General features: G+C 39.4%; 2 protein-coding genes across 5 annotated transcripts; one reads left to right on the top strand and one right to left on the bottom strand.

The window, feature by feature from the left end:
• The first annotated feature begins 11,487 nt into the window (after window positions 1–11,487).
• On the top strand, window positions 11,488–55,395 carry PSIP1 (PC4 and SRSF1 interacting protein 1). Of its 4 annotated transcripts, XM_055578023.1 has the most exons (16): window positions 11,488–11,737; window positions 15,231–15,444; window positions 18,663–18,739; window positions 32,128–32,266; window positions 34,492–34,596; window positions 35,477–35,539; window positions 41,282–41,378; window positions 42,431–42,506; window positions 46,211–46,439; window positions 47,361–47,479; window positions 50,160–50,215; window positions 50,814–50,884; window positions 51,096–51,197; window positions 51,312–51,525; window positions 52,934–53,045; window positions 53,806–55,395. In XM_055578023.1, exons 2-16 carry the CDS (start codon window positions 15,373–15,375, stop codon window positions 53,864–53,866), a joined length of 1,593 nt encoding a protein of 530 aa, XP_055433998.1. In that variant the 5' UTR covers window positions 11,488–11,737; window positions 15,231–15,372; the 3' UTR covers window positions 53,867–55,395. The 4 variants fall into 4 exon arrangements, with proteins under 4 accessions (XP_055433998.1, XP_055433999.1, XP_055434000.1 ...); XM_055578024.1 differs by lacking the exons at window positions 50,160–50,215; window positions 50,814–50,884; window positions 51,096–51,197; ... (1 more) ...; window positions 52,934–53,045; window positions 53,806–55,395 and adding an exon at window positions 48,913–50,050 and having other exon boundaries at window positions 11,493–11,737; XM_055578025.1 differs by lacking the exons at window positions 50,160–50,215; window positions 50,814–50,884; window positions 51,096–51,197; ... (1 more) ...; window positions 52,934–53,045; window positions 53,806–55,395 and adding an exon at window positions 48,858–48,994 and having other exon boundaries at window positions 11,499–11,737.
• A 4,681-nt stretch (window positions 55,396–60,076) lies between these two features.
• On the bottom strand, window positions 60,077–98,321 carry SNAPC3 (small nuclear RNA activating complex polypeptide 3). Its single transcript, XM_055578027.1, has 9 exons — window positions 97,940–98,321; window positions 97,202–97,279; window positions 88,086–88,170; window positions 81,944–82,048; window positions 78,554–78,703; window positions 66,280–66,362; window positions 64,537–64,701; window positions 61,453–61,560; window positions 60,077–60,401 (listed from the first exon to the last, which is right to left on the bottom strand). Exons 1-9 carry the CDS (start codon window positions 98,239–98,241, stop codon window positions 60,254–60,256), a joined length of 1,224 nt encoding a protein of 407 aa, XP_055434002.1. The 5' UTR covers window positions 98,242–98,321; the 3' UTR covers window positions 60,077–60,253.
• Between the last annotated feature and the right edge of the window lie 45,858 nt (window positions 98,322–144,179).

Raw genomic sequence — 144,179 nt, forward strand, 5'->3', positions numbered from 1 at the left:
CCCAGGGACGGTGGAGCCTGGTGGGCTGCCATCTATGGGGTCGCACAGAGTCGGACACGACTGAAGTGACTTAGCAGCAGCAGCAGCAGCAGCAGCAGCAGCAGCATTGCATATCCAACATGGTGTGGATCTGAGTTGATTACATCCCAAATGATAATGCTCCTCCAGATTAGCCTAGAGAATGATAGAAGAGGAGACTGGGAATTTGAACCAACACAATTCTCCAGTCCCTGTGTTAAACAGTGACAAAATAAAAACATTAGCTTCTCGTTGGGGAATATAATGTGAACTAACTAAACAACTTATTTATCAAAACTGCTAGCTCATCAAGATTCACTTCAAAATTCTTCCTTCATTGAGTCCACTAATCCAAAGTTATTAAATCATAAACTCTGCTCAATCTCAACTAGTTCCCCACCTTGCAAGACCTGCCTTAAAACCACTCAGCCCAGGTCCTAAATCTCTATTAATGCCTCTCCCTAATTTCCCCATTTTGAGGCACGCCTTAGACCCTGTCACAGTGATGTTTTCCCTTAAACAAAAGTAAATTAAAATAAATGTAGCTTTTCTGATCAATCCCTGGAGAAGGGGAAGGCTACCCACTCCAGTATTCTGGCCTGGAAAATTCCATGGACTATATAGTCCATGGGGTTGCAAAGAGTTGGACACAACTGAGCGACTTTCACTTTCTGATCAATGGGTTTTCTGTGTGCACGTGTGTTTTCTGTTAGAAGGGATCAACAGTTGACACAAGCAATAAACAAATAAATAGCCTGCCAGATGAGGATTAGTGCTACGAAAAAAATAGACAAAGAAGTAGGGAAGAAAATGCATGTGGGTGGTGGCGGGTAGGTCGGGTGTTCCAATTTTAGATCAGGTAATCAGGGAAGGCCCCCCTAAGTGGATAACATTTGAGCAAAGACCTGTAGGTGGTGAAGGAGCAAGCATGCAGCTATTTAGAGAAAGAGCATTTCTGAAAGAGGGACTAGCAACTGCAAAGGATTTGAGATAGGAACTTGCCTGACATGTTGGAGAAGTAACAAGGAGGCCAGTTTGACTAGAGAAGAGAGCAAATGGCAGAAATTGGATATAAGGAATAAAAGCTAAAGGGAGGGAAACTTCCCTGGCAGTCCAGTGGTGAAAAGCTAAGATCCCACATGCCTCATGGCCAAAAAATCGAAACATAAAACAGAAACAATATCGTAATAAATTCAATAAAGACTTAAAAAATGGCCCACATTCATAAAACAAAAAAGCCAGTGGGAGGTAAATGATCTGTATAGGGCATTTTCTCTAAATGACATGGGCAACCATTCAAGTGAACTTTACAATCAGTTTATCAAGGAATTAGAGTAAATTTTTAGATCACTTGGGGGATAATTGACATTTTTATGGTATTAAATCTGCCCAGCCAGGAATATATTTCTCCATTCTAGATTTTCTTTTATTTCCTTCAGTAAAACTTATATAGTTTTTGCCCCATAATTTTATAAATTTTTATTAAATTTATTACTAGGTTTAAAAAGTTTGTTTTTCTTTGGATTAGTTTTGGCTTTGGGGATTTTCCTTCCAGTACATTCTCTAACTGGACTACATCTCAGTTACAACTGTTACTCTAAACTCAACCACTATTTTGACCTCTATCATGACAGGTTAGTTTGTTTTGCCTATTTTCACCTTTATATAATTATTAGGATTTTTTTTTAATTATTAATTTTGAATGTATTCCTCCTATAGTCAGTTACGAAAGTTCAGAATTAACTCGAATAGCCATTTTCTTGGGATATTTTGGTAATAATTATCTCTAAATAATGATAATTTGTTCTCTTTGGTCTTGGTGAGTGAGTTGAGTGAAAGTTGCTCAGTTGTGTCCAACTCTGTGACTCCATGCACTGTAGCCTGCCAGGCTCCTCTGTCCATGGAATTCTCTAGGCTAGAATACTGGAGTGGGTAGCTTTTCCCTTCTCCAGGGGATCTTCCCAACCCAGGAATCAAACCCAGGTCTCCTATATTTAGGCAGATTCTTTACCATCTGAGCCACCAGGGAAGCCCTTGGTCTTGGTAGTTATGGATTACTTCTGTTCCCTAGCTTACTGCATTGGATAGAATTCTCAGAACAATTTGAATAAAAGAGGTGGTAGCAGTCAGGTATGGATGTGAGAGTTGGACTGTGAAGAAAGCTGAGCGCCGAATAATTGATGCTTTTGAACTGTGGTGTTGGAGAAGACTCTTGAGAGTCCCTTAGACAGCAAGGAGATCCAACCAGTCCATCCTAAAGGAGATCAGTCCTGGGCGTTCTTTAGAAGGACTGATGCTAAAGCTGAAACTCCAATACTTTGGCCACCTCATGTGAAGAGTTGACTCATTTTTGGAAAAGACTCTGATGCTGGGAGGGAGTGGGGAAAGGAGTAAAAGAGGATGACAGAGGATGAAATGGCTGGATGGCATCACCGACTCGATGGACATGAGTTTGAATGAACTCCGGGTGTTGGTGATGGACAGGGAGGCCTGGCGTGCTGAGATTCATGGGGTCGTAAAGAGTCGGACACGACTAAGTGACTGAACTGAACTGAGGGCTTCCCTGGTGGTCCAGTGGTTGGGAGTTTGCCTTGCAATGCGGGGTGTCGCCAGTTTACTCCCTGGTCTGGGAAAATCCCATATGCTGCGGGGCAACTAAGCCTGCACACAGTAGCTGGGGAGTACCGCCTGCTGCAGCTAGAGAAAAGCCCATGCAGCAGTGAAGACTCAGCACAGCCAAAAGTAAATAAATAAATAAAATTTTTTTTAAAAGATAAAAAGCTTTTATTCATGGCACTAATGTGAACTAATTCTTACATTTAATCTCTTTAATCTTGACTTATTAGAAATTATTTTTATATTAAGAAAGTATCTTTTTCTAACTTCCTATTTTTTTTAACCAAAATTCTATTTTTGCATCTTTAGTGAGCACTGTAAGTGGTATGCTGAACAAGAAAACCAGCAGAATGTAATTAAAATGTACCTATGTGTTATTTCCCATGGTACCTTTAACTTATATTCAAGGGGCAAGGTTCATTGCTTCCCCCTGGATGAAACTCAGTTTTGACTATTCTGACTCGTCTTTGGTGACTGGAAATCCAGACATCATTGTAGAAGGCAAAATCTGTAAGTTTTTAAAATGCTTTTATATATTTTAGTGTCAGCATTATACTGGATTTGTATAATCAGGGATCTTTTCATACTCATCTTTAAATACTAAAAGAATAACCTTTCTTTGAAAGGTTGATAAAACTCAACTTTAATCTTGCTGCTTGGTGGTCTTTTAGGAAGGAAGTATCTGATTTGAAAAAACCACAAGGGCTCCTAAAAATAACTGTGGAAAAACTACAGGGATTATGTTGGAATTTGAATAATTACATGAAAGGGTAAGAAGAAGAGAAATCAACTCGCTACTGTTAATGGGGTTCTTTTTCTTTAATCATAGAGAAAATATTTGCATTTGGAATTACATAAGGCAGAGATCTTTGTTACAGTCAACAGAATATTACACTAGGTATTTCAAGCAGAAAAGTATTTGTTATATTTAATGCAAGAGTTTACTGAATAATTGGAAGAGTTGGAGGAAAAGGCTTTAGGTTGAGTGTAAATTGTTAACATTATTGGCCTGTAATGAACCATGCCTCTTGGTTGTGGAAGTCCTGTCCCTTGAATCTGGAATAGCCTTGTATCTTATTGTGACTTTTTTTAACCAAAAAAATGCATCATTAGGTGACACTGCCAGTTCTGGGCCTAAGTATTTGGAAGGTGTGGCAGATTTTTGGAAGATCTTATGCTCGGGTAAAGAGTGTGTAAGAGATGCAGCCACTCTAAGGGAGAAACCAGATGCAGAAACTACATGGAGAGGTGAGGGCACAAGACTAGAGAGTGAAGACCTGAGGAGCTCAACCAAGCGCAAGAAGAAAGGTCCCCTGTTTTCCATGACCTACGTTGAGCCCTTCCAGCCAGCCTCTAGCAATCTGAAGTAACCTAGCTGAGGCATCAGATGTGTAAGTTTCACTTATATCTTGGATGGCTCAGCCCCCTGCAGGTACCACATGGAATAGATATGAACTCTGTGCTTCCAAGGTGGCTCAGTTCAATTCAGTTCAGTTGCTTAGTCGTGTCTGACTCTTTGCAACCCCATGGACTACAGCATGCCAGGCTTCCCTGCCATCACCAACTCCCAGAGCTTGCTCAAACTCCTGTCCATTGAGTCGGTGATGCCATCCAACCATCTCATCCTCTATCATCCCCTTCTCCTCCTACCTTCAGTCTTTCCCAGCATCAGGGTCTTTTCCAATGAGTCGGTTCTTCACATCGGGTGACCTAAGTATTGGAGTTTCAGCTTCAGTATCAGTCCTTCCAATGAATATTCAGTACTGATTTCCAGTGGTGAAGAATCTACCTGCCAAGGGGGAGATGCAGGTTTAATCCCTGGGTCGGAAAGATCACTTGGAAAAGGAAATGGCAACCCACTGCAGTATTCTTGCCTGGAAAATCTCATGGACAGAGGAGCCTGACAGGCTACAGAGAGCTGCAAAGAGTTGGACACGACTTAGCAAGTCAGCAGCAGCAGCAGCAGCTCTACACATCTCTTCATGACTTCTGGTGGCAAATTGTTAACCATGGTCAACATCCTTCTGCTCACACTCTCTTTCTATTAGGGCCATAGAATATACCAGAATATAGAATATACTTTCTTTCTAATTTCCTTTCTACTTCAACAACCCCACTCTCCTACTAGTAAGTTCGGACAAGAGGTGTTCATTTTAGGATGAAGAAAGAGATCTGTGGATGCAGAGCAGTGATAGTTGCACAGCAACGTAACTTTAATGTTATTGAACTGTATACTTTAAAATGGTTAAAATGGTCAGCTTTATGTTATATTTTACCAGAATAAAAAAGAAGAAGTGTTATCTTAAATACAGCTCCTTTAGCTTTTGTTAAGTAATATGAAAACAGGAAAAAAAAATTCCTTGAAAAATGTATGGTGCTATGTGCTCCATCGTGTCCGACTCTTCGTGACGCTATGGACTGTCGCCCGCCAGGCTCCTCTGTCCATGGGATTCTCCAGGTAAGAATACTGGAGTGGGTTGCCATTTCCTTCTCCCAGGGATCTTCCTGGCCCAGGGATGGAACCCACATCTCCTCTACTGGCAGGCGAATTCTTTACCACTGAGCCACCAGGGAAGCCCCAGGAGGCAAGACACAGAGCCAGTGAAAAGATATTGATTTGAACTTGAGAAACTTTACCAGTGTAAGCAGAAGTGAAGTGACCACACTGAATGAGAAGCTGAGTTTCGCATCTTTCACAACCAATTCTACATCTTAGTTTTCTCTTTACCTGAAATGTCAGTGAAGAAAACACATGACAGCTTCTTAACATCACTCCTGCACAACTTTTTTGACCATTCCTCAGCCTTGCCATTGTTTGGGCAACTGTACCACAGGTATGTGGTATATACCTATCCACACTTGACCTTTATGATGAGCATGGTCATATTTCCTTTCTCAATTCATATATACTAAGGTGAAATTATAACTGCGGTCTAAGTAGTTTATGGTATTTAGTATCTACACAAAGAGGAAATGTATAACTGCAATTTTATAGGGACTTCCTTGGTGGTCAAGTGCTTAGGACTCCATGCTCCCAACTCAGGGGCCATAGGTTCAAGCCCTAGTCAGGGAACTAGGATTCCACATGCTTCGCAGACGTGACCAAATAAATAAATAAATATTTTTTTAAAAGATGAAATTTTATATACCTGCATAGTCCTCAAAAGTTGTTATGGCATTCATCAGGGATCATGTTGCATAAGGATAAAATGCTCTAAAACCACTATCAATGTTTTGCTTAATCATGATGTTAAATTATAGATGTTATGATGAGAAAAGTAGGCTCAAGTAAATGCATGCAAAACTAAGTAATTCTTAATCCCAGAAGTCCTTGTCATTGAAACATTGCAAAAAGGAAAATAATTTCTGAATAGAGTTAGTAGAAATAAAATTACAGTCTGGTTTTCTAAGTTCTAAATTTATATTTTCACAACCACCTCTTTTTTATGTAGTTTAAAATTATTAATTTATCTTCCTTTACAAATGTTTATATAGCTTTCCCCAACACTGTTTGATATTGCTTAAATCCTGTCTACAAAAACAACTACTTTTACTGTTCCTAGCTGTATACAGAAGATCCCCAACTTACAATGGTTCCACTTACAATTTTTGACTTTATGATGGTGTGAAAGTGATCCATATTCAATAGAAATGGTACTTCAAATTTTGAATTTTGAATTTTGACTTTTTTTTCCTGGGTTAGTAATACGTGTTCTCGTGATCCTGAGTAGCAGTATTGAGCTTCTGATCACCAGGGTAAACAACCAATACTCTTAGAAGCATTCTGTGGCCACACAACCTGTCTGTTTTACACTTTCATTAGAGTAGTCAATGGATCACATGAGATATTCAAAGCTTTATTATAAAATAGGCTATGTGTTAGATGGCTTTACACAACTGTAAGTGATGTAAGTGTTCTGAGACTGGTTAAGGCAGGCTAGGCTAAGCTATGATATTCAACAGGTTACATGTATTACATGCATTTCTGACAAGGTATTTTCAACTTACAATGGATCTGTCGGGGTGTTGCCCCCGACAGAAGGTCTCAAAATACAGGATAAGCATACAAGTATCAGTTCTATATACTGACAGTGAACACTGAAATTAAAACTACAAGTCTAACTATGTTTGGAGACTTCATCTCTCTCTCTCAACATTTTTAAGACAAACAGACAGAAAATAATGAAGTACATACAAGAACTCAACAATGCCTTCATCCAATAGGGTATGCTGCTGCTGCTGCTAAGTCACTTCAGTCGTGTCCGACTCTGTGCGACCCCATAGACGGCAGCCCACCAGGCTCCACCATCCCTGGGATTCTCCAGGCAAGCACACTGGAGTGGGTTGCCATTTCCTTCTCCAATGCATGAAAGTGAAAAGTGAAAGTGAAGTCGCTCAGTCGTTTCTGACTCTTAGCGACCCCATGGACTGCAGCCTACCAGGCTCCTCCGTCCATGGGATTTTCCAGGCAAGAGTACTGGAGTGGGGTGCCATTGCCTTCTCCGCCAATAGGGTATAAGGCTAATAAAACTAAATGAGTGTATGCTCAGTTATGTTCAACTCTTTGTGACCCCATGAACTGTAGCCCACCAGGCTCCTCTGTCTGCGGGATTTGCCAAGCAAGATTATTGGAGTGGGTTGCCATTCCCTCCTCCAGGGAATCTTCCCGACCCAAGAAATTGAACCTGTGTCTCCTGCAGCTCCTGCAGTGGTAGGTGGATTCTTTATCATTTGAGCCACCTGGGAAGCTCCACATATAATTGACACTTCTTGAATATTTACCTAACAAAAGCAGAATATACAGTCTTTTCAAGTACCCTTGGAACATCTATATTAGACTGTATCCTGGACCATAATACAATCCTCAAACAATGTAAAAGAACTGAGACTTCCCTGGTGGTCCAGTGGTTAAGATTCCATGCTTCCACTGTAGAGGGCACAGGTTCCATTCTTGGTCAGAGAAATAAGATTCTGCATGCAGCGCTGCCAAAAAATAAAGAAATAAATAAATAGTAAAAGGACTGAAATCATACATAAAGTATATTCTTTGTTCCTATTTACAGATAACATAATTGTCTATGTAGAAAATCCCATGAAATGTCACAAAATTTTTTTCTAAACTAATAAACGAGCTCAAGAAGGTTTCAAAATTCAGGGTAAGCATACAAGTATCAATTCTATATACTGGCAGTGAACACTGAAATTAAAACTACAATAGTTCCAAAAAATTACCTACTTAATTGTAAATCTAACAAACCATATATGGGGTTTGTGGGCTGAAAGCTACAAATGATAATGAAAACAATTAAAGATGATCTAAATTAGTGGAGAGACATACTGTGTTCATGAGTTAGAACACTCAACCTAGTGAAGATATCAAATCACCCCAAATTGATGTGTAAGTTTAATTCTTACCAAAATACAAATTTCAAAATTGATATAGACAAGCTTTAGGGCTTCCCTGATAGCTCAGTTGATAAAGAATCAACCTGCAATGCAGGAGACCTGGGTTCGATCCCTGGGTTGGGGAGATCCCCCAGAGAAGGGAAAGGCTACCCACTCCAGTTATTCTGGCCTGGAGAATTCGCTGGACTGTATAGTCCATGGGGTCCCAAAGAGTCAGACATGACTGAGCGACTTTCACTTTCAGACAAGCTTATTCTACAAATTTTATGGAAAAGCAAGAAATTATAATTGCCAGAAAAGAACTTAAGAAATAAGAATAAAGTAGAAGGAATCATTCTACCTGATTTTATGATTAATTTCAAAGCTTCAGTCATTAAGACTGTGTTAGTACTTCATTAATCAAGATGGTGGCTCAGACAGAAACACACGATGATCAGTTAAAGGAGATAGAGAAATAATCCCACAGAGGCAGAACAATGCGATTATCAACAGAGTATAAAAGCAGTTAAATGACAAAAGGTTTATTTTTTCAGCAAAGGTGCTGGAATATTTGGACATCCATAGGGAAAAAAATAAGTAAACAAACCTCCATCTAAACTTCAAACCTTAGCCAAAAATTAACTCAAATGGATCATAAATTTAAATATAAGATGTTAAGTTATAAAATTTTCCGAAGAAAACATAGAAAAATCTTTGGGACCTGGGGCATGATAACAAAAGCATCATCCTTGAAAGAAAAAAAATGATAAATTGGACTTCATCAAAATTAACAACTTTTAGCTGGTGAAAGATTTGGTAAAGATGAAAAGACAAGCTACTAACTGAAAGAAAATATTTACAGATCACATCTGACAAAGGATTCTTATCTGGAATATATAAAGAATGCCAAAATTCAACAGTGAAAAAACAATCCAATTTGAAAATGGGCAAAGGACATGAAGAGGCATTTCACCAAAGAGATTACACAGATGGTAAACAGGCATATGGAAAGATGCTTACTATCACTAATTATCAGAGAAGTAAAATTAAGGCCACGCTGTTAGAACAGTGAAAACAAAAAAACACAATTCCAAATGGTAGTGAAGGTGTCTAAAAGCTACATCTCTGATAGATTAATTGTTGGTGGGAATATAAAGTAATATAGCCATCCTGGAAAACAGTTTCGTAATAAACTGAATATGCAACTACCTACAACCCAGTAATTGCACTCCTGGGCATGGATCTCAGAGGAATGAAAAGTTATACCTGCACAAAAACTACACACAAATGTTCACAGCAGTTTTATTTGTAATGGCAACTATCTGGACAACCAAAATATCTTTCAATAGGTGAATGGCTAAAAAGAAACTGTACCAAAAAAAAAAAAAACAAACCCTGTACATTTATACCACAGAATCTACTCAGATATAAGAAGCAGCAGCTGGGTTTCCCTGGTGGTCCAGCGTTTGAGAATCCACCTGCCAATGCTGGGGACATAGGTTCAATCCATATGTTAAAATTCCACATGCCACAGAGTAACGAAGCCCGCGCATCACAACTACTGAGTCTGTGCTCTAAAGCCCATGAGCCCCAACTACTGAGCCCATGCACCGCAATGAATGAAGCTTGAGTGCCTACAGCCTGTGCTCTGTAACAAGCATCGCCACCATAATGAGAAGCCCAAGCACCAAAACAAAGAGTAGTCCTCACTTGCCGCAACTAGAGAAAGCCCACAGGCAGCAGCAAGACCAAATACAGCTGCTGCTGCTGCTGCGAAGTCACTTCAGTCGTGTCCAACTCTGTGCGACCCCATAGATGGCAGCCCACCAGGCTCTCCCGTCCCTGGGATTCTCCAGGCAAGAACACTGGAATGGGTTGCCATTTCCTTTTCCAATGCATGAAAGTGAAAAGTGAAAGGGAAGTCGCTCAGTCATGTTGGACTCTTCACAACCCCATGGACTACAGCCCACCAGGCTCCTCCATCCATGGGATTTTCCAGGCAAGAGTGCTGGAGTGGGGTGCCATTGCCTTCTCTGCAAATACAGCTAAAAATAAATAAATAAATTTTTTTACAAAGCAATGACCATTGGTATATGGAAAAACTTAGATGGATTTCAACAGCAGGAAGATGAGTGGGAAAAGCTCATTTGAAAGGTCACATAGTGTATGATTCCACATATACAATGGAAAGAAATGACAAAATGCTTTCTTCCCAGTTGTTCTCATGATAACCTAGATTCATTAATGCCTCTCTTACCCCTGTGTCTGAGAATGACACTTCTCATTGATAAATCTAGCTACTGCCTCACCAATTAGTACAACTGTAACCATTTTAATGGAAATCATTTTAAGTAAGAGTTGATATGTATCCCCAGAATTAAGCAATGATAATTCCTTCCTTCACATCTTTTACATATAATGTGCACAAGTCCCCATACTAACACACAGTATTAGTAACACAAACTTATTGCTATGAACAGCAATTGATGGTCCAGCGCTGCAGTCCATGGGGTTGCAAACAGCTGGACACGACTCAGCAACTGAACATAACTGAACTAGTACATCCTGATTTTTCCCTCTTAAGGACCAAAGTTCCAAATACTTTTGATTTCCAGAGGAAGCTAGGCCTAGACCAGGTTTATTACATCTCTGACAACTCTTTAAAAAAAAAAAAATTATTTCTTTGACTGTGCTGAGTCTTAGCTGCAGCATGTGGGATCTAGTTCCCGGACCAGAGATCGAACCCAGGCCCCCTGCATTGGAAGCATGGAGTCTTAGCCACTGGACCACCAGGGAAGTCCCTGAACTATCTGATTAATGTTCTTTATCTTCCCCATATTCTTGCTTACTTCCTCACTACGAGGCTTAAAATATCACATATAAGAAAAGAGTTCAGTACCAATTGCTGTTCACACCAATAAGTTTGTATTACTAATACCGTGTGTTAGTGTGGGGACTTGTGCACATTATACATAAAAGAAGTGAAGGAAGGGATTATCATTGCTTAATTCTGGGGATACATATCAACTCTTACTTAGAAATGATTTCCATTAAAGTGGTTACAATGAATGTACTTGTAGTCTATGAATAATGTCAGTGCTTTTAAAGGGTTAACCTTTAAGCACATGAAATATTCACAAAGTCAAAACAAATATAAGTACCCTAGAGTGTCTTATCTGCTTTCTCAGCTTAAAGGATAAGAGAGACTCTGTCCGAGTTTTTCACCTACCCCCTTCTTCTCATTTATTCAACAAATATTTATTGAGACAAATTTTATTGAGTGCCTGTGAATGCCAGGCACTGATCACCAAGATAGTGCCTTCCTCCAAGTATAGAAGAGTCAGAAATACTGTAATGAAGAAATTATGTCACAGTAAGATGAGGTCAGACTGTCTTTCATGGGGAAATTTGGGGTTTGAGTCCATTACGGTTGCTGCAGAAGGAGTTAAATAGAATGGGCTGGTGGTAGGGACAAGCTGCGAATGGGGTGGGGCAGACAGAGACTGAGGAAATTTGAAGCTGGAAATACTTTCAAGTCCGAAGACAGAAGGTGGAAGAGTGCTGGCCTGGTTTTTCTTCCAGCATCTTTTTCTAATTACACAGTGCTGCTGGCCCCCTGCTCCACCTAGAGGAGGTGTGGGATCACACAAAGGCAGGGACCTGAGAACTGAAGGGCTGAACTGTTGCCTTGGCCATTTGAGTAGATGTTTGATTTTGGGTAAGTTGCAGAACTTCTGTGTGCCTCTTTGCTCATCTGTAAAATGGGGATAGTAACACCTGGATTAAATGAAAGACTGTAAGTCAAGTTTCTCCCTCAGTTCATTCAGATCTTCTTTCCCCCTCTCCTTGGCTTTAGTTGGTTTGAATATTGTATTTTCTTCTTGCAACTTCCCATTGCTCCTCTAATCTCTATCTTGCTCTACTTTTTCTGGCATCCACACTAAGAAGGCTGACTATGGGGGAGGGGTGCATCAAGCATGGCTGGAGAGGAGCATAAGCTTACAGTAGTTTAGAAAATCTCTCCAAGTGGCTCTCATGAGCCCAACACTCCCGCCTCCCTCTCCCGCTGCTCCCTTCCCCTCCCCCTCCTCTCAAGAAGTGCGGCTCCCAGGGATCCTGGGCTTTTGTTCTCTAGAGGCTTAAACTACCACCTGTTTCGCCCTGACTTATTGTTTAAAGGGAATTATTCCCTGTCTACAGACTATCAAAAATCAAAATTGCCAGAACTTAGAGACAGCAAGAGCTAAGTTTGTACTTTTTCCTCTCTTTTCAATACTAACACTAAAACATCAATGCTTTCCTATTTTCCCTCGATTTTCCATTTCTTTTCTGAGGATCTCCGGGCTCTCAATAACCACTCCCTCTACTTATTGATACTATCATAAAGCGTTAATATAAATTCTCTTTTAATATTAATTGTAATTTATCTATTAATATATACCTGTCTTCCCTACTTGGTATTAAGTACCTATGGTCTGCAGTGTCTTCTACAGCAGTAGTTTCTCAAACTTGAATATGCCTAAGAATCTTGTTATGGGGATCTTGTTAAAACACAGATTCTGATTTAGCAGGACTGGGGAGGGGCTGAGTTTCTTCTAACAACTTCCAGGTGAAACCCCTGGACCACACTTGGAGTTGCAAAGCCTCATTGGATTTAGAACAAAGAGGGTGCACATGAGATGGTTGCTGGAGGATGCCTTGGTTTCTCCTACTCAGTGCTTGGAATTTTTCTTCAATACATCTTTCTCCACTTTTTCCTGTGCACTATTTATGACTAACTGACAATTATTTCTTTGTGTACTTAGCTGTGCCCTTCCTTCCCTTTTTCATAGTCAACAGTCTGGTCCAGAAACCAGTCACTTAGGGAGTACAACAGAAATCTTCAGCCTTTTTCTACTGTCATCTACTTTGTAGCAAGCAAGGTTAACTTTTTAAGGAATCATCTTTACCTTTGTTGCTGAGTAAACTATAGTAGCTACTTGGTATCATATCAAACTCAAATTTAGAATGAGAAGCTTCAAAACATGCCTCCAACCCTTCCCTCTCCTTTGCCACTCAAGTTTCTCTTTTGCAGCACATGGAGCCCTCTGCGTGTTGCTGAGATATGAGTCAGTCTCCTGCAAGACATTTTGCATTTGGAATGTCTTCTTTCATTCTTTTTAAAGGCCAATGCATATGTCTTAAAAATTCTCCATTTTTACCAACTTAATATGAAGCATTATTTGATTTATTCCCAATTGTGAGTTCTTTGTTTAGAGAAGTATGAGCTATGTACTCTTATTTACATATTTTAATATCTTTATGCTTTTTTCATATTTTCATTTAGTTGTAAATGAGAACTGTCCGTACTTCTCTTTCATTGTCCTATCCTTAGCATCTAAGAGTGCTTGAGACTCAGTAGGCACTTTGGGTAGGGGGACTCTCAATGAAGGATGAAACAAAATTTAAGATCAGTTTGTAACAGTTTTCAAAATGCTTTCATTGCTACATTTATTGGGAACTTGGGTGAATGTTAATGGTTAAATAAGACAATTCTGGTGTAGTTCTGATAGAGTTAAAATATCAAAGTATCAACTTACATCAGAAGGCTGCACTTAATTACAACCAACTTATTAAAAATGTATTGGCTAAAGGATAAAAAAAAATTTAGAAATCCTTTGAAGAATATTTTGAGAGAGAAACATTTGAGGTTTAGTACCACCTACCAGCTACCCTTTTACTAGGAAAATAAAATTTAGATGCAGCCAAAATTTGGTAATGCCCAAACCCACATCCTATCTAAATGGCTTATGCTTTCCTGTCATTGTTTTCTAGCCTGCAGGTTTTGCATTCGTTAGGATTTCATATTTCTCAATAGTTCTTGGTGCTTTAAATTTAAAAGAAACGGGGCTTTCTCATATTACAATTTCAAGGAAAGACTACAGGGCCCCTTCAGCGAGGTTTAAGAGGCCTGCAAGCTGCACACCGTGCAACCGCCTCATGCTCCGATTTCATCTATGGGTTTTTGTACAGTTCTTTTTTGGATGGTGCAAACAGCGCAAGTGCAGCATTAAAAACCTCTCCACCCTGGGAAACGACGCAAGAACACGCAGCTTTCGGCTGCCAGGTTCTCTCTAACACACAGCCAAGGGCTGGAGGCCCGGACACCCGCCCCCAAAGCCCGTCCACAACAATCGTTTCCTCCCTCCCCGCCTTTTACATACAGTACACATACAAATACACACACGCAGAGCAGCCAGCAGGGGCGGACCGGGCCCGACCACTCCGCAAACCGCAGGGGGGAGCCACAGCGCGCCGAACTGTTTGCACCCACTTCTTTGTTCTTCGCACCCGTCTCTCTCTCCATCAGGCTGCAAACGTTAGGAAAAAGCGAACTTGGGGATCTAGGGTCTCCTGAAGCTCCGTGTCGAGGCTACACACCTTTGGCGGGTGCTGCGTTATCTCCCCCTCCGTCGGCGAGCAATTGGTACCGCCCCAGTGCTAGCGGGCGCCGAGCGGGAGCCGCGCGGGAGCAGCGCAGCAGCGGCGGCGGCAGAGGCGGCGGCGGTTGTTATTCGGAGCCGTTGAGACGGCTCTGCGGCAGCTGGTGGCGCAGGTGGCTTGCGTGGACGCGGACGGAGGCGGCCGGCCCGCCACCGCAGCCTCAGCGCCCGCGGCCCCGGCAGGTGAGCGGGCGGCGGGGACTCGCCCCGCCCCCCCTCGGTGGCCTCACTCCTGGCTCTAGCTGGGAAGTGGCCGCGGCCCGCCGGGGAGTCGAGGTTCGGCCCGGGGCTGCGACCGTCGGGAAGAAGGCTGTGGGAGAGGCCGTGTGTGGATGGAAGGGCAACGTTCCCTTGCCTTTTGCCATCTTTTTTCTCCCCCCTCCTCCTCTCGCCAACCTCCCACCCTCTTGGGGCTTCAGCTTCGGGGGAAAAAAAGACTGAGGAACGATGGGGCGGGAGAAAAGGGAATAGGGGACTGAGAAGCATCTCTGCCTCAGGTGGTGGCGTCTTTTCGGTCGTCGAGCGGTGGACCTCGCGAAGCCTGGTGGGGTAGCTCTTGGGCTGCGGAGGCCGCGCACTCACGGGCAAGGAGCGGGAGGCGGCTCTCCCCCTCACTCTCCCACCCCCCACCCCTACCCCTCCTCTGGCCTCCCCTCCCCCGTCGCTCCCTGTACGGCCCCTCCCTCCGGGTTTCTGAGCTTTAACCGCCCTCGGTGCTCTCCCTCGCAGGCGCGTCGGGGCACCCCGAGGCATCCTCCCCCTCCCGCCATCGCGGGAGCCGCGGCTCCCGACCGCCCTCCCGCATCCCCTCGCAGTCCGCACCGCCGCACCTCCTCCCTGGGCTTCGGACCCTCGGCCTCGCCCCTGAAACATGACTCGCGACTTCAAACCTGGGGACCTCATCTTCGCCAAGATGAAAGGTTATCCTCATTGGCCAGCTCGAGTAAGTGATTTTTAGCCTTCGCGTTTAGCGGTGCTACCTTCCTCAGAGGCCTACTTCCTACCCTTTTCTCTTTTTTTTCCCTCCCCCTCGTACGTATCCTTTCTCTCCCTCTCTTTCCTTTCGTCTCATTTGTAACCTGATCTTTTTAGTTTTTTGCCCACTAATCTTCTGTGTAATTTAAAAATCCAGGTGTTTTGGCATACTTAGGTGTTTTCCTATGGTTGTTGACAGACTTTGGCAGGTTTTCTTAATAGGAAATATTTAAAGATGATGCCATTAATGTTCCATTGTAGGTGAAAACAAATACGGATTTTGTGTTTAAAAACTGGCTTCCCTGGTGGCTCAGACGGTAAAGAATCGGCGACATTTTCTTAATTTTGAGTAAAATCCAAAATAGCAACGGAATCTATGCAAACTTGGGTGTCAAAAGGTTGTATGGAATTAAATTGAATTCATAGATATTCTTTCCTGTTTTATAGTTAATGAGGCCTTCTGGATCGACTGGTTCAATGAAAGCTAGGACTGGGTATTCTGGAAAATTTTACAATAAGGAAGCATCAGAGAAAGTCTAGAAAATTCATTTTTAAGTTTTTATTGGTGAAGTTTGCCTTATGACCTTGAAGAAGTTGTTCCACCTCTGATTGTTTCCCATAGGTGAAAGGAAGAGTAAACCCACATTCCTTGGTTCGCATGTAGTACAGAGAGGTGATTGAGAACTCAGGATTTTTTGTGACATTTAGGAATTGAGACTGTCTTTCAAAACACCATTTTCAGAAAAAGATCTTTTATAGTTCTAATATAGTGATAGAACCTGAAAAAGGTTGAACTCAGTAAGCTCAAGAGCCTTTTTAAATATACACATGATATTCTAAAGCTGTAATTTCCACTAATTTACTCTTCTTTGAGGAGTGTGTTTCTTAAAGATAATTAAATCCTATGGTTTCAATTATGTCAGCTGGGAGGAAAAATAAGCCATTGGTTACAAAGAATCATGGAGTTGTTGAGTGCTATCCAAGTGTAAAATGTTCACCATTTCTTAATTTTTCCCATCCAGCGGTAAGTCAGGTTTATAGATTTCCTTCCAACCTGGAAAGAATTTTTTCCCCCTAGTCTATTAAGTCTACCTTTTCACTTGGAGTCTTAGTGGAAAAATCCTTAATCATAATTTTTGTCTGTATATTTGACACTTTGTTTCCTTTGTGATCACTTTATTTTCACTCTATGTGGATTCTTTTAACTCTATGTGGATTCTTTGACTTCCAAATAGATTGTAAAGTTCTCAGAGCAATAGATGTAAACTGAATTTCCTTATCATCCCCCCCATCCTTAGTACGTAAGTCATGCACTAAAAAACTATTTCATGTTTAAGTGGAGGATAGGCAAACTGAGAAGGTTTAAGGCCCCTCTAAGAGAACATTTTTTGTGGTTTGAGCCTGATTATTTTGAGGTGTTAGAAAATCTGAGGTTATGGGATACATCTTCATTCAAATTTCTATGTAGCAGTATAGTTTAAAACCAAATGGAAATGCTTTAAAAATTACTCTTCTAAATCATCTTTTCCGCATGGTTCAGTCTGTTAGGTGACTAACAGTGCTAATAAAAGCAAAATAAAGTAGCATCAGGAGGGCCAGAGTGTTTTATTTAATAAATGCTGCATTTACCAATTTGTATTGAAATGGAAAATTTTAGTGTCTTTTACCCTTTTTTTCTTAGAAACAGTTGCATTTAGATTTGATATTGTCTGTGTCTAAGAATTGTATTCGTTTTTCTATCTTTTCTCCAATTTTATGAATTCTAAGTCTTTGCTTTAGAGAGTTTAGAGTATATATTTAAGGTCGCAGCTGGGAAAGTGACAACCAGTGTTCCAGTTTTGATTTTAACATTTTATGTTTATCCCAAGCTTCATTACTTTTTAAGTCTTGTGCTTTCTTGTAATCCTGTACCAGTAATAATCATTTCTAAAGTCAATTTTTGAAAAATTGCCTTGCATTTATTAAACTCTGTAAGTGCTAGACATTTGCATTGATTTTTAAAGCTGTTTGCTGGGAGAAAGCATATGATCTGAGATGACAGGAGTATCCCTTATCTTAAGGCCCCTAAGGATTTTTCACAATTTGTGACAAAGCTGAAAAGACAGTACAGTCTTTATATTTATAGGTGAGGAAATTAAGTTCCTAAGGGTGTTGGGTGCTAATGATTCTTATTGATGGCTGAAACCTTCAGACTGCCAACCAGTGAAATCACCCTCATGGTCTTTCCTTAAACCATTTCTTTATGATCATACATAAGGAGCATAGTAGGTCTTCTGTTGGTTGTACCCTGGTTCAACAGATTTTTTTAAATTGAAATGTCTTTGAAATTTTGAAAGGAATGAATTAGAAATTTATTTCTATTTATTTCTAATTTTATTTCTATTTCTAGAACTGTATTATGAAATTTAAATAAATAATGAAGTAGAAATGTTAAATTCTGGCTAAATGCTACTGTCTGATGGCCTTAACTCTGATAAAAGAGTAACAACTATTATAGATGTGTTCGACATAGCAGTACCTGATACCGTCTTCCTTACTTAATTAGAAGTATTAAAATATTAAAAGAGAAATGAAAAAGGAATAGGTAACCTCATGTTACTCAGCCATGTAGGTCTAAGATGTTTTCATAAGTATATGTTTCAGACTTGGAAAAGTACTGCTTTAACCTTTTTAATGTCTGGTTTTACATTACTCCAGTATTTGGATAGCCTCTCTGCATAAATAGCATTTAAAATTTTTGAACAGATGCAGAGTTCCTTATCTGGAGTACTTAGGGCCAGATTTATGTGAACATTCAGAATTTGGGGGTTTTAGAATGGTAGTGGTGGTCCATATACGATACATCTTTTTGTGATAAGGTCTAGGATGGCAAATGATAATCTAACACGATATTTCTGCAGAGAAGCATCAGTAGAAATGCTAGATGGATAAAAGAAATGATGGAATAGCTTCAGTTTCTATGCAGGTTTTGCTGTCACATGAGTTTTGAGAAATATATTGGTTTTCAGAGCTTCTTGAGTTTCAGAACTAGAGATAAGGGATTGTGGACCTGTAGAACCGGTCTGTTTCATAGCAGATGCCCTTTTGGATGTCTTGATTTCAGTTTACTCTGGTCTGTTTAAGTGTGTATGATTTAAAAGATGTTAATTTTTCTGATCTTTTTTTTTTTTTTTTTTTTTTTTTTAGGTAGATGAAGTTCCTGATGGAGCTGTAAAACCACCCACAAACAAACTACCGATTTTCTTTTTTGGAACTCATGAGACGTAAGTCCTTTTAGCTCTAAAGGCAAATCAGAGTTAATTTAGCAGGTTCATTGGGTATATAACGAAAAGCAAGTAGGGGTTAATTAAGAGAAAATAATAAAGTAACAGAAAACATTAAAATCATCTTTGAACTTGGAAAAAAAGTCTTCACGTGTCCCTTTTAAATTTATTTTTATGTTAAATTACACACTGCAGGTTTAACTTTTACTGGTGCGGATGTCCTTAATCATAAAAGATGTAGATTTATCTTCTCAGCAGTCAGAAAATAACCAATGGATGAGAAAGTGTGTAAGGAAAGTTTTAACAAGGTGTTCAGTATTCCTATTTAGTGTAATTAGTGCTTTTTGTAGTGATGACCTGACACCCTATTTTAGGCCTTGTGATTTTAGCCACACTAATGGTATATTGTGGGAAAGGTGAAAAGAAATCTGAATAGTTCCTTCTCTGTGTATTTGTATGATTCTGGGAGCCACTGTTACTGCTCTGCTGCCCCTGGTGGATTTCTGGGCAGAAACTGATTTGGAGAAGCAAATTAATTTCTCAGAAATTGTAGCTGAATACTGAACCGTTACTTCTAGGTGCGGAGGATTACTCCAGGGGGTATCTCTTAATTTTGAAAAATAATATTACTACATGCCTATATTTTAATAGCCTTACAAGTAGCATATAACCTCACCAGTTTTGAACATTACGTTTAGACTTTGCAGTAATTTTGGTAGACTTGTTTACCTGGGTTCAGGTTAAACAAAACTGGTGCTACTCTAGTTAAAATTATATAATGGTATGGACCTAACAGAAGCAGAAGATACTAAGAAGAGGTGGCAAGAATACACAGAAGATGTGTACAAAAAAGATCTTCACGACCAAGATAATCATGATGGTGTGATCACTCATCCTAGAGCCAGACATCCTGGAATGTGAAGTTAAGTGGGCCTTAGAAAGCATCACTACGAACAAAGCTAGTGGAGGTGATGGAATTCCAGTTGAGCTGTTTCAAATCCTGGAAGATGATGCTGTGAAAGTGCTACACTCAATATGCCAGCAAATTTGGAAAACTCAGCAGTGGCCACACGCCTGGAAAAGGTCAGTTTTCATTCCGATCCCAAAGAAAGGCAATGCCAAAGAATGCTCAAACTACCACACAATTGCACTCATCTCACACGCTAGTAAAGTAATGCTCAAAATTCTCCAAGCCAGGCTTCAGCAATACGTGAACCGTGAACTTCCTGATGTTCAAGCTGGTTTTAGAAAAGGCAGAGGAACCAGAGATCAAATTGCCAACATCCGCTGGATCATCGAAAAAGCAAGAGAGTTCCAGAAAAACATCTATTTCTGCTTTATTGACTATGCCAAAGCCTTTGACTGTGTGGATCACAATAAACTGTGGAAAATTCTGAAAGAGATGGGAATACCAGACCACCTGACCTGCCTCTTGAGAAACCTGTATGCAGGTCAGGAAGCAACAGTTAGAACTGGACATGGAACAACAGATTGGTTCCAAATTGGAAAAGGAGTACGTCAAGGCTGTGTATTGTCTTCCTGCTTATTGAACTTAAATGCAGAGTACATCATGAGAAACGCTGGACTGGAGGAAGCACAAGCTGGAATCAAGATTGCCAGAAGAAATACCAATCACCACAGATATGCAGATGACACCACCCTTATGGCAGAAAGTGAAGAGGAACTCAAAAGCCTCTTGATGAAAGTGATAGAGGAGAATGAAAAAGTTGGCTTAAAGCTCAACATTCAGAAAACGAAGATCATGGCATCTGGTCCCATCACTTCATGGCAAATAGATGGGGAAACAGTGTCAGACTTTAATTTTTGGGCTCCAAAATCACTGCAGATGGTGATTGCAGCCATGAAATTAAAAGATGCTTACTCCTTGGAAGGAAAGTTATGACCAACCTAGATAGCATATTGAAAAGCAGAGACGTTACTTTGCCAACAAAGGTCCGTCTAGTCAAGGCTATGGTTTTTCCAGTGGTCATGTATGGATGTGAGAGTTGGACTGTGAAGAAAGAACTGTGGTGTTGGAGATTACTCTTTAGAGTCCCTTGGACTGCAAGGAGATCCATCCAGTCCATTCTAAAGGAGATCAGTCCTAGTTGTTCTTTGGAAAGACTGATGCTGGGAGGGATTGGGGGCAGGAGGAGAAGGGGACAACAGAGGATGAGATGGCTGGATGGCATCACCAACTCATTGGACATGAGTTTGGGTGAACTCTGGGAGTTGGTGATAGACACCCCACTCCAGTACTCTTGCCTGGAAAATTCCATGTACGGAGGAGCCTGGTAGGCTGTAGCCTGTGGGGTTGCTGAGGGTCGAACACGACTGAGCGACTTCACTTTCACTTCTCACTTTCATGCATTGCAGAAGGAAATGGCAACCCACTCCAGTGTTCCTTGTTTGGAGAATCCCAGGGATGGGGGAGCCTGGTGGGCTGCCATCTATGAGGTCACACTTAGCAGCAGCAGCAGGAAGGCCTGGGGTGCTGCAATTCATGGGGTCACAGAGTCGGACATTGCTGAGCGACTGAACTGAACTGAAGAGTGTCTACAATGACAACATTTGTTTAACATTGCTTAGCTACTGTATGAACTTCCAAAAAATTTTTAAAAATAGCTTTATATGTAATTTACATCATAAAGTTGTGTAAAGTGTAAAATTCAGTGGGTGTTAGTATATTTACTTCCATAACCATTAGCAGTCACTCTTCATTTCCTGCCTCCTAAGCCTAGATACCCACTAGTTTACTGTCTGTCTAGACTTGCCAATTGTTGACATTTCATATTAATGACATCATGCAGTGCCACATAATTGTCTTCTTTAAAATCCAGTTTTGAGTTCAGAATTGTGTTGGTCTTCACCATAATTACTTTGAGTATAAAAATTTGAATATACTTTGAATATATAAATTTAATTTTTTAAAAAAATGAGTTTCTGATTATCTGGGATAATCTACCATTTAAAACTTGCATAAATTCAATAGGGAAGGTATCTTTTAATGAAAAATTGTGTAATCTCTATTGGAATAAGGGTTTTCAACGTGTGGTCCTAGGTCAAGCTGCACCCTACATGGGAACAGCACATGGGAACTTTAGATGGGCATGCAAATTCCTGGACCCCACCCACCTAAGATTCACTAAATCAGAAATGGAGGTGTGGAGCCCAGCAGTCTATTTTAAGTAGCCTTCCAGATAATTGGAATGCATGGGAAGACTGAATACTAACTATATCAGAGTAGTGTGAGTTAGACATTCCCTGGAATTTCTATGTATCCTTATGGTATTATAGACCTGGAGAGGGAGATGGCAAAGAGAATTCTGTGGACATAGAAGCCTGGCAGGCTACATTCCATGGGGTTGCAAAGAGTTGGACACGACTGAGTGACTAATACATAGTATTATAGAACACATAGTCATTCTTATGTTAAATTTAGAAGAATGATCATCCCTTCCTCAACATTTAAAAGTGAGGATTTTTATGTTGTAAATATCTGTAGATTATAAAGCAAAACAAACTATGCCAAAGAACTAAATTTTCATAAGCATCATTTGGTTAATAACATAACTGGTGGTATTAACTGGGAAATGAAGATGGTGAATTACTAATATTCAAAAATTAGAACATTCAGGAAATTAAAATTAAGCGAATGATATTAAATTTTCATTTCAAAATGTACTTGTAGTTTTTGTACCTCAGTGATCTCATAAATGCACTGTTATCTTTGGAAAGGCAGTGCTCTTGAATCTATTAGTCTGGTGACTTAACTTTTTGGTATTTAAGGTTAATTTTTAGAAACTGAATTGCGGTGAGTGTTTGCCTTTTTCCCCCTCAGGATTTGGGAGGGCGGTTATTTGAACCTTTCTGTTTGGAATTTGCATAAGTTGGAGTTTAATCCAGGAGCCTGTAGTTAAGAAGATGGGAAAGGAAGAACATGGAAGAAGAAATGACAGTTAGAAAACTAGATAATTCATAAAAGGGAAAAGTAGTTTTAGTCACTCAGTCATGTTCAGCTCTTTGTGACCCCACAGAGCCTGGCAGGCTCTCCTGTCCATGGAATTCTCTGAGCCACCAGGGAAGCCCAGTTATTTGTAACTGATTTGTAAATTAAGATTTTTTTTTTAATTATGAAGTTAGAGCAGAATCCCTTTGTAACTGCATTCGTTTCCTGAGCTACAAGCATTTGATATTTTGTGATTTTTTTACGCCTTTCATAGTTAATTTATCCACCAAAGTTTTGAACACTATTTAACAGTGAGCTCTTATGTATACCAAACATGATGGGCTACTAGATGTTGTAAAACTAATATATTGGAAACAGATTCTTAGTAAATGAGACTGACAGAGATTCAGTGCTTTTTGCTGGAGCCAAAAATCTTAGTGTTATCCTTGATTTCTTATTATAGTCTTACCTTTTTCCTCCCTACATCTAGTCAGTCAGCAAGTCTTAATTCTTTTCCTTTAACATGCATTATGATCTGCTTTTTTCCACTCCTCTATGGCAACTTATGGAGAAGGCAATGGCACCCCCCTCCAGAACTCTTGCCTGGAAAATCCCATGGACGGAGGAGCCATGGGAGGTAGGCTGCAGACCATGGGGTTGCAAAGAGTCGGACACGACTGGGCGACTTCACTTTCACTTTTCCCTTTCATACATTGGAGAAGGAAATGGCAACCCACTCCAGTGTTCTTGCCTGGAGAATCCCAGGAACGGGGGAGCCTGGTGGGCCGCCGTCTATGGGGTTGCACAGAGTTGGACACGACTGAAGCGACTTAGCAGCAGCAGCATGGCACCTTAAGTTCATGCCGCAGTTACTCTTAGGAATAGTGTCCTGTCCTTATCTTGGGCTCAGCTTTTACTCTTCATATATAGTCAGAGTGATCTTGATATTTCAGTCAGATCATGTCATTTTCTCTGTCCAGAGCCTTTCAGTGACCTCCTTGTTAACATTACCAACAGACAAAAACACCCAAAGTCTGTCTATAAATGCTGTTGTTAAATTCTTACTTTTTGGCTGTGCTGCAAGGAGTGTTGGAATCTTAGTTTCCTGATCACAAATCAGACCTGTGCCCCCTGCATTGGAAGCTCAGTCTTTTTTTATTTATTTTTTAATTTTAATTGGAGTCTAATTACGATATTGGTTGTGGTTTTTGCCATACACTGACATGAATCAGCCACAGGTGTACATGTGTCCCCCATCCCAAACCCCCCTCCCTATCCCATCTCTCTGGGTTGTCCCAGTGCACTGGCTTTGAGTGCCCTGTTTCATGCATCATACTTGGACTGGTCATCTATTTTACATATGGTAATATGTTTCAATGCTATTCTCTCAAATCATCCCACCCTCGTCTTCTCCCACCGAGTCCAAAAGTCTTTTCTTTCTATCTGTGTATCTTGCTGTTTCTCATATAGGGTCATCGTTACCATCTTTCTAAATGCCATATATATGCGTTAATATACTGTATTGGTGTTTTTCTTTCTGACTTACTTCACTCTGTATAATAGGCTCCAGTTTCATCCACCTCATTATAACTGATTCAAATGCATTCTTTTTAATAGCTGAGCAATATTCCATTATGTATATGTACCCCAACTTTCGTATCCATTCGTCTGCCGATGGACATCTAGGTTACTTCCGTGTCCTGGCTATTGTAAACAGTGCTGCAGTGAACATTGGGTACATGTGTCTCTTTCAGTTCTCGTTTCCTCAGTGTATGTGCCCTGCAGTGGGATTGCTGGGTTGTATGGCAGTTCTATTTCCAGTTTTTTAAGGAATGTTCACACTGTTCTCTATAGTGGCTGTAGTAGTTTGCATTCCCACCAACAGTGTAAGAGGATTCCCTTTTCTCCACACTCTCTCCAGCATTTATTGTTTGTTGACTTTTTTTTGTTTTGTTTGTTGACTTTTTGATAGCAGCCATTCTGACCAGTGTGAGATGGTACCTCATTGTGGTTTTGATTTGTATTTCTCTGATAATGAGTGATGTTGAGCATCTGTATGTCTTCTTTGGAGAAATGTCTGTTTAGTTCTTTGGCCCATATTTAGATTGGGTGGCTTATTTTTCTGGAGTTGAGCTACATGAGCTGTTTGTATATTTTTGAGATTAATTATTTGTCAGCAGCTTTGTTTGCTATTATTTTCTCCCATTCTGAAGGCTGTCTTTTCACCGTGCTTATAGTTTTCTTCATTTTGCAAAAGCTTCTAAGTTTAATTAGGTCCCATTTGTTTATTTTTGCTTTTATTTCCATTACTCGAGGAGGTGGGTCATAGAGGATCTTGGCTGTGATTTATGCCAGAGAATGTTTTGCCTATGTTTTCCTCTAGGAGTTTTATAGTTTCTGGTCTTAGAAACTATTTAGATCTTTAATCCATTTTGAGTTTATTTTTGTGTATGGTGTTAGAAAGTGTTCTAGTTTCATTCTTTTACAGGTAGTTGACCAGTTTTCCCAGCACCGCTTGTTAAAGAGATTGTCTTTTCTCCATTGTATATTCTTGCCGCCTTTGTCAAAGATAAGATGTCCATAGGTGTGTGGATTTATCTCTGGGCTTTCTATTTTGTTCCATTATCTATATTTCTGTCTTTGTGCCAGTACCATATTGTCTTGATGACTGTAGAAGCTCAGTCTTAACCACTGAACCACCAGGCAAGTCCCTACAAGTGTTGTTTTATAACACCCTGTGTGAACTAGTCTATTCTTACCTCTCCAACCTCATCACATTTTCTTTTTTACTGTTACACAGATGTATGTTGTTTCAGGTCCTTCCTGACTGAAGACCTATCTTTCCCAACAAAGAGAAAACAGATTTTCAGTCATTTAGCTCTTAGCTCATATCCTCTTTTTTTATGCTTATTTTTCCATTGCAGTGATGACTAAATTTTATTTTTTTTCTTTTCCTTCACCCACAAGTGTAAAGCTTGGAGAGCAGGAACCTTGTCTGTCTTGTTTATCATTATTTACTTAAGTGCCTGGCACATAGTAGCTGTTAAATAAATGTTTGGTAATAGACTGAAAGCTCTAGGACCTAGATAAAATCAATTTGTTGATGATGAATTTGCTGTCCATTAGCTAGCATTTCTATAGTGTTTAGGACAGCGGGATCAGAAGAGTGTTTTTGAATCCTGCCTTTTCTCTGTCTGCTCTATGACCTTGAGCAGGTTTACTTAGCCTTGTCCTTCTCTTCCTTGTAAAATGGGAACAGTAAAATACTGTACCTTAGAATTCAAGGTGCAAATAAGATACTACATGAAAGATGCTTAAAACAGTGCTTGTCATGTATTAAACACGAAATGTCAACTATTAGGAATTAAAAATAATGTTGCATATTATTTTTCCACAACTTGTAAGTATGCTTATTAGATTGTTTGCAGTGCAGTTTGTTTTGCTAATTATCATTGTTAATTGAGGGAATACTCTCATCCAGGTCTACTTACTTCTCTCTAAAGTCTAGACATTTTTAAATGAAGATAGTGTTTTTGACACTTTATTTTTTTACTGCTCTTGTCTTAATTCAAAGATGTTAGATGCTCAGTTCTAGGAACTTTGAAACTATCCATCACAGGTTGTTTCAAAACCTGCCTACTATAGAGTTATTAGGAGTGAAGGTGAATGGGAAAGTTCTACTAGTTGGTCAGTTTTTTGTATCACCTATCCACAAGAAAGGAATGAAAAAATGAATCATAGGATAGGATTTTATTTTCTTCGACACTGAGTTGTTCTATATAATTTCAGTACTACAGACATAGTTGTATGTGTTGGTGTGGAGTTTGTATGATTTCTTATAATGAGAGGAACTGTTTCTTCATCTCTGTATTGTCAGGTTCCTGGCACATAGTAGATGTATCAGTTGTCTTTTGAGTCATTTTCTGTCATAAAGTAGTGTGTGCTGTTATAAAATGTAGTTTAAAACAGTATGTTTCATATTTTGTAATTTAATAATAATAGGGAAATGAAACATCAAGTTATAGTCAGTGTTTTAAAAGGTATAAGTTTCTGTATTATATTATTAATTGACAACAGTTAAATGAGTTTTGAGCTTCAAGTCTTCAGCCGTGATAAATTTCCCTATCCCATTTTTTTATATGCAACTTCTGGTTTGCTTTAAAGGACTCTTTTAGGTGTGTGGTAACTGAGTTTTTCTGAGGCATGTATGTATATGTTCTTGTAGGTATATTCATTGTTTCCAGAAAAGTGACTTTAGAGAGATGACTGCTTTTATGTGTACTTCGATTCTGAAAAATCGGGATAAACAGGAACACACTTTAGGTATATGCCATGTAAGAAACACACTTGCAGGCTTTGGAATTATTTAAGTTGCTTCAGAATTATAAAATTAATACTGTAGTTAATGATTTGCTTTTTCTTAAGACATTTTCCATTAGCTTTAATCCTTGTGGGCTTTGACAGTTGGTATTTGAACTGAGTTCATATGTATAGGGATATGGCATCAGTATTTTATTAATATATAAATCAGTGTTTCAGAGACTGTATTACAGTGGTTAAAGGGAATCTGTTTAAGGGAACCTTGTATAGAGTGAAGGCTCTGCTATTTAATAGCTCAGTAACCTTGCTTGCATCAGTAAATCTTTCTGGCTTTCAGTTTTCTAATCTTTAACAGGAAGATCTTGGTGATCCCTAACTTTCCTTTCAGCTTTGGAATTTGGTGGGTAATGTGCTTTCAATTAATGCATATCTTTTTCTTAAAAATTTTTTTAAACAACATTAAAAGGAAGCACATCATTTTTACTGTTTTTCAGGGGAAAAAACCCTAAACCTATTACTGTTTTTAGTGTATTTTCTTTGAGATTTATATGTCATTTAAAAATTGAAAGCTTTGAAGGATGAATCAAAGCTACAGCTACAGAAGGTTGTGCCCTTGGGGACTAGTGATGGCTGCTTAAAAATTAATCTGATCCCTGTTCACCAAACCTATGGGATTGTATCCCTGGAGAGGATTCTTTTGTGTGTGCATGTGTTTTCTTCTTATTTTTTTTAAATTGAAATGTAATTGATACATACCGCACAAGTTTAAGATATGTTGATTTTGATACATTTATATATTGCAGTGTTATTACCACCATGATTTGATACATTTATATATTGCAATATGCGTACCTACCACCATAGTGATAGCTAACGCCTCCAACCTCCATCGGGTCCTGTAATTAGTCATTTTCTTTTTTGTGGTGACAACATGGGAGGATTCTTTTTTCATCCACCATAATTGTTTGAATCTCATTAAGGAGCTCTGTAGTCTTGAACATACCATTTGAGGCAGCAGTTCTACTTAGAATTTATTAGGAAAATATGTGAAAAGATGGAGTAATACATTATTTATTATAGTTACATTTTATAATAGAAAATTTGATACAGGAAATGGTCCGACAGTAGACAAATAAATTTTGGGAAAGTTATTCAGTGAAATAGTATTTAGCTGTTAAGTAACTGTTGATGTGAAAACATGTTCATTATAATTTGAAAAAGTATTTATGGGTCAGTAGCATATACATTGGAGAAGGCAATGGCACCCCACTCCAGTACTCTTGCCTGGAAAAATCCCATGGATGGAGGAGTCTGGTGGGCTGCAGTCCATGGGGTTGCTAGGAGTTGGACGCGACTGAGTGACTTCACTTTCCCTTTTCACTTTAATGCATTGGAGAAGGAAATAGCAACCCACTCCAGTGTTCTTGCCTGGAGAATCCCAGGGACGGGGGAGCCTGGTGGGCTGCCGTCTATGGGGTCGCACAGAGTCGGACACGACTGAAGCGACTTAGCAGCAGCAGCATATACATGAAAATTACATGTTTATATAGATACATATGCTACAAACAAGTGGATGGAAACAGTGGCTATCTGTAGTTGGTAAAGTTCTGGATCATTTTTGTTTTCTTTGGAATGTGGTATTCACTGAAAAATACTTTAACAACTTTATTAAGATGTTAATATCCCAAACAATTCAGTTAAAACATATAATAGATCTTAGTATATCCAGAATCATATAGCCCTTAGTACAATTTTAGAACATCTTCATCGTACCAAAAAGAAACCGTGTACCCATTAGCAGTTACTTCTTATTTCTCCTTTCTCTCCCCTGTATTGCCATAGGGAACCATTAATCATTTAAAAAAAATTTATTTTTATTTGACTGTGCTGGGTCTTAGTTGCAGCACTTGGGTTCTTTACTTGTGGCATGCAAACTCTTAGTTGCAGTATATAGGATGTAGTTCCCTAACCAGAGGTAGAACCCGGGCTCCCTGCTTTGGGACCATGGGGTCTTAACCGCTGGACCACCAGGGAAGTCCTGGGAATCAATAATCATTTTGCCTATTCTGGGTATTTTACACAAATTGAACTGTACAATATGTGGTCTTTAATGACTTTTGCTGCTGTGCTGCTGTAAACACTTGGCGTACAAGTTTTTGTGTAGATGTATCAGAAAAGGCAGGAGAGTTAAGAGACGTGGGTTCAATCCCTGGGTTGGGAAGATCCCCTCGAGGAGGGCATGGCAACCCAATTTCCTTATACACTATCAGTAATAGTGCATTTAATATTTTGACAACTTTTGAAGGTTATGAAACAATTGTAAGTTTTCCTGTCTTTCAATAAGATTGCCTTGCATGGTCATTTTTGTGGTCTCTTGTTGTCATGCGAAGTAGGGACTACCTGTTTTGGGAAAAATAATCCATATCAATTTAACTGAAACCTTTATACACTAAATAATATCATGATGGGATCAGTTGTGATTGAGAGCAGGAGGAAAAGAGGGCGTCAGAAGATGAGATGGCTGGATGGCATCACTGATGCAATGGACATGAACTTGGACTAACTTTGGGAGACGCCGAGGGACAGGGAGGCAGGCCTGGTGTGCTGCAAGAGTCGGACGTGATTGGACAACAAAACAGTGATTGGACAACAAAACAATCAGTTTTTTCTTTTGAATAGCGTTTTGGTTTAGAATCATTTAAAAATGCCCCTTGTTTGAGGTTTTAAGACATTTTTCTGTAATTTTATTAAATATTTAATATTTTAAGGTCCCTTCCACTTCTTGAAGTTCATGATGCCACCAGTTTTGAACCCTTTGGGGATTTCAAACTATAAATTAGTCTGACTTTCTGTATTGCTGTTTAGTACCCAACTTTTTTAGTCTTTACAGCTTCCAAATCTGATAACATCTCTTAGCCTTATAGAAGTTGTGAGGTTTTAGAAGGGAGAATTACTTTGTTCTTACCAGAAGTATATATTGTATTTTTGATGGAGTTTTAATTCAAGTCATTTACTTGGAATTCGGAGATGATTATGCTGGAGAAATTGCTTTACTGTTCTAACTAAATACATTAAATTTTCTAAGCTTAGATTGTGGGTAGGAGTGAATAATGCTTAGTAAAAATCTGAATTTCTAGATCACTTGAAATCATAATTTGTGTGCCTTAACTGATGTGCAATTAAAATACATGGATACTTTTGAGTATTTGTAAACTGAAAAATTTAAATAATAATTAAAGCTGACTTACATAATTGATCATATTTAAGTAGAGCTCTTAGTCTCTTGTTGAAATTTTATTCTAAAGCCTTTTAAAATATTCTAAACTAGAATGTTAACTGTAGTCATAGGTCCCTAATTCTTAAAAAATTTCAGCAGATATGGAATTTGTGATACATAATTAATAATTAGTAATCTTAAATTGTAGCATATTTTAGAGGAAATGAGTAGTAATTTGATTTTCCTCTTGCTTTGGAGAATACATATTTATCAACTATTATGGCAAAAACCTTACACATTCTCTGTATCTACCTTTATAGGATTGACAAACTTCTGCAGAACTGACTGACCTAGGGAGATAAACAAGGGGTTTGTTCTAGGGATTATATCTAAAGACATATATATACACACACACACATAAACACGTACACACACACACACACACACACACACAAATAGTTGATTGTCATCATTCACAGGTTCCATATTTATGAATTTGCATGCTTACTGAAATTTACTTGTAATCCTGAGTCATTAACTGTGGGGTCTTCATGGTACTGTGTGCAGTGGCAAAAAATGGAGTAACTTGATGCACGCATTCCTAGCTGAGGCTGAAGGAAGGCTGTGCTCTACCTTGTTTCAGCTGTCATACTGTAAACAAGTGTCCTTTTTGCAGTCTGCTTTGTGTCATGGATTTTGCATTTTTGTGCCTTTTCCTTGGTCATTTTGTTTTTTATCAGTCAGTTCAGTTCAGTCGCTCAGTCGTGTCCAACTCTTTGTGACCCCATGGACTGCAGCACGCCATGCCTCCCTGTCCATCGCCAACTCCCGGAGTAAATAGAATTTACTCAAACTCATGTCCATTGAGTAGGTTATGCCGTCCAACCATCTCCTCCTCTTTTGTCCCCTTCTCCTGCTTTCAATCTTTCCCAGCATCAGGGTCTTTTCAAATGAGTCAGTTCTTCGCATCAGGTGGTGAAGAACCTGTTGATTTTTATAATAGCACCCTAAAGTGGTGCTGAAGTGCTGGTCAGTGTTCCTCAGTGCAAGAAGACTGCTATGCCTTACGGAGAAAATGAATGTTACATAAGCTGTTGGCTGTAAGTTCAGTGTTAATGAATTACCAATATATATTAAACAAGGTGTCTTTAAACAGAAAAATGCATAAAACAATGTTATATATTGATTGGTTGACAAAAATATGACCAGAGGAACCTACCCTGTATTTCCCCTGCAGCAGTGGTATAGTATTTCCTTAATTCAGTGTTCATGGTGACATTTTAGAATACAATTATCATGAATAAAAAAATTGACTAAAATATATATGTGTATACATGCACATGTGTATATATGTGTATACACACATAAATGAACAAACTAGTGATAAGGTCTGATTCCCTCATTGAATACACTAACATTGAACATTTATTCCAAAAATCTACACACATAAATAAATATTAAAACATACATATACCTTATTGACAGTGTTTTGAGTTGTATAATATTCCAAATTACTTTGAAGTAAAACTATAGTTGGAATTCATTTAAATGTATTGATTAATGTGGTCTTGTCTTTTTTTCATTTTTATAGCAAAATTTGTAAAATTACACAAAATTTGCCATTTTAATCATTTTCAAATGTACTGTTTAGTGGCATTCAGTACATTATTGTGTAGCTTGTGTGTTTTTTTAAATAGAATTATGGATCTAGGATTAAATTTCTGACTGAATTTAATAGTGTTTGGAATTAAACAGTTATTTGTGGCTACCCTTTAACTTATGTATGATGTTTAATGCATTTAGATTAAGAATTTTTGATAATTGTGTTCATAGAGTAGTGTTATTTAATCACTTACATTTGAGATTGCGTTACATTCATATTTCCCCCCCCTCCTTTTTTAGTGCTTTTTTAGGCCCAAAGGACATATTTCCTTACTCAGAAAATAAGGAAAAGTACGGCAAACCAAATAAACGAAAAGGCTTTAATGAAGGTTTATGGGAGATAGATAACAATCCGAAAGTGAAATTTTCAAGTCAACAGGTGCGTCATATTACATAAAACTTAGTTTAGTATTACCTAACTCAGTTTTGGTGAATAATCAGTATTCTAGCTATAGGAAAATAATTGAAGAGCCTTGTAAATTTCAGATTAAGTTTTTGTGAGGTTGAACCTTGGACTTTTATATCTAGATAACTGAAAATATTGCCTTTGTGGTCAAACAGATCTCAGAAAGCTAGGAAATATTCAGTTATTTAAATCCTGATTGGAAGTTTATTTAATGTATTGAATTTAAAGCCATATGTACTGTTTTCTTAAGTTTAGGTTCAATAACTAAAAAGGATGTGTTTTTTCTTATTTTAATTTCTAAATCTATAAAATTAGAATATGAACTTCATATGGGTTAAATTAAATATGTGACAAAAATACTTATAGCACTGTGCAAATCATATTTGTTTTTGGTTTCTATAAGAGCAGCCTTTAAACCTTTTTATTCTGGGTTTGTGTGTGTGTGTGTGTTGTGTGTGTGTGTATGTGTTCAGACTTGAGTTTTTAAAAACTGGATGAGTGTGAGTAAACCTGAAGGAAATAGCAACACACTGAAAATTTTGCAAGTTTGCATCTTTTAATCTATATGTTTTTAGTTCCTTGTCTGTGCCAGGCTTTTTCTCTTGTTTGAAACCTTCAGACGCTGTTGTGTCTGGAATATTTAAATTTTTGATTTTACAGGGCTGCATTAGATGATCTAAGTGCCTTCATTAGCCACCCAAAAGTTATTTGTTACAGTACTTATATCATAATTGCTTCTGTACTAGTCTTAACTGCCACAGGCTTGTTCTATCAACAAAGAAGTTGTATGTGTCCTGTGTGCCTGGCATTGGTATATATTTGTGGAGAGAATAGTTATCCACTAAATGTTTGTTGCACAAATGTAAGAACTGATGAATGATTTCCCATCCTTACTGCCTTGACTGTGTAATGGGAGTCCCAAGAGACTGAGTTGATTATTTCCTGAAAATAACTTCTTGTGATTTAACTTGGATTATGCATCCTATGAATGTGCCTTCAAAGTCATTTTCATTCTCCAGATTGTCTTGCATAGTCACTCTATTCTCTGTTCCCATCTACCTACTTAATCTCCAGGTAGTTTTCATTACACATGTTAATACTTGGAGTTTTCTATTTCACAGTGAAATATTTGGTTGGTTGTATGCATGAAACCCAACAATTTTCTGTTCTTAACAGTAAGTGTGAATGATGATGCTGGTGTGATGTACTCTGTGTTCCCAGCCCAGAACATCCTCAATGGCACATTCCTGGGGTTTGGTGCAAGCATTCAAGCCCAAACTTACATAAAAGAAACACCAAAAATTTGCCATCATTAATTTATAAATATCTCTATAGTGCTATAAGTAATTTTGGACACATTTGTACATTTTTTTAAATACCTTTATAAAATTTGTGGATTATCAGCATTGACTTTTTTTACAAAAAAGGAAAAGGGTTAACAGTGTAGAAGACTAGCCAAAGGAAGAAGCTAGAAGGTGCACAGTTTGGATTACATTGCCATCATCTTGTAAATACGTGCTTTACCCTCACCTCTGGTTGTCATCATTTTGGTTGGTATTTTGAAACTCTAGGTGACCCTAAGTCACCTGTTTACAAGTATTTTCTCATCTGGGGGTACTTCTAAAAATTAATGATTATTGACTCCCGTTCAGTGTCTGTTAAATCAGAATCACTTAAGTTTGGGTTTCAGGAATCTGCATTTTAAATAAACTAAGTTTGAAATATAGATCAGTCAAAGTCCTTAAATAAAGTTGTGATATATATATATAGATATATATATGCTTTTTTAGATTAGCTTCTTTAACCAGAATATTACAGTAGTTGAATATAGTGTAGGTCTGTGCTGTTCTAAATCACCTTACATTGTATCTTGTTGGGTGTTGGTTAGAACATCAGGATGGTATTCTTTGTTGTCAGTAATGCTTAACGCGGCAGCCGCGTTAGGCGTTACTGACACTTTGTAATTGTACTTTTAATTTCTGCTTCATCATTTTATCTGCTAAGCTTGTATCCATCAGTTGCAGGAATAATAGCATTTAAAACTGTTTATAAATTGTGCATATTAGAAGTATCCTGTGCAACAGAAATAAGGGTACTTTTCTAGCTTTCTTGCAAACAGGCTTTGATTTTTTATGGGCACAAATTTTATAGTTGGGATAAAATTATTTTGTGAAACTAATAGATTCGGTTGTTCATAGGCATCAGCTAAACAGTCAAATGCGTCATCTGATGTTGAAGTTGAAGAAAAAGAAACAAGTGTATCAAAGGAAGATACCGACCATGAAGAAAAAGCCAGCAATGAGGTGTGTTTAATTTCTCTTGCATTCTAAATCCATCTTGTTGCAAGGAAGAATTGTAAAATGAGTTGATTGTGGCAAAGTAGAAAATAATCTTTAAAGTAGTCAAGTAATTAATGGGAAAATATTAAAGACTTATTTCCTTGTGTGAGTATTAAATATTATAAAATATTTTTTTCATCTTTATACTTTCTGGCTGCTCCAGGTCTTAGTTGCAGCCTGTGGAAAGGAGTCTTTAGTTGCAGTACATGGAATCTAGTTTCCTGATCAGGCATCCATCCCAAGCCCCCTGTATTGGGAATGCGGAGTCTTAGCTACTGGACCACTAGGGAGGACCTTGGATGTTGTTAAGTTATTTTGCTGTGCAAAATATGAGGTACAGCTAAAAGACTGGCTTACTGTTTGTTAGGAATATTTTTAAAGCGAGGTGTTGTAGATGGATGTATGGGAAAGGACATTGAACCAAATTTTTAGAAACCTATGTTTATTTCCAACTCTGTATTTGATTATCTGAATAGAAATACTTATTTAGCCCTTCTAGGCTTCATAAAATTGTTATATGATCAAGTCTTGACCACCTCTTAACATTAACAGTCCTAAAACTGAAGATTCTGCTGTAGAAAGATTCATGTTTTGTAAATTCAAATAGATAAACCTCCCAGTGTACCAGCAAGTGTGACTTTAATATTTGATCTGACAAATTTTTTTTGTTTTTTTTGGACAGAGATACCAGTAATTCTCTCACTTCGTAATGATAATATTAAGACTTTCAAAGTTTATAATTTCAAACAAGTTCTTTCAGTGAAACATGTTTGTGATTTTTAATTTAAGAAATTTTCTTTCAGTTGTGGCATAATTTATCAGTTTCATCTTTTTTTTTTTATAGGATGTGACTAAAGCAATTGACATAACCACTCCAAAAGCTGCCAGAAGAGGGAGGAAGAGAAAGGTAATTCTACAGCTTAACCACAGAGATCTTAAAAGAATTTTTATTTTAGCTGGATTGAGGAAGTGTAGATAGTGAAAGAACTGTACTGTTTAAACTTAGCGTTTCACTCTTAAGTCCTTATTGTAAAGGATAGGTTATGTTTACATATTAAAACTGTTGCTTTCTTAGTGATACAACATGCTTAAGTTGCTGCTGCTGCTAAGTCGCTTTAGTCGTGTTCGACTATGTGCGACCCCATAGACGGCAGCCCACCAGGCTCCTCTGTCCCTGGTATTCTCCAGGCAAGAATACTAAAGTGGGTTGCCATTTCCTTCTCCAATGCATGCATGCTAAGTCACTTCAGTCGTGTCCGACTCTGTGCGACCCTATGGACAGCAGCCCTGCAGGCTCCTCTGTCCATAGGATTCTCCAAGTAAGAATACTGGAGTGGGTTGCCATTTCCTTCTCCCTCTTTAAGTTGAATGATAAACAAAATAAAATGCACCAATTTTCATTGCTTTTTATGTTGCTGCCTTAAGTTTTCTCTATAAAATGGATAATATATATAAAATTATTGAGAGGATTAAATCAGTTAAGACATATAAAATATTTGTAATAAATCCTTATATATGGTAAGTGCTTTATAAATGTCCACTATTATGCTGTTGTTACTACTTTACAACATTGTTGCATGAAATGAGAGGATGCGACAGTTTGGGATGAAGTACATCTTAGGATTTTAATTAATGTTTTCTTCTTTCCTATGTGAAGTTTTGTTCACACCTTTTTCTGACCTAGTTATGTCTCAGACATAACTAGGTCAGAAAAACTATTATTATATGACAAAGCTACAAAGAAAACTTGTGTTCAGTTTGTTTTTTTTAATGGCAAATTATGCTATTAGTTTATTGTTTTGGCCAAGCCACACAGCACATGGGATCTTGTTACGCAGCACGTGGGATTTTAGTCCCCTCACCTGGGATTGAACTCGTGCCCCCTGCAGTGGAAGCACAGATTCTCACAATTCTCAACTGCTTCACCACCAGGGAACTCCAAGGGTTCAGTCTTTTAAAAAGGGTTGTTTGTTCTTTTTTCTCTCGTAGTACTGTAGTGTGAGTTCAGCATCTTTAATTAAAACCACTGTAATTATTTGTTTTCATATTTTACTTCCAGTGGCTTTTTAATCCCCTGTGGGGGGTGTGTGTGTGAAGGGGCTATGATAACTTGAACAAGATTTTAAAAGATAGGCAGAATTTTGACAGGCAGATGGAGGAGTAGGGGAGGACAGACGCATAAGAGAAAACTTCGCTTCAAACATTTCTAGTGTTGCATTTCAGTATTATCAGACCATAACATATGAGGGAAACAAGTATGAAAACACCAATGTGTTAACTTCAACTTAGAGAACTGGTGAATAGCCATTGAATCATTTTAAATTTCAGATACTTCTCCTTTTAAAGCAGTGTAAATGATGGGAATTGAATTGAAGCAGAGTGAGACTAGTTTCCTGATAAATTGATTCAGAATTGTGGTACTCACTTGACTGGCCCAGGCAGAAAACCATCAGTGAATAGGAAGATAATGTCTTTGTTCTCACTGAATTACAGTTTTGTTGAGACAGACAGTAAATACATAAGACAGTTAAAATGGAGAGTTATGATTGTGACTTGGTAACTAAATTACAAAAACCTTTCTAAAGAGTTAGCCTCACATTTTTAGTGGTGTAGGTGAAAGATGGGATGCTGAGAGCCTCTTAGGGGGTTAATAGTTGATTGAAAGTGGGTGTGAAAGGAGGAGGAGAAGCCAGGATGACTCAGGGTGTTGGCTTGGATGACTGGATTATATACTGAGATGCAGGAGATGTTTTGGGAGTAGAGGTTGAGGGGAATGTGAAACACCTTTGAGAATTAGACTGAAAATATATATTTCTCTGACACCAAAAGGGGTAAAGGTAGAAGTTACAGATGTGGTCTCATAAATACAGGATATTAGATGGTTAGTCAAGGGGGAAAGTTTACCAAGAACCACACAGAAACCAGAATCCTGAGGTAATATAGTGGCCATGAAAGGTTGCCTTGTAAAACTGTGGTGGAGAATGAACTGTCAGGAGAAAATCTAAGAGAAGCTATCAAGATAAACAAGGAAGGAAAGAATTTTAAGAATGAGGGAGTGGTTAGTAGTGTCCTGATGCAGAGGGGGCCCAGTAAGGTTTGACAGTTAGGATCTGCCAGGATACTTTAAGATCAAATGGTAAGAATAGGTGAATTAGACTAAAGAATAAAATGTTTAATGTTAAAATTACACTGTGGTTTTGAAATCTTTGAAGTGAGGAGAGAGAATGCAACAAGGATTTGCCATGGTTAAGGGAGGGTGTTAAAGTAAAAAAAAAAAGAGAGGCTTTAACACCTTTTCTTTGTGAAACCAGGAAATAGCAAAGATATTGAGTTTAAATTATTGAAAGTTAAGAATAATGCTGAGTGAGAGAAAAGGGAGAACACATTTAAAGAAACTGACTTAATGGGAAAGAGACATTGTTCATCTTTTATAATATTGAAGGGAATAGACTACTAAAAATTTCTAGGGAGACTTGGAAATTAAGGGACTCCCTTCCTTCTGGCCTCAGTCTCTCCCTTCTCCCTCACTGAATTCAAAGCAAGACTGCATATATGGTATAAGGCAAGAAGAAAGGATTGAAAGTTTATGCTAGAGGGAGGAGAAGGAAAGGCAATGATAAAAGACAGGGTAAAGGATTAATGGATAACTTTGACTACAAATGAAGCTGCATAAAATAGAATGCATGTTTGTAGATTCCCCCCCCCCCCCCCACCCCCAGCAGGGCTCAGATCAGTAGCCAGTAATAAAGCAAGGAAAGTAGAGCTTTATGGTAATCCTCTGTTGGAGATTTGTGGGACAGGTGCAGCAAAACAAGATTGCAGATAAATAACAGTCCCATGAGGTTTTTGTAGGGTTGGGAGGCCTTTATGTAAAGTCATGAAGGGAGTAGAGCTAGCAAATGGGGTAATAAATGGGGACAAAATCTGTCAAAGGATTCAGTTCAGTCGCTCATTTGTGTCCGACTCTTTGTGACCCCATGAACCACAGCACGCCAGGCCTCCCTGTCCATCACCAACTCCCAGAGTCCACCCAAACCCATGTTCATTGAGTCGGTGATGCCATCCAATCATCTCATTCTCTGTCGTCCCCTTCTCCTACTGCCTTCAGTCTTTCCCATCAGGGTCTTTTCAAATGAGTCAGCTCTTCACATCAAGTGGCCAAAGGATTGGAGTTTCAGCTTGAACATCAGTCCTTCCAGTGAACACCCAGGACTGATCTCCTTTAGGTGATCAGTCTGTTTGGATCAGACTGGTTGGATCTCCCTGCAGTCCAAGGGACCCTCAAAAGTCTTCTCCAACACGACAGTTCAGAAGCATCAATTCTTCAGCTCTCAGCTTTCTTCATAGTCCAACTCTCACATCCATACATGACCACTGGAAAAACCATAGCCTTGACTAGACGGACCTTTGTTGACAAAGTAATGTCTCTGCTTTTGAATATGCTATCTAGGTTGGTCATAACTTTCCTTCCAAGGAGTAAGCGTCTTTTAATTTCATGAGATCTCATTAGAAAAAAACCCGGATGCCGGGAAAGATGGAAGACAAAAAGGAGAAGGGGGCAGCAGAGAATGGGATAGTTAGATAGCATCACCAAATCAATGGCCATGAATTTGAGTAAACTACAGGAGATAGGGGAGGACAGAGGAGCCTGGTGTGCTGCAGTCCATGGGGTCGCAAAGAGTCAGACTCCACTTAGCAACTGAACAGTAGAGGTTCCAGTGAGATAAAACGTGGAAAAAATTAATCTAGTCAGAATATTTGCATTTAAGATACTTAGATATATATTTGAAATAATAGTCCTTTCTCTAGATAAAATATTTCTTAAGTTAATATTTTCATGAGGAATGGTTTTGACTTGCATGATTTTGCTGTAATAGTCAAAAATACATGTCTATGGAAGGGCTGTACTTTTGCTTATTTAAGTGTTTGTTTATGATATTAGTTAAAGATGAACTTGCTATCTCTAATTGGTATCTCCTCAAAAAGATTCATACCTCTAATTCTTAATGCAGTGTCATGATTTATGTGTAATTGAAGAGAGGTTTTTCTTTTGGCACTGAAAGAGCTTATCAGTTTGAACTGAATTTCACAGAACTTTGGCCCTCCTAACTCCTCACCCTCCTAACTCCTTAATAGGAGCTTTCATACAGTCTTGGGTTCTCAACCTTTGTTATAAAAACAGATGCCCAGCTTCTTACTCCAGAGCTATCAAATTAGGAGTGGGGCAGGGATGGTCTGTGAGTTTTTAAAATTAAACTATTTATAATGAAAAGCTGGATAAATTCTTCATTGGGATTCCTGAGTCAGATTTGCATGTTCTGTATTGTTGATATTCATAATGATCAGTAATGTTTTGCCAGTTTATTGATTTGATCACTTAATCAACATATGAATAATTCTCCTTATCCTTACCAGTATTTGTCATTATCTCAAGTGTTTGCAAATCAGATTGTTGATTAAAAGATTAAGACTTTTTATCAGTAAGATTGGATTATGCAAGTTTTCGTGATGCTTTATTGCCTTTATTTTGTTAGATAGTTCAGGCTGAATTCTAAGTAGTTGAGGCTGAGGAAGCAGCTCATAGTAATCCTCATTGCTCTTTTTGATCTCTTCACTATTTCTTTTCTCTCTTCCATTATGATGCTATGCTTGGATTTCCTTTCTAATTGGTGGTTATTAACCTTGGTTCTACTCTAATGCTTGAATTGATTAAATGGATTCTCATTTGAGGCTGTTGTCTCATTACCTTTAGGGCATTATAGTTTGCAAAGGTTTGTTGGGATTTCTTTATAGTAAGTCCTTCTTTATGGAAAATAAGAATAATTCCTAGGGAAGAACAGCAGATCTGTCTCATTTCAAAAATAAAATGTGTATATTAACAAAGGATGGAAATATCAGCAAATTTAGTGCCTTTTCTAACATTAATTTAGGTTGTATATCATAAGTACACAGTGTAAAGTGTTAGCATTTTGAGATACTTAATGGTTCCCCTGGTTGCTCAGACCATAAAGCGTCTACCTGCAGTGCGGGAGACCCGGGTTCGATCTCTGGGTTGGGAATATCCCCTGGAAAAGGAAATGGCAACCCACTCCAGTACTCTTGCCTGGAAAGTCCCAAGGATGGAGGAGCCTGGTGGGTTGCAATCCGTGGGGTCACTAAGAGTCGGACACAACTGAGCGACTTCACTTTCAATGAAAGTACATTTATAAGCAATATGTGGGCTATTCAGTGTAATTATACTTTATTCAACACTTTGCATCAAGAATATTCAGTTTATTTTTACAAATGACTCTCTTTAGGTTGAGAAAATCTAAAAAGTGAAGTTTTATTATTTCCTAGAATTATAAGCTAAGTTTGAGGATATCACTGAGTCAGCTGTTGAAAAGTGAAAATCATATAGAAGTAATGCTTAGTGGTGGTCCAGGGGCTAAGACTGTGCTACAGTGCAGGGGGCCCAGGTTCAACCCCTGGCCAGGGAACTAGATTCCACATGCCAAAACTAAGACCTAGCACAGCCAAATAAATGAATATATATATTTTTAAAGTTATGCTTATATTTGAACTTATCTTACAGTGGCATGTTTTTGCCATTAAACTAATAAACTTGGAATGCCTGCCATGCTAAATAATTTAAATCTTTGTTATTCAGGCAGAAAAACAAGTAGAAACTGAGGAGGCTGGAGTAGTGACTACAGCAACAGCATCTGCTAATCTAAAAGTGAGTCCTAAAAGAGGACGACCTGCAGGTAGGATTGTTAATGTTTAAATATCTGGCTTGTGATCAGTATTCTAATCCATTTAAGTGCTGTACCTCAGCTACTTTGGAATAGGTGAATAGACACTTGGTTATGTATAACATACACATTTTAAAGAAGATAAACATTAAGATTTCTGCTCTCTGATAAGGTATTTAAATTTGAAATAATTGTTTGAGACTTTTTCATTTTCTGTTTATCCCCATTACATTTTCTGTTAATAGCAGCACATGAGGCTGTGGCGAGATATAAATTCGATGACTAATGGTTTACTTTACCTCTTAACTTTAGAAAACTTAAGCTTTCCAAATGGAATCGTAATGAAAGCAAGAGAAAACAACATTTGAGTTATCAAGGTTATTAATTTTTAAATTTTTGTATTCTTTCTTTATTAGGACCTATACAATATGCAGATGTCTTCAGCCTATTTACAATATTTTCCTAATTTGGCAAATAGGAAATAGTTTGGAAGGATCTATCTCTAATACAAAGTAAAACAAAGAAAGCCAGGATAGAGACAATTTTTTTTTCCTACTTCATTATATAGGATTCTTAATGAAACAGATTTAAACTGAGTAATACCTCCCCCCCAAATTTGTTTACCTTTTTCTTTGGATTTTAATATTGTAATGGATCAAATTAATGGTATTGTTAGAAAATTTAGTGAATTCTAATAAAGAATTTTCAAAGTCGTGAACACAGATTTACAAATGATATTGTAGTATGTATATGAATGTTGACTATAAGGGCTATTATCTACTATAAAGTTGAATTTTGTGACATTCCTGTTAAAACAACAGTGAAGGATGTTCTTTTAAGTCCTCAGCCATACTAAGGGTAAATTGAAAATAACCTTGATTTACTTGTTACTCATTTGAACAAGGATATGATTTATAAAACCTAAAGTAAAAAAAAAAAACTAAAGTAATTATATCTGTAATAACTACTAATTAATATTCTTAGTATGTATATTTATAACTTTGATGTCTACATCTTGGTGGGAAAACTGGTAGTTACAAAAATTTTTTTCCTGTGAATGTTAGCCACAGAGGTCAAGATTCCAAAACCAAGAGGCAGACCCAAAATGGTAAAACAACCTTGTCCTTCAGAGAGTGACATGTGAGTATTATAATTATGCAATAAATGAGACATCTCACTTTAAATATTTATAAACTTATTTGAGTTTCTACAAGTTTTTATTTACAGATGATTATTATCGCTATTTTGTATTTCTTAGAACTATGAGAGAAATTCTTTAAAACATAGTTTTATTATATAAAAATAAAGTTGATAGGGAATCAAGAAAAATCTGATATGATTTCATTAAGACATTTTCTTATATATCAGGATGTAAGATACTCAGATAATGCAGGGTAAAATTTATAATCTCTTTGTTTAAAGAAATTTTTAGACAAAGTGTTTTTTACCCCACCCCCAAAGTATTTTTGAAGCAGTTTCCACAAATCTTGCTATTCCAGAATAGCCTTTATTTCAAAATAACACTTAAAATTATTTTTGTAAATGTAAAATTTTAAAGTCTTTTGGAATGTTGACTGCTTTTAGTTAGCAACAAAACAATCAGTATTTTCCGTTTTTCTTCCTTGCCACCTTTCTTTTTTATGTGGATCTTGTTTGTGTCAGCTTTCTGGGTAGGAACTTCACCAATAGGAATGTACGTCTAGACAAACAAGGGAAAAACTTTGTAGCTATTGTGTTTGAGGATTTTATAGGAAAAGGCTCAAGTATGTCATTTAAGAATGGATTTAGTGTTTTGAATGAAAACAATTTATTGGAAATTTCAGTTATAGAACAGCTTAAGAGTGTTGGTACTTTTTAACCAATATATGTTGAAAGAGTTTTATTTTATTGCCAAGCCAGCTGTTTAAATATTCTCAAAACTAGTGGCAAAAAACTACACCATGGTTTTAATTACTATAGTGAAATTAAAATATTAAGTACATGCAGGTGAGTTTGTTGTATACATTTCAAATGAATCTCTCTCATTCCCCTGTAAGATGTCTTCTCTGATCAAGGCATCAAGTCTAGGATTTCATGATCAACTTAAGGCCTTGATATAGAGACGTAGGAACTAAAACATAGGTCATCTGCTCCCCTCTCCCCTTTATATGTGCACATTGATCTGGGATAGGGAACCATAAATACTACCAAGGAGAAGATTATGAGGCACATAGCAGTCATTGCTCCCTAAGAAATAAGAAATTCTGTTGGGGAAATATTGTGAGATCTCCATTTTATATATAGGATATTCCCTTGATTAGGTTAGGTTTGTTCCTAGTCCATTTCTCTCCTTGACTTTTGGCCCATTCTTTGGAGAGTTCTCTACTTTTTCAGTATCATCTTTAGTTGATCTTTTTCAGTATCAATAGTTGCACTGGAAAGTACTACCCTCCTTACTAGCTGAGCAGCTTTCTTAGTCTCCTTTCATACTTTAGGAAGTTTGACCCAAGATTCCTTTTTAAATCTCCATTACTTTCCCTTTGTGTAGACTGGCATCACTTTTGGTAGTGCAGCAATACTTTACTGTTAGTGTGTGTGTCCATTTCATTCTAGTTAGCTTCATGTGCAGTGGTCTAACTCATAAGACTTGTCCAGATATGCTTATCTTTTTTTTACACTTAAGTAAAAGTACTTTGAGTTTATATGTTTTCTTGAAAACCCACTTCTGGTTTCATTTGCCTACAAGTCATTTGCTTATCAGAAGGATCAAGGTATCTCAGTTTGAATTCTTAAGGAAAGGCTGGCAACTTAATACATTACCTTGACTGGATCTTTGACTCCTGTCTTTGTCTGAATTTAAAAATCTTTTATAGGCTGGAAACAACTTTCAACACTGAGATGCATGGAATTTTTTTCTCCTTCGTTTGCTGTCCTATTATTTTTTGAACTTCCTTTTTCTTGAAGTACCTGATCAAATTTATGTTGATAACAATCAACTGAAGATGCCAATATTTTGTCTTGAAACCTCTTCACCCAAAGCCACAAATTCACTGAATAAAATTTCTTTCCAGTTGTCACAGATGATAGTTTTGTGTGTTGTGTATAGTAGGGTTTCAAATGCAAAGCAAGTGTCACACGTTCTAGGTTTCCATGATGGACAACTCCAGTAGCTTACAATGTTTATTTCTCATTTGTGCTGTATGTAGGCTAGGCATTGGCTGTTACAGCTACTCTTAGCTCTGTATCTGGACAGAAACTTAGTGGAGTGCAGAGCAAAACTATGTAAACCCTTTTAAAATGTAAGTGGGTATCTCTGGTAGTGACAGCTTCTTTGCAGCGGGTCCTGAAATGATAAGACAGTGGAATCGAGTCCAGAAAAGCTGAAACCATCTCCTAATCCTCATGTAAAAATCTGTTAGAAGTCATTGAGATATTTGGGGCTTTTTTTTTAATAAACTGTATTTATAATTTCCTTTAGTATAATTTTCCTACCATAGCTTGAGCTATTAATAGAGAACTTATCCCCAAGAGGTCTATTTTTCACGGAAGATGGTAAGGAGGGAATTAACTAAAGACTTAATTGTAGTTATATTTATGGGAATTCTCTGCTTTGATACTGTTCTTAAAACTTAGAAATTATCCATTTCTTAAGAGCATATAATACACGTTTTAATAAGTATACCTTTAAAAAAGAAAAGTAGTCACATGTTTCTCCAGTAGTTCTTAAAATGTTTATTCCTTGTATGTATACATTTTTCTTATTTAGAATATGTTGCTAGAAGCAGATCTGTGGGGTTAAAAGGATATTTTTATTTTTAATACCTGCCTCTTTGCACAGGGGGTAACATTTTGGGGGAGGCAACTGGTCAGTAACTTTTAAGAGCCATGGAGATGCCTTTTATATTTGATCCTCTCTTCTGCATCTCCACAAAAGGATCATTATCAAAATATTTAATTTGTGGAAATACTAAAGTGATTTTACTTGCTTGCTTTATCTTCCATTGATTAAAAGTAAAGGGTGAAATATATGTAACATTTGAAAATAAACATAGCCAATGACAGTTATGTGACAAAAAATTTCTAAAGAAATAAAATGCGATTTTTTTTTTTTTTTTTCTTTTGCAAGTTAATAATCTCTTAAGGGTTCAAGGAAGCAGTTGTCTGGAAAGTCAGTTGATTTGGAATTGAGATACTGGGCTAACTGACCTTTTTGCACCATCATTTAATCACCTGTTAAATGGAATGGGTTGGACTAAATGATCTGGGGTTCCTTGCAGCTTTTAAATAACGTGAAATTCTCAAAAAAATTCCTTGAACACTGCATAATATTAATTGGCCATATATATAACCATTATATGCATGAATTGAGCCTTTTAAATTGTAAGGATTATTTCTTCAAATTTTAAAATGACTGTATTTCACCATACTAGTTTGATTCTGCAATTGTATTTTTGCCAATGTGGCTGAAATCTAGGGATCTCACACACCTTATACACTGCTGTTCCCCAGAGTCAAGAATAGTACCATGGCATCTGAGATGATACCCAGTGGTATTTTTAAGTGAATGAGTTAATGAGTTACAAAGAACTTAGAAAATGGAGGAGGGGGGGGTGGAATCACTCTTCTACTACCCTAATGCCACTGTAATTTTTCTAACATATTAAAAGGATGTTCTTTTTTGTGTGTGATAGGCTGATAATGAAATGACCCTTCCTTACATTTTACTTGAAGATAATTAAAATTTATTTTTAAATAAAAAACTATGTATAGCTTATTGTTATACAAAATAGTTATTAACTCAGAGATTGTGGTTGAATGACAAGATACATAAAAGTTTACTTTGCATTGTTTTACCTGTGAAATAGGATAACTGAAGAAGACAAAAGCAAGAAAAAGGGGCAAGAGGAAAAACAACCTAAAAAACAGCTTAAAAAGGATGAAGAGGGCCAGAAGGAAGAAGAAAAGCCAAGAAAAGAGCCAGATAAAAAAGAGGGGAAAAAGGAAGTTGAATCAAAAAGGAAAAATTTAGCCAAAACAGGGGTTACATCAACCTCTGATTCTGAAGAAGAAGGAGATGATCAAGAAGGTGAAAAGGTAGAATGTTTGCATATCAAATAAAACCGTTTTATTTTTAGTTTCTTGTGTAGTTCTTAATCTTTAGATCAAGATTTCAGTATCTTTAAGAAAGTCTATAAATATGATTAAAAGTTAAAATGAATTTCTTTACCTTTCTGAATAAACTTCAGTTAGCAGTGTTAAAAAGCAAATTTGAAGCTTTATTGTACATCATAAGTTTACCTTACCTTTTCACAATTAAATGGGAGTTAAATATTGCATGATAAACTTCCAATAACCCCATCTACCTAGAAAAGGTAGGAAAGTAAAGAATTAAGCCAAGTAAGTTGTGACCAGTGACAACAGATGTAAAAAGGTAAATTGATACATAGATTTATATTATTGACCTCAACGAGCACTTCAGACCTATTTAGTGTACAGTTTATTAGTGGTACTTTATTTGGATGCAACAATTTAGGAATTTCATTAAAGTTATGCATTCTTTTCTGTATAAAAACAAAAGTTTTGTGTATAGCCTTGGAAATCTACAGACCCAGGTTGTGTAGGTCTTTCATTTATGTTTATCTAACTTATTAATACCCTCAGAAGCCCCAGACCTAAAATTCCATAGGCTGAGCAGGCACTTGTCAGTAAACAGGTATTGAAGTCACAGTGTAGAGGCAAACAGCCTAATGTACTTCATTTTAATCCATATTAACCAAAGCATGTCATTCCTATAGCAATGCAGTAAATAGATTATGCATACCAAATTCATCAAGGCGAAAGTTAAATTTAGATAGCAACAGCATGTGTAATTCTAAGATTTTTTTAAATTAGTAATTTAAGTATTTGTCCCTTAAGAAAACTAGTTGCTGCTTTTCTCCCACAACTGTAATCATAGAAGCATTAGTCACTGACTTGATAGTTAACTAAAACCATCCTAATTCTCAAATAAAACAGAAGAGAAAAGGTGGAAGGAACTTTCAAACTGCTCATAGAAGGAATATGCTCAAAGGACAACATGAGAAAGAAGCTGCAGATAGAAAACGCAAGCAAGAAGAACAAATGGAAACTGAGCAGTAAGTATTTTCTTATTCTAAATTTCAATTTCTTTAAGCCAGCATGAAAATTTTAAACAGTAGAATCTCATTTTCCAGACTCTGTGAAGCCTTCTAAAGAAGTGACTTTGCCCATGTGTTAGAAAAATGTCTTCAGTATATGATAATTATATTTCAGGCTTCATTCTTTTCTGAGTAAAGAGGATGAAATTCACTGAGATAATCACCCTATGAATTATTTTTAATTTAAACGGAAAGTGCAGATAGGATTTAACTGCTTCAAGGCTTTGTAGAAAATGTCCTCATCCTCTACTGTTTTCTCATATAATATTAAATACAGAAAGATGATAAATGAGTGGACAAAGAATGAAATATCTATCTTTGTCATACCACCAGCAGGCCTCCCCCAGAAGACCAGCAAAAATAACAAAAGCACAGTTGGAAACCCATGAAGCCAGTACAAGTAAATCTAAAAGGCTGACAGGGTTTGCATTAGATGTGTGCAATATAAATCAAGATAATAAGTTTTGATACTTGCAGATAATATATACTTACCATGGGGAATTTCTTCCCCCTTTAACTTTATTCTATAAAATAATTTTATAAGGAAAATAGCAATGACGATGATTAGGCTTCATGTGTTTATTACATTTGTTTTCTTAGTTATCTTTAGACTGTCTCTTCTGAGGTCTTTCTCTGAAAAACGTTTCTTTCTTTGTGAAACGTCTTGCATTATTCTGACTAAACTGTTTTTTTGTTGTTTTAGTGAGGAGGTGATTTTAAAAATATGCTGTAGGTCACTAAGACAAACTTAAGCAGTGAAATTCTTAAAAAAACTATTCTTAAATAATTTTGTACCTTTTCTTTATATAATAAATCTGTAAGCTGAAAGTCTTGTTAAGTATAGCATTTGACCATCTCCTTTCTTAGTTTTTTGGAGGATATATAAGCAGTTTTAGCTATAAGAGGGAGTAATTTAAAAATTGATTTAAAGCTCAGAAATGTTACTCCCTTTAATCTGTTAGACTTGAACCATTTATGTAAATATTAGAGTTATTTTTTTGTTACCTATCCTTTCCTATCCTTTCACTGAAAAGTTGTTGGACTGTTTGTTGCTTTTAACTTTATTGTGCTCCCCAGATTAAGATATAAAATTAGTTGTTGCTTAGTAAATCTAGCCCAATCCTTTAGTATCTCAAAGTTAATCTTTATGTGTTTCAATTTCTTTTTGAATGTCCTCCGAATGTAACTTTCTCAAATTCTAATATTTGTGTTTTCTTTCCTTCTTCTGTTATTACAAAACTTTGTACTTGGACAGTTTTGCTCTGTAAAGCATTTCAGATGCAGCTTGTATGAAATGCATTATGCAAAAATAAAGTTTATTGTATTGTATTCCCAGCCAAACAACATGTAATCTACAGTAATAAAAAATATATCTCATTTTGGGCTCAAAGCATTAATCCAGTTACTGAAAAGAGAATACAAGTGGAGCAAACAAGAGATGAAGATCTTGAGACAGACTCATTGGACTGAATTTCCCCCTCCCCCCCTTTGATGGAAGAATGTTCCAGATTCTAAATTGAGGACTTCATTAATGGCATTATTACTGTGTTATGATTGTTAAAAAACATTTCCTGTAAGGTACACACTACATACTAAGGTCGGCCATCATTCCTGTTAAGTTTCTTACCAAGCTTAAAATGAAGCTTTGTGTTTGAAAGTTACAAGCGCAGATGAAGATGGTGGTTGTACATTACTTCATTTAGAAAATATAAAAATACATTTTGTTTTGAAGCTAGGTGTTAAACTGGAGTAGCTATATTATACCCCTAGAGAATGGGGCAGTTGTGCCCTTCCCTTGACATTCCTTTGTTGTTTAATTCTTTAGAATATTAATAATTGTTTTTTTAATCCTGAGAGATTAAACAGTAGACTTGTTAAGAAAACAAAAATGAAACTGTAACCAAAATTTTAAAATAAAGTTTTTTTTAAAAAAAACCTGATTTTTAGATATTTTTTGTTCTTGTCTATTTCAATTGGTTTATTATAGTAGGGCCCGAACTCTAAGTCAAGGTACTAGAAATTATTAAGAATTCATTTTTAAATGGTTATTTTTGTGATTTACAGTAAAATGGTACCTTTTCATTTGTGAAATGGTATGTAAACACTAGTGAATGTCATTTAAGTTTGATACAGAGGTAAAAATAAATCCCACTTTATTGTAATATAGTAGCATTATAGTCTATTTAATCTTGTAACTAACTTTGAACCCCTCAAATTACCTACCTTTTGGAGATGTGGGAACAATTAAATCAGTCTAATTTGACATGCTATTTTAGAATTCATGAAACATAGGCATTCTCTTCCCACTATGGCCTATTTATCCATTGACTCTGCAGTTGGTCTTTTAACACACTATTGTTGGAATAAAACTGCACAAAAGCAGCTGTTAAAATCTGTAATGCCACTGAAAAATTAGATTGTTAGATTATTTTAGCATGTTAATTTTTATGTTGTTTTGTTAATACTAATGTGGCATTGCAAAGGTCTAAAAATTACAGTCAGTTCCTTGTGATCTAGGTCACTTAACTATTTTAAAGAAAAAAAAAAAAAAAAAACTTTTACAAAAGGGATTGTGGGCATTTGGTAATCAGTCACAGAGTTCCAATGTTTTTGAAATATTTGTGTTAACATTTGATAGGCAGAATAAAGATGAAGGAAAGAAGCCAGAAGTTAAGAAAGTGGAGAAGAAGCGAGGTTAGTTATTTCACTTTCTAAGATGTATGTTACACACAGAAAGGCAGTTATACAGACACTTAATTGTATACATTTTGAAATCTGTCATTTGATATTCTTATTGTACAAGTACGCATTTTAAATCCCTAATGGATTGTGTTTTGCACTGTTTTTAAGTATTATAAGGTGAATTTGCAAAGGTGGTCATGCTTATTATTTTACTGCTCCTTATATTATGAAGTCAGATTTATTTTATTGTAACACTGCCTAAAGCAAGATGTTTCCCCATTTCTGACAAATCTGGTTTCAGATGGATATTTTAGTTCTGGTTAAATATGTAAGGGAGAGGCAGGTGCTAAAGGATTGAGAAGGAGTTAGTGGATGCAGAACGCTTATTTTAGAGACATGCAGCTAGTCAGTGATTCTTTGCTTGTATGATGAATGTTGGTTTCCTTAACTTAAAGACTGAAAGTGGCAGATAATTTCTTAATGATGTAAGCAGATTACTAAGAACATTTTTTAAAAATTACCACTTCTTTCCATTATACTTTGCTTTAGATTATACAAAAATACTGGTTTTGGAAAACCTATTTACTGTGTTTCACATTTTAATTTATAGAAACATCAATGGATTCTCGACTTCAAAGGATACATGCTGAAATTAAAAATTCACTCAAAATTGATAATCTTGTAAGTGTTTAATACCTCATTTAAAAATACAGTGCTGCTTTTTTAGCTTCATGTTTTTTTCTAACATGGTTTGATAAGTACGTGTAAATTTGAGATAACAGAATGTTACTGGCTATTTTGTATGCCTTGTTATTTGAGATTTTGAAAGTAATCTCTGGATTCTATGGGTTGTGGTAATTAACAGTTATGAAATTACTGTTTTGTCATGAAGGATGTCAACAGATGTATTGAGGCCTTGGATGAACTGGCTTCACTTCAGGTCACAATGCAACAAGCTCAAAAACACACAGAGATGATTACAACACTGAAAAAAGTAAGTGATCTTTAGTTATGCAGATTTTTAAAATTTCCTCATTATCACCACTTTGTTAAATAACATTCAGAAATCAATTAGGAAAATTCTGAGCTTATCTTTTTGTTTTCTCAGATACGGCGATTCAAAGTTAGTCAGGTTATCATGGAAAAGTCTACAATGTTGTATAACAAGTTTAAGAACATGTTTTTGGTTGGTGAAGGAGATTCTGTGATCACACAAGTGCTGAACAAATCTCTTGCCGAACAAAGACAGCATGAGGAAGCAAATAAAACCAAAGATCAAGGGAAGAAAGGGCCAAACAAAAAGCTAGAAAAGGAGCAAACAGGTATGTGGTAATAGTTTGTTGGCATTACTTTTTAAAAATGGCTTTGATATTTAAACTTATTAATGCCTTAGCCTATAGTAGATGATGGGAGTCCCAGAAGAACTTGGCAGAGTCTGCTCAATCTTGGCTAAGTTTTTATCAAGTTTAAATTACTAGTAGTTACTTAGTAGTAGTTACTAGTAGTAGTGGTTGCTATTGTTTTCATTTAAATTAGGGAAAATTTCTAACCTACACAAAAGTCAGGAGAAATGAACTTCCTGAGTCAGCGTCAGCAGCTATCAACGTATGGTCACTGGTCTTTTATTATATCTCCGCAAGTTTTTCAGTGACACTCCTAAAGATTATTTTGAAGCAAATTCCTATGCTATTTCAGTCATAAACATTTTGTATATATGAGCAAAGCTTAAAACAGAACCTATAGTACAGGTATGCTTGTACTCCAGGAATACTGTGGGTTCGTTTCAGACTGCTGTAATAAAGTGAGTCACATGGCATACAGATTTGTTTACCCTATACTAAAGTCTGTTAGTCTGTCTAAAGTGTGCAGTAGGGTTATGTCTATAGAAATGACATACCTTATTTTTAGAATGTTGTTTAAAAAATGTTGTGAGCCTTTCATGAATTATAGTAACATCAAAGACATAACACTATATGAGTATAATAGATGTCTAAAGTGCGAAATACTGTGAGAATTACCAAAATGTGACACCGAAACAGAGTGAGCGAATGCTGTTGGGAAAACGGTGCTGATAAACATGCCTGATGCAGGCCTGCCATAAACACTGAATTTGTAAAATGTAAATGCAGGATGGACGCAGCTCCGTAAAGTGAAGCGCAGTGCACTGAAGTGTGCCTGCTCCACTGGGAGCCTCCCCGACTCCACGGCACTAAAGATGTTAGCAGCAGCTCCCTAACATAGAAGACGGTTCAAAAGGAGTTGGATTTTCTTAACTCATTTACTAGGGAATGATAATGATAACAAACCAGAGGTTTGATAATGAAATATTTACAGGGAAGCCCTCATTTTCTAAGTTAGTAAGAAAAAATCATGTTAACTATTTTGCTACCTTCTGTTCTTAAATACAAAATTTTACTGTGATTTACATTGCTTTTTCTAACAACTGGAATAAATCACAATGCTCTAAAGAGTTGTATCACCCTTTAGTAACTTCCTGACAACAGTAACAAATGGAATAATCAGATTAGTAGTCTGTTGTTTTGTGGATAGATATAGATAGTAACCCTGTTTCTTACTGTGCCTCGTCTACCCAAAGGATTACAATGCAATATCATGTAAAATACACTATTAGGAAGTTTGGGGCTATGTTTAGTTCTTGAATTTGGGTCTTCCTAGTATTTAAGATGTCCTCAAAGCTCTAACAGTTTTCCCACTGGTATCTTTCTAAAGGTTCAAAGACTTTAAATGGAGGATCGGATGCTCAAGACAGTAATCAACCACAACACAATGGAGACAGCAATGAAGAAAGCAAAGACAACCACGAGGCCAGCAGTAAGAAAAAGTGAGGACATATTTTAGTGCATTGTAATGTTTTAATTTTTAAATCACTTTGCTGATCCAAGATCGTTTGTGTAAGGGGTTATATTTTCATGACTCACTTCCTGAATTCAGGATTCAAGACATCAAAATGGCCAAACTATAAAGAAACTTTACTTAAAACTAATATGTCATTGTATTCAAGAGAATAGAGCTAAGCAGGAATCCTGTTTAAAAAAAAAATATTCCTTGAACTCATTCCATTGGTAACACCTGTATTAATGACTCATGTCCACACTTTCTTGACTTTTGACAGAATAATGCAGAAGTCAGATCTAGAATCGTAGATTATGTTATAATACCCATGCTAAAATAACTAGATACGGAACCATAGTTACTAAATCTTGATCTGTCCACTGTACATTTCAAGGATTTGGAACCAAGAAGCATCCTTTCTAATTTTGAAATCAGGGAAATGTTTCTCTTCTTAAGATTTATAAAAATGCTGGTACCATAGATACATTTTCATGTTCTTTAAAGAGAACTCATTTTAAAGCTAGAAATGACTGAAAAGGGCCTGGGCCATGATGCTTCCCTTTAGTTATTTTGCTTGATCTGCATATTACTTTGGGAAGAAAACACAACATAGTAAAATAAAATTTACAACAGAAAATAATTAACATTTTAAAAAACATAATGCACAGATGTAGTATCTTTTTTTTCTCCTGAGGAACAAAAGCCCCCTAATCCCAGTTGTCACACCTTTTTTTCCCCTTTTTCTTTAGGCCATCCAGTGAAGAGAGAGAGACTGAAATATCTCTGAAGGATTCTACACTAGATAACTAGGTTGACATACCTGGAATATAAAGAACATTTGAGAAGTTTGTAATGGTTTTCATTTGAAATATTTAGACTGCTGAAAGTTTTAAATTTTTATAAACATAGGTTTTGATGTTTAAAACTTGTTTTGAGGGAGAATCTCCTTATCTTTGTTTAAAAGTGACTAAACATTGCTAATTGTACTTGTGCAGTATTAACAGCTACATTATACAGTAAATGTGAGGGGAAGTTCATTTAGGAAGTGTTAAACTGCTTTTCCGGACATTGGTTGTAGTATATTTTCAGTTAGTGTGTGTATGTTAATGTGTAATTGATAGTAGAAAAAAGTTACATTTTTAAAACTGCTACTTGTATAAACCTTTTCCTCTTTTCCCAGATACTGTGGGTTTTGTGCATAGTTTTTACAAAAACTGGATTTACCAGACTGTCTTTTCACTGTTGTGGGTTTTGTAGAAGTTAAGCATTTTTATAGTTGATAAAATGTTACTTCTATACAAGTACTCACTCCTTCCTTTCTCTTATCAAAAGTTGACTTTAATCTCAATCTACCTTGTGCTACATTATCCTGCTGCTTTGTAATAATGTGCAGTCTGTATGCCTTTTTGTATGACAACTAGATACCCAACTGACATTGAACTGACAATTCTACAAGGTGCAAAACTCATGTTAACTTCTGAAGGTAATTTAGTTTTGTGGCTGAGAATTCAGTGAAAGTCACATGTGAGTTTCCTGCAGTAAGCAGGAGTATATGTAGGAATGAATCTGGCTTTTAGGGTTCAACCATTTAAGATCCTTTATAGGCAGTAGTAGCTGAAACTGAAAACTAAATGATAAAAGTTTATTTTTGAGAAATGTCTCGAGTTTCTGAATTTTTTAAAATGTCCCACTCATTAAAGAAGTCAAGTATTTTTTTAATTGGAAAAAATGCAATCCATAATGCTTTTTGCAGTAAATAAAAAAATACTATCTAAGGAAACAAACCTATTTGAAAACATGACTATGAGAAGGGAATTTTTATTTCTAATGCATCATGTGACAGGATTGCAAAAAGTTACTCTGAGGCAGCAGACAAAAGTGAAGGAGTTGTCTGTATTTTCATGTATATGGACTAAATCAGAGTGAACAAAGGTTAACACAGAATTTTAAGAACAACCTTAACAAACAGGATTTCTAAGATATTTTGAATACTAGGTCAGTTGGTGGTTTGCAGTAGCTTAAAAGATGCTTCTCATGTTTGGAAACTAGGAATACGGGAAAAAGGCTTAAATACCAGTGTTTGCATGTGACATGCATTGTATGCTTTGACCTCTCGGGTAATTTTTTTCATCTTTAGATGAAAACTTGGAATCATTTCAGTAATTGGAGTCTTGCTTTTGAGAGGCCTTACAATGGAACTAGGACCCACTGTTCTGAGGGAACTCTGGCTATTATATCTGTTTGGTCCTTACACAATTTAAACTTGGACAAATTTATTCTAGTTAAGCCATAAGTGTCAACATGTAAACTTGTTTTGATTAAAGAATTTTTCTATCAAACTTCACTAGTAAATTACTTCTTTGCCATGTAAAAAAAGTGGGATGGAATTCTGGATTTGCTTCTAAGAGAGTATAACGTGGTCATAGAAACTGTATTATTTGGGGACACAGGTTACTAAAACGTAAGCTCAAAATGACAAAAATTAAGGAAATGCCCTTTAGTGACCCAAGGGACCTACACAGTTTTACCAAGAAACCATAGAGGATTGAAAATCTGGAGGTAACATTGTCATTCTGAAACTTTATGTCTGATACTTTGCTCAGGGCAGTTGATTTATGTAGTGTTAAAAACACAGTTGCCTTCTCTTTAGTCTCTAAGAAAATTTTTTCATAGGCTGATTGACAGATAAACCATTCTCAAAACTCTTAAGGAAGAGTCGTATGAACAATTACCAATCTTTAGGAGCACTGGCTCAATTTAAATTTGTATTTGGTCAAAACTCCACAGCTGAGTAAGTCTGGAAGAGATATTTTAAATGAGATAGCTAGTGCCCCCCAACCAAGCATGTTTTTTTAAATGTATAAGCAGTATCTATTTTGTGTTCCTTTTTTTTTTTTTTAACCACCAGGTAACATTTAAAAATAAGTTCACAAAGAGTAAGTTATGCAGTGACCCAGCAGAATCCATTGTTGCATGTTTTCTCAACTGCTTTGGCAAAATTTCAAATGTATCCAAGCTGGAGATGCTGAACACACTGTTTGTGTAAACAGCTTGACTGTAATACCTTAAGCCTCATATTTGCTAGTATATCCTGTGACTTCCAAATAGTAGGATGATAGAGTTTACCCAATTGGCTGATGCATTGATTATAGCATACCCACACACACTTACCTGGTTAAAGATGTCAGGTCAAGATGAGGTCTGCCATCTAATCCTGTACAAAGGCTTTCATAAGGCTCTGAAGCCTTCACTAACACAACTTATTTTGTCCCATTGGCCAGAGAAAGGATCTACTGGAAATAATAAAGCCATAGTTATATTAGGCAGAAATGTGTTTATAATTTGTTTATTCATGATCTGCTATGTAATTTTCTAACCTTAGAGATGATAAAAACACTGCAATATGATCAGGAGAAAGGTCAAATAATCTTTAAAGGATACTGAGCCTAAAATAATTCAGTATCTAGAATTATTATTCTGGATAATAATTTTGTGCATGTCCATCCACTACTGTATCAAAACTGATTCATTTCTAACATAGGATATTAGTAGGTTCATGACATTTCATATCTGCCTTCATTAGATAAACTGTTATATGTAGTTTAACAGTTATGTGTTTAATACTGATTTTACAGCTACGAAATCCCTGATTTGAGGCATCTTTTATACCTACTTCAAAATTAGGAGTTTCAACATGAACTTAGGAGGGAGACATGTATAATTGATATGCAGCACACTGGCAAGCTCTAAGACAATACGGCTACTTTTCCTCTAGATCTCATTAGGAAATGAAGATAGGTATCTCAGCCTTTGTAACTTTGGTGGAGATGTTAACTTTAAGAATCACAGAGTAATAATCTCAATGAATAACAAAATAGGAATTTTAATAGCAGTATAACATTTTAACTGACATTCTAATTTCTCTGCCAGTAAAATGAGTTGACTGGTACAACACATACATTAATGCTGCTTTAAGACAATACACTTACTGGAATTTGCTGTTTTGAGAATATGAAATGATGAAAATAAAAGTAAGGAGACCCTTGTAGAATGCAGTTTAAAGATAAAGGAAGCAAAAATTCATTTTTACCTGTGGAACTTTTAAGGAATTAGATAAATCTCAGGTTTTCCCGCAGGATTTTCAATTTGTTCAAATTGAACTCATTGGAGACATGGAAGTAAACATTTAGGCAACAGTAGCCAGCCAGCCATGAAGGGACAGAGCTCTTAAGTTTCTTATGCTGGTTCTCTGGTGTACTGACTGAACCAGTGAATATAACCACTGGACACAGGTGACAGGTCTTCTACATACCCCAGTCGACTCAACTGATTTAAGTGGCATTTAAGTCCGTAAAACATTTTATTGTTAACTTTTTAAACACACGTCTTAAAGGCTTCATCAGTTTTTGATTTATATGGTAAATGTTCTCAGCCATGCAGGGAAAGTGGAATTCAGCTGAATATATAACCTAGAAGAGAGAAGGTGAAATTTAAGTATATTTTTAAACATTTCAAGTGTTTACAAATTTAATTCTGCTTAATACTTTTCCAGCAAAATATTAATTAAATTTTCCACCAAAAAAGATTTCCAGAGTATTTCAATAAAATCAGATCAGATCAGATCAGTCGCTCAGTCGTGTCCGACTTTTTGCGACCCAATGAATCGCAGCACGCCAGGTCTCCCTGTCCATCACCAACTCCCGGAGTTCACCCAGACTCACATCCATCGAGTCAGTGATGCCATACAGCCATCTCATCCTCTGTCGTCCCCTTCTCCTCCTGCTCCCAATCCCTCCCAGCATCAGAGTCTTTTCCAATGAGTCAACTCTTCGCATGAGGTGGCCAAAGTACTGGAGTTTCAGCTTTAGCATCATTCCTTCCAAAGAAATCCCAGGGCTGATCTCCTTCAGAATGGACTGGTTGGATCTCCTTGCAGTCAGTCCAAGGGACTCTCAAGAGTCTTCTCCAACACCACAGTTCAAAAGCATCAATTCTTTGGCGCTCAGCCTTCTTCACAGTCCAACTCTCATATCCATACATGACCACGGGAAAAACCACAGCCTTGACTAGACGAACCTTTGTTGGCAAAGTAATGTCTCTGCTTTTGAATATGCTGTCTAGGTTGGTCATAACTTTCCTTCCAAGGAGTAAGCGTCTTTTAATTTCATGGCTGCAGTCACCATCTGCAGTGATTTTGGAGCCCCCAAAAATACACTCTGACACTGTTTCCACTGTTTCCCCATCTATTTCCCATGAAGTGGTGGGACCGGATGCCATGATCTTCGTTTTCTGAATGTTGAGCTTTAAGCCAACTTTTTCACTCTCCACTTTCACTTTCATCAAGAGGCTTTTTAGTTCCTCTTCACTTTCTGCCATAAGGGTGGTGTCATCTGCATATCTGAGGTGATTGATATTTCTCCCGGCAACCTTGATTCCAGCTTGTGTTTCTTCCAGTCCAGCATTTCTCATGATGTACTCTGCACAGAAGTTAAATAAACAGGGTGACAATATACAGCCTTGACGAACTACTTTTCCTATTTGGAACCAGTCTGTTGTTCCATGTCCAGTTCTAACTGTTGCTTCCTGACCTGCATACAGGTTTCTCAAGAGGCAGATCAGGTGGTCTGGTATTCCCATCTCTTTCAGAATTTTCCACAGTTTATTGTGATCCACACAGTCAAAGGCTTTGGCATAGTCAATAAAGCAGAAATAGACGTTTTTCTGGAACTCTCTTGCTTTTTCTATGATTCAACGGATTCTGGCAATTTGATCTCTGGTTCCTCTGCCTTTTCTAAAACCAGCTTGAACATCAGGAAGTTCACGGTACACATACTGCTGAAGCGTGGCTTGGAGAATTTTGAGCATTACTTTACTAGCATGTGAGATGAGTGCAATTGTGCGGTAGTTTGAGCATTCTTTGGCATTGCCTTTCTTTGGGATTGGAATGAAAACTGACCTTTTCCAGGTGTGTGGCCACTGCTAAGTTTTCCAAATTTGCTGGCATATTGAGTGCAGCACTTTCACAGCATCATCTTTCAGGATTTGGAATAGCTCAACTGGAATTCCATCACCTCCACTAGCTTTGTTCGTAGTGATGCTTTCTAAGGCCCACTTGACTTCACATTCCAGGATGTCTGGCTCTAGGTCAGTGATCACACCATCATGATTATCTGGGTCGTGAAGATCTTCAATAAAATAAGTAGCTACAATTTTCTCTGATGGATCTAGACCTTCCTCAAAATTATCAAAGTTGTCCTCAGGCCCCAAATGAGAATTGGATAACTAGATTATCATAACAAAGGTACTAGAAGAATGAAGAGCTGGGCTAGAAAAATAATTGTTTTATATTTGCATATAGAATGCTGGGTATTACTGCCAAACAACAGCAATGCAGAGCCAGCAATCCATGGGATCTTGATTTCCCATGTCCACTCAGTGGTTATGTTAGATAAAACCTATTTTTTTTAATCATAAAAATATTAAAATTGTCATACATTTTAAACTTAATAGCATTTGTGATTCCAAAAAGTTCTCAAGAAATGAAGCTTCAATTTAAGTGTTACTTCTATGAAGTTATGAGATATATTCAAGCTCTTTATACATTCAATTCATGTAGTGAGAGTCTTGAAGTGTTTAGTTAACATTATAAAAGTTCAGTGTAAAATTACACAATAGCTCTTCTGAATACTGTATTTATTAAGTACTTTTATTCTTAACCTCTCCATTTTTATTACAGATATTTGAAGGATATTTACCTTGGAAGCCTCATGGTACAAGGTGTAGCTCTCATATTCTTCAAAGAATTTTCAAAACACTTCCGTCACTTGATGTATCTTTAGGAGAATTTTGCTAATGGTAGATGAGCAAAAACCCCTCTGGACAAAGCAAATAGGCAAAGTACAGACTGGGAGAAAACCAGAATACTTAAGTCTGACAAAGGATTTGTATTCAGAATACATAAAGCACTCCTACAACTCAATAGACAACTCACTTAAAAATGGGCAAGAAACTATACTTTGGAATAAATATTAATTTAATTCAAACATTTAAATACATTCAGACTGCTTAAGATCTGTGATTTGAACTTTTTGCAGGGATGACAACTTTAGCCGATTGTTTCTGGTGGATCCTGTTCCTCGTTGGCATTTCTTGGAAGTAAAGTAACCAAGTTATTTCACAAGGGTACACTTTTGGATATTAATTAAAGGTTCCAGGATCGACATAGGGATAAGCGAGGAATTCCCCCAGTTTGTTGCCTTCTGCATCATAGTGGAGCATTCGGAAGCAAACATCACAAAAGAAACATGGGTCCTGTGGTGCAAAACTGTCATTGTTCGTCACCCATCTGTAGTTAAAAAAGATGTACGTCATTACAGTCAACTTTTTCATGCTTTAATGTGCTGTAGTAATATGTATAGGTAACATTCCCACTATTGCCTTATTCTATCTTATTTATACAGTATAATCCTTTATATAAATAATATTGTATACACATATATACGTACAGACGTAACACTACCAGTATTCTACAATGCAAAAAGGACAATTTTCTCTGAAAGATTTCTCCTTAAAGGTAAGTAGAAAAGAATATAAATCCATATTTGAAAGTATCATACACTTGAACGACATACTTAGCCTTCAAACATTAGAGTTGAGGATAAAATGTTATATACAGAGGGTATTCAAATAGGAATATGGGTAACTGTCAACTGAGATTTTGTTTTTTAACAAGGATATCACATTAAGTGAAAATGATATTTTTCAGTCTGTCTGAATTGTGCATCTCATGGAATGTTTTGACATTCCCTGATTGCCATTTTGATCTGATAACTGATTTATCGTGTGTTTCAATTGATCATTTAGAAAAGCATGGTGTGGTAGGGAACCCAAAACACACTAATGACACTAAATTCTTCCATTTTCCTCTGGATGGTTTTATGAGTGATTCACAGTTAAACGTCTAAACATGCAAAACCACAAAACTGTATAAAACCATATTTTGACCTCATTAAAATAAAAACGAGACGAAGTGTTATTTTTATCATGGAGAAGCTGTGGATGAAGCCATTTTGGAAACTGCTGACAAGAGGCAGAAAGAGAACCTGGCTCCCTGATGACCATCCAGATTAAGTTATCACCAAACTATAAAGTCTGACCTAGTCCCTAGACTTCTATTATACATAATTCAATTGGTTATTGTTTAAAAACACAGCTGTAGCTTAAACTGATTTGTACTACTGTTTGTAGTGCTTTCTAACTAGATAAAACTCTTTATATTATTTATATACCAAAGTATAAGTCCTCAATTCAAAATAGAAAAAAACAAATACCAAAGATCGAAAGTGCTTCACTACTGAAAACCAGTACTACCCAAGGAAAAAAGCAGAATCACTTACCGAGCTGTGAACATTTTACAAACAAAACATTTTCTGGTCCAGAGCCAGTGCTTCTTGATGATAAGGGGATAAAGTGTCTTATCCAGGCAGTCGTCATGATGCACAAGCCTTTTGTACATGAAAAAATAAATGATGTGCAAATTTTTGTAATCTGTAATGAAACACATCCTTACCTCAAAATGAACAATACAGTAGGTATATTTTCAATCTGTTGTGTTCCATAAAACACTTTCTCCAAAAGACATTTGGGATTAAACACTTTTCTGTGAAGTTTCCCAAACCTCTTCAGGGCCATGTACACTGTGACTCTTGAGAGGGAAATGTAGGCAGCATTACCTGGGTGAATTTCTTCAAATCCATGCTTTGTTTACTTAGTACTTTTTTTATGGAACACAGTTTGACAAAGTGTACTCAGTGCTACAGATTAAGTGGTTTTGAATTACAAACATGGCTCTCTCTAATTAAAAAACTCCTTTACTGAAAATCCAAATCTGGCTTTGGTATAATGTGAATTGGTAGGATTTTAGTTTTAGGTATAAGAATTAAGAAATTTTAAAAATGGAAAGTCAGTTTACACCATTTATCAGCGTAGTGGGTTTGGATAAATCCTTATCCATGCTGGACCCCCCAATTCTCCATTTGAAAAATGAAGGTCATGTACAACAGTATTCTAAAAACCCCTTAAGAATTATAAAATTTGATATTTTTTTTTCCAGTAACAAAGGGTAGCACTATATTAACTTCGCCATCAGAAAATGATTTGTTGTTCAGTCACTAAGTCGTGTCTGACTCTGTGACCCCATGGACTGCAGCATGTGGTTCCAAGATGAAGGCTTCCATGTCCTTCATCAGAAAGTGATTAATAAACCTGATAGCTTACCAACTATTAAACTATGGGATAGCAATGAATGATTAAATCCTCCTCTAAGATAAAAATTACTTGTGAAAGGCACACAGTTGTGTCCACCTCTTTGTGATTCCATGGACTCTACAGTCCATGGAATTCTCCAGGCCAGAATACTGGAGTGGGTAGCCTTTCCCTTCTCCAAGGGATCTTCCCAGCCCAGGAATCGAACCAGGGTCTCCTGCATTGCAGGTGGATTCTTTACCAACTGAGGGAAGAATTACTTGTCAATTACATTAAAAAACTCCCTAGGAAAGTCCTACATAGCAAATGCTTAGTAAGTGAAAATTGCTTTTCTAAGTTGCCTTGAATTTTAGGAATGATGCTGTACAGCCTACACTATGAGAAATGTAAGGACACTTAGATCATCAGAGAAAAGTGGATTATCTTCCATTTCATGCTTATTCTGAGGCACATTCCCCCTCATCTGAGTAAAGAGCAAGCAGAACAGCTTATATTGAAACTTAGAAAAGAAATACATTATCAAAGAAATATATAATTTTAAGTCCTGTAAATCTATGAGGTTTATGAGCGCTTCTGGCTCTTGCCTCAGCAATTCTTCCTAAGAGGCAACTGTCTGCCATTCATTTAACTGCCTCTTTTTAATACAGCTTTTCAACAGAACTACTAAACTTTGGATAAATAGATATTTAATGTTTAAATTATGACTAATGAATTAAACATCTCCCTAAACCACACAACTGACTATAGGTTCATTTTCTCATGTAACACTTGTTTTCTAGCTACTAATTCTCTCATGTTTGCATTTCCTTATTAGGTTTTAGTGTGCCTGTCACTAATTCAGTTCCTTATTTGCTGACAGAATGGGATAGTGCTCTTTACATGGGCCACACACCAGTGGGAGGTCTAGCAGTCTTGGGACATGCTTCCTGAGTCCTCGGGTCCAGCTCCAGTCTCTGAACTAAGCTGTTCTCTAGGTCTGCTCTACAGCTATCATCTGAGAGTTCCTTTTATGTCTTTATCTATCCTGCTTTGTATTCCATGTTTTCCTTTTTCAAGATTTACTCTCTGTGTAAAGTACTTTACACAAAGTACATTGAGAATGAGGGCATGGGAAGTAAATTTTTGGAGACTGGTCACTAAAACCAAAAAAAAAAGGGAAAAAAGTAGAGGCAGGGAAAGCCATCAGTCATTGCTCTGTAAGAACATCTTCACTGTCTCAGAAGAAATCAAACCAAGACCAAGGATCAAGCAGAGCTTATTCCTATACTATGGTAGTCTTTCATAAACAGAGATTTCCTAATAAGGAAATGAAAAGCTTTATTCATTAGAGATACCAGCTACACAAAGTTTATAATCCCTAATTCTCATTTTAGATTACTTAAGTCCTTCCCACTCTAAATCTTTATCAAAGCACTAAGTCTTCATATTTGTCAAACATTAGAATTATTCTTCTCTTCCTCCAGTTCCCTTTTATTTCCTTCAAATTCTGATGAAAAGAAACATGCACAGAAATACATGTGCAAAGCAAAGGGTCTATATGAAATACAAAATGGATGATTACTACTAGAATAACAGCTGTCCAATACACAAATGAAGATACTTTAATAGAGTATTTACAGATTTCTAACCCCTAAATAAATACTTTTATAGCAAAAATCTAGCATGTATTATATTTGTCTTTATAGCAGCACTGTGATAAAATATAATTTTTAGTATTTTTTTAATGGAGGAGGGGGGGCCCATGGAGACTCACAGAAGTCATACACTGTCTTTGGGCAAAGGAGGAGCTTCAGTTATTTTTCTGGATTTTTGGCATATTCTACCATTTCAAATAGGGTTTCCCTGGTAGCTCAGATGGTAAAGAATTTGCCTGCAATGCAGGAGACCTGAGTTTGATCTCTGGGTCAAGAAGATCCCCTGAAGAAGGGATCTTCTTCAGAGATCCAATATGGGGGTTCTCCAGAGAACCCACTCCAATATTCTTGCTTGGAGAATTCTATGGACAGACCGTGGTGTTACAAACAGTTGGACCATTTCAAATGGCTCACACTGATGCAGATGCAGAGTTGGTCGCTGTAGAAAAAGCAAACATTTTTGCTGCTCCTGAGTCAAGCTGCAGTGATCATTTCTTTTATTCCTCTTATTTCAAACAAATCTACCCATGGTTTTCTACTGTAAAATAAAACAGGACAAATGTTCTGAGTGCTACCACTTACCTTATGTCAGTAATGACAACAACGTGTTCACAGTCTCCCTGGTGACAGTATAAGTAAGGAAAACCCACTTTAATATACAAGTCATTGAAGGTGAAGTCTTCCATCTTAGCAGTCTGAAACTTTCCATAGCCTCTATCATGTGACTCTGACCACTCAATGATGGTTCTGAGGAGGAAAAAGGCAAGGATATCACTGCTCCAAACACTTTGCAACTGCAGTATTTCACAAAAGCTGGCTCACTCAATTAACTGGACAATTACCATCTTGAGGCGAAAATCAGAGTGGTTGATACATGTTGCCAAGTAGGAAGGAAGTCTGGAATTTTTCTGTATCCATGAGAGCAGCAGTTCACAAAGTAAGATCCTGAAACCCCCAGAGACGTTGATGTGGTCAAAAATATCTTTGCAGTAATCCTAAAATGTTATTTGCCCCTTCAGCTGTTTTTCTCTCATAAACACCAGTTTTCAGGAGGCTAAGTGATGTGTAATCACTTAAGATTGAATGGAAAATGTATAACATCACTCTTCTGTTTGGAAAAGTTATTTTTCATAAAAATGTAATTAATGGTAACTGTAATTGGACTATTTAATGATTATTTTTTATTTTTTTATTTTTTAACTTTTGGCTGCACTGGGTCTTCATTGCTACACAGGCTTTCTCTAGTTGGAGGGAGCAGGGGCTACTCTCCAGTTGTGGTGTGTGGCTTCTCATTTTGGTGGCCTCTCATGTTGCAGAGCATGGGTTCTAGGGCACGTGGGCTCAGCAGTTGCAGCATGTGGACTCGAGTACAGGCTCACTAGCTGTGGCACATAGGCTTAGTTGCCCGGTAGCATGTGGGATCTTCCCAGACCAGGGATTGAACTGGTGTCCTCTGCATTGCAAGGCAGATTCTTAACCACTGGAACACCAAGGAAGCCCAGATTATTTAAATTAGTTAATATTTTAAAATATTTCTTAGTTTTGATCTCTAGTATGGTGAATATTTACAGCTATAACCCACATAAAAGCTCTTTGGGGTCTATTATTTACAGTATGAAGGAGTGTGGAGACCAAGTTTGAGAACTACTGCATTAGAATATAGATACAAGTGGTTATAATGAAAGAGTTTATATAAACACTCAGAATAACTATACATATATACAGACTCAGTTGTCAGGACACCAGTAATAAAAGTATGGTAATACTTTTATGTAGATAGCATGATGTCAGACATAGATTTTTCATGTTATATACATAAACAACTTATATATATCCACTCACCTAGGACAATAGTATACACCTGACAAGTCAAAAAAAAAGTGAATTTACTACCACCTAAATATGAAGAAAAGAGATTAATAAAGTGTTGAAGTAGAATTTATTTTTTTCCAGATGTTATCTGTAAGACTCAACACAAGATAAACTATAATTTCTGAAACAGTAGATAATATGTTTTTTTAAGAAAAGTTTAGATAGCTGGCAAAGATCTTGAAATAATCTATGTATGTCTTTGGTAAAAAAAAAAATTTTCTTACAGTGGTAAAAATTTGATTAACTTACTATAACCTAGGCCAACTGGATGAAATAACTTTGAAAATATTTTTAAAATTTGAGAGAGACTTTTTAATCTGAAAACTAGTAAAACAATCTAACAAAATGATTCCTTGGCAAAGATCCTTAACACACCAATAATAGGACTTGTGGAGATAATCTTATTTTGATGAGAAATAGCAAAGACTTTGAGAAGATTTTTGCAAACTATACCTGCTCAAATCTCTGCACTCAGGGTATCTTTTATCGTTATAAAATGTTCCTTCAAAATAGAAGAAGGCTGATTTGTATAGGTCCTAAAAGAAAACAGATGGTATTGAGAAAAAATTCAGTATTAACCATTATAAAATTGCTCTAAGTATTAATTCCAAATTTGTATGTCATAAAATCACACTAGTACATTTTACAGTAATTTCATGCACCTTCACAGAATATGCTCAGCTTATTAACATTTAACAGGAACCTCCTATATGATAAGGTATTATCTTGGTCACCAGGGATAAAGACAGATACAATCCTTGCTACTATTTTCAGTTCTTTCCTATTGCTGTTTTAATCTCTAGGTTTGATTTAAATTTGTATGTTGTCTTGAGATTCATGAAAGGAAACCAATTAAAAATAAGTGTCAGTATTATTTTATGATATGCATACACAGCAGTGACAACTGTTTTAGATACCAGAACTGAAAACTAAACAAAAGTCACCTCACTGATGTTTCCCCAGTGATAATGACAATGATCATGGAATTATGTTATCCTTTTTTGTATTTTCAAATAACTTGTAGGCAAGCAGAATGTGAATATCTATTCTTACTGAAGCAACCTTGCCCAAAGTACCATAGAACCCTCAGGTTTCAACTTGCACACTCCCACACTTTGTATCGGGGCAGTGGTCTCAATTCTGACCTCTTAACAGAATCACAAAAATACCAAAGACCAAATCTCGCCTGAGATCCATTCAGTGAAAATGTCTGAGGATTTGGCTCCGGCACCAGTATTTTCCCAACCCCCTCAGAAGAGTCAGATGTGCAGGCAACTCTGGGAACCACTGTTAGGCGGTCTTTTCCCTTAACCTACACTTACTGCTCACACCTCAGTTTCCTCACCTGTACAATGAGAATATCTGTCATGCACGCTATCTTATAGGACTGTGGTGAGAATCAAAAGCAGTTTAGGAACTTTATAAAATTTATGTACGCTTCAGGCATTGAAAAATATTACGCTAAGATGGCCAAATTTCTCTCCTACTTCTTTGAGGACTTGATGTTTCTCTCTCATTTTTTTTCATTCCCCTATTTACAGCTCACCTGGCACTGGCGTCAGATACCCTTTTAAGACTGGCTGCACTGTTTCTTAGACTACTCAATCTCCTGACTTTCCGTTTCCTTGTGTAAGATATGAGTAAAGCCAACACCTTCTTCCCATGAGGTTGCAGAGATAATTTGGAAAACAGCAGTGGCCACAGGACTGGAAAAGGTCAATTTTCATTCCAATCCCAAAGAAAGGCAATGCCAAAGAATGCTCAAACTACCGCACAATTACACTCATCTCACATGCTAGTAAAGTAATGCTCAAAATTCTCCAAGCCAGGCTTCAGCAATATGTGAACCGTGAACTTCCTGATGCTCAAGCTGGTTTTAGAAAAGGCAGAGGAACCAAAGATCAAATTGCCAACATCCGCTGGATCATGGAAAAAGCAAAAGAGTTCCAGAAACACATCTATTTCTGCTTTATTGACTATGCCAAAGCCTTTGACTGTGTGGATCACAATAAACTGTGGAAAATTCTGAAAGAGATGGGAATACCAGACCACCTGATCTGCCTCTTGAGAAATTTGTACGCAGATCAGGAAGCAACAGTTAGAACTGCACATGGAACAACGGACTGGTTCCAAATAGGAAAAAGAGTTCGTTAAGGCTGTATATTGTCACCCTGTTTATTTAACTTATATGCAGAGTACATCATGAGAAATGCTGGACTGGAAGAAACACAAGCTGGAATCAAGATTGCTGGGAGAAATATCAATAACCTCAGATATGCAGATGACACCACCCTTACGGCAGAAAGTGAAGAGGAACTCAAAAGCCTCTTGATGAAAGTGAAAGTGGAGAGTGAAAAAGTTGGTTAAAAGCTCAACATTCAGAAAACGAAGATCATGGCATCCAGTCCCATCACTTCATGGGAAATAGATGGGGAAACAGTGGAAACAGTGTCAGACTTTATTTTTGGGGGCTCCAAAATCACTGCAGATAGTGACTGCAGCCATGAAATTAAAAGACGCTTACTCCTTGGAAGGAAAGTTATGACCAACCTAGATAGCATATTCAAAAGCAGAGACATTACTTTGCCAACAAAGGTTCGTCTAGTCAAGGCTATGGTTTTTCCTGTGGTCATGCATGGATGTGAGAGTTGGACTGTGAAGAAGGCTGAGCGCCGAAGAATTGATGCTTTTGAACTGTGGTGTTGGAGAAGACTCTTGAGAGTCCCTTGGACTGCAAGGAGATCCAACCAGTCCATTCTAAAGGAGATCAGTCCTGGGATTTCTTTGGAAGGAATGATGCTAAAGCTGAAACTCTAGTACTTTGGCCACCTCATGTGAAGAGTTGACTCATTGGAAAAGACTCTGATGCTGGGAGGGATTGGGGGCAGGAGGAAAAGGGGACAACAGAGGATGAGACGGCTGGAAGGCATCACTGACTCGATGGACGTGAGTCTGAGTGAACTCCGGGAGTTGGTGATGGACAGGGAGGCCTGGCGTGCTGTGATTCATGGGGTCGCAAAGAGTCGGACACGACTGAGCGACTGATCTGATCTGATACTATAATGCCATGCCTGCCTACTATAACACAAAATCCACCACTTACCATACTTTGAAACCCTCAAAGAGGTAAGTAAGCTACGATCCAAAATAATGATTCTGAAAGAATCACTACTGCCTTATTTCGGAAACAAAACAAAATTTAGTATATATAACGTATAGAACTTCACAGTAAGTGATTCAGGGAACATAAAACCTTTTGTCTAATTATTAATTAGAAAGGGAAGTCTAAAAACAAAAATCTTTTCCTTATATTAGTACATAAATGGATAGGTGGGAGTAATCTCAATAAGTTAACTTTCATTTCTAACGGTAACCAGAGATCCTAACTAGTTTCCCTATTTTGTCAGCTAGTTTAAGCCAAACAAGTTCCAAGGGAGGGAAATTACCAACTGATATGGAAAAATTAGTGCCAAGAAGTCACTTTCACTATTAATCTAAGGCAACATAAAGATCTATCAAAGTAACTATGGATAACCAGTATGATCATTTAACAAAGTCGTTAGGTATCTAATAGTCATTTATTCTCTTGCTGACATTCAAGTCTGAAACATCAGAACCTCAGGAACATTCCTAAGATCTGCTAGGAGGAAAATGGTAATGGGTGAAAGAAATGTCAGATAAGCTTGGGTAGGAAAGGTTTTACAACTTAAATTTATGTTACCATTCTTCCTATACCAAGGCTTTACTTAGAATAAAGAACAATAATATATGCATAAAGTATTGTCTAAAAGTTCCTCTTTGTTGTTGTTTAGTCACTAAGTTATGTCCGACTCTTTGCAACCCCACAGACTAGCCCACCAGGCTCCTCTCTCCATGGGATTTCCCAGGCAAGAATACTGGAGTGGGCTGCCACTTCCTTCTCCAGTGGCTCTCCCTGACCAGGGACTGAACTCGGGTCTCCTGCACTGGCAAGTGGACTCTTTACCACTGAGTCACTAGGGAAGCCTGAGAGTTCTTTTAAGGGATTACTGACAAAAAGAGATCTAATCTGAGCAATATTAAAAAGATCAATAGATCAGACATTAAAACCTGAAGAACCACTAAAAAACAAATAAAAATAAACCCAAACTAGCTATCTGGAAAAAAAAAAACAAATACCTGAGCAGAAAATGACTCTGATTTTATACACATATTTTTATTTTTTTACTCTTAAAATCTTTATTAATAGGATTGAGTAAAAGGAATACTTTTTTTTTATTTTATTTTTAATTTAATTAATTTGTTTTAATTGGAGGCTAATTACTTTATAATATTATAGTGGTTTTTGCCATATATTGACATGAATCAGCCATGGGTGTACATGTGTTCCCCATCCTAAATGCCCTCCCACCTCTCTTCACATCCCATCCCTCAGGGTCATCCCAGTTCACCAGCCCTGAGCACCCTGTCTCATGCATCGAACCTGGCCTGGAGATCTGTTTCACATATGATAATATACATTTTCAATGCTATTCTCTCAAATCATACCACCCTCGCCTTCTCCCACAGAGTCCAAAAGATTGTTCTGTACATTTGTGTGTTGTTTGCTGTCTCACATATAGGGTCACTGTTCTCATCTTTCTAAATTCCATATATATGTGTTAGTATACTGTATTGGTGTTTTTCTTTCTGACTTACTGACTTACTTTTCTTTCTTCACTCTGTATAATAGGCTCCAGTATCATGAACCTCATTAGAACTGATTCAAATGCATTCTTTTTAATGGCTACGTAATATTCCATTGTGTCTATGCACCACAGCTTTCTTATCCATTCATCTGCTGATGGACATCGAGCTTGCTTCCATGTCCTAGCTATTATAAACAGTGCTGCAATGAACATTGGGGTACACGTGTCTCTTTCCATTCTGGTTTCCTCGGTGTGTATGCCCAGCAGTGGGATTGCTGGATCATAAGGCAGTTCTATTTCCAGTTTTTTAAGGAATCTCCACACTGTGCTCCATAGTGGCTGTACTAGTTTGCATTCCCACCAACAGTGTAAGAGGGTTCCCTTTTCTCCACACACTCTCCAGCATTTATTGTTTGTAGACTTTTTGATAGCAGCCATTCTGACTGGCTGACGTCACTGTGGTTTTGATTTGCATTTCTCTCATAATGAGTGATGTTGAGCATCTTTTCATGAGTTTGTTACCCATCTGTATGTCTTCTTTGGAGAAATGTCTGTTTAGTTCTTTGGCCCATTTTTTTGATTGGGTCGTTTATTTTTCTGGAATTGAGCTGCAGGAGCTGCTTGTATATTTTTGAGATTAATTCTTTGTCAGTTGCTTCATTTGCTATTATTTTCTCCCATTCTGAAGGCTGTCTTTTCACCTTGCTTATAGTTTCCTTTGTTGTGCAAAAGCTTTTTTAAGTTTAATTATGTCCCATTTGTTTATTTTTGCTTTTATTTCCATTACTCTGGGAGGTGGGTCATAGAGGATCCTGCTGTGATTTCTGTCACAGTGTTTTGCCTATGTTTTCCTCTAGGAGTTTTATAGTTTCTGGTCTTACATTTAGATCTTTAATCCATTTTGAGTTTATTTTTGTGTATGGTGTTAGAAAGTGTTCTAGTTTCATTCTTGTACTAGTGGTGACCGGTTTTCCCAGCACCACTTGTTAAAGAGATTTTTTTCTCCATTGTATATTCTTGCCTCCTTTGTCAAAGATAAGGTGTCCATAGGTGCGTGGATTTATATCTAGGCTTTCTATTTTGTTCCACTGACCTATATTTCTGTCATTGTGTCAGTACCATACTGTCTTGATGACTGTAGCTTTGTAGGATAGCTGAAGTCAGGCAGGTTGATTCCTCCAGTTCCATTCTTCTTTCTCAAGATTGCTTTGGCTATTCGAGGTTTTTTGTATTTCCATACAAATTGTGAAATTATTTGTTCTAGTTCTGTGAAAAATAACGTTGGTAGCTTGATAGGGATTGCATTGAATCTATAGATTGCTTTGGGTAGTACACTCACTTTCACTATATTAATTCTTCAGATCCATGAGCATGGTATATTTCTCCATCTATTTGTGTTCTCTTTGATTTCTTTCATCAGTGTTTTTTATATATATATATATACACACACACACACATATTGGTCTTTTGTTTCTTTAGGTAGAGTTAATCCTAAGTATTTTATTCTTTTCGTTGTTTGGTAAATAGAACTGTTTCCTTAATTTATCTGTTTTCTCATTGTTAGTGTATAGGAATGTAAGTGGTTTCTCTGTGTTAATTCTATATCCTGCAACTTTACTATATTCATTGATTAGCTCTAGTAATTTTCTGGAGGCATCTTCAGGGTTTTCTATGTAGAGGATCATGTCATCTGCAAACAGTGAGAGTTTTACTTTTTCCTTTCCAATCTGGATTCCTTTCATTTCTTTTTCTTCTCTGACTGCTGTGGCTAAACCTTCCAAAACTATGTTGAATAGTAGTGGTGAGAGAGGGCACCCTTGTCTTGTTCCTGATTTTAGGAGAAATGCTTTCAATTTTTCACAATTGAGGATAATGTTTGCTGTGGGTTTATCATATATGGCTTTTATTATGTTGAGGTATGTTCCCTCTATGCCTACTTTCTGGAAGGTTTTTATCATAAATGGATGTTGAATTTTGTCAAAGGCTTTCTCTGCATCTATTGAGATAATCATATGGTTTTTATCTTTTAATTTGTTAATGTGGTGTATCACATTTATTTATTTGTGAATATTAAAGAATCCTTGCATCCCTGGGATAAAGCCCGCTTGGTCATTATGTATGATCTTTTTAATATGTTGTTGGATTCTGTTTGCTAGAATTTTGTTAAGGACTTTTGCATCTATGCTCATCAGTGATATTAGCCTGTAGTTTTCTTTTTTTGTGGCATCTTTGTCTGGTTTTGGTATTAGGCTGATGGTGGCCTCATAGAATGAGTTTGGAAGTTTACCTTCCTCTGCAATTTTCTGGAAGAGTTTGAGTAGGATAGGTGTTAGCTCTTCTCTAAATTTTTGGTAGAATTCAGCTGTGAAGCTGTCTGGTCCTGCGCTTTTGTTTGCTGGAAGATTTCTGATTACAGTTTCGATTTCCGTGCTTGTGATGGGTCTGTTAAGATTTTCTATTTCTTCCTGGTTCAGTTTTGGAAAGTTATACTTTTCTAAGAATTTGTCCATTTCTTCCAAGTTGTCCATTTTACTGGCATATAGTTGCTGATAGTAGTCTCTTATGATCCTTTGTATTTCTGTGTTGTCTGTTGTGATTTCTCCATTTTCATTTCTAATTTTGTTGATCTGATTCTTCTCCCTTTGATTCTTGATGAGTGTGGCAAATGGTTTGTCTATTTTATTTATCTTCTCAAAGAACCAGCTTTTAGCTTTGTTGATTTTTGCTATGGTCTCTCTTGTTTATTTTGCATTTATTTCTGCCCCAATTTTTATGATTTCTTTACTTCGAACCCTGGAGTTCCTCATTTTTTCCTTTTCTAGTTGCTTTAGGTATACACATACTTTAAAATTTTACTTCATTCCTGAAGTACTAGAGTCTAAAACAAACATTAGCAAAACACATTACATTTTAGACATGGCTTTTAAAAAAGATTTAAATACCCTGGCCCAGTCCTCCTAGTCCTGTCACACACCAAATTACTCAAGGAAAGTATTTTATTTAAGTCCTGCTTATTGACTGGAATAAAGATTCTTATTTTCTCAGCTACAAGACCTGCAGGTAAATAATTTATTCCATGATTACCAATAGAATACATGCCAAACATCTCTCTGTTAAAAAAAATCATTATAACGTAGGACTTATTTTCAGTTTGTTAGGTGTGACAATGGCATGGGGTAAACAGATGAAATAATTCTGGCAAAATGCTGAGAACTGTTGAAGGTGGATAATGGGTACATAAGAGCTCATTATACTAGTCTCTCTCTTTTTTTTTAAGCTTTTTATCTTATATGAGGGTATAGCCAATTAACAATATTGTGAGTTTCAGGTGAACAGTGAATGGACTCGGCCATACATATATGCCTGTCTTTTTTGTGTGTGTATTTAGAATTTTCCAAGGGAAAACTTAAAAAAAAAATCATAAAATACAAATGTTAATCAATAGAATAAAAAAATTTTCCACAGACCTAACAACTATTAGCATCAGGAAAATTTCACTTAATTATATGAGTTCACCTTTCTAAAAACATAGTTGGAGAACAAGAAGACAAATGAAACAGGTCCCTAAATACGCAAAGACTCCACAAAGTGCAAGTACTAGAATCTTGCCCTTAACCAGCACAGCTCAAGTTTTCATGCAGTGCTTGTTCACCAAATAAACAAAAGGGTAGGGGATAGATGTCTAAAGCCAGGCACAGTGCCAACACAGCAAAGAACAAACATGGGGCTTTGAAGGCAAGTTGACCATGGTCTGAATCTAGCCTCCACCACTCCTGACCCAACAGGGTTAACTTACAACAATGCTCTGACCACCTTTTTCCTACCTGTAAAATGGTGATATTCTTTCCAAAGATCCTGAACTATCAACTAGTGTATTATACAGCTGGCACATGATAAGTGCTAAATAATAAGAGGATATTATTTTAATACATGGAAGAGGGAGAAACAATGTAAAAGCAGATGTGTAAATAGTTAAAAATAGGACTATGGGTCATTCAGTTTCCTGGTTAGAAAGCTGCTGAAGGCATGAGCACTGATGTACAAACACACTAAACTAAACAAGTCTGGTTAAAAACACTCTTCAGGGTTCCTGGAGCTAAGACTGATTCCCAGATCTGACTCACTGCTTCGAGCAGTTATCACACGGATGAAATAAGGAGGGTGAATTCATATTTTTCTTATTAAACTCATCTTATAAATTTATAGCTATACCTTTTTTTTTCTCATAGGGTAGAGAAACTTTGCATAAGATTGCTTCTCCTTTAAAAGAAACGATAAACCTTCTATTTCCTAGTTTGCATACAGACTTGAGATTCCAGTTGTTTCTCTTTAGTGTTTATCTCCAAAAGCACCAAGCTGACAAACCTGAAGAACCCCAGTATCTTATAACCATTTTCAATGTAACTCAGAAAGTATGCTGCTCTCCATGCCAGTCACCAAAAAGAATGGAACACAGCCAGTCTTGTGGGGCAGACAAACGTATCAAATAGTATCACATATTATTACAAAGCATTAGAATCGATACATGAAACATGCCAGAGTGGCAAACAGAGGACCGTCAAGAAGAACCTCATAAGTGACAGTAAGGGCTTCCCACCCGTGTTCAAACACTCAGAGGCATAAAACAGTATGGTATGCTTGAGGAAGATAAAGGCACTGTGGCCGAAGCCTAAGGTGTAAAAGGAGGCAGGTGAATAGTATAGAAAGTTAACTTGTGAAACACTTCACAAAAGGCCTTATTTGTCAGCCTAAGGAGCCTGGACTACAGACAATGGAGAACCACTGAGATGTTTGGATTAGAGAATCACAGGATCAACTTTTTAAACATTTTATTCTCTTAGAGCAGTTTTAGGTTTACAATAAAACAGGAAGGTAGAGGTTTCCCATGCAGCCCTTGCCCCCGCACACATGCATGGCCTGCCTGCATTATCAACACCACTCACCAGAATGGTACGTTTGTTACCAAGGATAAACCTACAACAACACATCACAATTACCCAATGTCCAGAGAGTTCCCTCTTGGTGTTTGATTTGTTTTTAAAAGACATCTTGAGTGGCATGTATAGGACAGTCTTAAGGTGGGAAAACCAGTTAAGAAGTCTCTATAATAGTTCCTGGAGAAGATGCTGAGGGCCCAAACTAAAGCACACAGCAGTGGAAAAAACAGTCTGGAGCTATTAAGGCAGAATAAAGAGGAATGGAAAAGGAGAGTTTCATCTGAAGAAAAAGGGAGATGGTAGAGTAATGAGTTCAAGACTAAACGTTGAGCTTGAGGTATTCTGGTTCGTTTATTTATTCAACAAGGACTTGACCACTTCCTCTGTGCCACACATCATCACAGAAATACACCTCTGTATTCCTAATTTCTAAATTCCTCTGTATTCCTGTATTCCTAAAACAAAGACCCTACCCTCATGGTTCAAGAGAAGACAGACAAACATATAACTTAACATTAGGTAGTGTTATTAGCAAGTCTGGGGAAGAGAGGGAAAGATCTCTTTGTCAAGGCAACATCAGAAACATGAAGAAATGAAGGAGTGAGCTATCTGAATACCTGGGTGAAAAACAATACCTAAGGTGAGGAAACAAGAGAAACAAAGGCTCTGAGCAGAACCCTGCTTAGCATATATGAGAAAGAGCAAGAATGGCTCATGGTGTGAAGGCAACAAGTGACAAAGAGGGTGTTAAGATATAAGGTCCAGAGGCAGACAGGACCACAAAAAGGACTTTGTATTTTATTCTAGATGTAAGAGGAAGCCTCTATAGACTTTCCAGTTGAAAAGCAACAGGGTCTGCCTGATACTTTAGAGTATCATTCTGGCTTGGTGTAAAGGATAAACAGAAGTGTGAAAGGGAGCAGCGGGAATGGTCACTAGGCTACTCCACAGTTCAGGCAAGAGATGACGGTGGTTTCTCAGTCTGCTACCTGTGAAGCAGATACACAGAAAGATACTAAACATAATTTGAAAGTAGAGCCAAAGCACTTGCTGACACCTTCCATGTGGGATGAAAAGGAGGCAAAGATGATTCCAAGGTTGTTGGCTTAAGTAACCAGGTGTAGAATGAGCATATTTACTGAGATGCAAACACTGGGGAAGGTACAGATTTGAGGAGGAAGAGAGAACTAGAGTCTGTTTCTGAACATACTAGGTTTCAAGTGGCTATTAGACGTTCAGTAATGGTCAAGGAGGCAATTGGAAAAAATAAATCTGGAGTTTGGAGATACTGAGATTGGAGATAACAAATCCGGACTAGGAATCTGGACAAGTTCACTTTGATTCAAAGGGCTTAGTAACATTCACCAGTTCGGAGGATCAGAAGCATCCAGCAGAGGAGTAAAAAAAGTCAGTCGGATAGGAAGAAAATGAGGCGGGTGTAATGTCTTAAAAGCCAAGTTAAGAAAGTGGTTCAAGGAAGAAGGAATATTTACTTGTGTTGTGCCAATCAGAGATCAAGTGAGATGAGAAATGAATCTGTGGCGGCAGCAATGAAGTGGTTTTGGCGGAGCGGTGATGAGCAAGAGTGCGTGGGGGACAAAGGGGAGAGAAAAAGAGAAACAATGAGCCGAGGCCCTTATTAATTCATGATTCTTGAGTCAGTTTAATGAGAAGAAAACAGAAAAATGAGACGGTAGCCAGAGGAAGATACATGGTTAAGAGAAGGTTTTAGGGTAGAAGATAGTACAGTCTATTTGTGTGCTGATGGGACAGGCAACAGAAGGGAAAAAGCTGATGATGCAGGAAAAAAGGGGATAGTACAAGAACAAAGTCCTTCGTTATGCAGTGGGGTTGGAATCTAGCAGACACCTAGACTGGCTTTGAGAGCAGGAGTTTTAATCCATCCACTGTAACAGGTGGGAAGAAGAATGCATGGGCAGATGGGTAAATGTGGGTGAGAGATGACAGAAAATTCTTTTCTGATAACATATTTTCTCAGTGAAATAAATAGCAGCTGAAGGGGAGTGATAAGGAAAAGATGTTGGCAGTTTCAGAAGGAACAAAACAGTTACCTTTAAAAGTGGAAGGGTATATCAAGTATAGAGACGTGGTAAAATTGTCACGCAGCACTGAGGCTAATGACAATGTCCAGTAGACACTTACAAAGAATGAGTTTGGAAACCAAGAGAGAAAGAGATTCATAAAGACTGGAGTATACGTAAAACCATAAAATTAAAACTGGGGGGAAAGCCCAGGAGATGAATTTAGAATAAGAATTAAGATGAGACCTAAGTTATAACAGCATTTATGTGGCTGATGATAAAGGAATGAGCATAAAGAGATTCTGATGGTTCACATCCAAACTCTATTGGACATACTAATTGTTCCAAACAGCTTTTTAGTGACCTACAGGAGATGCTGTCCCTCTTAAATATGCCAGTAAATCTGAGGTCCTCTGCCAGGGTTGTACCAGCTAATAGAACTGGGTCAAGCTTGCTCTGTGATGAAATTCAGAAGGATCCAGGCCCTACTACATTATTGAGTAAGCAATCCCTTCTGAAAACTGTGGGTGGCCCGTCTGCCTTTCTATCCTGTTTCAGCAAGTATGGACGGTTTCTCTGTCCTTTTGAGAGCAGCACCCTGGGAAATACCAGCAAGGCCCAGTGTCACAGGTTATGTCCCTGTTTGCTTCTGTCCGTGGGTTGAAAGGTTCTTCTGTGGGCAGTGATGCTCTTGGGTGGACTCCAACCCTCTGCTAGGGTCAGTTATGACAGACAAACTCATACAGAGTTTGAAAGAAGAGAGAGTGAACAGCAAATTCCAGTGCTACAGTGAGATCAAGTTGTATGCACATGGAAAAGAGACCTATTGGTTGGTACTGTGCCCTTAGAAAGAAGAGTGTACAAAGAATGGTTGAGAAATAAATGGGAGATGAAATCAAAACCAAATATAGCCTCATCTTTGAAAAGGTCTTGATGATAAAAAGAAGGGATAAGCTTGATGGAATGGCACAGAAGAAAGCATTTACTGGAATGCTTATGAGCCTGTAATCCTATTTCCTTAGCTTATGATTATTATTTTCTCCTGTTCTATGATGGTTAGAAATTTTAAAAATCACCTTACCTTGCTGATGTTCTCAGGAGCCTGGTCAGGAGTGTTGCTGAATTCCCCACCAATCTGGAGGTCACTGACACAGCAAATGGAATCCCTCAGTTCCGTGAGCTTTTGACTGCCCAATACCAGCATCGTTTGGTAGGGCTTGTGTTCTCTGTGCTACAAGTCAGACAGTAAATAAATCAGTGTTCACTTAGAGACAAAGCAATTCAACTGTAAATCCTGTCATGACCAGATCTAAATTAAGTTACTGGTTATCATAAGTTATACCCATAATATGCTGTCCTGAGTTTTCTTAGATTCTGCATTTGTCCACTCAGCACTGATCTTTTAAAAATATTTATTCATTTTATTTATTTGGCTGTATCGGGTCTTAGCTGCGGCATGTAGGCTCTTCCCTGTGACTGACATGTGGGATCGTTCATTGTGCCACAAGGGCTTCTCTCTAGATGCGGCATGTGGGCTAAGTAGCCCCACAGCATGTGGGATCCTAGCTACCTGACCAGGGACTGAACCCATGTCCCCTGCATTGGAAGGCAGATTCTTTACCACTGGGAAGTCCCAGCATCTATTAATTATAGGTCCAAACTAATTGTCAGCTATTTACCTCTCCCCTGTGATCCAGAGCCCATACTCTGAAACTATCTCTATCCAACTCTCATTATACCAAGTCAATATTTCTCCTCTGTCCTACATCAAACCACAGCCAGGTGCCAGACAACAAGGACGGCCCCACAGCCCAGAGCCCACAGGAATTATTCAAGCTAGCCAGTCCCAAACTGCTTACTCCGCTCTGCCTTGCCTTTCCTGTGGAAACCAGTAAGGGCTGTGGCCTGTGCTTTCCCCTTGCCTCCTGACTGCTCCTGGTACTGCCCCTTGGTGCTGCATGCCATGGCATACTCTCAGCCCCAGGAAATGTAAATAATGCAAATCTCTCAGTGACACTGGTCTCTAGTGCTGTCGCTCAGTCGCCTCCATAAATTAACATCCTATGAGTACAACAGACACTTGGTGCTGCGCTGCTTACATTTGCCCAAAATTCGCATGTTGGCATCCTAAGGCCCAGTGTGCTGATGTTAGGAGGTGGGCCTTTGAGGGTGATTAGGTCATGAGGGTGGACCCCCTCATGAATGGGATTAGTGCCATTATAAAAACGATGTGACCTGGGAGAGGGCGCTCACCAGATGCTGGCACCCTGATCTTAGACTTCGAGCCTCCAGAACTGTGAGAAACAAGTTTCTGTTGCCTATAAGCCACCCAGTTTGTGCTATTTTGTTATAGCAGCCAGAATGGACTAATACACGTGGCAATAAAACTTTTTTTAGTTTAAGTGAAAATTTATAACCAAGTTGCTACTAAAGTGACATTAATATGAAGAGTCTTAGGAATATTATTTCACTGACTTTTAAATTGTCCTGAAAGCTACCTCACTGAAATCAAGGAATCTATACAATACTGACATTTGGTTTTATTAGTTTTGTTTTGCTTTGTTTTCTTTGATTGATAATTTAGGATCTTAATCAAACAGGGTATTAGATTGGTACAAAAGTAATTGCAGTTTTTACACTGTTGAAATTTGTTGTTTGATATTGGAATATACTCTTAAATAAATGTGGTTGTGTTATACATCACCTTATTGCACATTTCTCACTTTTCTTTTTTTGCTAATGACTTATTACCTGCTGTTTATTTTATATTTGTTTTAGACTATGGAAATGATGTTAGACAAAAAGCAAATTTGAGTGATTCTCTAATTTGAGTTCAAAATGGGTTCTAAAGAACAGAGACAACTTGAAACATCAACAATGCATTTGGCCCAGGAACTAACAAACTTACAGTGCAGTGCAAAACTTCAAGAAGTTTTACAAAGGAGACGAGAACCACGAAGATGAGGAGCATGGGGGACAGCCACCAAAGTTGACAAAAAGGGTTATCACTGAAGCTGGTCCTCTTACAACTACACAAGTTTCCTAAGAACTCAACGTCAACCATTCTACAGCTATTCCTCATTTGAAGCAAACTGGAAAGGTGAAAAAGTAAGTGGGTGCCTCATGGGCTGACTGAAAATCAAAAAAACCTTTCTCTCTGAAGTGTTGTTGTCCTTTTTCTATACAACAAACTCTTTCTCGATCAAATTGTGATTTGGGACAAAAAGTGGATTTTATATGAGAACTGGCGACAACCAGCTAAGTGGTCAGACCGAGAAGAAACTCCAAAGAACTTCCCAAAGCAAATGTGCACCAAAAAAAAATCATGGTCTCTGGTGTTCTGCTGCTGGTCTGGCCACTACAGCTTTCTGAATCCCAGTGAAAGCATTTCATCTAAGAAGTATGCTCAGCAAATAGAAGAGATGCAAGTGCAGCACTGGCAGCCAGCACTGGTCAACAGAGAGGGCCCAATTTCCATGCACGGCAATGCCTGACTACACGTCGCACAGCCGATGCTTCAAAAGTTGAATCAACTGGGCCACAAGGTTGTATTTTATATTTACACCTGCCATATTCACCTGACTACCAACTGACTACCACTTCTTCAAGCATCTTGACAACTTCTTAAAGGGAAAACGCTTCCACAACCAGGAGGAGGAAGAAAATGCTTTCCAAGAGTTCATCAAATCCTGAAGTGTGGATTTCTATGCTACAGGAATAAAAAACCTTATTTCTCATTGGCAAGATGTGTTGATTGTAATGTTTCCTATTTTGATTAATAAAGATATGTTTGAGCCTAATTATAATGATTTAAAATTCACAGTCTGAAACCACAATTATTTTTGTACCAATCTAATAATTAGTGCTAACTATATCACAGATGAATCATAAAAGTTTATTCACAAGTGCAATTTATGTACAGTAATATTTCAATGAAATCTTATTAAAGTTTATGATACATCTATGTGGGAAATTAAGAATATATTAACTGCGATAGAGCTCTTTTTACTCGAGATTCCTAAGAAATTCCTGGATACCCTTGACCTGCTAACTTTCTGCATTTTCATCTAAGAAGAGCTGTCCTTAGCTAGTTCAATAACTTCCCAAGAATTTTGAATTGGTGAAAACAAAACAAAACCCTCCTTAACCAGTTTTTCTACAAAAAAAAAAAAAAAAAAAAACCCTCAAGAAATAATACTATCAGAATCACTGCAGATTTACAAACTTTCAGTGGCTACTAGTACAGAAATCAGGTATACATTCCAACACTATAACTATAATCCTATTACTTAAGAGATTATATGAAAACTGACTTTATGATATTCTTTGTAAAACAAAGAACTCAAGAAAATAGAATGTCATATAAAACAGCATACGCTTGTGTTTATTTTGGTTCAAATAAGGTTTAAATACACTCTCTGGTAAAAGTCACTCATATTATCTGTAAAGTCCAAAAGGTTTTACTACTGACCTTATGAAAAATCACAGGGTAAAAGATATTTACAGATAGGATAAGCTCTCCTTCTTCAATCATGTCTGCTGAATTTTCAGGCTTTTTCCCTACAGCATGTGACTCCTAAAGAAAGAAAACAATAAGAGACATTAAAATCAGACACTGTGACCCAGATCAGAGGCAGTGTAGAATAAGGGCTATAAGCAAGGGCTTGCATCAGCCCTGGATTTAGCTCCTAATTCTACTTCAAGAAAATTGTTTTAAAAACCTCGCTAAGCTTTAGTTTCATCATCTGTAAAAAAAAAAAAAAAAAAAGAAAATATTTATTTTACAGAATAGTTTCTGGGAATGTAAAACAAAGCACCTAATAAGATGCTTGGCACTAAGTGCGTAGCAACTGATGATAAAATAGGAGTACCACCTAACATTGGTATAATACTGACATTTACAGTCATTAACACTTTTATATAACTCCTTCCATATTATCACAGCTTCCCTTGTGGCTCAGACAATAAAGAATATGCCTGCTATGCAGGAGACCCAGGTTCGATCCCTGGGATGGGAAGATCCCTGAAGAAAGAAATGGCAACCCACTCCTATATTCTTGCCTAGAGAATTCCATGGACAGAGGAGCCTGGCAGGCTGCAATCCATGACGTCACAAACAGTTGGATACAACTGAGAAATTTCACTTCCATATTATCAAGAAAGTTATTTGACAGATGAAACTCAGTTTCACCAATTTACCCAGGGTAAATCAGACAGTTAGAATGCAAATATAGATATGTTTCACTCTAAAACCCTGTTTTTACTACAGTATCACATCTTTCAGTCAGTTCAGTTCAGTCGCTCAGTCATGTCCAACTCTTTGTGACCCCATGGACTGCACCATGCCAGGCCTCCCTGTCCATCACCAACTCCTGGAGTTTACACAAACTCATGTCTATTGAGCCGGTGATGCCATCCAGCCATCTCATCCTCTGTCGTCCCCTTCTCCTCCTGCCCTCAATCTTTCCCAGCATCAGGGTCTTTTCAAATGAGTCAGCTCTTCACATCAGGTGGCCAAAGGATTGGAGTTTCAGCTTCAAAATCAGTCCTTCCAATGAACACCCAGGACTGATCTCCTTTAGGATGGACTGGTTGGATCTCCTTGCAGTCCAAGGGACTCTCAAGAGTCTTCTCCAACACCACAGTTCAAAAGCATCAATTTTTCAGTGCTCAGCTTTCTTTATAATCCAACTCTCACATCCATACATGACTACTGGAAAAACCATAGCCTTGACTAGACGGACCTTTGTTGGCAAAGTAATGTCTCTGCTTTTTAATATGCTGTCTAGGTTGGTCATAACTTTCCTTCCAAGGAGTAAGCGTCTTTTAATTTCATGGCTGCAATCACTATCTGCAGTGATTTTGGAGCCCAGAAACATAAAGTCTGTCACTGTTTCCACTGTTTCCCCATCTACTTGCCAGGAAGTGATAGGACCGGATGCCATGATCTTAGTTTTCTGAATGTTGAGCTTTAAGCCAACTTTTTCACTCTCCCTTTTCACTTTCATTAAGAGGCTCTTTAGTTCTTCTTCACTTTCTGCCAAAAGGGTGGTGTCATCTGCATATCTGAGGTTATTAATATTGCTCCCGGCAATCTTGATTCCAGCTTGTGCTTCTTCCAGCCCAGCGTTTCTCATGATGTACTCTGCATATAAGTTAAATAAGCAGGGTGACAATATACATCCCTGATGCACTCCTTTTCCTATTTGGAACCAGTCTGTTGTTCCATGTCCAGTTCTAACTGTTGCTTCCTGACCTGCATACAGGTTTCTCAAGAGGCAAGCCAGGTGGTCTGGTATTCCCGTCTCTTTAAGAATTTTCCACAGTTTATTGTGATCCACACAGTCAAAGGCTTTGGCACAGTCAATAAAGCAGAAAGAGATGTTTTTCTGGAACTCTCTTGCTTTTTTCATGATCCAGCGGATGTTGGCAGTTTGATCTCTGGTTCGTCTGCCTTTTCTAAAACCAGCTTGAACGTCTGGAAGTTCATGGTTCACCTACTGCTGAAGCGTGGCTTGGAGAATTTTGAGCATTACTTTGCTAGCGTGAGATGAGTGCAATTGTGCAGTAGTTTGAGCATTCTTTGGCATTGGAATGAAAACTGACCTTTTCCAGTCCCGTGGCCACTGCTGAGTTTTCCAAATTTGCTACCACATTTAATCCATCACAACATCACACTTTCCTTTATATGTGCTTGGCCCACCAGGCTCCCCTGTCCATGGAGTTCTCAAGGCAAGCATACTGCAGTGGGTGGCCCATTCCCTTCTCCAGGGGATCTCTCCAACCCAGGGATCAAACGCCAGTCTACTGCATTGTAGGAAGATTCTTTACCATTTGAGCCCCAATAACTATAAAATAGAGGCCATCAGAGTAGACTGGTTAAGAAGGTGCAAAAGATGTTTTAAAAGTAGGTGGGAGTGATGTCATGCAAAATGGCACAGTAGGAAACAGAGGCACAGTAAGCTAAGTCCCTCCAGCAGAGCAACCATGAAGACAGAAAGAGATTGGAATTAACTACTTTGGCATGCTGGACTCTGATCAAACTCTTATATCAACCAGGTGAGTGCCCCAATGAAGAAAAACAGCTGCTGATGTTTCCTAGGTAAGCAGAGGGTATAAACCAACTACCAGGCCCCACTCTTAGCCCCATTGCAGATGTAGAGATAGCAGGCTGTGGTCCTGGAAAAAGTAGCTGACGCCATGATGAGCAATGTGGGATCATGTTCTCCAAAAAATAGGGGTAAGTATGCTGTGGTTGGTCTGGCAATGCTCTGAGGCCCTGGTGCAGAAGCTTGCCTTGGTTCTGGCCCTCTTGTTATGGAGTCCAAGCTTGCTCTGCTCACCCCATGACAAGCCAATGAATCTGAGAGATGAGGTGTTGAGGCAAGGAAAATGACTTTATTCAGAAAGCTAGCAGAGTGAGAAGATGGCAGGCTAGTGCCTCAAAATAACCATCTTATTGGGGTCTGATGCCAGGTTCTTTTATAGATCAGAGATGGGGCGAGGTGAGGAAGCAAAGAAAAAGGCCATTAATCTTGCAAACATCTCCTAAAATGGCAAGCCTCAATTGGGGGATGTATTCATTTCTTCCTTCCTGCGATCTACAGGAGGACAGGGTTCTGAAAAAAAAGGCACTTTTAACAGTCAGGTTGAGGGACAGGGTCCTTTTAAGCATCCATTACACATGATTATAATAACAAAAGCAATGAAAAGCAAGTCAAAGAAACAGTTTCAACATGGAGTCAGAATTGGCTGCTTCTCTGCAATGCTCTTACCACAAGTGGCTTCCCCCAGCAGCATCAACTGGAAAATTTAAAGACAAAGGACCCTTTGTGGAGTCATACATTTAAGGAAATCTTGATCAGGTCACTGGTTGACTAGAGATAATGAATCAGAAACATCAGCAACCATATGGGTAGACCTTGAACTACTGTGGGTTCAGCTCCAGACCACCACAAAAACAAGTATCTCAATAAAGTAAGTCATATGAATTTTTTGGTTTCCCAATGCACCTAAGTTATATTTACACTATGCTGTAGTTTATTTAGTGTGTAATAACAGCATCATGTCCCAAAAAACAATGTACAGCCTGGAACCATAATTAAAAACATTTTATTGATAAAAAACGCTATCTTCTTTGCCTTCAATGAGCTGTAGTCGTAATGTTAATGATCAGAGATCACCACAATAAGTATGATAATAATGAAGTAGTTTGAAATATTGTGAGAATAATCAAAATGTGACAGAGACATCAAGGGAGCAAATGCTGTTGGAAAGATGGTGCCAAATAGACTTACTCAATGCAGGGTTGCCACAAACCTTCATAATTTAAAAAAAAAACCACCACCACCACACTACCTGCGAAGCATAATAAAGTGCAGTAAAATGAGATATGCTTGTACACAACAAGGACTACACACTGGAAAAATAGTTTGGAAAATTCAAAACAGCTCTAGCCCTCAACAAGGAAAAAAACACACTCAGAATGTCCAGTTCTCAACAAAAACTTATAAAACACACAAAGAAACAGGAAAATATGCCCCATTCACAAGAAAAAAAGAAGTTGACAGAAACTACCACTGAGGAACTCCAAACATTGAGACAGAACACTGAACATTTCCATGTGGAAATTAAACAATACACTCTTAAAGGACCAATAGGTCAAAAAAGAAACCACAAGGGAAATAACAAAATACTTTGAGACAAATAGAAACAAAAACACAACATTAGAAACTTATAAGATGCAGCAAAAGCAGTAGAAAGAGGAAAACTTTTAGCTCTAAACATCTACACTGGAAAAGAACAATCCCAAACCAATAACCCAAGTGCATACCCTGCTACTGCTGCTGCTGCTAAGTCACATCAGTCGTGTCCGACTCTGTGCAACCCCAGAGATGGCAGCCCACCAGGCTCCCCCGTTCCTGGGATTCTCCAGGCAAGAACACTGGAGTGGGTTGCCATTTCCTTCTCCAATGCATGAAAGTGAAAAGTGAAAGTGAAGTCACTTAGTCATGCCGACTCTTAGCGACCCCATGGTCTGCAGCCCACCAGGCTCCTCAGTCCATGGAATTTTCCAGGCAAGAGTACTGGAGTGGGGTGCCATTGCCTTCTCTGAGTGCATACCCTAAGGAACCAGAAAAAGAAAATTTAACCCAAAGCTAGCTGCTGCTGCTGCTGCGAGGCTTCAGTTGTGTCCAACTCTGTGCGACCCCAGGGACTGCAGCCCACCAGGCTCTCCCGTCCCTGGGATTCTCCAGGCAAGAGTACTGGAGTGGGTTGCCATTGCCTTCTCCATCCAACACTAGCAGAAGGAAAGAAATAATCAAAACTGACTCAAGAAAAAATATTAAGTATGAATAGAACTGTAACAAGTAAGAAAACTGAATCAAAAATTAAAAACCTCCTAACAAAGAAAAGCCCAGGACTAGATGGCTTCATGTGAATTTATCAATCCTTCCTAAAGTCCTCCAAAAAATCTGAAAAGGAGAAAATACTTCCTAACTTATTCTATGAGATCAGCACACTCTGATACCCAAGTCAGACAAAGACACTGTGAGAAAACTACAGGTCAATATCCTTTATGAATATAAAGATAAAACTTAACAAAATACTAGCAAATTAAGTTCAGCAGCATATAAAAGGGACTGCATGTCACAAAGCCAAGGGGGACTCATTCTGAGGATGCAAGGGTATTTCAACATAACAAATCACCAAACAGAATGATGGGAAAAAAAGCATTATCCCAACTGATGCAAAAAAAAAAAAAAATTTCTACAAAAGTCAATACCCTTTCTGATAAAAACATTAAATAAAATAGGAACTGAAGGGAACTTACTCAACATGATAAAGGCCATATATGAAAAACCCACAGCTAAACTAATAAAATGGTTAAAATGTTAAATTTCATGTTATGTAAATTCCTCGGTATTCATCTTAAGTCATTCTGAGGGTTTTACCTAAGAAACAATGGATTAGAAAAGAATGGGTGGCGCAGTGGTAAAGAACCCGCCTGCCAGCGCAGGAGATGTAAGACACATGGGTTCAGTTCCTGGGTTGGGAAGATCCCCTGGAAAAGGAAATGGCAACCCACTCCAGTATTCTTGCCTGGAAAATTCAATGGACAGAGGAGTCTGGTGGGCCACAGTCCACAGGGTTGCAAAGAGTCAGACACCACTGAGCACACACTACAGACCAAAACTAGGAGCAGAACAAAAACATCAGAAATAGGGTGGTGAAAGGCATGAAATCAGCCTAATAGACAGCAAGACCAAAGTAAAGACACAAATAAAGGCCGAGCATTGAGAGGAAAATGTGCCATCATGTGAACTTTCTTTTTTCTGCCTGTGCTGCACGACTTGCAGGATCTCAGTTTGCCAACAGGGGAGCAAACCCACACCCCAGGTAGTGAATGCGTGGGGTCCTAACTACTGGACTATCACGGAATTCCCCATCACCTGAATTTTATGCGTCTTTTTCTCCTACTAGTCCCAGTGAAGGTTCTCTCATTTGTTTCCAGCTAAGCATATCCAATGTAAACTACCATACAGTTATGGGTAACAGCCAAGAAAGAGATTTTGTTTCATGGGAAAAGGTGGAAAAGAAAGGACATTTACCATCTCGTAAGCAAATGTTTCTTGTCTGCAGGCTCGATCTATCCTTAAGGTTTCTTCCCGGTGTTTCAGAAGCCTCTTTCTAACCCTGTTACAAGAAAAATCAGACTTCAATATTTTGCAGGGCTTCAAAAATATCTTTACTATTTAGCTTTTTATTCTGAACTAATTTTAGACTTAAAGAAAGGCTGCAAAAATATTACAGAGTTCCCTCATATCTCTTACCCAGTTTTCCCTGTTAACATCTTACCTGTTCAGAGATTATCGAGACCAGGAAATTAACATTAATACAGTATTATTAACTATAAAACTTTTTCAAATTTCACCAATTATTTAGTGCTTCTTTTATCTGTCTCAGGATCCTATGCAAACACTTTTTTATTTCTCCTTTCCCCTCCAGTCTTTTAAAGTTCCTCAGTCTGTCTTTCATCATCTTGACACTTTGAAAAAACCCTAATCAGTGATTTTGTAGAATGTCCTTAATTGCTGTTTCCTCGTAATTGGAGTAAGCTTATATTCTTTGGGCAAGAATACCATAAGATCATGTCCTCACTATATCATCATGAGGTTAACAATGTCATTCATAATATTAATATCTTATTCCTGGAGATACTTAGCTTGTTTAAGTTCCTATCTGCCAGGTTCCCACACTAGAAAGATATTTTCTTTTCCTTTGTACCTGGTAAGTGTTTGGGGGGTGGAGGGGGAAATACTTTCAGACTATGCAAATCTTGTTTCTCTTGAAACTTTCATCCAGTAATTTATCATTCACTAGTAGATTTCGTCTGCAACATGTATTACTGTGGTTTATGCCTAACACTGATCCTCTATGTTCTCCTTTAACATTCATTTATTGGTATTATGAATATTACCTCTTTCTTCCCATTTATTTATTTGGTTATTTGTATTAGTACGAATTCATAAACATTTACCTTATTCTACAGGTTAAAATCTGTATTGTTATTAGTATTGTTATTCGGTTGTTCAAATTATTCTAGCTTTGGCCATTAGAAGCTCCTGTTCTATCAACAAGTTCTCAAAATTTTTGTTTTTCCTATTTAACCATTTCCTTATTTTATGGTGTCATGGCTCACCTTTGAGCCTTTTCATGTCTCAGCCCTAAATCAGCCACTCCTGCTAGGAGACCTAGCTCCTTCACTGGAAAGGCTTAGAGACTTGTATCTGAGCATGAGGCATTCTCACTGTCCCTGCAGTCACTGCTTCCAGGCCTCTCAGCAGAGTAGGAAACATAATGTGTGTGTGTTCAGTCGAGTCTGACTCTTTGTGACCCCGTGGACTGCAGTCTGCCAGGCTCTTCTGTCCATGAGATTTTTCAGGCAAGAATACTGGAGTGGGTTGCCATTTCCTCCTCCACAGAATCTTCCTGACCCAGGGATTGAACCCACATCTCTTGCACTGGCAGGTGGATTCTTTACGACTGACCCACCAGGGAAGCCTCAAAGGAAAAATACACTAAACCACACATGTACACACAGCTGTGTTTCTATATTTTTCTGTTATGTATTTTTAAATCCATGGTTTAAAGTAATACTTCTAATCCCAAGAATCACAGGATTCATTTTAGCCTTCAACCTTTCCTTGTTTACAATTTTTCTCCACAAGTGAGAAACGCAGCTCCCTGTATCTAAATCTATTTGCTTAAGTGTTTGGTTCTTTAAAATACATGGTTTCAGAACTGCTAACCTGCTAACACCCCTGTGAAAACCACAAATCATGAACAGTTCTTCTTGTCTTCAGCCTTACAACACTGAATCAAAGTATGCTTTTGTACAGAATCAGATTAGATCTTTCTTCCTAATTCTCTTCAGTGTTGTTATGCTATTTACTTGTAACACAATTAGACTAACTACTTCAGTCTCCCCCAACATCCTGGCTGGTTTTAATTGTCTGATTACTTTTGAGGTGTGTACAAGATATGTGAACCACTACTATGGTTCTAAGAGAGTTATAAAAGAGTTATAAAAAGTATATTTAGAGAAGTGTCATTCCTTCTTTGTCTGGACCACTAACCTGTACCTGTTCCCTCCTTTCTTTCCAACCCTCTCCTATCTACCCACTGTGGGCCACAAACCTCTGCAGTTCTGATTTATCCTCTACTTTGTTTTGTTCAAATACATAGATACCTACAAATTTTCTTAGATTACTTTTTCTATCAGTCTGAGTTCAATTAGGAGAAAAAAATTAAACAGTAACTAAGTGAAAGTGAAAGTCACTCAGTTGTGTCCGACTCTTTTCAATCCCATGGACTAAAAAGTCCATGGAATTCTCCAGGTCAGAATACTGGAGTGGGTAGCCGTTCCCTTCTGCAGGGGATCTCCCCAACCCAGGGATCAAACCCAGGTCTCCAGCACTGTGGGCGGATTCTTTGCCATCTGAACCACCAGGGAAGCCCAAACAGTAACCAGACAAAGCTTAATCTAATGAATTATTAACTTAGGACTGGAGGGATGAGGGAATGGCAAGTAAGAAGTAGGGAAATCTGGAGAATACAGGAATAGCAGACGCAAGGCGTATCCTCCCTTGTGCTAAGAAAAACCCAAAGGCAGCTCCCTTTTCTTCCTCCAGGACTCAGATCCAGACCTTGTAGGAGAGGGAATGGCTGTGACTTGCTGAATGTCAGAGAAGTTGCTAGGGTACATCAGTGAAAACTGCTGGAAATCTGCCCACAAGGGTGCCAGGAAAAGCTTTTATAGGGAGGTTTCAAGTGGAGTGGAGTGGCGGAGAAAGCAGCTGTGTTACTGACTGCCTGGTAACACAGGAGCTGGGTGCTTGGGAAGCGCAGCAGGTCCTTGCTAAACACTGGACCAAGAAGCAAAACTCTGTCCTCACTAAAGTTTAGCCTGTGCCCTTTACTGACAAAACTTACTTAATACTGTGCCAGCTGGGAAAGGAAAAATATTTAAAGAGCTGAGACTCATTTTTACAGAGCAGGCAAAAAGGGAACATTTTTAGATGAGAGCCAATAAATTGATACTCAGTAATATTTCTTACATAAAGGGGAGCATATGCTTTTGGGCTTTGCTTTTTTGTCACAAATCAGTATTGCCTAGAAATCTATTGGTTCATCCTTCCTCATCTTTTAGCACAGCTGTACCATACTCCACTTGTGGATGTCCAATGTAATTCCTTCGACATTCTCCTACATATGTGTATTTAGGATATTTCAAATATTTGCAGTTACAAACAATGCTGTAACGAATAACCTTGTGCATAATATACTTTCATATTGTTGGAGGTGTATCTTCAGCAGAGAATGCTAGAAGCTGGACTGCTGAGTCAAAAGTTAAGTACCTGGGTAATTTTGTGTTGGGCATTACCAGATTTCCCTAGAGGAGCGTTGTTATCAGTTTACGTTTCCATCAGGAATGTATAAAAATGCTGCTTCCCCTCAGCCTCCTCAAAAGAATGTATATTTTAAAATTTGTGCCAGTCTAATAGGAGAAAGGGCTTCCTTCGTGGCTCAGTAATAAAGAACGGACCTGTCAATGCAGACCTGGCTTGGGATGATCCCCTGGAATAGGAAATGGCAACCCACTTCAGTATTCTTGCCTGGACAATCTCATGGACAGAAGAGCCTGGTGGGCTATAGTCCATGGGGTCGCAAAGAGTCATACACAACTTAGCAAACAACAACAATAAGAGAAAAAAGGTCATTTTAACTTTCATTTCTCTAATAATGAATATGCATGAACATTTTTTCAGTTTGTGAATCATTTTGATCCTTTTGTATGTGTGAATTATTGATTTGTATCTTTTTCCCATTTTCCCTTTGGGTTTTTGGTATTTGTCCCTTAACTTTTAAGGGCTTATGTATCAGGGCTATTTTCTCCAAGTTTGGCAGCGTTTGACTTTATGGTGCTTTTTTTTCTCATGCAAAAATTTACATGTTTATGTAGTCAATTTTATCAATCTTTCCCTTTTATTATCTCTGGGTTTAAATCACAGTTAGAAAGCCTTTCACTACACCAAGGTAGGTATGTTTCATTCTCTACATTTTGATCCCAATCCCTTTGGAGTTTATTCTTGTGTACAGTGTCATACTAAACTCCCATATGCATTTGAATCTAACTGGACTTTCTCCTTTATTCTAAATGTCTATTTGTCTACTCATGAGTTAGTAACGATTCTAATTATAAAGACTTTGTAGTATATTTTAATATGTAGCAAAATTACTAGGAAGTCACAATTTTCTTCCCACCACCCAATTTTTCCTAGTTATTCTTGCAAATGTTCCATATGAAATTTATTATCAACTGTCTTAACTCCATGAAGGAACCAATACTTTAGGTATTTTTATTGGGATTGTCCTTAATCTGTACATTAACTTAGAAAGAACTGACCACAGCTTAAAGCTGAGTATTTCTCTCAAAGAACAGAGGATATCTTTCAATTTTTTTCAAGATTTCTTCTGAGTCTTTCAGGAAGGTTTACAATTTTTGTTTACCTCAGCTTTACACATTTCTTGTTAAATTTATTCTTAAGTGTTTAATTTTTCTGACTATTGTAAATAGGAATTTTCTCCACCATTATATCCTCTAGTTGTTTATTGTTTATATGAAGGCTACTGTTTTTTATATATCAATTTTGTATCCTACCCTAACACTAAATTCTTTTGTTTTTGGTCTGTTTTAGCACTTATTTCTTTTCCAGGTAATACGATTTTATCATTCACAAATAGAGCTAATTTTTCTTCTTCATCTACTCTTATGTTTCTAATTGATTTCTTTTGTCAAACTGCATGGCTAATCCAATAGTACAAGGCTGCAAAGTAAGTGGAGATACTAGGCATGCTTGCCTTACTCCAGATCTTAGTAAGAATATCTGTACTGCTTTAATGCTTCTCTATTAAATAAGATACTAACTTTACAACTAAGGCATACATATTTTACCATGTTGGAACAGTAGCCCCGTTAGAACAGTTCCATGTTGGAATGGCCCATTTTTTTAGTAAATTTTAGCTTTATTTTGTTGTAATCAGAGTGTTGTTTATATTTCTACTCTATGTATGGTACTGATTTTTCCTTTGTGACCTAATATAGAGCCAATTTTTCTGAATATGCCAGGTAGTCTCTAACACAGCTTATAAATTTTATGTATATATTATATATATAGATATATATCCATATCCATAAGACATATCCTACTGATTAGAGCTCTCAGTTGATCTGTCTTGTGCTTAGATTAGTATATTAAGGTGCCCTATTGTTAATGCATTTCTAGCTAATTTCTTATATCCCCTATAGTTTGTTTTATAAAGCTTATATCCCCTATGGTTGTTTTATATTATTTGGTGTATATATAAGTATTTTCTCTTAACTGTGGTTTGTGGTTTTTAGCATTAAAATGTGTCCTTTGTCAGGTGTAATGTTTTGAGGCTTGAACTTTATTATTCTGATATCAAGACTATTGTGTGCATGTGCTAAGTTGCTATAGTCATGTCTGACTCTGTGGGACCCTACGGACTGCAGCCCGCCAGGCTCCTCTGTCCATGGGATTCTCCAGGCAAGAATAGTGGAGTGGGTTGCCATGCCCTTCTCCAGGGGATCTTCCCAACCCAGGAATTGAACACACATCCCTACATCTCCTGCATTAGCAGGCAGTTTCTTTACCGCTGAAGCCACCTGGGAAGTCCATCAAAACCATTAATTACATCTGCTCAATTTCTTTCCATTCATCTGATATACATTTGTCCCACCATTTATTTTTAGTCTCTCTGGATTACTTTATTTTAGATGTGTTTATTGTCTCTTCAAGGTTTTTGTTTTGTAAGCCTAAACTACTTTCATAAGGCTGTAGAAAAACTGATGCCTATGGCCTCAATTCTATTACATTTCCTAATTATACATATTTTGTTATATTAGCTGTTTTTTTTCATTATGAGATGTGTCTTTTTGCTTGTTTTTTCATTATGAGATGTGTCTTTTTGCTTGTCTGTTTTTTAGAAATTGGGAAGAAAGGCCTGGTATTTGCATTTTTGTTATAGAGTTGATAATTCTGGGTTAATTTTCCTAGGTAAGCAGTGAGACCTTTTAATTTGTAGATTTGGGTTTTCTTCCCAATTCTGGAAATTTTTCTTAGATTATATTTTTAAATATTCTATTTACAAGCTATTGAATTAAAAACAATGTTGCTTAACCTTCTGGGGTGACAAGTCTCAGTAGCACCCATATAGTAACAACTCTCTTATTCCTAGGAATTAAAATCTCTTTAAGTAGTAATAAAAATTTCAAAAATGCTGAAGATAAGTTATTCAGCTTGCTACAGATCAGGGAGAGCAGCAGTCTATCAACTGCCTTTTTCCTCTTAACATACATAAAAAGGAGTCCAGTAGCTCCTTCGGGGAAAATAAGTGCTAGAAATGTATTTTATGCCATAATCAAGGGCTCATGTACTTAGGTGCTGTTTTTCCTTTTATGTATTTAATTTATTGGTAGGGAGAAGAAAGGAAGGTTTAGGGGGGAAGAGAAAGCACAGATACAGATTTTTGGCTTTTTGAGTAAGTCTGATTTACTTATGGTACTGTTTAGATTAATATTAGTCCTATTTTAAATATGTTTTAAAGTACATCAAAATAATCCCAGCTAAGAAATGCTGCACTAACTCCTTTTGCATTAGATTATACATATGCTGCTGCTAAGTCATGTCAGTCATGTCCGACTGTGCGACCCCATAGATGGCAGCCCACCAGGCTCCCAGAATCCCTGGGATTCTCCAGGCAACAATACTGGAGTGGGTTGCCATTTTCTTCTCCAGTGCATGAAAGTGAAAAGTGAAAGTGAAGTCGCTCAGTTGAATCCAACTCTTCACTACCCCATGGACTGTAGCCTACCAGGCTCCTCCGTCCATGGGATTTCCCAGGCAAGAGTACTGGAGTGGGTTGCCACTGCCTTCTCCTGATTATACATATAATTCTACTCAAATTTTCCATGGAAGGGACCAGAAGACAACCAAGGTGATTCAGTTGACTCTAGTAACAGAAAATAGCCAGGGGAAGCACTGTGTGAAGTAGTCTGAAAATTACCATTTCATATAGCTTAATAAAGTCATTATAAGCCAATGAGCATGTCATTATAGCAAAAAAAAGCCTACTTTATAATTACCATCGACTTTCTTTAGTCAATCTCAGAAAAAAATCACTTCCTTAGGTTCATACAAGTTTCATTTATCCCACTCATTCTACAAATATCTACTGACTCCCTATTATATGCCAAAATTCTAGGTATGAGGGACATGGCAGTGCATGTGACAGACACTATTTATGGACCTTTTAAGTCTAGAAGACAGAAAATTAAATAAGTGTGATGAATATTTCGATAGAGAAGAATTGGGGACCACATGAACATAATAGGGAAGCTAGATAGAGTCCACAGTCCTTCAGCTAACACTTGAAAAATGAGTAGAAGTCAGCAAGACCCGGGGATAAGGAATTTTGAGTGTTCTAGGCAAAGATCTAGGACAAGAGAGCACATTCTAGGAACAGAAAAAGTGTAACATGGCTGGAGCGCATAGGGCTGAAAAGGTCAGCAAGATCCCTTCTATAGAGGCCTCTGTGATCCATTTAAGAACAAAGGTTTTAAAAAAGAGAGTGACACAATCAGATATGCATTATACAAAAAAAAAAAAAAAAATCCAACTAATCAATCAACAACAGTTCAAAGGCACTAACTGGAGCAAAGCAGTACAATAGGCTTAAGGGCAATTCAAAGATGAAGGAGCTGGACTCTGAATGAGTCTTCAAATACTTAGGAATGTTAGAAGTGCTCTAGACATTACAAGAGCATCTACTCCCTAAGGGAGACACATGGGTTGCAGAGATGTGGAAAGGCATCTTAAGGACTCAAAGAAAGAGTAGGGTTCTGCTGGGAGAGGGACCATGTGCATCCTGAGCCACTGAAAGAGAAAATGGTTGAAAATGTATCAAGAAAGGCAGATATGGGCTATGTGGAAGGTTTCAAATGAGGAATCTGAGTGAGGAATCTGTAATTCTTCCATAGAGGGGAGGCTGAGCCATTGACAATTTCTCAGCAAATGAGCACACTTAGGTGATAACATGATGGGTAAGTCAGAAGAAAAGACAGGACCCAGGAAAGACAGGAACCTTTTACAGTGCTCCAAGTGTTGCTAATGTAAATATCAGCAACAGGCATAAAAGAAACTGATTTGGCAATTACAAAAAAAAAAACAAAAACAAGATAGAGTCAAATCGCCTGCGTAAATTTTTGAGGGTGACAACAGAAAGGATAGGATAAAGGATGACAACATCGCTAAGATGGTGTGAAGTAGGCAGGTTACAAACTGAAAATTACAAATTTCACTATTACATGCAGCTTCCCTGTAACAGTATCATCATAGAGCAGCGTTTCTCAAGATACGGCTGGCAGACCACAACTGACCTCTGAGCCATCTGTTATCCAATTAGTATAATGAGAGGAAGCATTTAGAAATGATCACACTTATATGACAGTAATCTTACAGTTGAATTTAGTAATAAAAATTCTGGAGTTGTCCCGTGCTTATCTTTTAACTTCATTTTTCTAGTAATTCATTTTTATCCTATTTTACAAATGTATAGATCTGACAGAAAATTTCAAAAAAACTTAGTCCTTTTACCACACCATCAGAGTATTTAGCTTGCACCCAAAAATCTAAGCAGATTAACTGTACTTTTGTGAACATTTAAAAATAAACACAAATTTGAATATAGAGTAGATATTAGAGGGAATGCATCAACTGTTAATTTTCTTAGGTATAATAATACTTCTCTGATTTAGTAGGAGAATGATACTTTTAGGAGTTAACACTGATGTATTTAGCTATGAATCAGATCTGCAACTTACCGTAACAGTTTAGCAATAGAAAAAGACACACAGCAGCTACCTCAGTTACATACAGCTAAATCAAATAGGGCCAAATGTCAACAGCGGTTGACATTTGGGGGTGGAGGGTGGGGGTGGGGAAGAGGGTCGCAAGGAGTAGATCAAGACTGAGCGACTAAGCACACACATGATAACAATACCATACTGTCAACTTCTGAATAATATAATGTTGAAAAAAATATTTAAATAAGTATCTTGTAATAAAAGTTAAGTCCTCCATACCCCAAAGTCACCAGGTCAGTATTTTCTGGGATGACTTCTGGATCCTCCCCTTCTTCAAGGCACCTCAGTTTATCAAGACTAAAACAAAAACAAACAAAAAAAAGCAATCACGCAACCATTTGGGTTGTGTCCCAAATACATCACTGAATAATCCGAGAGCGAGAATTAAAGGCGAATTCTGCGCCGATACTCTATTAATAAAAAGGATACATGGCTGACTGAAGTCGGCCAATATTGTTTAATGGAGAAAGAGATCGTTACTGATTTTTATATTTTCATCCAAAATAAGACACTTTGAAGAAAATCTTAGTAATGGCATACTCAAAAGATCCCCAAAAGAGACCACAGGCAATCTAGGTTTTAACACTGTTGTGGTTAAATCTCCTTCCAGTCTCATCATTACTAAGGTTCCTCCGTCGTCAAAGTGTCTGTCAATGACAGATACACGTCGCAGCTACTCTGACTACTTTCCTATATTAATAAGCACTATAAAAACTAATGAATAGAAAAATTAATCTTTGATGCAGCTGCCTCGTCCCTTCCCTCCAACTAGAAGAAATCGTGCATTCCCCTCGCTGGACTTCTCCCGTTGTTCCGGGAAAGCTTTGATAGGGCGGCCCTTCTACTCCGGGGAGTAAACCACAGGCCCGCCCAAGGATGAGTCCTGGGGGAGCCCAGAAGTAAGGCTGCACCCCGGATGACTCCAAACAGCAAGAGTCTCCTCGGCCCCGCCCTCACCCGCACACCGCCCTCAGCTCGGCTGCCGTTTCCAGGCTGCAGCCCAGATCGCGGGCCACGGCGGCATCCTCGCAGCCGGAGTCGGTGACTTCTCGGCCCCCCGGCAGGTCCTTCAGCGACAGGTCCTCTTCCCCGCGCAGCCGGCCACGCCACAGCTCCCCGAAGGCGGCCACATGGAAAGCCTGCGTGTTTAGCTCAGGAAGCTCGTAGTCTGGAAAGTTAAAGCCGCCACTGCTGGGGACCGGGTCCTTCCTGCCATCCATTCCACCGCACGCTGGGTCGCCTCGGTTGTCCTCAGCCATGTTCGCCCCACTCCCTTCCCTGCGAACAGCGGCTGATCAAGGCCTCGCGGGGCGTGCTGGGACCTGTAGTTGCGCGTGACTCGGTCTGGCGGGGAGCCGCGCTGCACTGGCGAAGCTTTAGACACTACATTTCCCGGCAGGCTCCGAGTCGGACCCGCCCTGGGCGGGGCACCGCAAGCCTCCGCGTGCAGGGTTTGAGCGCATTGTTCTCCGCTTCATTCGCACAGCTGAGCTGTTTGCTGCGGCCAGAGTGGCTGGGTTCTCAGCCCCCACCGTTATGCAGCATCGCGCTCCTACGGAGCAGGGCGGCCCTGACATGCCCTTTGGTCTCGCTCTTGGCTTTTTTCTCGGCCCCAGAGCTCAGGACGTTTCCTTGACTCCAGGGTTCATGAGTTGCGCTGCTGCCTCAGTGCCCCAGAGTCTGAGAGACTTGGGGGTCGAGGGCTGAGACCCGGGACACAACCAGCTATCCAGATCCAGTTCATTTAGAACCTCACCAACGGCCCCATGAGCTTCCCAGGTGGCCCAGTGGTGGCTCAGCGGTAAAGAATCCGACAGCCTGACAAAGAGAACAGACTTGTGAAGGGGGTGGGGGGAGGAGAGGGTGGGACAAATTGGGAGAGTACCATTGAAACATATATATTGCCATATGCAAAATAGATAGCCAGTAGGAATTTGCTGTATGACACAGGGAGCTCAAACCCCCTGTTCTGTGACAGCCTGGAGCAGTGGGATGAAGTGGAAAGTGGGAGGGAGGTTCAAGTCAGGGGACATTTGTATACCTATGACTGAGTCATGTCGATGTATGGTAGAAATCAACACAACATTGTAAAGCAATTTATTCTCCAATTAAAATTTTAAAAAATACAGATGGCTGTTGAAAAAAAAAATCCACTTGCCAATGTAGGGGAGAACTCCAACAACACCCTTTCCAGACAGGTATTTATCATCCCCAGTGTGCTATTTGAGGAAGGAGTTAACTGCTAGTTAACAGAAGCAAGGTCAGAATCGCTGGACTTTTATCTATAAACTAAAAAAACTCTCCATATTTAGGACTTAAGGAGGTACCCTAGACAAAGCTTGTGTCAGCCACTGGAATGGTTGGGGGCAGGGGGAACCAAGGGTTTAAGTAAGCAAAGGCAGAAAATAGACAGAAGTTGGATGACTTGAAATAGTGGGGCTAAGGCCGTCTTCTCCCCTAAACTTGCCATGCTGTAAGCCTGTGATTTCTTTCATCTTTAGCTAGTTTTAGTTGAATTCTTCCAATCTGAGTACAATTAGTCTTTTCAGGGCCTGTAAACCTTGGTCCAAATCCCTTTATTCCAGAGAATGAGGTTACAGTTTCAGGTAGAAGAACTCTAAGATATATTCAGGGATTCAGTAACATTTTCTCTGAAGCGGAAGTGGAGATGAGGATGGTTCCTGAGAAGCAGTGAGAAGGGATGGGGCCGGATGGAACACCGCAGGGAAAGATGGTTCATTTTGGAACTGCATCTTGAGCTGTGTGGATCTCAGGGTCAGTAGGGAAGGATTATCGTGGCTTCCTTGGTGGCTCAGAGGTTAAAGCGTCTGCCTGCAATGCTGGAGACCTGGGTTCAATTCCTGGGTCGGGAAGATCCCCTGAAGAAGGAAATGGCAACCCACTCCAGTATTCTTGCCTGGAGAATCCCATGGATGTAGGAGCCTGGTGGGCTACAGTCCACGGGGTTGCAAAGAGTCGGATACAACTGAGCGACTTCACTTCAGGGAAGGATTAGTGGTGAGCACCACTCAGCTTTCCCTTAAGTCTTCTCATCAGAGGCCCCTCTGCAGAATAAAGCTAAAGGAGTCTGGAAGAGCCTCTGCAGCATAAAAATTATTTTGAGCTGAAGGCATTTGAGAATTGAATTTTTTTCAGAACTCCATTATCTAACTAAATGTGAAGCCTTCCCAAAGGACTCCATTTTCATAAATCCCCTCCCACAACTAGAGATCCCTGATTTGGGAAGATCTCCTGGAGAAGGAAAAGGCTACCCACTCCAGTATTGTGGCCTGGAGAATTCCATAGACTGTATAGTCCATGGGGTCGCAAAGAGTCAGACAGGACTGAGTGGCTTTCACTTTCACAACTAGAGAAGGTGGGCTAGAGGGCATCACAGGCATACATGGTCATAAAGCTGTATCTTCCTTCACTTCTCCTAAGGAGAACTTGAAAGCCGTTTGCTTTCCTGAAACTGCCTGCTCTCCTTCCCCTCATCCTGTTAAGATAGTACAAAAGCCCAAATTCTAACTGCCTCCTAGAGTCACAGTTTTCTGTCAACTCTTGTTAATTCGTCTTTTGTCCGTTTAATTCACAGGCCCCAAATGACAATATAAAAGTTTAGAAGAAGTTTTTTCCCTGATAACATAGCTGGGACAAAGGCAGCTTCTGGCCCTGTGGCAAATTTGGCAGAAAATGGGACTATTGTTAGACCTAACACTAGGACCAGATGAAAGCAGAAAGGAGGTAGAAAGAGTCTACCATCGCAGGAAAGAGTCCTTATAAATCTGGGTGAGCTTTGTATGATTTCTGATAGAGAAAAACAGAACAAAAAAACTAAGATTTCCCAATTGTGGATGTTGGAACCAACCACTAAGTTGAGATGGTAGCATTAGTTGAGAAGGAAAATGGCAATCCACTCGAGTATTCTTGTCTAGGAAATCCCACAGACAGAGGAGCCTGGTGGGCTACAAGTTCATGGGGTCGCAAAGAGTTGAGAGATGGGATAGTGGTAGCATAAACCAAAATCATGGCTCTTGGTTGAAAAGTAGGAATAGGGAGACATGAGCTCCCAAAGTTTGAGCATTCGTTTCCTCACTTCAATGGCGTCACCACTGATTTTTGAAATAGAAGTTCTATTGGAACACAGTCATGTTTATTTGATTTCATATAGTTTATGACTGTTTTTGCATTACGACAGCAGAGTTTAGTAGTTTCAGAAGACTGGTCTGCAAAGCCTGAAATATTTACTATCTGGCCCTTTATAGGTGTTAACTAGACTTACTGTGTGATCATTTCACAATATATACAAATATTGATTCATCTGAAACTAGTGCGTTATATCTCAATAAAAATTAAAAAATGTAATTATAGTAAAAATGTTTGCTGACTCCTTTTGTAGATGGTGATGTGCTTCTTTTCAAAATTTATTTTATTGAAGTATAGTTGTTTTGCAAGATTGCATTTATTTCTGTTGTACAGCAAAGTGATTCAGTTATAGATATTCTTTTTCATATTCTTTTCTGTTATGGTTTAGTACAGGATATTGAATATAGTTCCCTTGTTGTTTATCCAGTCTACATATAATAGTTTGCATGTACTAATCCCAAACTCCCAATCCATTCCTCCCCCAACTTCTTGGCAACCACAAGTCTGTTCTCCGTGTTGCTTATTTCTCTAAGAATAGAGGTCTTATGGAAATCCAAAACATGAACTGAAGTGTTCATGGCGTCTGACGCCAGGAATCCACACTACGTTTTCTTCCAAGGCTTTTTGGCTTTCATTATGCACATCCGCTCCACTCCTTTCCCCTCTATCGGGTAGTTCTCACTGGCTCCGTATGTACACTGCTAAATGGTGGGGGGAATCTCCCCTTCTAGCTAGGTTAGAAAGGAGGAGATAGTAAGGATTTAATTCAAGTTGGCACCACCCCCTCACCCCCCCCCCACCCCCCCAGGATGGTAAGGAGAGCCAATGTACACCTCTGGTCACGAAAGCTAGTCCCAGGGAGACAAAAAAAACAATTCCTTCTCAACACAATTCCTCTTTTGCAACTTGTCAAATTAATGCCATTTTCACATGTGTTTTCTTTGTATGTGATTGGTCATGGAAGCTGAGAAGAAACCACTCACCTTGGAGAGTGTGCCCTGCTTTTTAGGGACATTTCTGAAGATGTTAAGCATATCAAACACCACAGATTGCCCTCACCCTCCCCGAGTCAGCAGTGACTAAACAAAGCAAAGCCTCTCAGGGGCTCAAGTTCGCAAGTCCCAGCCAAAGATAGGAGGACTGTCTTCTTCCTACGGGGAGAGCAAGGGCTTACTGAGGGAGTGGGCGGGTGTGGGGGCACTTCACTGAGGGCTTCAAAGAGAGGCTACATAGCTGGAGAAGAGTTAACGAAGGAGGGAGAGAGGGAGCATTTATGAGTTTCCCTGTTTCTGAAGATCTAGTCTGGAAGGCATTTGCTGGTGTGTAGCAAAATAAAGTCCGACACTGTTACAGCCTGCTCCTGGGTGATGAACTTCAGTACATTGCTCATAATACTGTGTGTCTGGTCAGGGGAGACTGAGCAGTGCAGATTGTCAGGAAGGAATATTTAGGACCCTCTGATGGCTGGAATGCAAAAGTAGGAAGTCAAGAAACACCTGGAGTAACAGGCAAATTTGGCCTTGGAATACGGAATGAAGCAGGGCAAAGACTAATAGAGTTTTGCCAAGAAAATGCACTGGTCATAACAAACACTCTCTTCCAACAACACAAGAGAAGACTCTGTACATGGACGTCACCAGATGGTCAACACCAAAATCAGATTGATTATATTCTTTGCAGCCAAAGATGGAGAAGCTCTATACAGTCAGCAAAAACAAGACCAGGAGCTGACTGTGGCTCAGACCATGAACTCCTTATTGCCAAATTCAGACTGAAATTGAAGAAAGTAGGGAAAACCACTAGACCATTCAGGTATGACCTGAATCAAATCCCTTATGATTATACAGTGGAAGTGAGAAATAGATTTAAGGGCCTAGATCTGATAGATAGAGTGCCTGATGAACTATGGAATGAGGTTCGTGACACTGTACAGGAGACAGGGATCAAGACCATCCCCATGGAAAAGAAATGCAAAAAAGCAAAATGGCTCTCTGGGGAGGCCTTACAAATAGCTGTGAAAAGAAGAGAAGTGAAAAGCAAAGGAGCAAAGGAAAGATATAAGCATCTGAATGCAGAGTTCCAAAGAATAGCAAGAAGGATAAGAAAGCTGTCCTCAGCGATCAATGCAAAGAAATAGAGGAAAACAACAGAATGGGAAAGACTAGGGATCTCTTCAAGAAAATTAGAGATACCAAGGGAACATTTCATGCAAAGATGGGCTCGATAAAGGACAGAAATGGTATGGACCTAACAGAAGCAGAAGATATTAAGAAGAGGTGGCAAGAATACACAGAAGAACTGTACAAAAAAGATCTTCACGACCCAGATAATCACGATGGTGTGATCACTGACCTAGAGCCAGACATCCTGGAATGTGAAGTCAGGTGGGCCTTAGAAAGCATCACTACGAACAAAGCTAGTGGAGGTGATGGAATTCCAGTTGAGCTATTCGAAATCCTGAAAGATGATGCTGTGAAAGTGCTGCACTCAATATCCAGCAAATTTGGAAAACTCAGCAGTGGCCACAGGACTGGAAAAGGTCAGTTTTCATTCCGATCCCAATGAAAGGCAATGCCAAAGAATGCTCAAACTACCGCAAAATTGCACTCATCTCACATGCTAGTAAAGTAATGCTCAAAATTCTCCAAGCCAGGCTTCAGCAGTAGGTGAACTGTGAACTTCCTGATGTTCAAGCTGGTTTTAGAAAAGGCAGAGGAACCAAAGATCAAATTGCCAACATCCACTGGATCATGGAAAAAGCAAGAGAGTTCCAGAAAAACATCTATTTCTGCTTTATTGACTATGCCAAAGCCTTTGACTGTGTGGATCACAATAAACTGTGGAAAATTCTGAAAGAGATGGGAATACCAGACCACCTGACCTGCCTCTTGAGAAATCTGTATGCAGGTCAGGAAGCAAGAGTTAGAACTGGACATGGAACAACAGACTGGTTCCAAATAGGAAAAGGAGTACATCAAGGCTGTATATTGTCACCCTGCTTATTTAACTTCTATGCAGAGTACTTCATGAGAAACGCTGGGCTGGAAGAAACACAAGCTGGAATCAAGATTGCCGGGAGAAATATCAATCACCTCAGATATGCAGATGACACCACCCTTATGGCAGAAAGTGAAGAGAAACTAAAAAGCCTCTTGATGAAAGTGGAGAGTGAAAAAGTTGGCTTAAAGCTCAACATTCAGAAAACGAAGATCATGGCATCTGGTCCCATCACTTCATGGAAAATAGATGGGGAAACAGTGGAAACAGTGGCTGACTTTATTTTTTTGGGCTCCAAAATCACTGCAGATGGTGACTGCAGCCATGAAATTAAAAGACGCTTACTCCTTGGAAGGAAAGTTATGACCAACCTAGATAGCATATTCAAAAGCAGAGACATTACTTTGCCAACAAAGGTCCGCCTAGTCAAGGCTGTGGTTTTTCCTGTGGTCATGTATGGATGTGAGAGTTGGACTGTGAAGAAGGCTGAGCGCCGAAGAATTGATGCTTTTGAACTGTGGTGTTGGAGAAGACTCTTGAGAGTCCCTTGGACTGCAAGGAGATCCAACCAGTCCATTCTGAAGGAGATCAGCCCTGGGATTTCTTGGGAAGGAATGATGCTAAAGCTGAAACTCCAGTACTTTGGCCAGCTCATTTGAAGAGTTGACTCATTGGAAAAGACTCTGATGCTGGGAGGGATTGGGGGCAGGAGGAGAAGGGGACGACAGAGGATGAGATGGCTGGATGGCATCACTGACTCGATGGACGTGAGTCTGAGTGAACTCCGGGAGTTGGTGATGGACAGGGAGGCCTGGCGTGCTGCGATTCATGGGGTCGCGAAGAGTCGGACATGACTGAGCAACTGAACTGAACTGAACTGATGGCTTTAGGAGAGCTCCAGCAAAGAGAGGGCAGGAGACAGGCCTGCAGCATTGGGACAGTGCCTTCCAGCACAGAGACAGCTGGACTGCTTTTCCCTAAAAGCAGATGAGAGGAGATGTGTACTGCTTTGCCCCACATGCCTCATATTCACATGATGCATAAGGACACGTGATAAGGTTGCAGGTTTAGCAAGTGAAAAATGCAGGACGTTCACTTAGATTTGAATTTTGGAGATAAATAATGAGCGAATAGCTTTTTAATGTAAGTATATCCCATGTACTATCTGGGATATACTAAAAAAATTTTTGTTGTTTTTGTGGATCTGATATTCAAGTTTAACTATTCTTTATTTTATCTGGCAATGCTGTGCCTGGTGTATAGCCTGCTTCATAACCTTTCAGATCAGCTCATGGAGCTATAAGAAAACTTCCCTCTGGATCTTTTGAGAAAGAGACCAAAAGCCAGAGGCAGAAAGAGAACACGAGTGGCTTAGTTTTCCCTGTTTGGAAAAGCCCTATGTACCACGCCATGCCAGGCTGTTGGTCAGGACTCAGATGGCCGATGTCATGTCTCTGCCCTGGTCTAACCAACTGTGGCCATGGCCATGGGCTATTGGGGTGGGGTGTGGAGGCACATACAGAGTTGTTTACATAGGTAGAAGGCAGCTAGGTTTGTCATTATATCCAGGGCACTTCTGTCTGCCAGCCGGTTCCCTCACTCCAGCCCTTCTCCTCCCCCACTTCTCTACCTCAGGCAAGAAGAGGCTCCTTTTCTAGTACCCCTTACCTCAACTCAGTGCTGACCCCTCTCCTCCCTTCCTCTGAAGACTCTCAAATGTGACTGATATTTTGGGCCTGCTTATCTGCCTACTGACACTCACTCTTGCTCCTCTCATGGTGACCTTCTAGCCTGCTTCTTTTTCTGCGCTATTTTCAAAACTCTGTTCAGCTAAATCATTTAAGGCTTAACTAAAATCATTCCATTCCGTCAAGTCTTTTCCACTCCAATCTGTACTGTTCTGTCCAAACTTTGTGCATTGTCCTTATTACCTCAAAAGCTTAATTGGCCTAAGTCTGTTTCCTTTTTTAAAAATTGAATATCAAACTCATAGGCTAAAACTTTTTTAATCACTCATAATGTCAGCAATGTTTTCCAGGTGGTACAGTGATAAAGAATCTATTGCCAATGCAGAAGATGCAAAAGACACAGATTTGATCCCTGGGTCAGGAAGATCCCCTGGAATAGGAAATGGCAACCCACTCCAGTGTTCATGCCTGGAAAATTCTATGGACAGAGGAAGCTGGCGGGCTACAGTCCATGGGGTCACAGAGAGTTGGACACGACTGAAGACGCATATACCTGCAATGCCAACAATCCCAACTAAAATGACTTTAAAATTTTTGAGTAGCCTTCCAAATTTTGTAATATGCATATATCACATATATGGGCTAACTGCTGTCCCATACTTAAAATCTTTCCAACTTTTGTGACCTGAATGGTAAGGCTCCCTCTCACCTAGATCTAAAGAGCAACAGACCATGAGGATGATTAACCCAGCACAGAGCACATGCCCAGCCACATACTATCTCATTCCTTTCAATCAGTGACTATCGCTGAAGAAATGAGCTGATACGTTTGGCTAGCTCTAGATCACTCTGTGATCAGCTCTAGATCACTCTGATCACTCTGAAAAAGCAAGCGAGCTCCAAAAAAAATCTGCTTTATTGACTACACCAATATCTTTGACTGTGTGGATCACAACAAATTGTGGAGAAATCTTCAAGAGATGGGAATACCAGACTACCTGACCTGCTTCCTGAGAAATCTGTATGCAGGTCAAGAAGCAACAGTTAGAACTGGATATGGAACAACAGACTGGTCCCAAATTGGGAAAAGAGTCCATCAAGGCTGTATATTGACATCCTGCTTATTTACCTTATATGCAGAGTACATCATGAGAAATGCTGGACTGGATGAAGCACAAGCTGGAATCAAGATTGCCAGGAGAAATATCAATAATCTCAGATATGTAGATGACACCACCTTATGGCAGAAAGTGAAGAAGAACTAAAGAGCCTCTTGAAAGTGAAAAAGAAGAGTGAAAAAGTTGGCTTAACACTCAACATTCAGAAAACTAAGATCATGGTATTGGGTCCCATCACTTCATGGCAAATAGATGGGGAAACAGTGGAAACAGTGACAGACTTTATTTTGGGTGGGTGGGGAGGCCTCCAAAATCACTACAGATGGTGACTACAACCATAAAACTAAAAGACTCTCGCTCCTTGGAAGAAAACCTATGACCGACTTAGACAACTTGTTAGAAAGCAGAGACATTACTCTTCCAACAAAGGTCCATCTAGTCAAAGCTATGGTTTTTCCAGTAGTCATGTATGGATGTGAGAGTTGGACTATAAAGAAAGCTGAGTGCCAAAGAATTGATGCTTTTGAACTGTGGTGTTGGAGAAGACTCTTGAGAGTCCCTTTGATTGCAAGGAGATCCAACTAGTCCATCCTAAAGAAAATCAGTCCTGAATGTTCATTGAAAGGACTGATGCTGAAGCTGAAACTCCAATCCTTTGGCCACCTGATTCGAAGAACTGACTCATTGGAAAAGACCCTGATGCTAGGAAAGATTGAAGGCGGTAGGAGAAGGGGACGACAGAGGATGAGATGGTTGGATGGCATCACTGACTCAACGGACATGAGTTTGAGTAAGCTCTGGGAATTGGTGATGGACAGGGAGGCCTGGCATGCTGCAGTCCATGGGGTTGCAAAGAGTCGACACGACGGAGCAACTGAACTGAACTGAACTGAAATGAACTGAGATCACTCTGTGGCCATGAGATTAAATACTGTGACTGATAGCTCTGTCAGGATGAAAATTGGCAAGTGAATGGGAGAAGAATAGCATCCCAAAGTAAGGAAGGTAGTCATGGGAAGACAGAAATAAGAGCTGTCTACAAAAACCAAGATTCTTCTGACTTTTGGTAGAATGAACCAATCCCCTCGAATCTGGTTGCCCTTTGGGAAATTGAAAACAAAATTTTTGCAACTATTACACTGAGGACTGAACTCTCAGGGAATGGTAAAGTTCAGAGGACACTCTAATTTGAATGAAACTGATTTTACTTAATTATACCTTCTTTGAGTATCTGAATGAAATTTTTTTTGGCTGTGCCTCACAGCATGTGGGAATTTTAGTTTCCTGACTAGGGATTGAACCTGTATCTCCTGCACTGGAAGCGGGGAGTCTTAACCACTGGATCACCAGGGAAGTTCCCTGAATGAATTTTATAATAATAGATGGCATGGAATGTCTAGGAAGGATTATTATTCTCCTTCGTTTCAAGAGAAGGACATTTAGTTTTGAAAGAACAGGAAAAAAAAGTCTGTCTAATGACATACACTGGCGCATTGCCTGAGGTTAAGTCAAAAGTTTTCAGCTGTGTGTCTTATAGCCTACACAAAGAAAGCTTCCAAAATTCAAAATATCAGTGGATTTTTTTAAAATTGGAAGATGACTTCAGGGTAAGAAGTTTTATTTGTTTCCTTCCCTCCCCGCAAGTATTTAAATGAAAATCCTTCACATCCTCTCAAGAATAAGGCAGAAGGAATGCTGTTTAAATTGAAAGAATGCACCCACGTCAGAAGGGATAAGAGTTCTGCTTCCAAACCTGTAGGTTTTTGTGTTAACAACATTTTGGTTTCATACAGGCCATAATCTCTTCTCATGTCTGTGTTTTTAAGGGTGCCCTTTGGCTTAGTGGTAAAGAATCTGCCTACTAATGCAGGGGACATGGGTTTGATCCTTGGCTCAGGAAGATCCCCTGGAGAAGGAAATGGCAACCCACTCTGGTATTCTTGAAAGGAAAATCCCATGGACAGAGGAGCCTGGTGGGCTGTAGTCCATGTGGTCCCAAAGAGTTGGACACGACTTAGTGACTGAACAAGAGCACAAGTCTCCCATCAAATGGATACACCATATTTGTTTAATCAGTGCTCATTAATTTAAATGTGGATATTTTTCAGTCTCTTACAAATAACTCTACAATGATTAATCTTATACGTGTCATTTGTTACATGTACAAACACATCTATAGGATAAACCCCAGAAATAAGATTGCAGGGTTGAATAGTTAACAGATTGTCATTCTTGCAGTGTTTTCCTAAAGCAATCCTACTATTCTCCCCTTCATGAATTTAACCTTATTCTCCAAAATTCATTTTAAACATTTGCTACTCTGCAAAGACTTCCTGATCCCCTCTCTAAAGATTGTTTGTCATTTGCTCCCACATCAGCACTTTGACTGCCTCATATGTGTACCCTCACTCTAGCTCTTGGATTTTTGTACTGAGATTATTTATTGGTGTGGCAGTGACTGTCATTGTCATAGACATGCTGTTCAAAAGAAGGGATGATGCCTGTCCATTTCTGTAGCTCTAGAACCATGGACAGTGCCTAGTGTGCATCAGATACTCAATACAGATGGATAGATGGATGCATATATGGCTAAATAAATAAATATGACCAAAGAAATTGCTATTACTGGGGAAAGTTCAACAAATTATCCTGTAGAGAACCTGGGACAAATATCAATGTAAAATACAAGTGTGCATAATTATGCATTAGGCTTGGCTGGATGAGTTGACTGAAAGGTTCTGAACTAGAAGCAGTACCCACTGAGTTCACATAAGTAGTCAACAATTGTGATCTGTACCAGATAAGGGTCATATGGATACAAGAGCCAGAAACATATCTTCTATTACTTAAGCAAAAATTGGATTTATGGTGGAAGTTGGTAGCAGAAGGCAGAACTGAACAGCCAACCCTCAGGAGGGGTGGTAACAGTCCCTTAGAAACAAGGGTCTGTGGCCTTCTCTCCTGAACATTGGCAGAGATGACTCAGCTCTTAACATTTCTGACCCTGATTAAGTTCTCAAAGTTCCCAGGAGAAAACCCAATAGGTTAGGGATCTCTTCCTTTGGATCATTGAGGAATAACTAAAGCACAGAATGAGTAACTTAGGCACAGCCTTTCGGGAAGCCATTAGGTGCCAGGACACCACTGTCGTTTTTGACTCCGGAGGAACCAAGGTGATAAGGTAATGAATTTCCTATCTGGTGTGTATGTCAGAATGATAAGGAAGCCAGGGAAACCTAAAAATCAGGTCAGTGAGGGTAAGAACAGGGTAGGAGAGCAGGCAGAGGCCTAGACATCAAGACTTGGCCAAGAGGTCAAAAGTATACTGGCAGACAGACTCACGTGAGTTGGAGTCATCTGAGTGCATCTAGTCCCAGGTCAGGATTGGATCTGGGAACCAGAAGAGGATGGACCCTGCCCTTGGGAAATGGGTTGGGGAGCCAGTAGAAAGGATGTTTAGGCGGGGCCTGGCATGGCCCATCCCTTAAGACAGAACTTGGAACAGAGCTCTGCCTTCAAATGTGTTTCCCTTTGCTGATGGGCCAGCTGGCAGTGTGAAGGACCAGCCCAGCCTGCCTCAATCCCAGCGAAATGTACCAACAGCAATGCTCATGTATTTGATCGTCTCTCTATTATTGACATGCATTATTATTTTTTCTGGTTGCTGTTATTTGGCCTTGAATCTGACTTATATGCTGGTGTGACTGAGAAAAGGGAGGGTACTAGCATTCAGTTTTTGCCTACTGTGTTCGAGACACAGTGGGTGGTGGTTGTGCTTTAGTCACTATGTCATGTCTGACCCTTGGGACCCCATGGACTGCAGCCTACCAGGCTCCTCTGTCCATGGGATTTCCCAGGCAAGAATACTGGAGTGGCTTACCTTTCCTTTTCCAGGGGATTTTTCCAACCTAGGGAATGAACCAGGGTCTCGTTCCTTGCAGGTGGATTCCTTACTGACTGAGCCACCAGGGAGTGATAGAGATCTAATGTATGTTATTACATGTAAAAAATATCCTCAGAATAGCCCTTTGAGGGAAGGATTAGGCTCCTTTTTATAGATAAATTAATGGAGGCAAGGAATGTGTCTTTGTTCACATTGCTGTAATTAAATTCCACATGCTGCATAGCTTATACACCACACAAATGTTTATTTCTTACATTTCTATAGGTTCAGAAGTCCAAGAACATGGCTCTGGCAGATTTGGCATCTGCAGCGGCCGGGAGGAGCTACCCCATGCCCGAGATCAGGGGCAGCAGCCAAGAGGAGCTACCCAAGTCCGAGGTCAGGGGCAGCAGCTGGGAGGAGCTACCCCACGCCCCCATGCCTGAGGCCAGGGGCAGCGGTCGGGAGGACCAACCCCACATCCAAGGAGCGGTGGCTGCGCGGGCGCAGGAGGGCCTATAGGAGCTATCCCACAGTGAAGGTCAGGAAGGGCAGCAGTCAGGAGATACCCCTCGTCCAAGGCAAGGAGCAGCAGCTGTGCTTTGCTGGAGCAGCCGTGAAGAGATATTCCATGCCCAAGGTAAGAGAAACCCAAGTAAGACAGTAGGTGCTGCAAGAGGGCATCAGAGGGCAGACACACTGAAACCATACTCACAGAAAACTAGTCAATCTAATCACACTAGGACCACAGCCTTGTCTAACTCAATGAAACTAAGCCATGCCCATGGGGCAACCCAAGATGGGCAGGTCATGGTGGAGAGATCTGACAGAATGTGGTCCACTGGAGAAGGGAATGACAAACCACTTCAGTATTCTTGCCTTGAGAACCCCATGAACAGTATGAAAAGACAAAGCGATGGGATACTGAAAGAGGAACTCCCCAGGTCAGTAGGTGTCTAATATGCTACTGGAGATCAGTGGAGAAGTAACTCCAGAAAGAATGAAGGGATGGAGCCAAAGCAAAAACAATACCCAGCTGTGGATGTAACTGGTGATAGAAGCAAGGTCCAATGCTGTAAAGAGCAATATTCCATAGGAACGTGGAATGTCAGGTCCATAAATCAAGGCAAATTGGAAGTGGTCAAACAGGAGATGGCAAGAGTGAACGTCAACATTCTAGGAATCAGCGAACTAAAACGGACTCTAATGGCTGAATGTAACTCAGATGACCATTATATCTACTACTGCGGGCAGGAATCCCTCAGAAGAAATGGAGTAGCCATCATGGTCAACAAAAGCGTCTGAAATGCAGTACTTGGATGCAATCTCAAAAACGACAGAATGATCTCTGTTCGTTTCCAAGGCATACCATTCAATATCACAGTAATCCAAGTCTATGCCCCAACCAGTAACACTGAAGAAGCTGAAGTTGAAGTTGAATTTGAACAGTTCTATGAAGACCTACAAGACCTTTTAGAACTAACACCCAAAAAAGATGTCCTTTTCATTATAGGGGACTGGAATGCAAAAGTAGGAAGTCAAGAAACATCTGGAGTAACAGGCAAATTTGGCCTTGGAATACGGAATGAAGCAGGGCAAAGACTAATAGAGTTTTGCCAAGAAAATGCACTGGTCATAACAAACACTCTCTTCCAACAACACAAGAGAAGACTCTACACATGGACATCACCAGACGGTCAACAACAAAATCAGATTGATTATATTCTTTGCAGCCAAAGATGGAGAAGCTCTATACAGTCAGCAAAAACAAGACCAAGAGCTGACTGTAGCTCAGACCATGAACTCCTTATTGCCAAATTCAGACTGAAATTGAAGAAAGTAGGGAAAACCACTAGACCATTCAGGTATGACCTGAATCAAATCCCTTATGATTATACAGTGGAAGTGAGAAATAGATTTAAGGGCCTAGATCTGATAGATAGAGTGCCTGATGAACTACGGAATGAGGTTTGTGACATTGTACAGGAGACAGGGATCAAGACCATCCCCATGCAAAAGAAATGCAAAAAAGCAAAATGGCTCTCTGGGGAGGCCTTACAAATTGCTGTGAAAAGAAGAGAAGTGAAAAGCAAAGGAGAAAAGGAAAGATATAAGCATCTGAATGCAGAGTTCCAAAGAATAGCAGGAAGAGATAAGAAAGCCTTCCTCAGTGATCAGTGCAAAGAAATAGAGGAAAACAACAGAATGGGAAAGACTAGAGATCTCTTCAAGAAAATTAGAGATACCAAGGGAACATTTCATGCAAAGATGGGCTCGATAAAGGACAGAAATGGTATGGCCCTAACAGAAGCAGAAGATATTAAGAAGAGGTGGCAAGAATACACAGAAGAACTGTATAAAAGAGATCTTCATGACCCAGATAATCACGATGGTGTGATCACTGACCTAGAGCCAGACATCCTGGAATGTGAAGTCAAGTGGGCTTTAGAAAGCATAACTACGAACAAAGCTAGTAGAGGTGATGGAATCCCAGTTGAGCTATTTCAAATCCTGAAAGATGATGCTGTGAAAGCGCTGCACTCTATATGCCAGCACATTTGGAAAACTCAGCAGTGGCCACAGGACTGGAAAAGGTCAGTTTTCATTCCGATCCCAAAGAAAGGCAACGCCAAAGAATGCTCAAACTACTGCACAATTGCACTCATCTCACATGCTAGTAAAGTAATGCTCAAAATTCTCCAAGCCAGAGTTCAGCAATATGTGAACCATGAACTTCCTGATGTTCAAGCTGGTTTTAGAAAAGGCAGAGGAACCAAAGATCAAATTACCAGCATCCACTGGATCATGGAAAAAGCAAGAGAGTTCCAGAAAAACATCTATTTCTGCTTTATTGACTATGCCAAAGCCTTTGACTGTGTGGATCATAATAAACTGTGGGAAATTCTGAAAGAGATGGGAATACCAGACCACCTGACCTGCCTCTTGAGAAATCTGTATGCAGGTCAGGAAGCAACAGTTAGAACTGGACATGGAACAACAGACTGGTTCCAAATAGGAAAAGGAGTTCGTCAAGGCTGTATATTGTCACCCTGTTTATTTAACTTATATGCAGAGTACATCATGAGAAACGCTGGACTGGAAGAAGCACAAGCTGGAATCAAGATTGCTGGGAGAAATATCAATAACCTCAGATATGCAGATGACACCACCCTTATGGCAGAAAGTGAAGAGGAACTAAAAAGCCTCTTGATGAAAGTGAAAGTGGAGAGTGAAAAAGTTGGCTTAAAGCTCAACATTCAGAAAACGAAGATCATGGCATCTGGTCCCATCACTTCATGGGAAATAGATGGGGAAACAGTGGAAACAGTGTCAGACTTTATTTTTGGGGGCTCCAATATCACTGCAGATGGTAATTGCAGCCATAAAATTAAAAGACGCTTACTCCTTGGAAAGAAAGTTATGACCAACCTAGACAGCATATTCAAAAGCAGAGACATTACTTTGCCAACAAAGGTCCGTCTAGTCAAGGCTATGGTTTTTCCTGTGGTCATGTATGGATGTGAGAGTTGGACTGTGAAGAAGGCTGAGTGCCGAAGAACTGATGCTTTTGAACTGTGGTGTTGGAGAAGACTCTTGAGAGTCCCTTGGACTGCAAGGAGATCCAACCAGTCCATTCTGAAGGAGATCATCCCTGGGATTTCTTTGGAAGGAATGATGCTAAAGCTGAAACTCCAGTACTTTGGCCACCTCATGCAAAGAGTTGACTCATTGGAAAAGACTCTGATGCTGGGAGGGATTGGGGGCGGGAGGAGAAGGGGACGACAGAGGATGAGATGGCTGGATGGCATCACTGACTCGATGGACGTGAGTCTGAGTGAACTCCGGGAGTTGGTGATGGACAGGGAGGCCTGGCTGAGCAGCTGAACTGAACTGAACTGAACTGAAGGGCCCACTTCCTAGATGGTTATTTTTCGCTGTAACTTCACATAGCAGAAGTGCTAGGGAGCATTCTCTCTGAGGCTTCTCTTATAAGGTTGCTAACCCCACTCATAAGGGCTCTGTTTTCAGGACCTTGTCATCTCTCAGAGGCCCTGTCGCCTGATACAATCACCTGGAGAAACATAAAATTACCGGGGGGACACAAACATTCAGACCAGAGCAGAGGGCCTAGTAATTTGAACAAAGTTCTCTCAGACCCCAGGGCTCATATCTCCTTCTTCACAGCACTCTCTAGACTCTTTTGGACCTCATCACAAGAGACACACTTGACCTGTTTTCCTGATAGTGACTGCATGACAGCCATACTGTCACAGATAATGGAATGTACTTGGAATAAGGAATCCCCAACTCTGGGCTCAGTTGTGTTATCAGTTAGGTGGTGGCTTTGTTTTCACATCTGTGAAGTAAGGGGATTGAACATTATAACTGATATCAAGGCTCTTTTATGCCATGTTGGGACTTCCCTGGTGGTCCAGCAGGTAAGATTCCAAGCTCCCAAAGCAGGGGTCCCGGATTTCATCTTTGGTTGGGGAGTGGAAACCGTTTACCTCAGATTGGAACTTGAACCCACATGGCTGGGACTTGAACCCAATCAAAACCCACTGTACCTGGTGTCAGGTCCTAATAAGCTCGAGTTCTTGATGTCTCATCACAGACAGAATTCAGTGAGAGACAAAAAATAGGTAAGATGTGGATTAATTTATTCAGATTCAGAGAGGAGCACTTGCTTGGAGTATTCTTGTCTGGAGAGTTCCATGGACAGAAGAGCCTGGCAGGCTACAGTCCATGGGGTTGCACGAGTCGGACACGACTTAGCAACTAAATCACCACCAGAGAGGAGCACCCTCCACAGACAGACTGTGGGCCACTGCAGAGGGGAAGTGTGGCTGCAAAATATGGTGTGGTAAGGTTTTATAGCCTGGGTAATTTCACATGATAATGAGTGGAAGGATTATTCAAACTATTTTGGGGAGGGGTGGAGATTCCAGGAATTGGGCCATCACCCACTCCTTGGTCTTTTGACAGTGCCTTGGAACTGTCATGATACCTCTGGGTGTGTCATTAGCTTGCTGATTGAGGATCAGTTCAGTTCAGTCATTCAGTTGTGTTCAACTCTTTGTGATCCCATGGACTGCAGCATGCCAGGCTTCCCTATCCATCACCAACTCTCGGAGTCCACCCAAACCCATGTCCATTGAGTCGGTGATGCCAACCAACCATCTCATCCTCTGTCATCCCCTTCTCCTCCCACCTTCAATATTTCCCAGCATCAGGGTCTTTTCAAATGAGTCAGCTCTTTGCATCAGGTGGCCAAAGGATTGGAGTTTCAGCTTTAGCATCAGTCCTTCCAATGAACACCCAGGACTGATCTCCTTTAGGATGGACTGGTTGGATCTCCTTGCAGTCCAAGGGACTCTCAAGAGTCTTGTCCAACATTACAGTTCAAAAGCATCAATTCTTCAGTGCTCAGCTTTCTTTATAGTCCAACTCTCACATCCATACCTGACTACTGGAAAAACCATAGCCTTGACTAGACAGAACTTTGTTGACAAAGTAATGTCTCTGCTTTTTAATATGCTGTCTAGGTTGGTCATAACTTTCCTTCCAAGGAGTAAGCGTCTTTTAATTTCATGGCTGCAATCACCATCTGCAGTGATTTTGGAGCCCAGAAAAATAAAGTCAGCCACTGTTTCCCCATCTATTTGCATGAAGTTATGGGACTTAATGCCATGATCTTAGTTTTCTGAATGTTGAGCTTTAAGCCAACTTTTTCACTTTCCTCTTTCAATTTCATCAAGAGGCTCTTTAGTTCTTCTTCACTTTCTGCCATAAGGGTGGTGTCATCTACATATCTGAGGTTATTGATATTTCTCCTGGCAATCTTGATTCCAGCTTGTGCTTCATCCAGCCTGGAATTTTGCATGATGTACTCTGCATACAAGTTAAATAAGCAGGGTGACAATATACAGCCTTGACGCACTGCTTTTCCTATTTGGAACCAGTCTGTTGTTCCATGTCCAGTTCTAACTGTTGCTTCCTGACCTGCATATAGGTTTCTCAAGAGGCAGGTCAGGTGGTCTGGTATTCCCATCTCTTTCAGAATTTTCCAGTTTTTTGTGATTCACACATCAAAGGCTTTGGCACAGTTAATAAAGCAGAAATAGGTGTGTTTCTGGAACTCTCTTGCTTTTTTGATGATACAGCAGATATTGGCAATTTGATCTCTGGTTCCTCTGCCTTTTCTAAAATCAGCTTGAACATTTGGAAGTTCACGGTTCATGTATTGTTGAAGCCTGGCTTGGAGAATTTTGAGCATTACTTGCTAGCGTGTAAGATGAGTGCAATTTTGTGGTAGTTTGAGCATTCTTTGGCATTGCCTTTCTTAGGGATTGTAATGAAAACTGATTTTTCTCCCTTCGCTGGAGCGGCAAGCGGTGGCTGCGCAGCACCGGAGTAGCAAACAGCTGAGAAGAGATACCCTACGTCCAAGGTCAGGAGCCAAGGCTGCACTTCACTTGACCTGCTGTGTGGCGATACCCCACGTCCAAGGTCAGAAAAACCCCAGTAAGACGTAGGCACTGGAGTGGCTGTGATGAGATACCCCATGTCCAAGGACAAAGGCGAAGCCCCATTAAAATGGTGAAAGTGAAAGTGATGTCGCTCAGTCGTGTCCGACTCTTTGTGACCCCGTGGACTGTAGCCCACCAAGCTCCTCCTTCCATGGGACTCTCCAGGCAAGAATACTGGAGTGGGTTGCCATTGCCTTCTCCAGGGGATCTTCCCAACCCAGGGATTGAACCCAGGTCTCCTGCATTGCCAACAGATACTTTAACCTTTGATCCACCAGGGAAGCCCCAGCAAGATGGTAGGAGGAGCGAATTCACGCTTAGAATTCATGCTGTTCCTGCCAGAGATGCTCAGAGGGCTCAAACAAACTGTGTGCGCACCAGAACCCAGGGACCCCACAGAGACTGAGACAGAACTGTGTTTGAGCATCTCCTGTGGAGGTTGGGGTCGGTAGTGGTCTGCCACGGGACAGGGGCTTTGAGTGCAAGTATGGCATAAGTCCTGTTGGAGGAGGTCGCCATTAACCCCACTATAGAGCTGCCAGAACTTACAATAGACTGGAAATAGACTCTTGGAGGCACAACAGAACCTTGTGCACCAGGACCCAGGAGAAAGGAACAGTGACCCCAAGGGAGACTTGCCTGTGGGTGTCCAGAAATCTCCGGTGAAGGCGTGTGTTGGTGGTGGCCCACTGCAGGGTTGGGGGCACCACTCACTTACTCACCATTATCTTCATTACCTCCACCATAGTTTGAGTGAGTGAGTGAAGTCGCTCAGTCGTGTCCGACTCTTTGCCACCCTGTGGGCTGTAGCCCATGAGGCTCCTCCGTCCATGGGATTCTCCAGGCAGAAATACTGTAGTGGGTTGCCATTGCCTTCTCTAGGGTATCTTCCTGACCCAGGGATCGAACCCAGGTCTCCTGCATTGCAGGCAGACGCTTTAACCTCTGAGCCACCAGAGAAGCCCACCCCATCATAGTTTGGCCCCAGGTAAATAGCAGGGAGGGAACACACCTCTACCCATCAACAGAAAATTGGATTAAAGATTTACTCTTTAATGCTCTTTTGGAGCTGAAGAAGTTGAAGTTGAAGTTCTATGAACACCTACTGAGCTCAGCCCTGCCCATCAGAATTAGACCCAGTATCCCCTTCAGTCAGTCTATCCCATCAGGAAGCTTTCATAACCCTCTTATACTTCTCCTTATCTTGAGGACTTCCCTGGTGGCTCAGAGGGTAAAGCGTCTGTCTATGATGCGGGAGACCTAGGTTCGATCCCTGGATCAGGAAGATCCCCTGAAGAAGGAAATGGCAACCCACTCCAGTACTATTGCCTGGAAAATCCCATGGACAGAGGAGCCAGGTTACAGTCCATGGGGTCACAAAGAGTCGGACATGACTGAGCAACTTCTGAGCGACTTCACTTTCACTTTATCCTTCTCCATCAGAGGGCAGACAAACTGAAAACCACCACCACAGAAAACTAATCAATCTAATCACATGGACCACAGCCTTGTCTAACTCAATGAAACTATGAGCCATGCCATGTAGGGCCACCCAAGACAGATGGGTCATGGTGGAGAGTTCTGACAAAATGTGGTCCACTGGAGAAGGGAATGACAAACCACTTCTCAAAGTATTCTTGCCTTGAGAAACCCCATGAACCATATGAAAAGGCAAAAAGATAGGGGACTGAAGGATGAACTCCTCAGGTCAGTAGGTGTCCAATATGCTACTGGAGAACAGTGGAAAAATAACTCCAGAAAGAAGGAAGCTGCCAAGTTGCTTCAGTCGTGTCTGACTCTGTGCGACCCCATGGACTGCAGCCTACCAGGCTTCTCCGTCCATGGGATTCTCCAGGCAAGAACACTGGAGTGGGTTGCCATTTCCTTCTCCAGAAAGAATGAAGAGATGGAGCCAAAGCAAAAACAACACCCAGTTGTGGATGTGACTGGTGATGGAAGTAAAGTCCAATGCTGTAAAGAACAATATTGCATAGGACTGAGGATCAAGGTCTAATCAAAGTCAACTTGTCTGCCATCACACGCGAATAAAGTAATGCTCAAAATTCTCCAAGCCAGGCTTCACCAATACGTGAACCATGAACTTCCAGATGTTCAAACTCGTTTTAGAAAAGGTAGAGGAACCAGAGATCAAATTGCCAACATCTGCTGGATCATTGGAAAAGTAAGAGAGTTCCAAAAAAACATCTATTTCTGCTTTATTGACTGTGTGGATCACAATAAACTGTGGAAAATTCTGAAAGAGATGGGAATACCAGACCACCTGACCTGCCTCTTGAGAAACCTGTATGCAGCTCAAGAAGCAACAATTAGAACTGGACATGGAACAACAGACTGGTTCCAAATAGGAAAAGGAGTACATCAAGGCTGTATATTGTCACCCTGTTTATTTAACTTATATGCAGAGTACATCATGCAAAATTCCAGGCTGGATGAAGCACAAGCTGGAATCAAGATTGCCAGGAGAAATATCAATAACCTCAGATATGCAGATGACACCACCCTTATGGCAGAAAGTGAAGAAGAATTAAAGAGCCTCTTGATGAAAGTGAAAGAGGAAAGTGAAAAAGTTGGCTTAAAGCTCAACATTCAGAAAACTAAGATCATGGCATTAAGTCCCATAACTTCATGCAAATAGATGGGGAAACAGTGGCTGACTTTATTTTTCTGGGCTCCAAAATCACTGCAGATGGTGATTGCAGCCATGAAATTAAAAGACGCTTACTCCTTGGAAGGAAAGTTATGACCAACCTAGACAGCATATTAAAAAGCAGAGACATTACTTTGTCAACAAAGTTCTGTCTAGTCAAGGCTATGGTTTTTCCAGTAGTCAGGTATGGATGTGAGAGTTGGACTATAAAGAAAGCTGAGCACTGAAGAATTGATGCTTTTGAACTGTAATGTTGGACAAGACTCTTGAGAGTCCCTTGGACTGCAAGGAGATCCAACCAGTCCATCCTAAAGGAGATCAGTCCTGGGTGTTCATTGGAAGGACTGATGCTAAAGCTGAAACTCCAATCCTTTGGCCACCTGATGCAAAGAGCTGACTCATTTGAAAAGACCCTGATGCTGAGAACGATTGAGGGCAGGAGGAAAAGGGGACAACAGAGGATGAGATGGTTGGATGGCATCACCAACTCAATGGACATGAGTTTGGGTAAACTCCGGAAGTTGTTGATGGACAGGGTGGCCTGGCGTGCTGCGGTTCATGGGGTCGCAAAGAGTCAGAAATGACTGAGCGACTGAACTGAACTAAACTGTCTGCCATCTTGGACCCATTTGATTCTAATCAGTTTATGTTTTGTCCTTGGGCTATGTCATTCTTTCAAAAGTTGTGCCCTGTCCCTTACCCTCCTGTTACAGAACTAGACCCCACATACCACCACCAAAAGTTCACAAGCCACAACTAAAGATTCTGTATACCACAACTAAGACCTGGCACAGTCAAATAAGTAAATAAAAATAAATATTTAACAACGCCATGTCTCTGGTTTCATAGCCTTTGTGGCAGTTAAAGATCACTTCTGTTTTTGGGAACTTTAACTTGGTCTGTATCTATACGCCATACTAATGCCACATTTTGTTAGCTTCTGCAAAGATACAATGTATTTTTGATGTTTTTCTTTACTCCTCATGTGGTATCATATATGATTCAGTGAAGCAGATTTGTATACCACATCAGAGTGCTCTGGGATTCCTAAAGAGTCTTTGAACTTACCTATATGGTTTCTCAGGGATAAGGTACTTGTTATCTTACTTTCAGGACTGGCCCATAAAAGTTGTTTTTAAACTTTTTCCTGCAGTTTTAGTAGTAAAATTGTTTTTCAAATGAAATTATGACTTAGAACTCCAAAATGTAAACCAAATGTAACTGCAGGTGTAAAATAAGTTGTTACGCTGACTTGGAGAAGGAATTTATGGTTGCAGTGGGGATAGGGGAAGGGGTCGTTAGGAAGTTTAGAATCAGCATGTACACATGTTGCAGGGAGGAAGCCTATTCTGACTCCATGTTGGAAACTGTTTCTTTGACTTGCTTTTCTTTGTTCTTGTTATTCTAATCATAATTCATGGCTTACCTGGAGGACCCTGCCCCTCTGCTTGACTGCAAACTAAAGTGCCTTTGTTCAACTCATGGAAAGAGTTTGTTTCTGTCTACCTGTGAATGACAAGGCTTCCCTTGTAACTCAATCAGTAAGGAACCTGCCTGCAATGCAAGAGACCCAGGTTCAATTCCTGGAGCAGGAAGATCCTCTGGAGAAGGAAATGGCAACCCACTCTAGTATTGTTGGGGAATCCCAGGGACAGAGGAACCTGGCAGGCTACAGTCCATGGGGTCACATGGACTGTAAGTTGCTAAGTCAGACATGACTTAATTGCTAAGTCAGACATGTCTTAGCAACTAAACCATCACCCAAACCACCTGTGAACAAGAGAAATTAACACACCCTTTCCAAAGGCAGGCCATTCTCAGAGATGTTTACAAGACTGAAGACCCTTTCATTTATTTGTCCACTGCTTCTCCCTCTCTATTCTGCCTTTTGACTTTAGTTCCTCATTACTTCTTTCTCTCTGATCTATAAAAGAATCTGACATCCAGACCCCAATAAGATGGTTATTTTGAGGCACTAGCCTGTCATCTTCTCCGTCAGCTGCTTTCCAAATAAAGTAATTTTCCTTGCCTCAACACCTTGTCTCTTGGATTCATACTGCTATATTTAAAATGGATAACCAACAAGTAAGTACTGTATAGCACATGGAACTCTGCACAGTGTTATGTGGAAGCCTGGATGGGAGGGGAGTTTAGGAGAGACTGGATACATGTATATGTATGGCTGAGTTCCTTTGTTGTTCACCTGAAGCTATCACAACATTGTTAATCGGCTATACACCAATACAAAATAAAAAGTTTTCTTTCTTTCTTTTTTTTTTTTTTTAAGGAAAGAAAGAAACAACAGCTGAGAAAAAAATCTTTCTGGGAGAAAAGTGGGTTTTGGATTAGAAAATAATTTTATGGATACAAAATGAAGCTTAAACTCTCAAGCAATAGAAGTGTTAGGGGAAGCACACTGGCTGAAACCGCCCACCCTGGCCAGGTACCATAGTAACCATTTGCATGAGTTGTTTTAGGACAGGAGGTCCTGGTAAGGAACACAGAACTAATAAGCCACCACCAGCAGGGAGATTTCATGAAAGATAAAAAAGTGACACCACGTGTCCAACCACCTCCCAGAATCCTTCTCACTGGCATCCATCTTGGCTGAACAAGGTGTGCACCACCAGGAAGGACTCTGAGGCAGAGTGATTGTCTAAAGACAACCCGGAAACTAATCCCATCACCATAAAATCCAAGGCTGTGAGCCACATGGCAGAGCAGTTCTCCTGGGTTCCCTTACCCTACTGCTCTCCACCTGGGCGCCCCTTTCCAATAAAATCTCTTGCCTTGTCAGCATGTGTCTCCTCAGACAAGTCATTTCCGAGTGTTAGACAAGAGCCCACTTTCAGGCCCTGGAAGGGGTCTACCTTCCTACAACAGAAGTGAACAGAAATTTGGAGGTAGAAGGATTGCATAAGAGAGCAGAGAAAGGGCCCAGCTGTATAGCATTAGGCTGGAACTCAAGGCCCCTGAAACTGATGGAAGGATCTTTTCTAGGAGTGAGGTATGTCTAATATTTTATTTTGAATTCTTAGGTTTCTGTGGTGGAAATCTGAGTGAAGTGCCTAACATTAAGCTTTTGATTGTTGAGGCATCCATTTCAAAGATACCTATCTTGAATATACATATTGCCAGTGGTATATCACAGCTGCTGCTGCTGCTGCTAAGTCGCTTCAGTCTTGTCCGACTCTGTGCAATCCCATAGACGGCAGCCCACCAGGCTCTCCCATCCCTGGGATTCTCCAGGCAAGAACACTGGAGTGGGTTGCCATTTCCTTCTCCAACGCGTGAAAGTGAAAAGTGAAAGTGAAGTCGCTCAGTCGTGTCCAACTCTTAGCGACCCCATGGACTGCAGTCTACGAGGCTCTTCTGTCCATGGGATTTTCCAGGCAAGAGTACTGGAGTGGGGTGCCATTGCCTTCTCCGATATCACAGCTACTAGTTAAAAAACTAGATAAATGAACCAGCCTGCCCACACTGATGGATTTCCCCACATGAAAAGCCCTGGAAACCTAGATAACTGACAGCTTGAGAGATGCTGCTCTCCCCTTCCTGCACCCCAATTTCTGTTCTTACGTTTTAAATTTGCCAATGAAGGTAAACCTGTAAAGCCCTAGGCACCACACCTTTGATCCAAATAAAGGCAGAGCCCCAGGTTCAAGACCCCTCCCTCGCTCCCTCCACCTTGCTCTGTAGCCCTCAGGCATGCAATGAACCCTCCAGGAATGGTGGATAACAAATCTTGTTCTGGAAAGTTCCCTGATGATCTTTTGCTTAGGTGAGTCTTGCAATCACAAGAAAAACCACAAGGACTGGTCCTACCGCAGCGTTGGCTCTGGTGGGAAGATGTCTGAGGGGGCTGCCACAAGGAGGACAGGCCCAGGTGAGGACCCCAGGCAGTCCTAGCCAGCATCATGCCTGTCAATAGGAGGAGGTCAACAGAAGAAAATCCTGTCCCTCTCTACAACGTTGCAACACACATAAACACCCTTTGTGAGAGGGGTTCTTTATCTGTGTGTGTAGGGCAGGTGAGTAGGGCTAAAAGTGAGGACCAGGGCTGAGTGCCACATAAACAAAACTAAATCACTGAAAGCAGAAACTATCATGTATCAAGTATTTTAGGTGTCAAGGAACACCATAGGAACTAGATACTATTACTAATCTCTATTTTATTTTTTTAATTTTTATTAGAGTATAGTTGATTTACAATGTTGTGTTAATTTCAGGTGTACAGCAAAGTGATTCAGTTATACATACACAAAGATCACTTCTTCTTCTTTTTTTTTTTTAAGATTCTTTTCCCATATAGGCTATTACAGAGTGTTGAGTAGAGTTCCCTGTGCCATACAGCAGGTTCTTACTAGTAATCTATTTTATATCTTCGTGCCTACATGCTTAGTCGCTCAGTCGTGTCCAACTCTTTGTGATCCAATGAACTGCAGCCCACCAGGCTCCTGTGTCCATGGGATTTCCTAGGCAAGAATACTGGAGTGGGCTGCCATGCCCTCCTCCAGGGGATCTTCTCCACCCAGGGATTGAACCTGGCTCTTCTGCTTTGCACTCTTTGAGCTACCAGGGAATCCCACAGATATAAACATAAGAGCACAAACTATAACCTTTCTAAGTGAAGTTGCTCAGTCGTGTCGGACCCTTTGCGACCCCATGGACTGTAGCCTACCAGGCTCCTCCTTCCATGGGATTCTCCAGGGAAGAGTACTGGAGTGGGTTGCCATTTCCTTCTCCAGGGGATCTTCCCAACCCAGGGATCGAACCCGGGTCTCCCGCATTCCAGGCAGATGCTTTAACCTCTGAGCCACCATAACCTTTCTAGATGAAAATAAATAAGAAAATCTTCATGGTGTTAGGCTAGGCACCAGTTTCTTAGGTAGGAAGCAAAATTATAACCATAAAATAAAAATGAATAGACTTGATTACATCAAAATGAAAAACTTTTGCTCTTCCAAAAACACTGTTAAGGAAATTAATGGCAAGCCAAATATGGAAAATATTTGTAAAATTCATATCTTATTAAAAACTTATATTTAAAATATATACATTACAATTCAATAATAAGATAAACAATGCAATTTAAAATGGGCAAAAGAGTAGAACTGACATTTCACAGGATAATATTTTAAAAACTGGCAAATAAGCACATGAAAAGGTGCTGAACATCATTATTCCTTAGAGAAATGTAAATTAAAACCACTGTAAGACAAACACTACAAATCACTAGAATGATAAAATTCAATGAATGACTAATTTTTGGTAAGGATCTGAAGCAACTACTACTCTGGAAAACAGCTGGACTTTTAAAAAGTACAGTTAAATACACTTACCATACATCCCAAGAACTCACTAGATATTTTCGCAAGATATGAAAATATTTGTCCACTCAAAGACTTCTATTCAGATGTTCATAGCAGCTTTGTTCACAATAGTAAAAACTGGAAATAATCTGAATGTCCAGCACCTGTCAAATAGATAAACAAATTGTAATGTTAAAAAAAAATCGCAAAAACCGATTCTGTTCCCTACAATGAAATGTTACTCATCAATAAGATGAAACAGACTGTTGACACATACCAATGCAGTGATAAATCTCATATGCATCATGCTGAGGTCAAAGAAGAATTTCTTTTTTTTTTTTTTTTAAAGAAGAATTTCTATTTCTAAAATCACTGTGACAGAAAATCAGTGGTCACCTGGGCCTGGAGATTGGGGTAGGGGAAAGACTACAAGTGGGCCTGAGTCACTTTTGTGGGTGATGGAATGTTTTACATCTTCTTTGGAGTCATGATTATAGGATTGTCTGTATTTGTCAAAACCTATCAAGTCTGCATTTTAAATGAGTGAATTTTATTGTATGTAAATTTCATCTCAATAAAACTAATTTTTAGGAAAAAATATTGCCTTTAGAATCATTTTATTTATTTATTGAATCAAATAAAGCTTATAGCTTTTCTGAAAATATAGCAATTAAATAGACTACCAAGTTCAGAAACTTCAATTTGTGTTTAATAATACTCAGAGTGAACCTCTATAAGGCTTACTAGAAAAAAAAAGAGACATCCAAAGAGGTTGCTTAGAGAGAGGTACCCGAGAATTGATCACCTAGGTTTAACAACACCACACAATAGACCTGCACTCCCTGAATCTTCAATAGAGGGTTCCTTCTTAACACCTGGCAGTCAAGGTAAGGCTGTCTTGTTCCTACTCAAGGAAGGTTCCTACTTGTTCCTACTCTTGTTCCTACTCACGCTTTGCTTAAATTAAGGTATCAGAAGAGGGTTGCCAGGTATATTCACTCCACTCTCAGAATAGCCCAAAGGGAACACACTTGTTAGTGGAAATGCAGTCTGTGTTCTGTCCTGAGCTCACTCTGGAGAGTTCCTGCAGGGCTGAACGCATTCTGCTTCTCTAAATATCTGATCTACAAAAGAGACAGCTTGTGATGAAAACCAACCTCAAGGCAAAAGCTGCACATTGCCATTTCAGAATTTTCCAGAATGAAATAACTGTACCATATACTGTTGATATCCCTTAAATGATGCCCTTTATGTTATGTCTCAACTCGTGAAATAAACTTTACTCAAGGGAGAACAAGAAGAGCAGTCATTTCTTAAAAGACTCCAAATGAAACAGCCAATGAGCTAAAAGCAGGAGCCAACAATGGTGTAGGAGGGGACCCATGGGATTTGATTTCTTTTACTAGTCTGACGCAAAGCAGTTCCCAGTGGAAATCTCAGAGTGCAGAGCTAAGCTCAGTAGTTTGCAAAATCTAAGCTAGGTATACCAATACTGACTTCAAAGATGAGGTGGAGTAGTAACAAAAAGCAAACAAAGGATGATAATATGTGTTTTGAGGTTCCCAGAGGCAACCTGATACAGAAAGATGGTTTTGCGGCTTAAGTCACTTGATCACCGTGGGTTGCCCTCTCTCTTTCTGTCTTCTCTGCCACAGTCATTCTCTTCAAAGTTAATATCTGTCTTGATGAGCAGTCTTGAGGTTCAAAGAGGACACATGCAGGACGCCCTAGTACAACATTCAGCTCCAAGTAGTTCAATGACTACTCAATGTTACATGTAACAGGATGTTAAATGTCACATGTTGAATATTAAATAGTAAACATGATACGTAAAGGACGTATGTGTTTTCAGTGGCCTTCCATACACAGGGTGATAACATTGCAGGAATAAATCCCAGAGGGTTAGGACAGAGTAAGCAACTCATCATAATAGAGATATACTTGCCTTGGGCAGGAGACGAGGAGGGGGAGGTCCCCTGTGGCAGGAGTATACTGGCAGGGGTGTCCTCCTAGATACATTATTCTTCCCAGAAGGCTAACTTCTGAGAGCTGTATTATTTGAGTTCCCTTGCTGGCTAGCTACCAGTTGAGTTTGGCCAATGTGAGGCACTGGCAGAAATCACTAACAAGAGGAGGGCATTCCAGGCATTTCTTTCCGCTGTCTCCTTACACTGGCATTGTGTCTTTGGCAGTGCTTGCATCCTTCCAGGACTACACTGTAGCCAGGCCTCTCTTGCAGTCTCGCCCTCACTGGGCTCTGGTGCTGCCATTCCCTCTATTACTTGGAGTAGTGATGGCTTTTGCCGTTACAAACCTGTATATGACCTCATCCCTTCTGTGTTCCATGAATCCTGTGCCCACCTCTATAAGAAGGCCCTTCTTTAGAGTCTCTTTGTTACCATCTGGGGCAAATGTTATTTTTTGCTAGGACCATGACTCATCAGGCACCTCCCCAAGATTCACAAATACACTCTGGAGAAAGATAAATCTTTGATTATCTGGCAGTTTGAAAGTGTGCCAACTAGTTAACTATGGGATTCCCTGGTGGCTCAGACCATAAAGAATCTGCCCACAATGCAGGAAACCTGGGTTTAATCCCTAAGTGGGGAAGATCCCCCGGAGGAGGGCATGACAATCCACACCAGTATTGTTGCCTGGAGAACCCCCATGGACAGAGGAGCCTGATGGGTTACAGTCCATGGAGTCATAAGGAATCAGACAGTACTGAGTGACTCACGCAAACACACAGTTAACTGTAACAGTGCAGGTAATAATTTTCCTGGAAACATAAGGAACACGGGTAATGAGAGAGGTGGAGGAGTAAAAACCCAAAGACACAGAAGGAAAGAAACTGATAACATCTGGCAATAAACTACAACTGGGAGGAAAGGCCCCAGCTTAACATGAAGTTCGAACTTTGACTATTACCTGAGACTTGAAATGCTAAAAATTAACCAGGGAATCTTGTATTCAGATCAGATCAGATCAGTCGCTCAGTCGTGTCCGACTCTTTGCAACCCCATGAATCGCAGCATGCCAGGCCTCCCTGTCCATCACCAACTCCCGGAGTTCACTCAGACTCACGTCCATCGAGTCAGTGATGCCATCCAGCCATCTCATCCTCTGTCGTCCCCTTCTCCTCTTGCCCCCAATCCCTCCCAGCATCAGAGTCTTTTCCAATGAGTCAGCTCTTCTCATGAGGTGGCCAAAGTACTGGAGTTTCAGCTTTAGCATCATTCCTTCCAAAGAAACCCCAGGGCTGATCTCCTTCAATGGACTGGTTGGATCTCCTTGCAGTCCAAGGGACTCTCAAGAGTCTTCTCCAACACCACAGGTCAAAAGCATCAATTCTTTGGCACTCAGCCTTCTTCACAGTCCAACTCTCACATCCATACATGACCACAGGAAAAACCATAGCCTTGACTAGACGAACTTTTGTTGGCAAAGTAATGTCTCTGCTTTTGAATATGCTATCTAGGTTGGTCATAACTTTCCTTCCAAGGAGTAAGCATCTTTTAATTTCATGGCTGCCGTCACCATCTGTAGTGATTTTGGAGCCCAGAAAAATAAAGTCTGACACTGTTTCTACTGTTTCCCCATCTATTTCCCATGAAGTGAATGGACTGGATGCCATGATCTTTGTTTTCTCAATGTTGAGCTTTAAGCCAACTTTTTCACTCTCCACTTTCACTTTCATCAAGAGGCTTTTGAGTTCCTCTTCACTTTCTGCCATAAGGGTGGTGTCATCTGCATATCTGAGGTTATTGATATTTCTCCCAGCAATCTTGATTCCAGCTTGTGTTTCTTCCAGTCCAGCATTTCTCATGATGTACTCTGCATATAAGTTAAATAAACAGGGTGACAATATACAGCCTTGATGTACACCTTTTCCTATTTGGAACCAGTCTGTTGTTCCATGTCCAGTTCTAACTGTTGCTTCCTGACCTACATATAGGTTTCTCAAGAGGCAGGTCAGGTGGTCTGGTATTCCCATCTCTTTCAGAATTTCCCACAGTTTATTGTGATCCATAGAGTCAAAGGCTTTGGCATAGTCAATAAAGCAGAAATCGATGCTTTTCTGGAACTCTCTTGCTTTTTCCATGATCCAGCGGATGTTGGCAGTTTGATCTCTGGTTCCTCTGCTTTTTCTAAAACCAGCTTGAACATCAGGAAGTTCATGGTTCACATATTGCTGAAGCCTGGCTTGGAGAATTTTGAGCATTACTTTACTAGCGTGTGAGATGAGTACAATTGTGTGGTAGTTTGAGCATTCTTTGGCATTGCCTTTCTTTGGAATTGGAATGAAAACTGACCTTTTCCAGGCGTGTGGCCCCGGCTGAGTTTTCCAAATTTGCTGGCATATTGAGTGCAGTACTTTCACAGCATCATCTTTCAGGATTTGGAATAGCTCAACTGGAATTCCATCACCTCCACTAGCTTTGTTCACAGTGATGCTTTCTAAGGCCCACTTGACTTCACATTCCAGGATGTCTGGCTCTAGGTCAGTGATCACACCATCGTGATTATCTGGGTTGTGAAGATCTTTTTTGTACAGTTCTTCTGTGTATTCTTGCCATCTCTTCTTAATATCTTCTGCTTCTGTTAGGTCCATACCATTTCTGTCCTTTATCGAGCTCATCTTTGCATGAAATGTTCCTTTGGTATCTCTGATTTTCTTGAAGAGATCCCTAGTCTTTCCAATTCTGTTGTTTTCCTCTATTTCTTTGCATTCATCGCTGAAGAAGGCTTTCTTATCTCTTCTTGCTATTCTTTGGAACTCTGCATTCAGATGTTTATATCTTTCCTTTGCTCCTTTGCTTTTTCCTTCTCTTCTTTCTACAGCTATTTGGAAGGCCTCCCCAGACAGCCATTTTGCTTTTTTGCATTTCTTTTCTATGGGAATGATCTTGATCCCTATCTCCTGTACAATGTCACGAACCTCATTCCACAGTTCATCAGGCACTCTATCTATCAGATCTAGGCCCTTAAATCTATTTCTCACTTCCACTGTATAATCATAAGGGATTTGATTCAGGTCATACCTGAATGGTCTAGTCGTTTTCGCTACTTTCTTCAATTTAAGTCTGAATTTGGCAATAAGGAGTTCATGGTCTGAGCCACAGTCAGCTCCTGGTCTTGATTTTGCTGACTGTATAGAGCTTCTCCATCTTTGGCTGCAAAGAATATAATCAATCTGATTTCGGTGTTGACCATCTGGTGATGTCCATGTATAGAGTCTTCTCTTGTGTTGTTGGAAGAGGGTGTTTGTTATGACCAGTGCATTTTCTTGGCAAAACTCTATCAGTCTTTGCCCTGCTTCATTCTGTATTCCAAGGCCAAATTTGCCTGTTACTCCAGGTGTTTCTTAACTTCCTACTTTTGCATTCCAGTCCCCTATAATGAAAAGGACATCTTTTTTGGGTGTTAGTTCTAAAAGGTCTTGTAGGTCTTCATAGAACCATTCAACTTCAGTTTCTTCAGCGTTACTGGTTGGGGCATAGACTTGGATTACTGTGATATTGAATGGTTTTCCTTGGAAACGAACAGAGATCATTCTGTCGTTTTTGAGATTGCATCCAAGTACTGCATTTCGGACTCCTTTGTTGACCATGATGGCCACTTGATTTCTTCTGAGGGATTCCTGCCCGCAGTAGTAGATATAATGGTCATCTGAGTTAAATTCACCCATTCCAGTCCATTTCAGTTTGCTGATTCCTAGAATGTTGACATTCACTCTTGCCATCTCTTGTTCGACCACTTCCAATTTGCCTTGATTCATGGACCTGACATTCCAGGTTCCTATGCAATATTGCTCTTTACAGCATCAGACCTTGCTTCTATCACCAGTCACATCCACAGCTGGGTATTGTTTTTGCTTTGGCTCCATCCTTTCATTCTTTCTGGAGTTATTTCTCCACTGATCTCCAGTAGCATATTGGGCACCTACTGACCTGGGGAGTTTCTCTTTCAGTATCCTATCATTTTGCCTTTTCATACTGTTCATGTGGTTCTCAAGGCAAGAATACTGAAGTGGTTTGCCATTCCCTTCTCCAGTGGACCACATTCTGTCAAATCTCTCCACCATGACCCGCCTGTCTTGGGTTGCCCCACGGGCATGGCTTAGTTTCATTGAGTTAGACAAGGCTGTGGTCCTAGTGTGATTAGATTGACTAGTTTTCTGTGAGTATGGTTTTAGTGTGTTTGCCCTCTGATGCCCTCTTGCAACACCTACCGTCTTACTTGGGTGTCTCTTACCTTGGGCGTAGGGTATCTCTTCACGGCTGCTCCAGCAAAGTGCAGCCATTGCTCCTTACCTTGGACGAGGGGTATCTCCTCACTGCCGCCCTTCCTGACCTTCCTTGGACGTGGGGTTGGTCCTCCTGGCCATTGGAAGGTGGGAGATAAATTCACTTTTCTCATACACTAAGGGCACACTATTCAATATAATGCTTAACACCAAGGACACGCTATTCAATATGTTTAACACCTAGGGCATGCTATTCAATATAATGCTTACAAAATAACAGCTGTAGAAAGGCTTACTTGCACAGCACAGGTCACGCAGGCAGGACCAAACCTGGATTTTGCTTGCCTGTTTACTTAGCTCTAGACATGATATCAAGTTATCAACCTTATCATTACTAAGAAGACACTTGTTCATTTCCTTATCGTTTTATGACCACAGGACATTTTCTTCTTATTCCTTTGCCTCGATATAATCTTTTATAAATATCACATTGACCTGCAGATATTTATATATATTTATAATATATATATCCTGTATAATATTTATATCCTTATATGGCACCATATTGGAGAAGGCAATGGCACTCCAGTACTCTTGCCTGGAAAATCCCATGGGTGGAGGAGCCTGGTAGGCTGCAGTCCATGGGATCACTAAGAGTCGGACACGACTGAGTGGCTTCACTTTCACTTTTATTTTCACTTTCACTTTTCACTTTCATGCATTGGAGAAGGAAATGGCAACCCACTCCAGTGTTCTTGCCTGGAGAATCCCAAGGACGGGGGAGCCTGGTGTACTGCTGTCTATGGGGTCACACAGAGTCAGACATAACTGAAGCGACTTAGCAGCATGGCACCATATAAGGGCTTCCCAGATGGCGCTAGTGGTAAAGAACCTGCTCAGACGACTCAGACGACTCAGACGATGTAAGAAACGTGGGTTCAATCCCTTCCCTTGGAGAAGGGCATGGCAACCCAGTCTGGTATTCTTGCCTGGAGAATTCTATGGACAGAGGAGCCTGGTGGATTGTAGTCTGGAGGATCACAAAGAGTTGGACACAACTGAAGTGACTTAGCAGCAGCAGCATGGCACCATGTAATAATCACCACAGCTTGATTAGTTTAACTATAGATCTGTACTCTCTGGTTAGCTAGAAAAAGAAGATTAATGTTGTTCCTGCTTAGATTGTGTGCAGAAATCTGTGGTGGATTTTCAGGAGAGCAGTAGATTACAGAAGCATGACCTAGGAAAGGACAGTTGCCTCCGAATCCAACTTCATATCATGGCCATATTTTGTGCTATTTTCCAAGGGATGGTACTTACTGTTTTAGAATCAGAAATACAACTGTTAGCACATCCAAAAGTGTTTGGGCTTGGGGGCCTGACTCCCTTTGACCATATCCACATATATAAACTTAAAATGCCTGTTAATTAACCATTATCGATACTGATCATGATCAAAGAGTTATGTTGCTGATCAACACTTTGTTGTCCTATATGCAAAATCCATGCGGGAAGCCAGAATCCAATAGAAGATTATTTAGAAGGCATGGGATTAGCACAAAGGAGAACAACTGGATGACTTTAATGACTCATGTTATCTAGGAATGATAAGTGACAGGAATCTGGCTGTTAGGCTATCCTGGCCTAGGGGTGGGACAGCAGTGTGCACACTGGCCTGGCATGAGAAGCATTAAGTCAGAGTCTGTGTCTCTGACTCTTATTCATGTTTCATTTACCAAACCAGCCACAACCAGACAGACACTCTTTGTGTTAACAAAGATACTTCAAGTTATGGTTACCTTGGCTGGCCTAAGAATCTTGGCATCCTTTTCTTTACCTTAAGTTTGCCAACTTCTGATAAGATTCATTCTTTGCTTATAGTGAGTTGGCCAGAAAGTTCATTCGGGTACCCAATTCAGTAGAATATCCAGCTTACATAGGGCAATTTTTTTCCTCTTTATCTCCAACTTCTTATCAAATTCTCATTCCAGGTCACCTACAGCTACCAGAGGGGAACCATGATCTCAAGGACTGGTTTTTGATGAGGGCTATGCTTCTTAATTTTAGACGTCCAAACAGGGGGTCAGATGGTTATCTCTCTGTAGATGTTTCTCTACATTGTTTCTGTCATCTGGACCTTATATCAAAGGTTACCCCTTTTTAATGGTCAGACCTGGGACTTGAGGAACTTCATTTCTAAAATTTAAAACTATAAAAGCCCATGCTCTGACCACAGACTGCCATCCGTTAAGCTCTCAGTTCAGTTCAATTCAGTTCAGTTGCTCAGTTGTGTCCGACTCTTTGCAACCCCATGAATTGCAGCATGCCAGGGTTCCCTGTCCATCATGAACTCCTGGAGTTCACCCAAACTCATGTCCATTGAGACGGTGATGCCATCCAGCCATCTCATCCTCTGTCGTCCCCTTCTCCTCCTGCCTCGAAACCCTCCCAGCTTCAGAGTCTTTTCCAGTGAGTCAACTCTTCGCATGAGGTGGCCAAAGTACTGGAGTTTCAGCTTTAGCATCATTCCTTCCAATGAACACCCAGGACTGATCTCCTTTAGAATGGACTGGTTGGATCTCCTTGCAGTCCAAGGGACTCTCAAGAGTCTTCTCCAACACCACAGTTCAAAAGCATCAATTCTTTGGCGCTCAGCCTTCTTCACAGTCCAACTCTCACATCCATACATGACCACAGGTAAAACCATAGCCTTGACTAGATGGACCTTTGTTGGCAAAGTAATGTCTCTGCTTTTGAATATGCTATCTAGGTTGGTCATAACTTTCCTTCCAAGGAGTAAGCGTCTTTTAATTTCATGGTTGCAGTCACCATCTGCAGTGATTTTGGAGCCCCCCCAAAATAAAGTCAGCCAATGTTTCCACTGTTTCCCCATCTATTTGCCATGAAGTGATGGGACCGGATGCCATGATCTTCGTTTTCTGAATGTTGAGCTTTAAGCCAACTTTTTCACTCTCCTCTTTCACTTTCATCAAGAGGCTTTTAGTTCCTCTTCACTTTCTGCCATAAGGGTGGTGTCATCTGCATATCTGAGGTTATTGATATTTCTCCTGGCAATCTTGATTCCAGCTAATGCTTCTTCCAGCCCAGCGTTTCTCATGATGTACTCTGCATAGAAGTTAAATATACAGCCTTGACATACTCCTTTTCCTATTTGGAACCAGTCTGTTGTTCCATGTCCAGTTCTAACTGTTGCTTCCTGACCTACATATAGGTTTCTCAAGAGGCAGGTCAGGTGGTCTGGTATTCCCATCTCTTTCAGAATTTCCCACAGTCTATTGTGATCCCCACAGTCAAAGGCTTTGGCATAGTCAGTAAAGCAGAAATAGATGTTTTTCTGGAACTCTCTTGCTTTTTCCATGATCCAGCGGATGTTGGCAATTTGATCTTTGGTTCCTCTGCCTTTTCTAAAACCAGCTTGAACATCTTGAAGTTCACGGTTCACATATTGCTGAAGCGTGGCTTGGAGAATTTTGAGCATTACTTTACTAGTGTGTGAGACGAGTGCAATTGTGTGGTAGTTTGAGCATTCTTTGGCATTGCCTTTCTTTGGAATTGGAATGAAAACTGACCTTTTCCAGGCGTGTGGCCCCGGCTGAGTTTTCCAAATTTGCTGGCATATTGAGTGCAGAACTTTCACAGCATCATCTTGCAGGATTTGGAATAGCTCAACTGGAATTCCATCACCTCCACTAGCTTTGTTCATAGTGATGTTTTCTAAGGCCCACTTGACTTCACATTCCAGGATGTCTGGCTCTTGGTAAGTGATCACACCATCGTGATTATCTTGGTCATGAAGATCTTTTTTGTACAGTTCTTCTGTGTATTCTTGCCACCTCTTCTTAATATCTTCTGCTTCTGTTAGGTCCATACCATTTCTGTCCTTTATCGAGCTCATCTTTGTATGAAATGTTCCCTTGGTATCTCTAATTTTCTTGAAGAGATCTCTAGTCTTTCCCATTCTGTTGTTTTCCTCTATTTCTTTGCATTGATCCTGAGGAAGGCTTTCTTAATCTCTCCTGTAGCTCTCACTTTCCAGCTCTCCCTGTAGCTCTAACCCCTGACTCTCAATCTGAGAGCAACTTTGAAACACCTTAATCTCCTCATCTCCTCACTCCTGGCTGTATTTCCCTCTTTACCTAATCCATGGCCTGATGTACTATCATGTAACCACTCTCTCTTTGGAGGCTCAAGGCTTACATCCTAGTTTCTATACCTTCAGGGCTTCCCTGGTGGTTCAGCTGGTAAAGAATCTGCCTGCAATGTGGGAGACCTGGGTTCAATCCCTGGGTTGGGAAGATCCCCTGGAGAAGGGAAAAGCTACCCACTCCAGTATTCTGGCCTGGAGATTCCCATGGACTGTATAGCAAAGAGTTGGACTGAGTGATTTCACTTCACTTTCATACTTACGTGAGCCTGATCTTGACCTACTTTGCTTCCACACAGGGGCAGCAGTTTTGCTGAAGGAAAAACAATCATTAAGCAGATTGGAACCACTTCAAGTTTAAAATCTTAAATTTTAAATCTTCATCTTTTTTTTTTTTCTTTCTTGGCCCCAAGGCTTGTGGAATCTTAGCTTTCCAACCAGGCCTTAAACCTGGGCCCAAGCACTGAGACCATCAAGTCCTAAATACTGGACAGCTAGGAAAATCCCTGTACTCATCTTTCAATAATTTCTTTATTTGATAGTGATCAGTTCCTCTCCTGTTTAGCAGTTAGAAAATTTCAGCATTCTCCTCCGGGCCTCTAATTCATCTCCAATTCTGCCTCCCTCAGTTGCGTGTGCATGCATGCTAAGTCGCTTCTGTCGTGTCCGACTCTTTGCAGCTCTTGGACTGTAGCCCTCCAAGATCCTCTGTCCATGGGATTCTCCAGACAAGAATCCTGGAGTGGGTTGCCATGCCCTCCTCCAGGGGATCTTCCTAACCTAGAGACTGAACCCGAGTCTCTTTTGTCTCCTGCATTGGCAGGCACGTTCTTGCCTCTTGGGAAGCTCCCCTCAGTTGTTCCTGTTCATTTATTTTATAGATAAAATGGAGGTCCAACAGATACTAACTTACCAACTGCACATCGTCACATACACAGCCGCATGCATTCTTACTTCTTTTCTCTCACTCACAGCTGCTGTCTCTCCCTACAGCATTTTCAGGTTAATCCTTCCACTTAGGCTCTGATTAGGTTGTGGCTTTTAAAAAATCATGTATTTTCTTTCTAACCATGGTGACCTTTCTCTCCTAACTCTTTCTCAGCCTAACAATGTGATCTAGTCTGTTTTCCCTTAAAAAAAAAAAAAAAAACAAAAAAACAAACAAAAACCAAAGTGCTTCATGAATTCTACATTTTCCTCTACCTGTGAACCCTCCTATGCTTCCACTCACGGTGAAGTTCCTTGGAGGTCTACACTCATCACCTGTGTGTCTTCATCTCCCATTCATTCTCCAGCTTACTAGCATCTGTCTCCTGTACACAGTAGTCCATTGAAACTATTCTCGAAAATGTTATCAGTGGCCTTCTTAGAAAAGTCAATGAGCTCTTATTTGATCCCAATATACACAGTTGTTGTTGAAGATCGATGGCACTTTTCATTAGAGGGCTTTTGTAATTATTTTGGCTGCCCAACATAGAGCCCTCTTCTGCTGAATGATTTCTTCACTCATGATCACTGGGGAGGCAGATACTACTTCTCCTGATGGATGCTAAAAATAGAGTCATTGCTAGCCTCCTTGATAGAGGGCACTGCCTGTGAGGTAAGCTTGGTTATTTTGATGCATCTGCTTCAGACATTGAATCCAGCAGTGATGCAAAGAACAGGGACAGTATAGACTTCTCCCTGATTGTGGAGAATATGGTTGAAGCACTCAGAATTTTTTCATTCAGGCATCACGAGCCTTCCAGTCTGCAGAGACTAGGGGTGGCTTCCCCTAAGCAATTCTGTGGTGTGATTTGTGATTGGGATTCTGATTGTGAAGACTCTTGGCCTTCCAGTTGGTTTAATGTACTACCAAAGAGCCTTAAATCTTTCCCCTCATATGTTTAAATCATAGTTTCTGCTGTTTACAGCTAAGAGCTCTGACCGCTTCCACTTCATCTTTGAACCGAGGACTACCTTTGATGAATTCTCCACTCCCACTTCCTTCTTCCTCCAAGTGGTGACCATTCTAGAGTATTAACTATGTCTTTGAATGTGTTCTTATATAGTATGTAGTGTTTTGTGTGCCTGTTTTTTAGCTTACACAAATGGTATTTTGCTTAGAAATTTTTTCTTCTGTACCTTTTTAAAAAAATCTCAGTGCTAAACTTTAAAAAATCTGTTTTGCTGTATATCTAGTGTGCTGCATTTAACGGCTGCATGGACTTGCTTCCACACCAGGTCTCTGACTTAATGCTTTGACACTTAAATGTTGCAGTGTGTGTCTTTGTATACACGGCCTCATGCTCACCTATGTGAGAATGTTTTTGGTACAGTTTACCAGGAATGGGATTGCTGGGACATAGGGAATAGATTGACTAAATTTAATCAATTTTCCCCCTAGAGTGGTCACAGGAATCATCTACTACAGGGGAGAAAAAACTTTTCTTTGTTTTAAAATCTTAAAAAAAACTTTTCTTTGTTTTAAAATCTTAAAAAATCATGTATTTTCTTTCTAACCATGGTGACCTTTCCCTCTTAGGGTCGCTGGCTGGGTCTGAAAAGTGAATGGGCAAAGACAGATGAACAGGTGAGAAGCATACACAACTAACTGAACTTTTACATGTATGTGGGAAGCTTCACAAGAAAACAAAGACCCAAAGAAGTGACTAGAGCAGGAAACTTTTATATCTTTTAGACAAAGAAACAATAAGTTTGTGAAGAACTGATGAAACAAAGGAGTTTGGGCTGGGAGTAGTAAATGTTGAAGCAGGAACTAGGAATATAAGGGTTGTTTTATTTTTTTTTTAATTAATTAATTAATTTTAATTGGAGGCTAATTACTTTACAATATTGTAGTGGTTTTTGCCTTACATTGACGTGAATCAGCCATGAGTATACATGTGTTCCCCATCTTGCACCCCTCCTACCTCCCTCCCCATCCCATTCCTCAGGGTCATCCCAGTGCACCGGCCCTGAGCACCCTGTCTCATGCATCGAACCTGGACTGGTGATCTATTTCACATATGGTAATATACATGTTTCAATGCTGCTAATGCTATATTCCCTCAAATCATCCCACCTTACCTTCTCTCATAGAGTCCAAAACACTATTCTTTACATCTGTGTCTCTTTTGCTGTCTCACATATATGGTCATTGTTACCATCTTTCTAAATTCCATATATATGCTTTAGTATACTGTATTGGTGTTTTTCTTTCTGACTGACTCCACTCTGTATAATAGGCTCCAGTTTCATCCACCTCATTAGAACTGATTCAAATGCATTCCTTTTAATGGCTGAGTAATATTCCATTGTGTATATGTACCACAGCTTTCTTATCCATTAGTCTGCCAATGGATATCTAGGTTGCTTCCATGTCTTGGCTATTGTAAACAGTGCTGCAATGAACACTGGGGTACATGTATCTCTTTCCATTCTGGTTTCCTCAGTGTGTATGCCCAGCAATGGGATACACTGCAGTTCCATTTCCAATTTTTTAAGGAATCTCCAACTGTGCTCCATAGTGGCTGTACTACTTTGCATTCCCACCAACAGTGTAAGAGTGTTCCCTTTTCTCCACACCCTCCCCAGCATTTACTGCTTGTAGACTTTTTGATAGCAGCCATTCTGACTGGCATGAGATGGTACGTCACTGTGGTTTTGATTTGCATTTCTCTGATAATGAGTGATGTTGAGTATCTTTTCATGTGTTTGTTACCCATCTGTATGTCTTCTTTGGAGAAATGTCTGTTTAGTTCTTTGGCCCATTTTTTGATTGGGTCTTTATTTTTCTAGAATTGGGCTGCAGGAGCTGCTTGTATATTTTTGAGATTAATTCTTTGTCAGTTGCTTCATTTGCTATTATTTTCTCCCATTCTGAAGGCTGTCTTTTCACCTTGCTTATAGTTTCCTTCGTTGTGCAAAAACAGTTTAATTATGTCCCATTTGTTTATTTTTGCTTTTATTTCCATTACTCTGGGAGGTGGGTCATAGAGCATCCTGCTGTGATTTATGTCGGAGAGTATTTTGCCTATGTTCTCCTCTAGGAGTTTTATAGTTTCTGGTCTTACATTTAGATCTTTAATCCATTTTGAGTTTATTTTTGTGTATGGTGTTAGAAAGTGTTCTAGTTTCATTCTTTTCCAAGTGGTTGACCAGTTTTCCCAGCACCACTTATTAAAGAGATCATCTTTTCTCCATTGTATATTCTTGCCTCCTTTGTCAAAGATAAGGTGTCTATAGGTGCATGAATTTATCTCTGGGCTTTCTATTTTGTTCCTATGATCTATATTTCTGTCTTTGTGCCAGTACCATACTGTCTTGATGACTACAGCTTTGTAAGATAGCTGAAGTCAGGCAGGTTGATTCCTCCAGTTCCATTCTTCTTTCTCAAGATTGCTTTGGCTATTCGAGGTTTTTTGTATTTCCATACAAATTGTGAAATTATTTGTTCTAGTTCTGTGAAAAATACCGTTGGTAGCTTGATAGAGATTGCATTGAATCTATAGATTGCTTTGGGTGGTATACTCATTTTCACTATATTGATTCTTCCAATCCATGAGCATGGTATATTTCTCCATCTATTTGTGTTCTCTTTGATTTCTTTCATCAGTGTTTTATAGTTTTATATATATAGGTCTTTTGTTTCTTTAGGTATATTTATTCCTAAGTATTTTATTCTTTTCGTTGCAATGGTGAATGGAATTGTTTCCTTAACTTCTCTGTTTTCTCATTGTTAGTGTATAGGAACGCAAGGGATTTCTGTGTGTTAATTCTATATCCTGCAACTTTACTATATTCATTGATTAGCTCTAGTAATTTTCTGGTGGTGACTTTAGGGTTTTCTATATAAAGGATCATGTCATCTGCAAACAATGAGAGTTTTACTTCTTCCTTTCCAATCTGGATTCCTTTTATTTCTTTTTATTTGCTGATTGCTGTGGCTAAAACTTCCAAAACTATGTTGAGTAGTAATGGTGAGAATGGGCACTCTTGTCTTGTTCCTGACTTTAGGGGAGTTTTGATTTCCGTAATTGTGATCGGTCTGTTAAGATTTTCTATTTCTTCCTGGTTCAGTTTTGGAAAGTTATGCTTTTCTAAGAATTTGTCCATTTCTTCCAAGTAGTCCATTTTATTGGCATATAGTTGCTGATAGTAGTCTCTTATGATCCTTTGTACTTCTGTGTTGTCTGTTGTGATTTCTCCATTTTCATTTCTAATTTTGTTGATCTGATTCTTCTCCCTCTGTTTCTTGATGAGTGTGGTGAATGGTTTGTCTATTTTATTTATCTTCAAAGAACCAGTTTTTAGCTTTGTTAATTTTTGCCATGGTCTCCTTTGTTTCTTTTTCATTTATTTCTGCCCTAATTTTTATGATTTCTTTCCTTCTACTAACCCTGGGGTTCTTCATTTCTTCTTTTCCTAGTTACTTTAGGTGTAGAGTTAGATTATTTATTTGATTTTTCTCTTGTTTCTTGAGGTAAGCTTGTATTTCTATGAACCTTTCCCTTAGTACTGCTTTTACTGAATCCCATAGGTTTGGGGTTGTTGTGTTTTCATTTTCATTCGTTTCTATGCATATTTTGATTTCTTTTTAAAATTTCTTTTGTGATTTGTTGGTTATTCAGAAGTGTGTTTTTTATCCTCCATATGTTTATATTTTTAATAGTTTTTTCCTGTAGTTGACATCTAATCTTACTGCACTGAGATCAGAAAAAATGCTTGGAATGATTTTAATTTGTTTTAATTTACTAAGGCTAGATTTATGGCCCAGGATGTGATCTATCCTGGAGAAGGCTCCGTGTGCATTTGAGAAAAAGGTGAAATTCATTGTTTTGGGGTGTAATGTTCTATAGATATCAATTAGCTCTAACTGGTCCATTGTATCATTTAAAGTTTGTGTTTCCTTGCTAATTTTCTGTTTAGTTGATCTATACATAGGTGTGAGTAGGGTATTAAGGTCTCCCACTATTATTGTGTTACTGTTAATTTCCCCTTTCATACTTGTTAGCATTTGCCCTACATATTGCAGTGTTCCTATGTTACTGCTAAGTCACTTCAGTCGTGTCTGACTCTGTGCGACCCCACGGATGGCAGCCTACCAGGCTCCCATGTCCCTGGGATTCTCCAGGCAAGAACACTGGAGTGGGTTGCCATTTCCTTCTCCAATGCATGAAAGTGAAAAGTGAAAGCGAGTTCCTATGTTGGGTGCATATATATTTATAATTGGTATATCTGCTTCTTGGATTGATCCTTTGCTCATTATGTAGTGTCCTTCTTTGTCTCTTTTCACAGCCTTAATTTCAAAGTCTATTTTACCTGATATGACTATTGCTACACCTGCTTTCTTTTGGTCTCTATTTGCATGAAATATCTTTTTCCATCCCTTCACTTTCAGTCTGTATGTGTCTCTTGTTTTGAGGTGGGTCTCTTGTAGACAGCATATATAGGGGTCTTGTTTTGTATCCATTCAGCCAGGCTTTGTCTTTTGATTGGGGCATTCAACCCATTTACATTTAGGGTAATTATTGATAAGTATCATCCCATTGCCATTTACTTTGTTGTTTTGGGTTCGAGTTTATACACCTTTTCTGTGTTTCCTGTCTGCTGCTGCTGCTGCTAAGTCACCTCAGTCGTGTCCGACTCTGTGTGACCCCATAGACTGCAGCCCACCAGGCTGCCCCGTCCCTGGGATTCTCCAGGCAAGAACACTGGAGTGGGTTGCCATTTCCTTCTCCAATGCATCAAAGTGAAAAGTGAAAGTGAAGTCGTTCAGTCGTGTCCGACTCTTAGCGACCCCATGGACTGCAGCCTACCAGGCTCCTCCATCCATGTGATTTTCCAGGCAAGAGTACTGGAGTGGGGTGCCATTGTCTAGAGAAGATCATTTAGTATTTGTTGAAGAGCTGGTTTGGTGGTGCTGAATTCTTTCAGCTTTTCCTTGTCTGTAGAGCTTTTGATTTCTCCTTCATATTTGAAGGAGATTCTTGCTGGGTACAGTAATCTGAGTTGTAGGTTTTTCTCTTTCATCACTTTAACTATGTCCTGCCATTCCCTTCTGGCCTGAAGAGCTTCTATTGAAAGATCAGCTGTTATCCTTATGGGAATCCCCTTGTGTGTTATTTGTTGTTTTTCCCTTGCTGCTTTTAATATTTATTCTTTGTGTTTGATCTTCATTAATTTGAATAATTTGTGTCTTGGGGTGTTTCACCTTGGGTTTATCCTGTCTGGGACTCTCTGGGTTTCTTGGACTTGGATGGCTATTTCCTTACCCATTTTAGGGAAGTTTTCAACTATTATCTCCTCAAGTATTTTCTCATGGCCTTTCTTTTTGTCTTTTTCTTCTGGGACTCCTATGATTCAAATGTTGGGGCATTTGACATTGTCCCAGAGGTCTCTGCGGTTGTCTTCACTTCTTTAAATTCTTTTTTCCTCTCTTCTTCATTTATTTCCACCATTCTATCTTCCACCTCACTTATCCTATCTTCCGCCTTAGTTATTCTACTGTTGGTTCCTCCAGAGTGTTTTTGATCTCAGTTATTGCATTATTCATTATTGATTGACTCTTTTTTATTTCTTCTAGGTCCTTGTTAAATATTTCTTGCATCACTTCTCAATCCTTGTCTCCAGACTATCTGTAACTCCATGTTGTCTTCAAGATTTTGAATCATTTGTACTATCATTATTCTGAATTCTTTTTCAGGTAGACTACCTATCTCCTCTTTTGTTTGATTTGGTGGGCATTTATCATGTTCCTTTACCTGCTGAATATTTCTCTGCCTTTTCATCTTGTTTAGATTGCTGTGTTTGGGGTGGCCTTTCTGATGCTGAAAGTTTGTGGTTCCTCTTTACTGTGGAGGTTCCTCCCTATGGGTGAGTTTGGATGAGTGGCCTGTCAAGGTTTCCAGGTTAGGGAAGCTTGCGTTGGTGTTCTGGTGAGTGGAGCTGGATCTCTTCTTTCTGGAGTGCAATTAAGTGTCCAGTAGTGAGTTTTGAGGTGTCTATGGGTTTGGTGTGACTTTGGGCCACTTGTATTTTAATGCTTAGGGTTATGTCCTGCGTTGTTGGAGAATTAGCTTGGTATGTCTTGCTCTGAAACTTGCTGGCCCTTGGGTGGAACATGGTTTCAGTGTAGGTATAGAGGCTTTTGGATGAGCTCTTGTTGATTAATATTCCCTGGAGTCAGGAGTTTTCTGGTGTTCTCAAGTTTTGATTTTAAGACTCCTTCCTCTGGTTTTCAGACTTATTCTTACAGTAGCCTCAAGACTTCTCCATTGATACTGTACCAATGATAAAACATCTAGGTTAATGGAGAAAAGATTCTCCACAGTGAGGGACACCCAGAGAGGTTCGCAGAGTTACATGGAGGAGAGAAGAGGGAGGAGAGAGATAGAGGTGATCAGGAGGAGAAGAGGGGGAATCAAAAGGGGAGAGAGCAATCTAGCCAGTAAATAATTAC

This window comes from Bubalus kerabau, chromosome 4 (genome assembly GCF_029407905.1).
Source record: "Bubalus kerabau isolate K-KA32 ecotype Philippines breed swamp buffalo chromosome 4, PCC_UOA_SB_1v2, whole genome shotgun sequence".
Classification (NCBI taxonomy): domain Eukaryota; kingdom Metazoa; phylum Chordata; class Mammalia; order Artiodactyla; family Bovidae; genus Bubalus; species Bubalus kerabau.

Bases quoted from the DNA above. Each gene is read 5' to 3' on its own strand.
- PSIP1 (XM_055578023.1), top strand. From the start codon at position 15,373: ATGACTCGCGACTTCAAACCTGGGGACCTCATCTTCGCCAAGATGAAA. The intron at 47,480-50,159 runs GTAAGTATTTTC...AACATTTGATAG, and splicing joins GAACAAATGGAAACTGAGCA to GCAGAATAAAGATGAAGGAA. The intron at 53,046-53,805 runs GTGAGGACATAT...CTTTTTCTTTAG, and splicing joins GAGGCCAGCAGTAAGAAAAA to GCCATCCAGTGAAGAGAGAG.
- SNAPC3 (XM_055578027.1), bottom strand. From the start codon at position 98,241: ATGGCTGAGGACAACCGAGGCGACCCAGCGTGCGGTGGAATGGATGGC. The intron at 66,363-78,553 runs GTAAGGTGATTT...GTTTTCTTTTAG, and splicing joins CTCCTGAGAACATCAGCAAG to GACCTATACAAATCAGCCTT. The intron at 61,561-64,536 runs GTAAGTGGTAGC...CATGTACAAAAG, and splicing joins GTTGTCATTACTGACATAAG to GCTTGTGCATCATGACGACT.